General features: G+C 31.7%; 3 protein-coding genes across 11 annotated transcripts; all 3 read right to left on the bottom strand.

Annotated features, from left to right (window-relative positions):
• Positions 1-11627: 11627 nt before the first annotated feature.
• LOC143065180 (uncharacterized) lies at positions 11628-15451 on the bottom strand. Its single transcript, XM_076238596.1, has 2 exons — positions 15357-15451; positions 11628-14752 (listed from the first exon to the last, which is right to left on the bottom strand). The coding sequence occupies exon 2, from the start codon at positions 14743-14745 to the stop codon at positions 13036-13038; it is 1710 nt and encodes a 569-aa protein (XP_076094711.1). The 5' UTR covers positions 14746-14752; positions 15357-15451; the 3' UTR covers positions 11628-13035.
• Positions 15452-23757: 8306 nt separating this feature from the next.
• LOC143065181 (putative oxidoreductase YtbE) lies at positions 23758-33263 on the bottom strand. The gene is made up of 7 exons (XM_076238597.1): positions 33154-33263; positions 30820-31002; positions 29703-29831; positions 29131-29238; positions 27074-27292; positions 26531-26678; positions 23758-24105 (listed from the first exon to the last, which is right to left on the bottom strand). Exons 1-7 carry the CDS (start codon positions 33159-33161, stop codon positions 24046-24048), a joined length of 855 nt encoding a protein of 284 aa, XP_076094712.1. The 5' UTR covers positions 33162-33263; the 3' UTR covers positions 23758-24045.
• Positions 33264-38315: 5052 nt separating this feature from the next.
• On the bottom strand, positions 38316-102381 carry LOC143065183 (integrin alpha-9-like). Of its 9 annotated transcripts, none has more exons than XR_012975416.1 (25): positions 101731-102381; positions 98877-99004; positions 88298-88395; positions 87051-87278; positions 86053-86101; positions 84752-84832; positions 84333-84421; positions 82388-82453; positions 81365-81541; positions 77212-77317; positions 76075-76263; positions 70258-70446; positions 69067-69227; positions 68107-68271; positions 67411-67443; positions 63970-64463; positions 62895-63078; positions 61543-61689; positions 58351-58470; positions 57586-57687; positions 51849-51968; positions 50649-50813; positions 47727-47767; positions 42902-43792; positions 38316-38465 (listed from the first exon to the last, which is right to left on the bottom strand). XR_012975416.1 is itself a non-coding variant. In XM_076238600.1 (24 exons), the coding sequence occupies exons 1-23, from the start codon at positions 101904-101906 to the stop codon at positions 42938-42940; spliced, it is 3288 nt and encodes a 1095-aa protein (XP_076094715.1). In that variant the 5' UTR covers positions 101907-102378; the 3' UTR covers positions 38316-38465; positions 42902-42937. The 9 variants fall into 9 exon arrangements, 5 of the variants coding, with proteins under 5 accessions (XP_076094715.1, XP_076094713.1, XP_076094714.1 ...); XR_012975417.1 differs by having other exon boundaries at positions 42902-42958; positions 101731-102380; XR_012975414.1 differs by lacking the exon at positions 38316-38465 and having other exon boundaries at positions 42128-43138; positions 43211-43792.
• Positions 102382-109148: the final 6767 nt, after the last annotated feature.

Raw genomic sequence — 109148 nt, forward strand, 5'->3', positions numbered from 1 at the left:
ACCAAACCTCCTCGGAACTCAAGACTTTGTTTTGTTTTTGCAGATGTTCGATTGAACTTGCTATCAAACCATGTTTAATTCATCATTTCTACATACGAAAATGTCTGTACCAAGTATTAAGGAATATGACAGTTGTTTTTTATTCGTTCGATGTGTTGTAAAAAAAAATGTGCTATGAATTGATTTGAAAACATGTTCCGTTTAGACAGGTTTTCGGTTTATGTAAGATTTGGTTTAGACATGTTTCACCTAATTAGTTTTCTTGATTGGACTATTTCAACTGAATTTATCATTGCGGGTGATGCATCAGGAAATGGTTACCCTGTCGACGAATGCTGCTCTCGCTCCTTTTGGGGTTCCTTCGAATCCATCAGAATGTTTGTAACCATGATGTGTCCGATTTCAATTGATTTAGAGATTTAAACATCAGTAAAACTCTGTCGCCTTTATCTGTCATACTTTGTTATCAATCAGGAAATACGTCATTGGTTGTCTGTTTGTCATTTATAAATGTTTTGTCATTTGGAAACTTCTGTGTTGACTCCAGTTCAATACAAAATGCTGTTAAGATATTTCAACATTTATTTCATCTTTGACAATTTTTTATTTAGGGGGTACTTCGTTGGGCTCATTTTGAAGAAGCGAGTTTTTTTCTGATGAATTGGCTGTAACTTATTCTTGCATGATTCATTAACAGTTACAAGTTCGGTTTTGGTATTCAAAGTAATGTTCTTATAAATTGTCCTCAAAAAAACTTTTCTTAATCTGTAGATATTTTAATCGGTTTAGAGTTCGGTGTGTTTTTTACTAATTTGTTCCAGAAAAGAGAAACTTTATTGTAGGTTTGTAGCATGTAAGTTGGTGACTGGTTGCTTGATTTTTATTAACATTTATCTTCATAGTGAAAAGACATACATATAATTAAATTATATTATCAATATTAAACAACAGAATTTTTGTTTGTTCATTTATTTTTCAAATTTTAATAAGTTTCTCCAAAGATATATCCCCATTGAATAGAAACACGATATACAATATACAAAGTTCTGTATAAGAAAACTAGTATAAAACACAGTTTTAAAATGATTTATGAAGCAACACCAATTTGGTGAGCCTTATGATTAATTTACATCCAGTAAATAGATCAGTAAATCTTTTTTGCAAAAAAACTACGAATTAAGAAAAGAACTTTTATAGACAAATTATAAGATCGTTCTGAATCTATCTGTAGAATTTTGTGTTCAATAAAACAAATTAGGAAAGTTTGTAGTAAACATGGTCTGATCAAGTTGAAGAAAGTATTTTAAATGTGTGCCATAAGAAAAGTTTTTCATCAGACTTCGGTACTCTGTGAAGCATGCAAAAATTCTTATCAGGGAAGAATTAGTCTTTGAATTAATTTCAATGGCGATGTTAATATCAAAAGCGCTCAAATTAGTAACAGGATTCCGATGTTTTTGTACAAACTGATCGATATTCCTTATTGAAAAATTTTCAATACGGTTATCATTTTTGGAAAATACCAACATTATAATATGTAGCATTTTCGAACACAGAACTATTTAATTTGAGGAACAAGTAAATGCAAATTTGATAACACATTCTTCATACTTGGCATAAACATTCAAGTCGTAAAATATTCGAAAACTACATTAGAGAGACCCTAAATATGTTGCCATAGCGCTTATATGAATATCTAAAATATTTGTTGATTTATTAAGCTTGTATTCCGTACTAGAATTTTCCGTTATGTTAAGAATATTTTTTATTAAAACTTGTATCAAACCTATATGTAAAACGCAGACTTGAATGGAGTTGTTGAAAGATTTGTATCAATAGGTTTTATTTTCTAGATGGTTAACATCTTGCATGTTTTAATTAGAATGAAACGATATGAAAAACCTGGTTGGCTATTTCCTGAAACCGTATGATTTTTCAAAATTTAATTCAATATCCATACTATCAACACCTCTTCTACTTTGCAAAAAGTAAAATAACAAAGATATTGAACTGAGAGAAAAATTTCAAAACAGAAAGTCCTTCATCAAATGACAAAATCAAAACTCAAACATATCAAAAAAATGAATACAACTGTCTTATTCCTGGCTTGATAAAGACATTTTCTTTGTAGAAAATGGTAGTTAAACCTGGTTTTATAGCTATCCAAACTTCTCACTTTTATGACAGTCGGATAAAATTCCATGGTATTGTCAACGATATCAAATGCTTGTGAAGGGAATAGTTATTGTTTTTTTTTCTTATCTGATTTTCTTACAGTTTTAGGACGTTTCAAATGATAATTATTCTAATTTATGTATTGTATTGACTTTTTGTTAAATTGTTTGTTTTTCAGAATAGTATTTTTGTCTATTCGGACAAATCACTAACTCGAGTTTGAATAATTAAAACATTTACATTTCTCTTTTTCACTTGAAAAAAAAATAAATATATAATACTCATTAATACTGCGTTAGAAAGAAATTCTGTTTGAATAAGATATAAAAATATTGTTGAAAAGTTCCTCAGAAACTAATATAACAAAGTTGAAAGATTTTTTGATTAATAATGAACCTTTGTTAAATATGTTTGGTGGACGTTTTTCACGAACAGTCCTCTTTATAAAGGAAACCAAATGATTGATGTAGTGTAGCTTTATTGGCACGTGTCAAAATGATTTTAAAAAGCTGGCCTTTTCTTGTAGTGATTTATTCAAATCTTTGGGATGACTACATTTGTTTGCTGATTATAACATTGCCATCAAAACTTAAAGGGTACCACAGATGAATTTATGTTTGATTCATTCCTAGATTAAGGTTGGTTGAAATAATTTTAATTTTCAATTTTGAAACTTCTATCTTTAATCTTGAAATAATCAAACAAAAGAAAAAAGCTTCCTAAAGGTGACACAATATTTTTGGGCGTGTTTGATATCACAAGTTTCTCATTAGATCTCTGTCATTTATTGAGAATTCCTGAAGGGACAGTTATGGTATGTCTAAAATGTTCAAAAAGGCGACATCATTTGGTAAACTGTTACATAGTACAGACGTTACTGGAAAATACGGGTTTTTTAAAATTATTGTCTGTCTTGTTTTTGCTTATGTGCTTTGTCTTTATGTCTTTTTGTTTTTCTTTGATGACATAGTTGTTTGTTTTATAGCGATTAAGATTATAATACAATGTTTACTGCTTAACCCCTAACTATGACAATTTAACCTATTATATATGTTTGTATAGTTCACACATGCGACTGTCATACAAGTCAGAGGTTTAGCTATCTATACAACCCGGTTTTATCCACTTTTTTCTACATAAGAATATACCAAATGTTCTTGAAGTATATATTCTCCCTACATTATTTTATTGATGGTTTCATTTTTGTATTTCATATTCAACAGATATGGTTACACTGATTAATGTTATATTTTTTAACCTCTCCTTATCCTTTATCTTTTAATAAAAACTATAAAGTCTGAATTCCCCCAAAACATGAGGTTTTCGAAAGGTACTATTGTCCCTACGAAGTGTTCCATAGGAAAAAAATCTCAAATTTTACCAAACTGGCCATTAATATGAAATGTCCTGTACCTTATTTATGTAGAATATATGAAATCAATATAAACTTATCTATCCCAATGCATTTTAATGTTGAACTGGACACAAAATTTATGAAGTCTCTCAAAATCATAACCATGTGTGCACTTACTAATAGGACGTAACCCTCCCCTCCAGTGATCGTTCCTCATTATTGTCACAATATTAGATGATACTTTATTCGCATACCAGACACCTTAAATTATCAAAAAATGCTTAGTTGAAACATACAGTTTCAATCATATCAAGACAAAATTACGATCATCGTTGATAAAAATAAAAAGAACTTGTATCTCAATTTTCGTTCTTCTTTTTGCTTTTCAATCGTGTAGGAAAAAACCTTCAATGGCACTGCTTATACAGATTTTTATTGACATAATACGAATATAAACATAAGCTGTTTTAAAAAATGGAGAAATCGGCATTTTAGATTTTCCTTAAATTTGTGTCCGCCATGTTGGGGTTATCGTCATTTCAGTTACGATCATCACGTTGACACCAGTGACTGACGTTGTTTATTATCTTAAAAACGTGTTATGTCATTTTTACTATAGTGTGTGTTTGTCTTTTTTTTCATTTTTATTCATGACGTTGTCAGTTTGTTTTCGATTTATGAGTTTGACTGTCCCTCTGGTATCTTTCGTCCCTCTTTTATTCTTATATTTGTCTTTATGAATATTACTTTTACTGTTTAGATTTGACGTGGGTCTGTACTTATACATCCCGTCATTGTGCTATTGTTCTATGATATTTTTTTTGTATTCTGGTCTTTCATTTTTGCTAATATGCTTTGTCGATTTGCTTTTTAGTGTTTCTGTAGAACAGAAAACGGGGGTATGTACTTATACATCCAATCATTGTGTTATTGTGCCATGAAAAATGTTTGTTAACATTTTGTTTGTTTTTATTATGATTAAGCTAATAACACAATGTTGACTGATGTACCCCTATTTTTGACATTTTAACTATTATGTCTGTTACTTTTGTTCAAACTTCGTTGTCAATAGAATGAAAGTGTATGCGACTTTCATACAAGTGAGAGGTTTAACTAGTGATAACATCAGGTTTAATCCACCATTTCTACTTCTGAAAATGCCTGTACCAAGTCAGAAAATGACAGTTGTTGTCCATCAGTTTGATGTGTTTGAGATTTGGACTTTGCCACTTGATTAGGGACTTTGAATCTTTCTCGGTATTCAGTATTTTTGTAATTTTACTTTTAAGTCGAAAATACAGATAAATTGTATGCGTAATACGATCAACGGCAATTAGCTATACGCAGTGATATCGATATCAGTCACGCTTGCAAAGGCTTTATCACACCTTTTAGCTGTATGACATCACGTCTTCAATTTCAGTCACTTTTGCAAAAGCTTTATCAAATCCTTAATCTATTTGACGTTATGACAAACCCTTAATCTGAACAACGTTATGTCACATACAAACATCTATGTGAGGTATATATATATTTCTCCAATTCTTACACTATTTATCATTTTTATTTAATCAACGTATGGTTCGTTTGATCACAATCCTTCAAAGGTCAAAATTTGATTATGACGTCGAATTTTCTTGCTTTCCTCTGAATTTCCTATTGTGACAGCATGGAAAAAGGCGACCAGTGAATAAATATCGTATAACACTCGATGCAGTGGTAAATTATATATACATTAAAAAGTGTATATGATATTGCTTGTTCAATACCACACCGTATCAACGATCAACAAATATAATCTCTCGGGCAAGCTATTGGGATTATATTGGTGTATCGGGTTGATGTAGATGTAACATTGAAATAGCTATATGATTTTCTCTGTTTATGGGATGTTTAAGTTTTTTAAATATTCCACAAATAAAGTAAACACGACTGTTAAAGTCATTTGATTTCTTAAAAATATTTTTCTTTTTCGAAATACATCGGGTTCTTCCAAACCAAAATGGGTTTCGACAACTTTCCAAAAAAACGGCTGATGATTACTCTGTCAAACAATATTTGATCGAAAATAATAGTATTACATTTGCCCGACTGTATGTCTTAATGCCTTTCAAGTATCAAAAGCAGGTGATCGAAAAAAACAAAGAGAGCTCTGATTGGATGTAAGGGTATAGTATATAATTAGTTATCAAAGGTACCAGGATTATATATATCATACTTACGAATAACCGTAGTGTGTATAATAGTATTTTCACTACAAATTGTTGAAAAAAGCAGACACACTTTCTTGAGAACTTTTCGAAAAGGCTTAAAAATTTTCATAAATATGATGTAAAATGCAAATTGGCTTGGATACCATAAACAAGTTCCGTTGGAAGATGATCCTGATGCCAGTCAATTTCTATAAACCAGTTCTTAATTGGCTATTTGGTAAATAAAATTCAAAATGGAAATAGGGGATGTGTCAAAAAGACAGCAATTCCACCGGAGACTAAAAACGGCCGAATTAAACCAATGGGTCTTCCACATAGCTAGAAAATCCCGCAACGGAAAGTGACTTCAGCAGTCCCGTTCATGGATTAAATTTCAATAAGGAAAAATAGATAAGTTTAATGACCTCTAAAAATATATAATGTCACCTATGAAATGCATCGTAGTCTCTGCCATTAAATTAAAAAGGAATAATTTTGGAGAATGTGTTCTGTTTATTAATAACATATCATAAACCAGACATCATATTCCCATAAGTAAGAGGTTTATCTTATTAAAGCTTAATTACAAAATAGTCAAGGAATTATCCGTTATTTTTCCTCAGAAGCAAGTCCAAGATGAAGAAAGCTATACTTTTGGGTTGAAAGTCTCGAGTCTTTGAAAGTTATTATTTATTCATCAGACGATGAGCTTGGGATATTTGTACCCAAATACATTGAATTAATTTTGAGTGCGTTTTATGAAAACGTTTTATTTCTATAATTTTGAAAGATTTTTTTCACGAATTTACCCTAAATTTAGGACAACGCAAGATAAATGCATGATAAATGCAGACTGGAATAAACAATTCAAATACATCATGATCATGTAATTAATGTTTTTACTTTGCTTATTTTACACTCCTAATGATATACAGGTTGTTTGTCAGTTCTGATAACAGTTTCTATATTTATCTCAAATTATAAACTGTGCCAATCAATGATTCAATAAAAACTCATGAATGATTAAATACAAGTAACAATAAAAATCTTCTGGTGTGTTAGATATTTTGTTAAATTTCCAGCTTTTTTATGATACAGCTTTGGTTTGTTTATGATGTAATAATTAAATTTCACAAATAAAAGATAAATATTTTCATAATAATACTTTATCAGGATACATAAACCAAATGTTTTTGTCTTGTATATAATCGACAAATAAACAGTAGTTCAAATGTAAAAACAAATTTAAAATAGCAATCATTTGAACCTGTATATTAAAGCAGTGGACATGAATGTCGACAATTTACTTCAATAAAAGAAGTAAGAATTCCCTTACTCCTGACAAAACCATAAACTGGAAGCACAAGCGCTTGGTATCATATAAACTAGAAGAAAATACTTCATATATACAGGTGCTGCTGGAATGATGAAACAGAAAAACAGAACGTTTACAATTGGAAAAGTGTAATCGTCTCGTATCTCGCGTATCAACGTTCTCAACTAACCTATATTGATGATAATGTGACCAACATAGTCACCAAACATACCTCTTTTAGTTCTGATTTCATTTATATAGCGGAATGTGAAATTAAAAGATACTGCTCATGTATAAATACTGTATCATACGAATAATGTAATATGAATATGAAACAAAAGATAACACTAGGATGATTAATACCACTAATGGACCTCTTTTTCTTCATGATAAGGTCCCTTTTGGTCCATTAATCCTTTCATTTTCACAAAATTTGAACTTTTTAGGCCATTCAAACAAAAACTTGGTGACTCATTTATGCAACAAATGTGATAATAAATGAGTGATTGAAGTATTCAGACTGAATGAATTTTCCATATAAAAGTCTACTGACTCCATGGAGGTTTCAATAAAACCTTACGTTACAAATTTACGCAGCGTTCAAGAGAGGGACACAAACAACTTCCCATTTAATAAAAAATTTAGAGTTACTGCTTCAAAAATAGTTTCATTGACTTGTAACTATATATTTATTACAGTATTACGTTTTCTATTTTCGCAAATTATAAGAAATAAGTCAGAAAAGGCTCCCAAAACACTGATTATGGCTTGCTCTTTTACTTATATTCATGGTAGAATTCTATTTCAGGACAATTTTCTCATAAAATCTATTTTGAGACAGAATCCACTGGCAATAGTTCATTAATTCTAATATTTCACTTAAATAGCTTGTAATTTTAACAAAGGAGAGAACACACAATATCAAATGTGCATGTGCAGCTTCCCAGAATACCACTGATTTTCCCCCTTTTCCCCTACCGTATTAGTCTTTGTAATAAAATTAACACTTTTCAAAAATTCTTCTTTTTTCAAATTTGATTTGAGTAAAGTTTATCCGGTCCAGACTATAGACAAAATTACACATACATGTCCATGCAATTAACAACATAATCATCAACGGAAGTTTTCCAATACATTTTTACACTTTTCCCAGGCTTTTTTTCTTAATTGAATGTACAAAGATAAATTTGAAAATAATACTCTATTATAAACTTAGTGCTTCCAAAGAGCTTTACTTAAATGATTAGAAACTCTCATAATCCCAATATTTGAAAGTCAATGAGGTGTAAGTACTTCAATACTTGAAGAGATATATACCCAAAGGGACATAAAACAAATAGCAAAATACTTTTATTGTCAACTTTTCCCGAGGGCAGAATGCTATTTACTCTGTCCGTTGAATGATCTCGTGATATATTGAATTTAATGCCAAAGTTATAGAACAAATAACGTGGTCATCAACAAATTTGTTGGTAAATGAATAAAACATTGATTTGATATGGAAGACATTATCACAAGGTCATTTTTTTAAAGATATGTGACCTTCTGCTGTTGTCTGTTATATGGTCGGGTTGTTGTCTCTTTGACACATTCCCGATTTCCATTCTCAATTTTATGCATCCTGGTGCAAGATCTTTGGAAAGCAGTTTGTCTTTTGATCTGTTTTTCTATTTTGACATATGAAACTGAATGTTTTGTGACTATTTTTCGCCTCATATTTGAAATATATCCGTCGTCATCTCTGAAACAGATATTTTATAACTGAACTTTTTTTCGCAAAATTTAGTTTTCAGCCGATTAATTTCTAGTTATAAGTCAAGATATACGGGAGTATTTCAAGATCGATGGGATAGATGAGTTCAACATAGTCATCAAACTTTAAATTATTTAGTGAGCAGACATCATTAACAAGATGAACGTGAAGTTAAATGATAATGCAAGTTTTTTTTTTCATTCTTCCTAAGAAAAATATTAACCATAATGACTTAAATAGTATTGTCATGAAATTTGTTCATCTGTCACTCAAGTGAAGCGCGTAAGTCATGCAATCGGGGCGTTTGTATATTTAGATTTAACAAAATTAGTGTTGCCACCAGAAAGTATTTGTCATTTTCGGGTTCAACCAAAAATATCAATGGAATTTGCATTGTTCAGAAATATGTGTTTCCAGTAATGTCTTTTGTAGACGAAACGTACAAAGTACAAAATTTAATCCCGGTATCAATGATGAGTTTATTATTTACTATAATTCTTCATATATATTCAAAACCATTTTTCAGAATTTGCATTTTTTTAAAGTTTAAAGTAATTCAAAACAGTTCAGGTTTTATCCCATGGCTCTGGTGTCTGTATAACGAGATTTGGCATTTCGTTTTGAGATTTTTTTGTTTTTAACGCTCTTCAACTTTGCTACTGAATTTGTGATTCCAGCTACACTGATTACATCTATACTGATGAACAAAGTTAACCCGCGCTACTGATCTATTCAATCATAAGACTGTTATCTTTCATGCGTTTTTAGTCATGATGGAGTCTTTCGATTTATGATTTGTTTTCCACTTTTTGTGTCTTACTTTTCATCCTTTTTTTCACATCTCTTTATACGTAAGGTTGACAACCATCCCATTTCATTTGATATTACAGATCATTATATTCCGTATCTTTGTTGACAGGTGGTTACTAAACCATCAATGACGGCAAAAGACAGCGAAAGCCAGATCCTTAGATTTAAGTTCATCAGTGTCTGTATAATGTAAAAATAGGTGAGGGTTCACGAATGAAATTGCTACTGGGATCAATTAAAGACCTAGAGATAAGGTTGTTTACAACTACAGGTCACCGTCCGAACAGGTCACCGTCCGAACAGGTCACTAGATATTTCACTCTTAGTCTCTGTCAACAGATCTCCGATGCCTATCTTTAACCTGATTCATTTTCCCATATTCATTGTTGTGTCAGTTCTTAGAACTAGCACAGTTTTGAATGATTTGAATTTTCAATCAGTAACATTAAACTATATATTTTGACTAGTTTTCTTTATTTGCTTGATTCATTGTTTATGCGTTTTACTTGAACTGTATTTGTTTTGTTAAGCCGATATAATTATTGTAGCTATTGCAATTACGTGTTATTCAGATGTACATTGAACACATAGCAATATTATATAGTGAACAGTTTCAATATCAAAGTGAGCTATTTACTATATAGCTGCAAAATTTCGAAATCAGTGTATAGTTGTTCAATGTATTATGTTAGACGGTTTCCAGTGTAAAGAAAATTAAATATACAAGTAACGTTTTCTTTAAAATTTTCATTCAACTTGAAATCTTCTGCCTAATGTACCATTTCCAATCTTTAATTACAAATAAGAAGTTAATGAATCGTTCCTGGTGCAATTTATAATGTTTGCCTCATTTATAGAACCATACAGTGTATTATGAAAGCTCTTATATACCTATTTTGTAATTCTTGATTGTATTTAGATATCGTAGGTTAGAAGATAAATAAAGCGAACAGTAGTATACCGCTGTTCGAAATTCATAAATCGATTGAGAAAAACCAAATCCGGGTTACAAACAAAAACTGTGGAAACGCATCAAATATAAAAGGAGAACTGCGACACAACAGAAACACATTAAAATGTAACACACACAGACACGAACTGTAATATAACAATGGCCATTTCCCTGACTTGGTACAGGACATTTTAAGAAATAAAATGGTGGGTTGAACCTGGTTTTATGGAATGCCAAACCTCCAGCTTTTATGGCAATGTTAAATATATCATTAAAATGATATACATGACAGGACTACAATACAATTAAATGGGAGAACATATAGGACAAAGAAACACACGAATAATAACTAACAAAAGGTTCCAGATTTAAAATTCAATACGCCAGATGTGCGCTTCGTCCACACAAGACTAACCACTGACGCTCAGATGAAAAAAGTTCGAAAAAGTACAAACTCGAACAGCACAAAGGACCAAAAGTTCCAAAACGTTGCGACCAACACGGCTAGGCTTTTCTGGCTGGGTTAAAAACATCCTTATTATTTAGAATAATTCATACTTTTGCAAACAGACTATATAATAGATATACATGATAAAACCGAAGTGATGACTAACTACAGAATAAAAATGTATGCATTACATAAAACAACCTAAACTAGCACATGCAAATACACAGCCGAGTTAGCCAAAGCCATCAACGCAGTGATGTCACATTTGAATTTCTAAAAATATTTCTCAAAAATAAGATAGAATTTGGATTATTTTGAATAATTGAAAATTACAATACTAATTAATATTAAATTGTGGTGGTAATTAGAAAATTAATTGTATTATCTAGCTATGTCGGTGTCTCTACTGAATCAAACTGTAAACCAAATATATCATATAAATTTCGATGATCCAAACTAAAATCTAATAAATGAACTGGATGATTAATTATCTTTTCCATAACACACGAATTCAACAGAAAATAAATAAGATTTTCAACTACAAACGTTAAGACATTTAACAAAATCTGATGGAATAACAAATATAACATCAAAATTAAATACATGAATTTGTGATAGAACCGTTAAGTCAGATGAGAAAATTTATTAGATTGGAAATCTAAAAAGGGCGAGAGAGAAAACAATTCCAAAATACAAAGCACTCTAAAGCTAACAAAGATTACCTATCATTCACCGGTTAAATTTCAAAGTTTTTCAGGCTCTGACAGCAACTTTGTAATCGATAGAAAATTCTTTACAGAAAGACCTTGCAAAGGTTCATTTTCGTGTTCAAATAGTGTGTTCATTATGTGACCTTTTGTTAGCACAGTACTTACTTCGGTTGTTCAATTGGATATTGAAGAGGCTAAAGGGCAATTTGCGCTCCAGTTTCAAATTTAAATCTTTGTATGGCTATCTATTTTAAATTTTAGGATAGTGTGACGCCTGTGTAATATTTGTGAAAACGATGTTTATTTGGTTTCTCATCGACAAAAAAGTTAACTTATTAGAGCACGTCGGGAAATTACGACAGCATACCTGTTGGCTCAAGCGAAGTGTAGCAGAGCTATATTTTTATCATATTTTTAGTAAATCTACCGATGTACAGTATTCTGTGGTAATATTTCGGATCACTTAACTATTACTAAGATTTTCTAATTTGTATATTTGAGTGTACATTTCGGATGTTGAGTGTGTTATTACTAAACAGGGCATACCATTAAAGAATCAAACGCATCAGAGAGATGATATAAATTTGATACAATTGCAATCCAAACGTTTGTCGTTATAGACGACACTTTTCCACAACAGATTTAAACTTTTAGCTTATCAAGCCCTCGAGATAACTTTTCTTATGTTTAATACTTTCTTGTTAGTTTGTGCATGGTTGTTAACATAGTTCATTGTCTACGGATAAAGTCAACATTTCTATTAATGTTGCTAGTGTTGAAGGCGTAACTGTTTCTTAAAGATGAAAAAACAGTATATCTAGCCAGTTAATGTCTATTTGCTTTTTTAGGTGCATGGGATATTTTTATGGATTCATACATCATATCATATCGTAATTTGAAAATCGAATGAGCAGATATCCTTCGTGAAGCTTCGGCATACAAGCATACAAGTAAAATAATAAAAAAGTGGAAGTCTTGATTATGCAATTGCAAATTAACAGTACACATTATTTTTAATGTGCTTTTATCATTTAGAGGAAAAAACTAGAATGACTACAAAGGACGATCGCAAAGTGAAGGCAAAAGCTCACACTTCCCCATATGGACCAGTAGTTGAGCGGACAAGTAGGATTTATTGTAACAATAAATTGTAACGAACGAACAAGTGAAGAAATGTACAGTAACCGAACTTAGGCAGGCGTTATGTTAGAGGTATGTTTTGATCATAAAGATCACATTCAGACAGTCAAAAGTATTATTTGATGAAAACTACATTAACGTACTGTAACTGCTGATAATGTTAGTTTTCTATATTCTTGTTCAGTTCTATCGTTTATACGCAATTGAAAAGAATTTTGCCCCTCCTTTTTCATCACAAATCAATAGTTTTTGATTCATTTGGTCAAAATCTATTGCCCTTGGGTACGCCATGTTCTCGGGTTCTAGTATCTCGCATAATTGCTTTCCATCTGGAGATAAAACGACAATGCTATTAGAATCTCTACCTATAGCAAGTAAGTTGGCATTGTTGTCGAGAGTGATACCACGGATAAATTTAAGACTCGGGTTAATCCACTTCCACAGGAATGACCCCTTGATATCGTAGCACGAGATGGTATCATGACATCTTGTAAGATATATTCTATTTTCGCCTACCGCTATAAAATCATAATCACCGAGACCCGTTGACCCATGTTTTTGTATAATCACCTTTTTCACTTCGTCTTTATATAAACTCCGAATCTGAACTTCATTGTTACCATAACTGTATAATCTATGGTTGAAGTATGTAATACCGTAGCATATATTTTCAGTTGGTATAATTTTTTGGACCCTTTTGTACTCTAAGGACACGATGATTATGTTAGGATGTTTAGTTGATGTAACTGCTACTCTCGTGTCGGTTATACATGCAACATCAAAGCACCAAGAGGAGACTTTGATTGAAGAGTTAATTGAACCATTGTTGTTAAAATGAACCAGTTCACCGTCGTTTTGATCTTTGTCAGTAGATGCATAATGAGGAATATACAAACATACAAATTTACCATTTGGCATAATGGCACATCCTTCAACGTTTTGTGACTTTTCGAACGGAACTGTTTGTACTTTTGTCAATATCAACTTCTGTTTGTCAAATACTGGCGTTTGTGCTTGTTTCTTTATTAGACAAGGTACTGCACTCGAGAAAACACTATTTTTTATTTCACCAAATACCCGAAGGTCGGATGTTATCTCTTGTACCTTTGTATCAATTGTAAGTATAATTTTATTACAGTTTAAGTTCTTCTTTTTAATGAAGTCTTCTACATTGGTTACTTCTTTACTTACTTTTTCTTGAATTTCATTTTTTCCAATAAAGGCATGTGTATTATACCCGTGATTTTTAAGTGTCAAAACTCCCTGCAATAACTCTGCCGTCCTTTTCTTGTTTGTTTCAATTTCAAGACATAATTGTTTAATCGATGTTTCGTGTGTGTTAGCTATAGCTTCCAGCTTGTTAAGAAGATCCTTTTCAAGCTTTTCTAAAACCTTATTTACCTTAATCCTAACTGTTTTAATATCTTCCACATACTTTTGATAACTTTCTTTAATTTCTTTCATATTCATTTCCTTTTCCGCGTAAAGTTTTTCATAAAACGTTTCAATAGTCTTTAACCGTTCAGTTAGATCATCCAACAAATTTGCAATGGCTGGAATTTCTCTTTTGATACGTTCGTCGATGGATTCAAATCCAGTACATGTTTCATGGTTTGTTTTTAAACATGAAATGCAACACGGAGATTTGTGGGATCCACAAAAAAGTTCATACGGAGTTTGATGAACGCTACATTTCAATTTCTGGTCAAGATGCAAAACAAATTGTGGTATTTTAATGTCAGCTACTTTGTGATTTTTCGTTGCTTTGGAAACGGCATGGTGTATATTGCAATTTATGCATAATGCTTCGTCACAGTCATTGCACCATTTCGAAGCAGGAATCGCTTTTGATAAACTCTGGCAAATACCACATTGTTGATTAGTAATGGAGGCCATTTATAATCTATATAGAAAAGAAATTACAAGTACAAGAATTATTACGTATACTCGTCATATCCCATTGATTTAGTACAATAAGATTATGTATTCAATGTTTGTTAGGTGGTTTTTTAGCAAATTTTTGTCGAAATTTAAGAAAAGAATATTAAAACAGATATCAATATTGCACGAACTTCATGTTATCGGTAGTCAATGTGCCAATATAAATAATAAGACATTTTAATACGATTACTGTTTTTGATTATACAGAGTCGTGTATACACGTTTCGTAAAATGCCCCGAAGGGTTCACAAAGTTATTGATGTTTAAAAAACTTTACCCACAAATTTCAAAAAAATTACAGAATGTTAGATCGCTTTTGCCCCCGCCCCTTTTACGACAAATGTCAAAAGCGAAACACTGATAAAAAAAACTTACCGACGGAGTTATATACCTTTTCGCAATGTATTTTGATCAACTGGTTCAAAACGAAATCTTCAGTTGTTTACTATTGATGACATAAAGCCATTGCTGGATGTAAATTACAAAATTCAAAACAAGTGTTAATAGTTAATTTGCTCTCAGATAAACTATAACACTGCCAGATTAATATTAAAACACTACTTTACCTTTTCTGAACATACAATGAATATAGCACCTTTTTATGAATACGGAAGTTTAAAAGGTAGAACTTTGTTTCATGGCGACATAAAATATGACACGGTATACAACTGTGGTTTAAATAACGACGATTTGAAGAGAATAAATATCTCACTATAATATGACGTGCTTCTTTCGCTTTGTGAATAAACCCATGCTCTAAATCCAATAAAATTTGTTTTGACATGCGTATATTGACTACTGCAGAATAATGAATTTTATCAAATTGGTATGCATTTCATATATTTCATTAACTTAAAACACTTTTAAACTCTTTTAAATGATGCACATGTTGTTACTAATTCATTTATTATGACTGTAATGTGTTGCAATTAGAAATTGACATATTTGATCTAGATACAACATCCGTTCATGCTGGCTGTTCAAACTCCTCCCTCTGTGAAATCACAATCCCAGTCATTTGCTTGTTTCCAAAAAAAAAAGGAGTTGCATGGAAGAGCCTATACAAACCTTCTTCACTTATACGCATCGGAAATATAAATTACCTAAATTGTCCTAATCAGAATCGAAATAATTGATGCAAGATATTCTTTCTTGTAGTTTTCACATGGTTAGGCATTATATTCGTGTTATTTTAGCCCTCACCATAGCTCGGGCAAAAATAATCACGAATATAATGCCTACGCATGTTAAAACTACAATAAAGTATAGCTTGCATCAATTATTTCTTAAATAATTTTTCGTTAAGAGACTTTTGTATCCGTAAAGGTAAACCATAAACATATAGAATATGTAATCAAATCATTCCCATTTCCTTTGTTCATCGTCCCCCCAAGTATGGATAGTCATGTAATAATACATGAAGTAAACAATGAAATGAATGAATATTTTAGGGAATTATCAGCCAATGAGACGATATATAAAATACCTATGGTCCGCGATAGGAAAAAAGACTTCAGATTACTGACTCAGGATAATGCTCGAAAATTGAGTAAGCGTGCGAGTCTGATAAATTCCAACTATATATTTTTTCGCATTAAAAACATACATAGTGGGATGTAAATTCACGGGTTTCTATCCTTTTAAAGAACCGAACGGTTACTGATGATTTGTGTTCTCATCGCAACAAATGTGTTTTGTTCAAACAGATCAGACAAAGTCAAACGATGTACATGCAAGTAAAGGCTTGATACTCCACTAGTCGTGTTTTGTGATTTTCAAAAATACATTTATTCTACAGTGAAATATTATCTTCAAACTATCATGATGAGGTTTAATTCTATTTGATTCTAACTGATGGTAGATTGACCTTTTTCACCTTTTTGGATTGGAGCGTCCGTGATGAGTTTTTTGTAGACGAAACGCGCGTCTGGTGTAAAAACAAAATTTCATTTCGGTATCTATGGTGAGTTTATTCTTAATAGAAATAACAAGTTTTTTTAGTTTTAGGATTATCATTTTAACGAAAAGTCAATATTAAAAAAGGTTTTTATAGTGGAACATTCTACATTGTAACCTACCGAATTAGACTATTTACCGGATTTGTTAACACATAAGCAACACGACGGGTGTCACATGTGGAGCAGGATCTGCTTACCCTTCCGGAGCACCTGAGATCACCCCTAGTTTTTTGGGGGGTTTCGTGTTGTTTATTCTTTGGTTTTCTATGTTGTGTCATGTGTGCTGTTTTTTGTTTGTCTTTTTCATTTTTAGCCATGGCGTTGTCGGTTTGTTTTAGATTTATGAGTTTGACTGTCCCTTTGGTATCTTTTGTCCCTCTTTTGTAGTTGGATAGAGGTATGAGGGAGGGTTGAATTCTCATAAACATGTTGAACCTTGCCTCATTTTTGCGCCTGTCCCAAGTCAGGAGCCTTTGGCCTTTGTTAGTCTGATATTATTTTTAATTTTAGTTTCTTGTGTACAATTTGCAGTTTAGTATGGCGTTCATTATCACTGAACTAGTATATATATTTGTATAGGGGCCAGCTGAAGGACGACTCCGGGTGCGGGAATTTCACGCTGCATTGAAGACCTGTTGGTGGCGTTCTGCTGTTGTCTGTTCTTTGGTCGGGCTGTTGTCTCTTTGACACATTCCCCATTTCCATTCTCAATTTTATTCAATTTGCGGACTCGTTTTTATCTGTAGTTTCCTATTGAGATATACTGCTTCTGATTGATTAGTCCAGCTTTTGTCTTTGTATCTCCTATATTTCAGTGATCATGACATAAACGATACTACAAAGTCTGCGAAATAGATATAAGAAGATCTCTCTCCATCCAAATCATATTTGTAAAAATCAATTTTAGGTAAAAAATACCTTGGCTCATATCGAAAAGAAAGCTTTAAAAGAGGGGAGAAAGGTACCAGAGGGACTGTCAAACTCAAAGAGCCCTTAAATGACTAGTGTCAAACAATAGACCATTTTCGAGTTCATCCGTCATCGAAAAAGTTCGTATCTTAAATTATGCGCGCCTTTATGACGTCATTTGTCAGCTAGAGGGGATCGTCTGTATCCCTGCACTACAAACGTTCATCAAACGAAAGATACCAGAGGGACTGTCAAACTCAAAGAGCCCTTAAACGACTAGTGTAAAACAATAGACCATCTTCGAGTTCATCCGTCACCGGAAAAGTTCGTAAATTATGCGCGCCTTTATTACGTCATTTATCAGCTAGAGGGGATCGTCTGTATCCCTGCACTTCAAACGTTCATCAAGCGACTTAGTGATCGACATTATGCAGGATCAAATATAAATAATGTTTGTTCTGTTAGTATTTAATCACAATTCCCTAATGACAGCAGTGATGATTGTCAATTATGAGAATTTGAATTGCCGAATAATTCGTGCAATATAGCACTATAGTTTTCCAACCACTCGCGATAAACGCACGAATTATGTTCACTTAAACCAGAGATTTTGACGGAAATGCATCGAACTCGAAAGTTGTCTATTCAAACAGAAAAACCAACGGTCTGATCTATATGTTGACTAGAAATCTAACAAAGATGGTCAACTTAAAACTTAGCACAAAAAGAGAGAGGGTACCTAGGAGGCATTGAACCATCAGCCGGGATAAAATCAACAGAGAGTTTAAATCAAAATGTTCAATCAGAAACGTCTGGAGGTTAACTGGAAAACCATGCAGTATAGAACATGAACAGAACAGTCCGAACCTGTTTAGTCCAACTTTACACAAGGGGTTGAAACTTAATAATTTTGAAGATTTATCTGTGAGATGTCGTATGAATAAAGTCTTCCGTTTTTTTTTTTTCTTTTTTTCTTTACGGGTTCAAAGATCTTTCATTCCAAACAAAACTGCAAAAAGTGACAACATAATCTTACATATATTCTCATTATTATGTAAAGATAATCCAAGGTCACAACTAAATCAATATGTTGCTACGCACCACAGATCACATTTTTTAATTTAATTTTTATTCATTCTGTGATTTTATATTGTTCAATATCTAAACAACGGTTACTGAGTCCTAAACCTTAACATTATGAGTATATCAGTGTAGTTATTGAAATAAAAAAGAACAATCATATGGATAAGGAAGTGACTCAAAATAAACTATATTCAAATATAAATTTTGTAATAGTTTGATGCTAGATTTTTAAGGTATGTGGTGAACAAAAATTAAAAAATATCAATATCAATGTCACAGTCTCTAAGACAAAAAGAACCGTTATAACATGCCATACTAAGACATATGTAAATCTTTATCTATGTAGTTAAATAAATGTTATATAATATATAATATTCACACAAAAAGAGGGACAAAAACAAACCTTCAAGTTGAGATAAGAATATGAAAATAAATATAACAATCCGTTATATAAATACAATGATGAAACGATGTTTCAGTGTGCCTTGATTGAGTAATATTTTTCCTTCAAGTTATCTCTAATTAAAAGCCAGTTTTATATATGTCCGTCTTTTAAAATGTGAATGTGCTGCTAAGCAATAGTCCAATGCCATGCATACAAAAGAAGAAAATAAATTGGCAACGCCATGGCTACAAAGGAAAATGACAAACAGACAAACAAAAGTACATAAAATTCAACAAAGAAAACTAAAGAATAAGCATGAGTATAAACAAAGAAGATGTGGTATGATTGCCAATGAGACAACTGTCCCCAAGAGACAAAAATGACACAGACATTAACAACTACAGGTCACCGTACGGCCTTCAACATGAGGCCTTTAAAAAAAACTGAAGGTGATCTCATTTGCTCCGGAAGGGTATGAAGATCATTCTCAATATGTGGCACCCGTCGTGTTGCTTATGTTAGTACAAACCCCGTAACAAATCTAATTCGGTCGGTCACATTTGTAAAAATGATGCGGGATTTTAGTTATGCCATAAGGAACATATTCGCTATCATCTGTAAAACGGTCAACCAACACGTGATGACGTTCGTAAAAGTTACGATAGGATGATTTCAATTTCACTTTCTGAAACTGTTTGGCTTAATAGTTTCCTTGCTAGCAGCAATACTCTACCAGGTAAATCATGATAGGAAATACAAACCGTTATATCACATCAATTGGGGATGTATACTCCGTATGTAGGCGCTGCTGTGATGTTGCTACATAGAAATGAAGTTCATAATTTGGAAGCTGAAATTATCTGAAAGATTTGCTTTCAAACAACCCTCATTGTCAATTTCTAGATTCAAGTCAAGATATAAGGCAGACTTATTCGGTCGGTCACATTAAATTGTATTTGTTGTATCCTTTATCTCAAGTTCGATGGGCTAAATGCGTTCAACATTGTCACTACATTTTGAATTATTTAGTGAGAAAAGGTAATCTATATATCAGAAATTAAAGTTAATGAATACATGTATCTTCTATTTTTCTTTCAAAGAAGATCCTGTATGAAATCAGCCTCATAGGAATATAAGAACAAGTCGGCAAGAAGATGGGCATAGTTGATTTCCATCGGAATGCCGATTGTTTTTTGTCGTCTTTCAACGTGAAAAATAAGTTGTCACTCAAGGATTTAAGCATTTCAATAACGTCAGTTTCAGGGAATATTTAGTTTAAATCAGAGTGATTTTTCACAAAGTAGGATTTATCCCTCCATAAAACAAGATACTTGTATCTACGCTGACCTTTCTTGTTTATGAAACAAAACAATACCAACTCTTTCAATTTCTTTTAGTTTGTAATGGGGATACTTGCGTGAAAAGCCAAATGTTTTATACTGTAGCAAGATGAAAGAGGCTTAGACATAATGTACTCTAAAAGATCTTTAGATTTTTTGTATCCACATTTGATTCAAGCTACTTCTACAATAAATAGTTTCACAATACGAAAGAGGTTTCTTTGATCGCAAGAAAGACCCAGCAATATACTGTTGTTAGTAAGGACACTTGTATGTTAGGTACCCATGCAAGTATAAATAATCTTACAATCTGCATTACTAGTATTTAAATAACACTTTCTACGATTCTTGGCTACAGTAGTCACAGGTGAACATGAGCTTCCTCTCTCGTTTCAAATTAAAGTGTCAATTATATTTAGGTAATGAATAACCATCACATAAGATTGCAGATTTTTAACAATTTGGTACGAAAATACAGTACAGAATCATATAGATTGAACTGAAATTTTGTTTGTTCGGGTCTAACTCAATGTCAATTTAAAATACACATATATTGGTGGTTCAACAGATTGAGGGTATTGTTTTCAATGTAGGAATGTGTTTTAATTATTAAGGGTACCAGGCTTATAATTTTATACGCCAGACGCGCGTTTTGTCTACATACGACTCATCATTGACGCTCAGATCAAATTATTTAAAAGGCCAAACAAAGTATAAAGAGCATTTAGGACCCAAAATTCCCAAAAGTTGTGTTGAATCTAGCCAAAGTAGTATATGCCTTGGGTAAGAAAATCCTTGTTATTTAGAATGATTCATACTTTTGCAAACAGTTAATTTATAAAAATGACCATATAATTGATATGCATGTCAACATCGAAGTGCTGACTACTGGGCTTGAGATACCACTGTAGACTAAACAGACATTTTTTTACGAATTGCGCTTCTATAAAAACCACCCTCAGCAAAAATGAGAAAGTTTCTTTTAAACAATCATACCTTGCACTTTAGAAAAGATGTCAATTTGATTGCTTGAATTACTATCGAAAGATATGTTAATTCATTTTGTTTGAAACAATTAAATTCTCTTTTTAGAGTTCAGTTACATAATCTTTCGAATAAAGTTTTTTTCTACTAAAATAACGTGGATATAAATCATATCATGTAATATCTCACTTTGTAAAGAAACACACTGATCTCCACACCAAATATACCGATGATGATATCATCAAAGTTTTGATATTTCTATTAACAAATAAAGGCAACAGTAGTATACCGCTGTTCAAAAATCGTAAATATATGGACAAAAAACAAAATCGGGGAAACAAATTAAAACTGAGGGAAACGCCTTAAATATAAGAGGAGAACAACGACACAACATTCAAATGTAACACACATAGTAACGAACTAAGCATTAGACAAAATCTGATGAGAATAACCAATATAGCATCAAAACCAAATACATGAATTTGGGACTTTGATTTTGGTGAATTGATTTTTTTTCGAAACATTCAGCGAACAGTGGGTGTTGCATTTCGTACTACTTGGGCACCACTTCTAGACATGTTCACCATAAGCCGATATTGAAATGGAAACCAATACCGAAACCAAAACCAAAAATAGTAGTAAGGTAAATGGTAAATGTTAATAATGTTTAATTAATTTAACCCTGTTTATTGTTTGAAATTTAAAACACTATATGTAGTATTAATTCAATTTAACATTTTACATGAACCGATCAAAAAGCCATAGTTGAATTCAACGAGTGTTAAATACACTAAAGTAAGTTATCTACAATTAAGATGTGGATATAAATTTATTTCTGAAGATGTATAACAACCATGAATCAAGTTTCGTCTAAGGGAAAGAACTGTACATAAAATTGTATTTGGTTGGGATCCCGCGTACATGTTTAACCCCGCCACATTATGTATGTACGTGACTGTCCCAAGTCAGGAGCCTGTAATTCAGTGGTTGTCGTTTGTTTATGTGTTACATATTTGTTTTTCGTTCATTTTTTTTTTAAATATAAATAAGGCCGTTAGTTTTCTCGTTTGAATTGTTTTACATTGTCATATATAGCTAACTCTGCCTTTCATAGCTGACTATGCGGTATGGGCTTTGCTCATTGTTGAAGGATGTACGATGACCTATAATTGTTAATTTCTGTGTCATTTTGGTCTTTTGTGGAGAGTTGTCTCATTGGCAATCACACCACATCTTCTTTTTTATATATAGTTCTGCAATATGTTCAATATCGTTCCGACAATATATATATAAAGGGAACCTTTAATTTACAAATGAACCAAAACAACTACTTATAAGGGCAAACGTGTTTTTTTTTTTTTTTTTTTTTTATTTTATTATAATTGTATGAATATTGTTAATCTGTATCAGAAGAAGAGGATCCAAAAAGCTTGTTTGCGTTCCGCAAAATTACTTTCAACAGTTTGTGACACATGTTTTATGTTTTCTCTCTCCATTTCCTTTTCATTTCTTTTTCTGGAACACATTTGATTGCCCCTCTTGATGTGCTAGGTTCTTCAATATTCATCCTCAACTTTTAAGCAAATTATGTCATAGTTTATATTGTTATCAAGAAAATAAAAATAACTTAAACACATTTGTGATGGACACATTATTTACAGTGGCGACCAGCTCATAAAGCTATCCATGATTTTTTGGCCAATTTTGTTCATCAAGCTTTCAGATCATTGATAGCATATCCGTCAACTGAAACATGGGAAACTATGAAGGGTGATTGGCCAAGAATTGGAAGAGAATGAACGCACATTTGTCGATGAAAAGATTCGTGCAGAAAAGGTTGTGTAAAACATTCCATAAGACGAATAAATATTTATTTAATAGTAGGTTCTCTTTATAGACATAGTCGGACCATTATTGCACATGTTGTAGAACTATGTGCAGCCATTTCCCTACGACGAAACCTGCTTAATGTACATCATAAATAAATTTAAATTGTATATTAATTCCATTGGTTATTTAAATAATGGTTGGACTTTGCTGTTTGATATATTCATGTGGATTGATGAATTGGAGTAATACTCAGTCTTTTAAATTCAAATTTCAAACAATATAATGGAGTAAAAAGGTTGAACAAATTAACATTATAAACATTTACCATTCACTGCTATATTTGGTTTCGGTATCTGTTTCGGTATCGGTTACGTTTTCGGTATCGGCTTACGGTGAACATGTCTACTAGTGGACTTGTTTTTGTACTCATATCAGGCAGAATTCATACAGAACATGCTTAAAGACGAAAAACAAAACATCTTGCTAAAGTCTTTAATATAAATTATACTGAAGATGTGCTGTAACTTAGCCAGCATTTCAATAAGTCCTTATATCTAATATATCCTTGTAAACTTGAGATTATGGAAACTACCAAAAGTACAAGGTCTGATATTATAAATACATATAGACGTTGATTTTATGTAATCCCTTATATCTACCGTTAACAAGATTTCATATAGGTTCATACCACTGGTGATGAAAAAAAAACAACCTTAGAGGATATCATCAGACCAGTAGTTTAAAGGTTGGCGCGATTGCAGATTATTTATCCGTTCCATGGAGAAACGCAAGGGTTCCAGGTGCAATATTCATCTGGAAATGTTTTCTACAATATATGAAAACTCAAGAGGAAAAGTTATGATTTTACAATTTGTCATTTCCATTTCTTTCTAATAAATTATATTATTGTAAATAATTTTCTCATAAATATCATCATATACGTTAAACTAGAGGTTATAAAGAGCTTGTGTCGCTCACTTTGGTCTATATGCATATTAAACAAAGTACACACATTGATTCATGACAAAAATGTGTTTTTGTGATAGTGATGTGTTTGTAGATCTTACTGAACATTCTTTCTGTTTACAATTATCTCCATCTATAATGCACTTGTTAAAAAAAATTACTGTAAAGGGCAAAAATTGTTATTAACAGCTGCGCCATGAGAGCATGATACGCCCGTCTTCTCGTGTGAAATAATCATAAACAGTTTCTGAGATACAGCGTGACATATGAAAACCCAGGATTTTTAACAAAAAACTCAATAATAACTCTTAAATAACATGTTAAGCAATAATCATATATCGTTTTTGAGATATGGCGCGACATGTAAAAACCCCATCCCTCTTTTTTACAAAATACTCAATAACTTAAAAATAAAATTTTGAATCATCACCAAAAGTTATACAGATCTTAAATTAAATATAACTAAAAAGTGTGTAAAGTTTAAAGCATTTTTCATAAATTGTTTTTGAGATACAAATTAACTCAAAAAGTTTACACTTATTTTCACCAAAAAGTACACAGATCGTTTGTCAAATTATAGGGAACAACTGTATTAAGTTTTAGGAAATTTGGATGAGTCTTTCTAAAGTTACGGTGTGACATGTTAACGCCAGACAGACAGGCGGACAGACGGACAGATGGACATAGTTATCAAAGGTACCAGGATTATTAATTAGTACGCCAGACGCGCGTTTCGTCTACATAAGACTCATCAGTGACGCTCATATCAAAATATTTATAAAGCCAAACAAGTACAAAGTTGAAGAGCATTGAGGATCCAAAATTCCAAAAAGTTGTGCCAAATACGGCTAAGGTAATCTATACCTGGGATAAGAAAATCCTTAGTTTTGGGAAAAATTCAAACTTTTGTAAACGGGAAATTCACAAAAATGACCACATTATTGATATTCATGTCAACACCGAATTGTTGACTACTGGGCTAGTGATGACAGACGGACGGACGTATACCAAAATACGTCCCGTCAAAATTTTGAAGGGCGTATAAAAATTGACTATAAAGAACAATAACTCCTTAAGGGGTCAACTGACAATTTTGGTTATGTTGACTTATTTGTAGGTTTTACTGCAAAATTTCCTAAAAATTACCGATTCAGGAGCAGCAACCAAGTAACGGGTTGTCTGATTCATCTGAAAATTTCAGGTCCTTTAGATCTTAAACTGATGAACATTTTTACCCAGTCAGATTTGCTCTTTACACTTTGTTTCAGAGATATAAGCCATAAACTGGATTTTACCCTTTTTTTCTATTTTTAGTCATCTTGGTTGGCAGGCAGGGTCATCGGACACATTTTTTAAAGTAAAGACCCTAGTGATAATTGTGGCCAAGTTTGGTTAAATTTTGCCCGGTAGTTTCAGAGAAGATTTTTGTAATAGTTAACGGACAACGGACGACGACGACGACGGATGATGGATAATAAGTGACCAGAAAAGCAATTTGGGCCGGATGAGCTAAAAACGAAAACAACACATGATAATTTTCTTGCGTTATAAACGCTTTTCGGCATTATTAGGAACGATTAAATCTGATTTTTTTTAAGACAAGGATGAATAAGAACCAAAATAAAGCTTGTTCATGTCTGAGAAACTAGCAACATATTTTTTTAGATTAACACATATGCATAGGAACTATATTGTTTATAATATGTTCTTTCCTGTATGTTGATTTAACTGCACCAGATGTGCATTTCGTCAATGAATGTTTCTTTAGGTGTCAAATAATTTGAAAATCTTTAAGCCAAAATATTTGAAAATCCAAATTTCAAAATTGAAGTGCCAATTAATCTAAACAAAAAGGACAAAGTCTGTCTAGTACCAATTTGATGAGTTAAGCCTCCTCTAATATTTATTTTGTGTACTATAATATTACTGTCTCAGGTTAGAGCGATGTTAGAACACTCACAAGCCTGTTAAACCTTGTCTCATTCTTTATGTACAGGTCTGAATCAAGGAATCTGTAATCCAGTGATTGTCCTTTATTGCTCTCTGGTGTATTCGTTCTTTATTCATTCTTGTAGAATAAGTTAGGTTTTCGTTGTGTTTTTTTTATACAGAAATCTTAATAAACTACATAACAATATGGGTTTTTTTCGTTGTTGAAAACTGTACCTGTAAGTATTCACAACTTTGTTCTTTTTATCCTTTGAAAGTTGTCTCATTGGCAATATTATCACATATTCTCTTATGTTCATTCTCAGTATATCTTATTTGATTTACTCATATCTCACCATCAGTTCTATGTCATCTTCCGTTAAAGACCAATCAAACACATCGGCATTTGTTTCTATATGTTTTTGATCAGAAGATTTTGGTATTGTAACAAAACCATGCTGAACGCTCCATCGAATCAAAATTTGAGGTACAGATCTCCTATATCTATAAAGGAATAGAAATCATTGAACATGATTAGCAGACATTTAGTTCAGTATTTTTGTGATTTTACTTTTTAAAACTACTTGCATTTCTTATATAAAACATGTCCATCATTTTGAGAAGTTAGAGAAGTTTTTTATGTTCTATAAGTATACCAGTTCTTTCTCAATACATTGTTTATATTGTGACATTCCGCATTATGTTATCAAGATATGCTCTGATTTATAATTTTCAAGGTGAAAAAAAGGCTTTGAATATGCATCAATATGACAGATAGGTAAAGCATTATACGCAAGCGTATATCGAACAATCTGACAAATGAACACTGCATAGGAAGACAAATAATATCAGACTGATATAGTTCCTCCGAACAAGCTGTATAACCATTTAAAACTTACCTTTCTGCAATATCTATCAATAGCTTATTGTTGAATTTTCTGCCTTTACATAGAGGTGAATATCCCATCAATCCAATACCATTAGCACGACAATAGTTGACAATTTCAGTTTTTTGTTGCCATGGATGGAGCTCTATTTGATTGATCACTGGAGTAGGAAGTCCGGCAGATTTAAATGCTTCTAGATGATGAACACCAAAGTTACTGACACCTAAAGACCTATATATTTATATTATTGATTGGTTTTGCATGTTTGGCATGTGTATATATATTAGAGTTGAGATCTCACAAAACCTGTTTATCCCCGCCGCATTTTTGTGCATTTCTGATGTCAACAGCCTCTTGCCTTTGTTAGTTTTTTATGTTTTTTTTTTTTATTTTAGTTTAACTATATGTTTTGAAGTTTAGGGTGACGTTCAGTTTCATATGTTTGGTCTGGTTGTTGTCCCTTTGACATACACCTCATTGCCATTCTAAATTGTATAGTACTAGTAGTTACTAGTAATATTAAATATACTAATATTACGCAATACATGTTTATTCAACGTGAATTAGCTACGTGATATAAAAAAGAATAAAATATGAATTTTTTTTGTTGGTTCAATTATTGATAGAAATGAAGTAATTATTTGCTTTGAGCAGCCAGTTTTGTTCAATTTTGTCAAAATAAGCTAAGATACATCGCTGATGAATTATTCACTTGCAAGTGAATAATTTGACTTCATTTAATCCGTATTCATGTGATATTTAATCCCTAAGCTACTGATTAATAACACAATAATTAGACGTGTTAAGTTATTACAGGGAAAAGCATTTTATAATTGTGAGTGAAACAAGGATAAACCATTTGATTGGCTGATTCGATCTAGAAAAACTCATTCTTATACAGATAAAAAAGTTAACAAAGGTAGCAGGATTGTAAAGTTGATGATTAACGTATATTTTAACCGATATTATAAGAAGTTAGCAATATCCGTTAACTCTACTTTCCGCTATATTGGGGGTCGGTTGAAAACAAAACGTTACGACAAAAGATATGATTTCAGCTTTCCAATGGTGAACTTTCCATTTCTAAGTAGCAACATTCCAGCAGCACCTGCATACTGGGTATATAACTCCCAATTGATACGATATTCCCGTGCTTGCATTTCCTATCGTGATTTTCTTGATAGAGGGTTATTGCTCACAAGAAATCTATAAAACCAAGAGTTCCAAATGGTGAAGTTGAATCATCCCTTCGTAAATTTTACGGACGCCATCGCCAGTTAGTTGTCTGTTATAGAATAACCAAATGATATCGGATATGTTCCTTACGTCGTTACTACAATCGCCTTCCCTTTCATGAATGTGACCTACCGAATCAGACTATTTACCGGATTTGTTATAACATTAGCAACACGACGCTGCCACATGTGGAACAGGATCTGCTTACCCTTCCGGAGCACATGAGATCATCCCTAGTTTTTGGTGGGGTTCGTGTTGCTTATTCTTTAGTTTTCTATGTTGTGTCATGTGTACTGTTGTTTGTCAGTTTGTCTTTTTCATTTTTAGCCATGGCGTTGTCAGTTTATTTTCGATTTATGGGTTTGACTGTCTCTCTGGTATCTTTCGTTCCTCTTTTATAAAATCAAACCTACCTAGGAAAATACAATTGCATCTTATTAATGTTAATATTGGGTTACATAGCCGTGGGCGTTCTTCGGAAATCATTAAGTTAATATAACTAATTCGATGACATCTAGACTTAAATACCATTCGTTTCATGTGTTTAGTATTTTGATTTTGCCTTTTGATAAGGGACTTTCCTATTTGAAATTTACTTGACTTCGGTATTTTGTTATTTACTTTTACATATATATAATTGACGGAAAACTGTCATTCTCATATTAACAGTAATATTTTTTTTATAGAAGTTGCGGTTATCAATAATTTTTAAAAAAAATCCCGATCAAATGAACATCAGAATGTTATATTTTATCTGGTTTTTTTTTGTGTGTATTTAAGACTATTTATACTTTTATAAAGAAGCATTTTTTAGAAAGCGTGTTACTACTTACTTTATTATCCCATGTTCCTGTAGTTCTATCATCGCCTTATAGGTCTCCACATTGTTTCCATTTGCAGGATTATGAATACAATACAAATCTATGTAATTCAGTTTCATTCTATAAAAACGAAATGTTTTTTTTTTTTTTTTTTTTATTCAACAACAGTATTGCTCGCTGTTAACAATTACTCCACTGACACAGCTATCTCAGTGAAGGTCCCTGTTTCATTAGTACCAGAAGTTCAGGGATTCTTCAGGTAGATAAACTGCATATTGTTAGTCGTTTACAAAATATTATAAATATTACATCAATATAGATAAATAATGCTATTCTAATTATATTAAAGTATTTATATTATCTGGCCTTATTTTCGGAATTTCATAGTTCATCCGTTCATGTTCATGTTATTATATCATAAATTTTGTGATTTTCACCTTTTTAACTAGGTATTCATTTCATTGATTTAGCGACTTTTTATAGTTTCAACGAAGACGTTCAGTATTCAAACAAAATGAAATTGAAATAGAATAACAACCATTTTTTCTAAGATAAGATAGTCTTTTTAATAAATATGAACTTACTTCCGTAAGCTTTCTATGAACACTTGTTTACATCTATCGTAACCATTTTCACACAGCTTGTTCACAACAAATATGTCCTTTCTGTTTACGCCAGACTTCTCGATACCTCTTCCAATCTCTTCTTCGATCCTAAAATTCATGATAGAATGAACTGTAAAAGATTAATTTTATACTTTATTTTATTCATTTCTGTTTAAATTTTCCTCACGTGCGTTTTGGTACCTTCTTGTACAATAAAGGCAACAGTAGTATACCGCTGTTCAAAACTCATAAATCCATGGACAAAAAACAAAATCGGGGTAACAAACTAAAACCGAGGGAAACGCATTAAATACAAAGTTTGCATGTGCAATACATATAAATCATATAAAGCATTAAATTCTAAAATGATGTTTTATTCCTTCAAGACCAGAACATGATTTAACAATTTTGGATTTACTGTTTAGGGTGTCTTCCATTTCTTGAACCTTGTCAAAAATATTTTTATTTTGCCATTATTGGTAAATTGCGACTGTCCTCGGTAGACACTTTGAACTTTTCCCCCGTTGAAACCTTTTTGCACTTCGAGTGTTTTACTTTGGTGCTGATCAGCTTACTTATAAATGGAGATTAATTTCATAATCAATTATATCACATCTACTTATTATTTAAATACATCTTCGCATCTCAAATTCTAAAACTCTTGCTTCCTGTTTCAAAAATCTTACTATGAGAAGTAGCACACCTATGCAAATAACACATTGCATTGCATTTTAAAAAAGACTCATGGATTTATTTTTAAATTTTGTTTTTCATTTTGATTAACAACTTCTTAATTGATATACGAAATTTGATCATCGGTAATCTACTGTTCCGTCTAATTTTATTTGTGTTTCGATTTGGATTGCTGTTTCATTGAACCATTTCTAACAAAACCTTTTGTTGAAGAAAGAATACCAACAATTTCAACTTTCTTTTTTTTTTTTTTTTTTGTATTCTCAAACTGTTACAATGTTATTGTTGTTTGTCATAAATGTTTTGTTTCTCTCAAGATATGGAAGTATGTAAAACTTGCATATGGTTTGTGCATCGAATTATATTTAATTTGTATTTTTAAAATGAGGTCAAAAATACAAACCCATGGAGCTCAGCTGTATCAATCAATCTGTACCCTTGTGACAGTGCATATTCTACTGCTTTCTCGGCTTCAATACCACTAGTATTAAACATACCAAGGCCAAACATTGGCATTGTATTACCATCAGCTAATGTTATTCTCGATTCCAAACCCTTCGCTATTGTTACCATGACGGTGCGTAAACTGTAAGATAAAGCAATAATACGTTAACATGACTAATTAAAATTTTCTTGTTTGTTTTCTTTTGTATATTTGTGTACCTTTGAGTAGCTCCATCGTTATCCAAATGAATCCCTTCTGTAAACCATCTTACGGTGTTTATATATCTCAACTTGTACGATTCGCTCGTGTATGTAACAATGTTTTAGATTTTAACGAGAGAAATTTATGTATTACTGAAAAATTATTACACCAGGGTTTTCGATATCACAAACTAGTGAAAACATTTACTAAATTTATCATCGGTATAAGGACATTATTCGTAAATATAGCTCAACATGCAGACTTCTTATACGTTCAGGTATTTCACATCCTATATTTTATATGGAAATATACTTTATAAAGCTCAAAAATGTCAGTATTCACCTCAGAAGCTAACAAAACCTTTAAATAGACTAATTAAGAAGGGATATAGTTACGATACTGTTGTCAGGTCATTAAAGATTGCATATTTTGGCGTTAATATTGATTCACTTAAAGGGTCTTTGCATCGTAACTAAACACATTTATTATTAATAAACCAGTTGTTGGCATGACACGGGTTATGTTCTTCTCATATATGTTATGATGGTATGATACTAAACCCCTCACGGGGAGGATTGTGCCTGATATTCATATAATGAAGACATAATTTTTCAATCAGTTTAATTTAAGTCCGGAGCTGGCATGTCAGTTAACTGCTAGTAGTCTGATGTTATTTATGTATTATTGTCATTTTCTTTATTTTCTTTGTTTACATCTTCTGACATCAGACTCGGACTTCTCTTCAACTGAATTTTAACGTGCGTATTGTTATGCGTTTACTTTTCTGCATTGGCTAGAGGTATAGGGGAGGGTTGAGATCTCACAAACATGTATAACCCCGCCGCATTTTTGCGCCTGTCCCAAGTCAGTAGCCTCTGGCCTTTGTTGTTCTTGTATTATTTTAACTTTTAGCTTCTTGTGTACAATTTGGAGTTAAGTATGGTGTTCATTATCACTGAACCAGTATATATTTGTTTAGGGGCCAGCTGAAGGACGCCTCTGGTGCAAGAATTTTTCAATGCATTGAAGACCTGTTGGTGACCTTCTGCTGTTGTCTGCTCTATGGTCGGGTTGTTGTCTCTTTGACACATTCCCCATTTCCATTCTCAATTTTATTTGATTGTTTCTTTAGATTTGTGTATTATGTAGGCTTAAATTCTGTCGATTACAGTTGCTTCGCAATATAAGAATAAATCACATGGAATGATCAGTTGATTATCAATACTTGCATAAAACTCCTATATACTTTTCGACCAGGAACACTGAAAAATTGTAAATGAAAATGAAGCGCTTTCTGTGTTTTCTTTCGTCAGGAAAGCACAAAAACCAAAAGTTGGAAAGCCAACATGGAAAAAAGTAAAATCGCAAAAATACTGAACTCCGAGGAAAATTCAAAACCAAAAGTTCCTAAGCTCAAACACATCAAACAAATGGATAACAAATGTCATATTCCTAACTTGGTATAGGTATGTTCATTATGATGAAAATGGTGGATTGAAATGGATTGGATGTGGAAATGTGAGGAGCTACGTGACCGAAATTAAAAAAATGTAAATAACCAAAAACTTAATTTAATTTTTCCTTTTGGGTTTGGAATATTAAGATACTATATGAATATAAGGAGATGAGGATTTCAATTTTTCCAGAAAGTTTGACCCTTCGATTAACCTTGATATAGATAACTGTATACTAAAACAATATGCATATTTTTAGCAATCAAATGTTGTTATAAATTATATCACTATTATAAATTTTAATACAACGCGTCAAAGTGTCTTAATTATAATTTTTTTTACGTTGTTTTATGATAACACGTTATGGATATTTTCCCTCGGTTTTATTTTGTTACCCGGATTTGCTTTGCTTAATCGAATTATGATTGTTGAACAACGGTATACTAGTGTTGTCTTTATTTACTTATTTGTAAACAAGCCTACAATATTATGCATTGTTATGAGGAAACAGTTTCACGTATTACTCTGTGAATCAAACTTGGAAAACAACAAGCATTTACTTACGTTTTAAATCAATTATCCTTGAAAATAAGTTGTTAGACGATAATATTAGTTTTACAATGCATGTGTCACGTACCTGTACATGACCTCGGATAGATATCTGTCTACACTATCAAGGTATCAGTATATAAGATGATCACCGTTATGTTTTCTTCTTTTCTCTTTACTCATACATATATGTATCTGTAATATGTATTATTCTTCCGGTTTAAACCGAAAGTAAATATATTATTTGATATTATTCATTTCAAAGAAAAATAAGAATGGAAATAAAGGAAGATGAATACAACACTTTAAACCCTCTAAAAAGAGTATTTCTACAGAGACGCTGAATGACCGTAGTGGCAATATTCCAACAAACATCATTGTATATAGAATTGAACCACACTGTTTTGTACTTTTTATTGTGTTTTTCTGTAAAAACCAAGTTCATAGATCTGTTATTCAATGTAGGCTTATTCTATTTATTCATCTGAATATTCCGTTTTTAATTAATAATAGAAGATATGTGGATACCTCAATGAAGGAGTAGCTACATAAATATCTAATGGTCTTCTTCAATATACTGGAGTCTTTTGTCATGTGCAAGCCCATAACCGCAAAATCCTAAAAACAGAGAGGGAAAAGATCTGCATCTACCAAATTTCCTCACTGGACTACAGCATTCAAAATATGAATAACTGGTACGACTTTGATAGCGCATGTGGGTTAACAACAATCACGATTACTTATTTCTGACTTTATTCTTAACTCCTCATCTACATCCTTTATCTCAACCGGCGGGAAAGCAAATGGTACAGAGAAAAACGCGCAGTAACAATTAGTTGTCAAAAAACAATTCCGAAAATATCGCAAATAAAAATCAATACTACAGACGAGAAAAAATCCAATAATTTTGTGTCAAAGTTAAAACCAATCTCAAGTAGAAAGGAGCTAGCCTAGAACAGATTATGAAAGTTCTACACTTGAATAGAATCTGACAGTTCTATCCTATAATAGGTGAGTACATGTCTACCCTAGAACCTTACTATGGTCACTTGTGACAAAGCAGATATTCAAAATACGTTGTGTCAAATTATAAATTAGTGAATCTGTTAGAGGTGTCAGTTTACCATTTGAGACCTTCGGTGTGAAATAGCTTTCTTGAAAGAAGTAATCCTCTGACAAAAAAAATCATAATAGAAAATAACACTTGAATATTATATCATCAGATGGAACTATATACTCACTCTATAACTGTTCTCAGAAGGTCATTCATACTCCTGGACATTTTCTGTAAACTTTTATTGAGGTAAAGCTTTCATTCATCTATATCCTGTCTCCATTCTGCTTTACGTTTTTACATTACTCCGAAAATATTGTACCTTCTTCTCAAATGACCCACCCACAGCATTTGTAATCATTCTTAAATGTACGTTGACCAAAAAGTACAAATACAGTTATAACCGATGCTGAAAAGATCGAGATGTATGTTTAATGTGACGAACCAAGACGATTGCTGTTTCCTGTAGAGTGTTGATGCCAGTCTGTACCCAGCAAATAAGGATAAGTACACCCCACATTGGTTTATCATTACCAAGTGTAAATTGATAGGATTGCTGTAACAGAAGTCCGATTTTCTTCACCAGTTCCTCATATTGAGAAGATTAAGCAACAGAACACAACCATATCAAATAACGTTTTCGATATCGAAGAAGTGCTTTATAAAATTTACCCGTATAACATAGCCAGAAAATCTTCTGTCATTATATAAATTTGTTGTACGTGAGGAAAGGTGAAAATGAATCACATTATGTGAAAAATTTCAAAAAGTAGAATTTAAAACCCCAATGTAAAGATTTTTTCTGTTATCTTTGTCTCCAACTATATACAGAAAACAGAATATTACAGAAATGCTAGGAGCTGTGTAAACGGGTAGATCTCCAAAAGATTTCTCATTATATAATTTAAGGAATATTCGAAGACGCAAAGATACACTTTCTCCATTTACGCTGACTTTGAATCCTTCACCGGAAAAGGAGAAACCTGTGAAAAGAATCCTGAGATATCTAGCAAACCACTAGATACCAACAAATGAAGGCGTTTAGTTTCGGGAAAAATAAAATTTTCATTGAAGAGCGAAACAAGAAATCCGTAGTCATCTTTCGTGAACCTGACGTGATTGGAAGTTTCATTGATGCCTTTTAAGAATAGGAAAGAGATTATGAATATCATATCAAACAATGAACTAATGAAAGTCAATGAATTCGTTGAAATGTACGATGAAGCAAAAAAGTGCTACGCATGTCAAAATCCATTCAGCACCAAAAACAGAAAGGTCATAAATCACAATCACGTTACGATAGACGTCAATGGTACATCATGCAATGATTATAATTTGAAAATTAAAGTACCAAATCTCATTCCAGTCATTCACAACCAAAGGATTTTATGCTAATCTCATCTAGACGAAAATTGGTAAATACATTGCTATTCAGAATTCAGTCTTTTAGTGTTTGCTGTTTTATAGAGGTATTGTTATCAACTGATAATTTCACATTTATAGATACCTCATGCTGCTTCTTGAATTAAAAATAATAATTGTTATTTTTCTGCAAAAAAGTTTTTTTTTGTAAAAACAAAATATCTTGGAAGGAGCTAAAAACAGAAATAAAAAATGTTGTCTTGAATAACACCTTCAATCAACTATGAGTAGGGCAATAAGGTCCTAATTTGGCCCAAAAATGTCTGCAAATTTAAAAGTTATCATGCATATTCTTAAATTACTGAAACCTTAACTAAGGTACAAGGTATTCAGAAAAACAAAACAAAGGAGTAGGTCCGGTAAGGACCGATTTTGGCCTCAAATTTCAGGTTCATCTGACGACAGATTTTGACCACTTTTTAAAAACTTAAGTGTCTATTTCATATGATTCATTTAGTTTATATGAAAGATTTTAACTGATTATGTCATTAAAAACGATCCAATTCAAGCTCAGATATGAAAAATCTACGAAATATGCCAAAAATGTCACACGATGAACACGAATTCGGCCACTTTCGTTTTACACAAAAACCGTCTAAAATTTAACTAAAAGGCTAGAATTGTGAAGATTTCAGTACTTTAGCATTACTTAATGGTGATAGTACCCGATATATGTGCATTGTATTGTCAAAAAAAAAACCCATATTTATGTAGCAGAAGCATTCTACTGTCCAATAAATAACTAAAAGATTACATTTTCACAATTTTGTAAAACTGCTATATTTTGGGGCCAAATAGGGGTGTTAATGAACCTACTCCTTTGTCATTGAACAAGTTACTGTGGCAACAAATCATGACGTAATTAGCAAATTTTCTAAAATTTTGTGATTTTCCTCGTTTTTCATCAAATTTTAAGTATATTTTAGATTGAAAAAGTATGTCCGCACCCAAGAAACAACTTAATTTTTGGTGTGATTATTTCAATAGTTATAATAGATCTTTTGTTAAAATATTTTGTTGTTTCTTGGCAGCGCACGATATTTCAACAATGGAAATAAGATGGAGAACTGCAAAAATTCTGTATTTTTCATTGTTTTTGTGAAAACAGTAAATATTTTGACGTAATTGTGACGTCATCAGATAAAATCAATCTGTTTTTCATTTTTATATTTTTTGACGCAATGCATTTCTAAACATTATGTGCCAATTTGAAGTAGTTATCAAACATTTTATTTTCTTCGGCCAAATCCAGGCAGTAATGCCCTACTCCACTTTGAATAAAACCAAATGTTTTTATTGTTACTTTTAATGACATATGCAATCAAAGAAAGATACCAGAGGAACATTCAAACATAGTCATCAAACTTTATATTTTATTTTAAATTATTCTGTGAATGGAAATCCTCAAAGCTGAAGGTGTAAACGGTTGATGTCAGTGTTTTCCCTTTATGTATGCTCCTGTATCAAGTCTGTCTCATAGGAATACAGAAACAGAAAGTTTGAGCCAAATTCAGAACGTTTCACCGACTTGTCATGATTTTATTGGCCATTAATGATATCTGCTCTGTCACAAATGACCACGTATATATTCCACTTGTTGTTATCGCAATCTGAACTCTTTTCCAAATTGTGACATTACCGAATGCGACTTGCAAAGAGTAATACTAAAGATCCTACTTTTGGAGTAGGGACTTCTTATCCTCCTAGAGCACAATAGTTTACTCGACAGTCTTTAACTAGAACATCGAGCTTTCATTTCAAAGATTTACATTCGCTCAAGTCTATGGTTACAGTATTTTATTTTGGCGATATCATAACTATCATCTTAAAATTAAGAACTAGAGACATATAATAACTACTCTATAAAAGAGATGAATTTAATGTTCCTTTGGCAAACTTTACATTTCTATGTACCAATATTACGGTGATGCCTGCGTGAGATATATATATTTAGATGTTTAGCTAGTGATAAAACAAGGTTTAATCTATTATCATATACGTAACAAATGCCAGTACCAGGTCAGGAATATGACAGTTTACTATTTGTTGGATGTGTATAAGCTTTTTATTTTGCCATTTGTTAAGGAACTTTTCGTTCTGAGTTTTCCTAAGAGTTCATTTTTTTTTCTATTTCATCTTTTGATATGATATTCCACAGGTTGTGGTTCTTGTCAAGAATTCATTGATAGATGATTGCTGTTTAAAATAACAGATTATTTCAAATGGTAAAGTTGAAGTTATCCATTAGAAATTTTGACAAACACCATAAAGATTTGGATAACTGTTTTGGAATATCTGTATCTGTGCATCATGAATATGTTCCACTTGTTGTAGCCTACTTTTTACACTTATGAAGCACCTTATTAAGCACTGTCAATTGTGGTCGGTTTTTGTGTTCAATCATAGTTTGCTGAGTATTATTTTGTCGACTGTATCTTCTCCCCTTTTGATTAAATTATAAGATCATTTACTCAATCAAGTAAATATATGCTGCAATAAAATGTTGATATGGTAATTTTTGGCATAATTTTACTTTTGATCTTGCTTTTTGTAAGGGTTTCGTTATATCATAAACATTTTTAAATTATACGATATTATTTCTCTAACTTGTGTTGACAAAGGTAACTGCTGCCACATGCGAGATTTGTTTTGTAGAAAAATGCAATTGCACAATCACTGTTGTGAAATGTGATTTAATGAGCCAACAATACAATTGTGGAGTCTTTCTGGAGTATATCGTATGTCGTTTTAGCTGACATAAAACTAAACAACAATTTTATATCATATAACATTTTTAATAATATATAAAACATGAAAATACCATAAAATGGCCTATAAATGACTGACAATCAGTATGAACGGGTGATCAATGAAACAAACAAATGAAACAAACTATGAAATTAAAGCTTCAAACATCTCTAGAACTGAAAAAAAGAAAATAAAAATCCATTATTAAGTACGTTTAAGAATTTTAAACGTTTCTTCTTGATATAAAAAGGCATATTAGTTTGTCATAATTAAATTTGTAAGTAAAAATTACCACTCGGTACATACAGGTCGAATTAAGACGTATTCAATAACATATTTGTTGAATTTTTAGATTTATAGATTTAGATTTAAAAAGAATACTTAAGTTGAGAAACATGTACAATGAACAATATTTAATTCTAGCACTGATGAGTTTAGCTATATCTTAGACATGCATCACGCATTATTTATTAAACAAAAAAAAACTCTATATATTTTGTGCGTCCAAATGTACTTTCATAGAGAGCGCTCAAAAAATGGAAAGCCAGAGATGTAAAACACATGGAAACGCTAGGAGATATATGACCAAAAGGAGCCTAAAAAATAGTCAAATTTATCTAAGGCCAACTATGTAGCTTTTAAAACAATTTGGAATTTTCATCGGGGTAATTTTGGAATCAAATGAAAGCTTAAGAACTCGGGATCACTGTAGAACCATATTTAAAATTTTCTTTTGTTTAATTTAAAATAAATATGAATTATAATAATAGGATATATTGTCGCGCATGTCGTATGTTCACCACATGCACGAATCATTTTCTTTTTTTAATAACAGTACGATAAAATATATATATATATATATTACAAGAATGGTTCCATAGTACACGGATAACCCACTCGCACTATCATTTTCTATGTTCAGTAGAGTCAAAACTTCAATTTGGCATTAAAATAAGAAGGATCAAATCATAAGGAACATGTACGAATTTTCAAGTTGATTTGACTTCAAATTCATAAAAAAATACCTTGACCTAAAACTTTAATCTGAAGCGGGACATACACTCAATTTTGTCAATAAAACGGAACTATAAACAAATGTCATACTAGTGACAGGTGTAGTTATCTACAAAAAAAATTGAACCCACTATTGTCTTCGAAAAATACCCGAACCAAGTCAAGTAGATATGTTGTATTTTACTTGTTCTGTTGGTTGATACTATTAGGTCTTGTCAGCTTTTAGGGACTTTCTCCTTTATTAGTTCGTTATATTTGTTATTTTCTCATTTTCGTATTTTTCGTAATTTTCTTGTTTATATTTGAAGTTAAACCAATATGCCTTTATTTATCAACTAAATTCATGCAAAACAAAACTAAAAATGTAATTTGAATAAATAACAGAAAATATGTCTATAATAAAAAAAATATCATTAAAAAACTAATTGAAAAAAAAAACAAAAAACATAAAAAAAAAACATGCAACGAAAAGACTAGAAAACCAAATCTTTCTAACATTTACAAATAATAGAAATAAATTGTAGATGACATTTTATATGATTATGTGGTATGGTTACAGATGAGTTACGATGAAAAACTGTCGTAGTTGTATATTTAGGCTTAATTTTTAATTTCAAAGAGGCATAACTCTTAGAAAAAATAAATTGAACCATAATTGCAAGTCGATATGCACATACACATAGTATTTCCTTATCATCTACAAAGTTTCGCGAAATTCTGTTGTGTGGTTTCAGAGGAGATGCGATGATTGACGTACGGGGTAAAACTTTGTTCCTTGTATAATATATAGATGGTGTCAAATATGACATCACTTGGCGTTGAGGTTTTGACTAATTCGGATGTGTCTATTTTTTGTGTTGGATTTTGTCGGGTTATGTAATGTATTTCGGTTGTTTCCTGTAATTAGTTTATACTTCAGTTTTATCATGTATATCTTTTATATAGTCAATTTATAAAATTTACTGTTTGCAAAAGTATAAATTATTCTAAATAATAGGGATGTTCTGGTACCTAACAGAAAAGCCTGGCCGTTTTTGGCACAACTTTGTTGAACTTTTGGTCCTCAATGCTGTTCAACTTTGTACTTGTTTCGGCTTTCAAACTTTTGTATCTGGGTGTCACCAGTAAGTCTTGTGTAGACAAAATGCACTTCTGGCGTATTAAATTTTAAACCTGTTGCCTTTTGTTAGCTATTATTCGTGTGTTTCTTTAACAATTGTGTTCTTCTATTTATTTGTATTGTAGTCCTGTAATGTTGTGTTGTCATTTTAATGTTATATTTCACATGGCCATAAAAGAGGGAGGTTTGGCATGCCACAAAACCAGGTTCAACACACCATTTTTTTCTTTTAAAAAATGTCCTGTACCAAGTCAGGAATATGGTCATTGTTATATAATAGTTCCTTTCTGTGTGTGTTACATTTTAACATTGTTTCTTTTGTGTCCTTTGTTTCCTCTTATATTTAGTGTGAATTCACATTATTATAAGACGTGTCACGGTACTTTTCTATCCCAAATTCATGTATTTAGTTTTGATGTTATATTTGTTATTCGCATCAGATTTTGTCTAATCTTCGTTCGTTTCTGTGTGTGTTACTTTTCAATGTTGTGTCGTCATTTTCTTGTATTTAATGCATTTCCCTCGGTTTTGGATTATAACCTGGATTTGTTTTTGTCTATTGATATATGAGTTTTGAACTAGGGTATACTACTGTTGCCTTTATTCAGAACACACGAAATAAAAATAACACTATTTAGCTGGTGATCCCGAAACTATTTTTGATTCATCTTCGTCAGGAATGCTCAAACCCAAAAAATTGAAACCTAGGATGAAAAAGTACTAAAAGAAATGATACTACGTCGAAAAGTATGAATATGCCGTCAAACCCAAAGGAATAAGAAGTGGCACTCAAACTAGGGAAATGACGTAATACACCTTTAAAACACACTGAAGATTCACACCGTTCTATTTCACTGAAATAAGATATAAATGGCTAAGAAACAAACAGAAGGGATGGAATGCGCCGCTGAAACTCTGCAGGTAATGAATATTGAATACAAACATACTGTTAGTACTTATGGACAAGCTTCGGAATACATAAAAAGTTACAATTAAAATGATGTTGATACACATTGATATAATAATTGTAACATCTTTGCTATCACCATGAAGTTGAATTTTAAATATTTCCTCTCCTATAATCGTTATTTTCTAACATCTTTTAACAAATTATAGCATATATTTCTAAAGATTTATGAAAATCATGAAATCATGCAGCTGAGTGAAGGTAAACCAAGGATTTGTATAGTAATTAAACATATGAAAATAGTCTATGAAAAAATCCACCAGCTTTCAATCATTCCTACTGTACAAAACATTCAGTAAACAATGTTTAGGTCGTCATTATGATGAACTGAGACGATGAACTGAGACGATGATCTAATTCCAAATTTAGTTACATTTGTCTATTTGATTTCATCTCACAAAGTTGTTGTAACATTTTGTTTCAAACTTTACCATGTGCCTCATTTGAAATCCACAAGTTTAAGCTGGCGGATTTACCAATCGAAAGTTTTGATGGATGTTAAAATCATTTTTTTCGTTTTTGTATCAGGAATGTGACAGTTGTTTTTCATTCACATGATGTGTTTGAGCGTTTGATTTGATAAGGGATTTACTGTTTTGAATTTCCCGAGGGTTGGAAATCGGTATTTTTGTTATTCTACTTTCCCCATTCTTTTTTCTTTGGTAAATGTATGTAAATTTATAAAGTAATCTTTTCAAAATACCTTTATAATGACAAATGCAACTGAGTACTAGAACCATGCTTTGGATAGTTTTTATTAAATAATCTACATGCATACCTTCTTTAAACATTCTCATTCACAGCATCAATATACGTTTAAGTGTATTACATTCATGTACACAAAAACATATATTTCACATGCACATAACAACATGCAATTGTTCATTGTATATGTATAACATATCAGTATAAATCATGTGATTAGGTTAGTTGACAATCAATATTACATAGTGATAGAACAGCTCTGAATAATGACAAGGTGACTGAAAGGAATTATACCAAGACTTCATAATTTATTTGTAACCATATGTATAAATTTCTTTATATTTTGTTAAAAATATGATGTCAGAAATAAAATAACCAAAATGTTGATAAAGAGGACATTTAATTGTAATAATACCCCAAAAGATTTATTGCATTCTTTTGGATCTTAACAATGTTTTGCTTCAGCCAATAGTTATTTGTTTCAGGTTTCATAACAAATTTTAAACTAGAAACTATTCCCCTAATACTAGCATACTAACACTAGCGTCTACTTTTTAATTATATTGTTTCTATAAAAAAATATATCAAAACACACTGGGCAACATTGTCAATATTTATAACTGTTACTAATAAATATGATGCTGTGCACAACTCCCATCATTTTCAGACAAGACTTTATATAATAGATCTGTGTTATTACAGGCAACATGGCAAGTTTCCATATCTAGATGGAATGTGTTATTCCAGGCAACATTTCCTATATAGATTTTGAGCACTTTCCAAGATAAAAAAGAATACTGAAATACCTGTTTTGTAGATAAATAACAATTAATATTTTCACTTCAAGTGGTATCATGAGGTATCTATAAATATAAAATCATCTATTAATTACAACTCTCTAAAAACAGCAAAGAATCAATAACTAAATCATGTATAATAGCAATGCAAATTGTAAATAATGTCAAATAATTAATTTTACAGATTATACAGGAAAGAAAGAAAAATGTAAATTTTCCCCATGGTTTTATAATATTTGTATACACCTTTGTTGTTGTTTATACCTTTGTTGTTGTATACACCTTTGTTGTTGTATACACCTTTGTTGTTGTTTATACCTTTGTTGTTGTATACACCTTTGTTGTTGTATACACCTTTGTTGTGCACACAAAAAGGATATCACTTTACTACAAATCTGACTTCTTAAACATCAAAGTATACAGTAGGACTAATCACTGTTCCTGTTCATTCAGTTTGGATACTTAGCTACATAAGATATTGTACTCTACTGCAACACAGACAGTATGGTAAAAATTAAGACAAATCAATAACAATGATGGAATGGTTTAAATGATTGGAATTAGAGGATACAAAATGAATACATCACTGATTATCACACTATATTCATACAATAACATTGGAAAAAATAAATGCATTAAACAAACTTAAAAATTTAATTCTAGCATACTAGATTGTTCCATGTATGTCAATCTATTTTGCTTACCAGTTATATATATACAAAATCTGCTTTCGTTTATAATAATGATAAACAGATTGTAAGCTTAGAAACAAAATACTCAACAAAAAAACTTATAATACAAAGTCTGATTCCTGTCAGTATTTTTCCATTTCAAGTTTTAAGACTGCTATTCAAGCTTTATTAAATTCCCTCAGTGGTTAGGTAACTTTAAAGATCAGTACTGTAACAATAAATCACAATAATTTTAAAATTCAATATAACAGAACTTGAAGCACCAGAAAATAACTTTAGCAAAACTTGTGTGCCCTATATAAGCAAGTTCATATTCCACACTTTATATGATATGAAACTCATTTTACTATTATGTACATAAATTATTTAACATAAATATTGTTTGAATAGAATGCCCAATTTGTTATGAAAAACATATATTTTTTTTAATTACTTTTAAGATATTTCAGTAATTTAAATATGTGAATTGTACAATAGAACCAATGAATTACTATATGTATTACTAATGATCCAGGGATTTCTGATTAATGTGCAGCACTAGTTAAAATTGGTCAGAACAACAAATTTACAAAAGAAAATCATACATGGTTGGAGAAGTATATAAATAAGCTGCTATTAGAATTATTCAAACTATCAGGAGTATTAGCTGTATAAAGACCAAAAAATAAATATGATTTTGTTTTTTAACTATTATTATTCAAAGCATTTATTTAAATTCAAATTCAATATAAGTAGCCTGGTTTTTACAATTATAAACACCACTGATATCAGTGCCTTGCAAGACCTGTGTGTCCGTATGCATACAACCTTTAATTTAGTAAAAGAAATGTGTTTGTTTTGTTTTTTTTTGCTTTGTTATGATTAAATGAGTTAGGCCATTTGAAACTGATTTTATAGATTGTTCTTATGTTGTGCTGTAACACCACTCTTTAACCTGACTACATTCTTTAGTATGTATCTTTTCTTTCAGACAAGAGACTTTGAGTCAACTGGGTGGTAATGAAATTGGCTGATCATGCCCCTTCATATGTCTTTTAAGATATAAACAACAGTTCTGATACAATTGTCTTCTTGCTATAAGAATGTATGATAGGTATAAATTTGTTCTGAAATAACAGTATATCAGTAAAATGATATAGACATTTTTTTTTTTTTCATGAATGATGTCAAACCTATTTCTATTTAACTTTTTACCCATACATACAAAATATTCCATTAATTAAAAAGTTTAAAAAAAACACATACTTGTAGGGAATTATGCTGTTTAATTTATTTTCATATTTTATAATTTTATAGGCAAAAAAAACATGAACAATGAAAGGACCCAATATTTCAAAACATTTTCTTTTGCTTTTGGTCTCTGATGGTTTTAGCATAATAAAAAAACTCCTTTTGTAAAGTGGAATCATACTTCATGGAATTGAATTTAGTGGAATGACTCGAAACTACTTGTTGTTTACAAATTTTAACAATGGTTAAAAATGTTAAAGATTATCTTTGTGTTAATACAATCGAACAGCACAAGAGCATGAAACAATTTTTTAATATCTTTGTGTTAATACAATCGAACAGCACAAGAGGTCCGAGACCACAATTGTCGTCCCTTGATTTTCGTTGTTCACGAATATAGTCCCTAGTGTTAACAGTGGGTTACTTGCCAATAATTTTTATACCCCTTCCAAATTTATTTCTCCATGTTTAATGCCTCAAATTGTAAGTAGGGGGGTAAAATTACACTGTAAAAAAATTTGGGTCCAGAATTTTACAGGAAAGTAGTGATTTGGTCCAGCTGAAAAAGGTTAAAAATTAGCACTTCGGAAGCTGTCAAAAGATTTCAAGACACCCTAAACACAAAATTGTCCATATTTTGAGTTAGAGGCGATGAAGTTTTCTATAATTTTGATATAATTTGTCCCAAAAGTAGTACAACACACTGTAAAAATTTCATTGAGAAAGCGCAGGTGGGATTTTTTTAATTTTCATTTATGTTCTAAAAGAAATGCACTACGAATTAATTGTGTTCTCGGACCTAAGAGGTGAAGTCTGTAAATATAGAATCTGTACTTTGGCAACTTCCCTAAATGATTTGGTGGTGTCAATTAGTCAAATATCTTGAAACTAAAGGATTAAAACTTTTATTTTATAGAATTTCTGCAAAAATGACCAATTTTGGCATTTTATGGTCAAAATAGGCATTTTACAGCTTTTTCAATATTTATGCATACATGGCATCCTGACTTTCTATCTGACAGGTTTTCATGTGTCAATACTTGTGTTTCTATGCCTTTATCTAGTTCTTTTACTTGTATATGAACTCAGAATCTACAGAAAAGAAGATTATCTCAGACAATATGTACAAAATGTGTTGTATAAATGACCCTTGTCTAACGCCCCGTTTGGATGAAGTCAAAAGTGGGGTTCTTGGTACATAACATTTGAAGTCCACAATAAAGACCTCACTAAATTTGTATCAAAAGCACTTTACAATGTCTATTGTACCTGTTCCATCTCACATGATATCTTTCTTTTCTTCTGTAGGATAGCAAGTGGTTTAAATATAAGCCTGTTGAGACTAAAATTGCATTCAAGTTTTTCATTAAAAAGGCAAAAATCTTTGTATCAGACCATACTGTCTGTAAGAAAAGTTAATTGCAAGAGCCTGTTTGTGCTCAGATTTGTTGTATCATGTCACATGAGTATAGAAATGATAAAAAAAGACACATTTTTTTATTTCTTATAGCCTCAATATGCATTTTTAATGTAAATATGTGGCACGGCCTAAATTTACCCTTATTTTTTTCCAGTCTTACTTGGCTTAAGACCCTTTTAAACTAATATGATATGTTATTTGTGACTTTTCTATCCATTTTAAGTACATTCAATACATATGTAAGGATTATTTATAACCAAAAAGCTTCACAAATTTAAAATTGCTGGAAAATATTACATCTTCATGTAAGGCACCCTTTCATTGAAAAACCTCAATTTTTAGGCCCAGGCTGATATAAATTTGACTTTTGAATAATTATGCTAAGTCTGATAAATCAAATGAGTACTCTATTGCTTTTAGTACATAATAAATGATATATTAGAGCATTTGAAAAGTATTTTTTTGCAATATTTTAATTTTCAAAGCCCAAAATGTTGATAGTTGAAATTATTCAATTTTAACTTCAAAATTTAACACGCAAAGATGAGTATAGAATTTAACATATTGTCTATAATATATATCCTATTGTTATGAAACTTTGCAAGCAGTGTTATAATTTATTAAGCTTTGGTCATACCAAGTTTTTTTAAGATTTGTCAACTCTTTCTATCCTATTAGGTCCGAGACCACAATTGTCGTCCCTTGATTTTCGTTGTTCACGAATATAGTCCCTAGTGTTAACAGTGGGTTACTTGCCAATAATTTTTATACCCCTTCCAAATTTATTTCTCCATGTTTAATGCCTCAAATTGTAAGTAGGGGGGTAAAATTACACTGTAAAAAAATTTGGGTCCAGAATTTTACAGGAAAGTAGTGATTTGGTCCAGCTGAAAAAGGTTAAAAATTAGCACTTCGGAAGCTGTCAAAAGATTTCAAGACACCCTAAACACAAAATTGTCCATATTTTGAGTTAGAGGCGATGAAGTTTTCTATAATTTTGATATAATTTGTCCCAAAAGTAGTACAACACACTGTAAAAATTTCATTGAGAAAGCGCAGGTGGGATTTTTTTAATTTTCATTTATGTTCTAAAAGAAATGCACTACGAATTAATTGTGTTCTCGGACCAAGAGCATGAAACAATTTTTTAACTGTATATAATATATCTGTTATAACTCATTTGAGAATGTTGGAACTCATAGCAATTGAGACTAAGTAATGCTTGTAATATTTTGTAGACTAAAACCTAAATGATATCTCAAGGTCAACTATATACAGGTACCTATATTAGATTAAATCAATTCATTTGACAGTTCACCTTTCAAATAAGTGCCCAACATTTAAAAAAGTGCTGAATAGTTCTATGAGAGAGTAGCAAAGATCTGCCAATCAACACCAAATTCTAGCACAAATCTATGCAAAAAGCTTATTTGATAAGCAAATTTGTTAAAGCAAATTCTAATATCTCTCAAAAAACAACTAAACAACTTACCACCAAACCTGTACATCACTGGCACACACTGAATCATTTTTCTATATTCATAAATAAACTAGTGCAATAAAATTAATATAGCATGCTAGATTAAAACACACACAAAACGCAAGCTGTATTCTATCAAACACATCAAACATAGACTGGACAACAACCTTAATATGGGCATCATAAAGACAATCTTAACAACCATGTATAAAACAAACTGAAAGGTATCACACATGCACAACCAAAAGTGAAATCTAGCTATCTAATCATATCATCCATTTTCTAAAAATTGAAGTTCTTAAAATCTGATAGTTATGAATTTACTTTAAAAAATTTATATGTTAACTCTTTATACATTTTTCCTGGATCCTTTAAGGTTTTTTTTATAAAATTTTAAAATTGGAAATTCCTACACTGACATTTGAGGATAAGAAAATAACTTGATGGACATTTAAAAAACTGAACTTGAGTGTCATGTACAGATACTTGAGTGTCATGTACTGATACTTGAATGTCATGTACAGATACTTGATTGTAGCTATTAAATCACATTGTTATTCCAAAACAAAAAATAGTAACTTGAGGAACTGACACGTGATTGTAGCTTCTAGATGACACTGTTATTCCAAGACATAGAAAGAACTTTACTTGAGGAAATATACATACTTGATTTAAACTTTAACTTGACACTCTCATTCAAAGATTTTTGTTGATCACCAATTAGCATTATTTGATATTACTTTGCATATTTGTTTCAAACTTTCATTCAGGAAAACTTTACAAAAACATTATCTTGAGTACCATCTAAAATATTTTATAGATAGCTATTAAAATAGGATAAAGATGTTAATGTGGATAAAATATTTTTTTGATAAGGTCTGTGGCTCAATCATAGTTTTTCTAAAAACTATGCAAAATAAAAGCTCAAATTAAAATGGCCATTTGAAATCAAATATATCCATTTTATAATGGTAATGATACAGTCACAGCAGAACCTATGTTGTTGCACTAAATTGTCTCAAAAATAATATCGTCTAATTCATTAAGAAATCAATTTTAAAATGATTAAACAGTTTTAGGAAACTTTCCATCCAGAAAAGATCACCTTAAATCCTTTGTAATATTCTGCATCTCCAGTTTAATTTTATTCTATCTATACATATACTGAAAGAAACAGATAAATCCACCAAATATGCCGATTTTGGAAGCTCTCAATCATATACCAAGATATATATGGGACAATTAGAGCTACACTGGTATAGTCTATGCTTAAATATTGACTGTGTGCAAATCTAACCTTAATTATTCCAATAACCAAAATCAGAATCAAAATAAAATATAAAGTGTTTCTAGTAAGCAAAAGATTTCATTGCATGAAAGTTCAATACAAAAGTCCTCAATTCTGAATATTTAAAAAATAAACTTTTTTAACATTCTTTCACAATTTAAAATGACAAATTCTTTGATGAAAATTGAATTTTGGGAACATTTCTAAATTATTCAGTCAGTCTAGTGCAAAACCTTACAGAACTTTTTTAAAATAAAAATAGCTGAGTTTCAAAATAATACATAGCACATATTGAGCAATATTGATTAAAAATGAAGGATAATTTATGAGTTACACACAACTGATACAACACAATATATACATAATCAATTAAACTGATAATATCACACTCAAAAATGGCAGTAAAAGAAAATAAGAGTTAAAAAGACTAGATACTTCTTTAAAAATAATCAACTGTTATATTTTTCCTATCGCCACCTAATTGTGTCCAACCTAATATTGTAAAGATTGTCAAAAAATATTATGAACCCTTAACTAATTAAAGCTCGTGTGAAATGGACAATAATAGAATAATATTTTTTTTAAGTATTATGTTTTTTAAGTTACTAAGTTGCATTTAAAGTGAAACAAGGAGGTTGAAATGACCCCAATATCATTATTTTTCAAGATAAAATTTCCCAATTAGAATTTAATGGCCATTATAAAAGTGCTAATAAAACACTTACCAGATAATAAATATTTCAGTTTTGAACTAAATTCACTTAAAAAGCAACAATTTTCTAAGTTATTGAGTCAAAAACACATGGGTCATGCATCAAACTGAAGATCTTTCTGAATTCTATTTTTTACAACAATTATTGATCTACAGAATAATTAGTCTGCCAAACCCTGAGCTCTTATATTTTCTAGTCCAAAATCTGGTTGAAATTCAGGAGATTTTAACAACTTTCACTAAAATCTTTATTTTTGGCCTCTTGTGTACATAACTATTTTAAAATACTTTGAAACTCAACAAAAGTCTATTTACTTTGAAACATTAAGAGACCAAAGGCAATATGACTAATTTAGAGTTATAAAATTCATCTCCATATGAAAAATATCATTGTTTCTGGGTGATAATACTAAACAAAGGAGGATGTTCATAAGGGAAATACTAAAAATTCTAAGAATGTGTTGATTTCAATGGGTTAACACTAGCTTCTTTTAAGATTTTTAGAATTAACGCATTGTCACTAGTATGGTCATGGAGGATTGTAAAAATACTAAAAATATTTCACAACCAAAAAATCATTACAATCAGACAAACGTCTATCGACTTTATATGGCACTTTTTATGGATATTCATCTGCTATTTCCAATTCCTTTCTGTAAATGTTGAAATTACCCATTCAACAAAATATCAATGAGGTCCTTTATGATTCAGTTTAAAAAGGAAATAACACAGAGATTTCTTTTGACATACTATTTAGATAAAATATGTCTTTAACCAGTCTCTGTAAGCATGCTTGTAATCTAGGCTCTTTAAATATGGCTTCCAATTCAAATTAACATATCTAAAACATCTCATGCTAATCTTTTATGTATTAGGCATAATTTGCAACCTCTTCTATCATTTTATCCAACTCAGTTAAATTTTCCTCACTCACATCAACTGGAGGTCCTTCTTCCTTTGTTTCATTAAGCGCCTCTTTTTCTTTATCTTTGCCATTCTCCTCTATTAATTTCTCTTCATCACTTTTTGGTTCTACGTATTTTTGAGATTTCTTTCTGTTTGCAATTTCATCTAAATGTTTTCGTTTAAAGAATCCAAACTGTAAAAAACAAATTGATTAAAGAGAATACAAATGTTCTTGTTGATTTAGAATAAAAAAACTTTACTAATCTTTTCTTTAACTGCAATGTTGTGCAATTTGAATTTCTTACCACAACAAAAAGATCAGATTGGAGCAATCTCGATTTTTTTTTTATAGGAAACATGAAAATAAATTTCCTGAAACAGAAATTTTAGGTTCCATAAAAAAATAACTAGATATCATTTTGAGTGCTCACATAAGTAGGCCTTTTAATGAGATATCATTTTGAGTCCTCACATAAGTAGGCCTTTTAATGGCTGACTGTTTATTTTGAGTCCTCACATAAGTAGGCCTTTTAATGGCTGACTGCTTATTTTGAGTCCTCACATAAGTAGGCCTTTTAATGGCTGACTGCTTATTTTGAGTCCTCACATAAGTATGCCTTTTAATGGCTGACTGTTTATTTTGAGTCCTCACATAAGTATGCCTTTTAATGGCTGACTGTTTATTTTGAGTCCTCACATAAGTATGCCTTTTAATGGCTGACTGTTTATTTTGAGTCCTCACATAAGTATGCCTTTTAATGGCTGACTGTTTATTTTGAGTCCTCACATAAGTATGCCTTTTAATGGCTGACTGTTTATTTTGAGTCCTCACATAAGTAGGCCTTTTAATGGCTGACTGTTTATTTTGAGTCCTCACATAAGTAGGCCTTTTAATGGCTGACTGTTTATTTTGAGTCCTCACATAAGTATGCCTTTTAATGGCTGACTGTTTATTTTGAGTCCTCACATAAGTAGGCCTTTTAATGGCTGACTGCTTATTCTTTATCTAAGTTTTTGTATTGTTCTGTAAATAATTGCAGCTTTGGTATCTTTGATGAATTGTGTTACAAATGTTAAAATCCATAAGGTAGCTCAAACTTGTCAGTATGAACATTCCCTACAGAAGAGATATAACATTATTAAAAAGACACCATTAATATAAAGTCCACCAATAATAATGGCTTAGAAAATCAGAGCTGGTCAGATTCCTATCTTGTATGTAACTTACCTTCCAAAATACAAAAATAACTATGGCCAATACAATCAGTGCTAATACGATTGGTAATAACACCACCCACCACTCAACACTCTCCTTCTTCTGTTCTGCTGGTACAACATCTGTCTTGGCCTAAAAATAAAATAAAATCAGTTGAAGGTTGTTAAATGAATATATAAAAAAGAAGATGTGGTATGATTGCCAATGAGACAACTGTCCACAAGAGACCAAAATGACACAGACATTAACAACTATAGGTCACTGTACAGCCTTCAACAATGAGCAAAGCCCATACTGCATAGTCAGCTATAAAAGGCCCCGATAAGACAATGTAAAACAATGCAAACGAGAAAACTAACGGCCTTATTTATATAAAAACAAGAGTGCACACACTGAAATGTCTCGCCTTCTTTACTCATCATTGATATTATGTTGATAGTCCTAAGTATAAAGCTTTATTAAAAACTGTCACATAAATTTAACATTAACCAAGATAACTAAACAAAGACCAATGAACCATGAAAATGAGGTCAAGGTCAAATGAACCATGCCAAGCAGACATGTACAGCTAACAATGCTTCCATACAACAAATATAGTTGACCTATTACTTATAGTTTAAGAAAAATAGACCAAAACACAAAAACTTAACACTGAGCAATGAACCGTCAAAATGAGGTCGAGGTCAAATAAAACCTGCACATATAGACATATAGATCATAAAATATATCCATACACCAAATATAGTTGACCTATAGCATATAGTATTAGATAAAAAGACCAAAACTCAAAAACTTAACTTTGACCATTCAACCATGAAAATGAGGTCAAGGTCAGATGACATCTGCCCGCTAGACATGTACACCTTACAATCATTCCATACAACAAATATAGTAGATCTATTGCATAAAGTATGAGAAAAACAGACCAAAACACAAAAACTTAACTATAACCACTGAACCATGAAAATGAGGTCAAGGTCAGATGACATCTGGCAGTTGGACATGTATACCTTACAGTCCTTCCATACACTGAATATACTAGCCCTATTGCTTATAGTATCTGAGATATGGACTTGACCACCAAAACTTAACCTTGTTCACTGATCCATGAAATGAGGTCGAGGTCAAGTGAAAACTGTCTGACAGGCATGAGGACCTTGCAAGGTACGCACATACCAAATATAATTATCCTATTACTTATAATAAGAGAGAATTCAACATTACAAAAAATCTGAACTTTTTTTTCAAGTGGTCACTGAACCATGAAAATGAGGTCAAGGACATTTGACATGTGACTGACGGAAACTTCGTAACATGAGGCATCTATATACAAAGTATGAAGCATCCAGGTCTTCCACCTTCTAAAATATAAAGCTTTTAAAAAGTTAGCTAACACCGCCGCTGCCGGATCACTATCCCTATGTTGAGCTTTCTGCAACAAAAGTTGCAGGCTCGCCAAAAATGAAACATGCATTAGTACTGAAATGAGAACCATTTAAGAAAGAAGAAATAATAGCATAGAGACTTATTTCTCCTATATTATTATTAACTTAAATTCATAAATTTTCTAACTTCCAGCAGATGTGGGATATTTGAATTATGATCTATCATGCCTAATGGAAAAAAGTAAATGAAGGGCAATATTGTAGGGCTCTTACTCACAAACTTAACATAAAAGTTCTTCTTCAGACTTTTATTCAGTTTGTGAGTTAATTGCCCTGGTTTACAAATCAATAACCTCTAGCAAAAAATATGTTTAATCCTTATAATTCTTCAGCCAAACATTGGCAATTTTTTATTAACATTTTTTGTTTGATGTCATCTATATTCACCATCAAAAGCAGAATGGCATGTCGTAACTAAGGAATATGTCGTCAGCTTGACTTTCTAAAATAAACAGCTGCGCCATGAGCGCATGATACGCCCGACGTCTTGTGTGGAAGTTTTATGCAATAATCATAAATAGTTTCTGAGAAAGTTTTAAGCAATTACCATTTATTGCTTTTGAGACACGGCGGGACATTTGAAACCCCCCACCCTGTTTTTTTTTTATACAAATATCACTAAAATAAAATTTTGAATCAAACCAAAAAGTATACAGATCTTTAAATTAATATAATAGATCATATCATAGGGAACATTTGTACTAAGTTTCAAGTTGATTGGACTTCAACTTCATCAAAAACTACCTTGACCAAAAACTTTAACCTGAAACTCGCACTTTCATTTTCTATGTTCAGTGGACCGTGAAATAGGGGTCAAAAGTTTAATTTGTCTTTAAAATTAGAAAGATCATATCATAAGGAACATATGTACTAAGTTTCAAGTTGATTGGACTTCAGCTTTATCAAAAACTACCTTGACCAAAAACTTTAACCTGAAGCGGGACAGACGGACAAACGAACGGACGGACGAATGGACGCACAGACCAGAAAACATAATGCCCCTCTACTATCGTAGGTGGGGCATAAAAACAACTATATTAAGTTTCATGAATTTTAGATAAGTCGTTCTCAAGTTACGGTGCGACATGTTTACGCCTGACAGACAGACGGACAGACGGACGGACACCGGACATTTGTATACCACATTACGTCCCATCAAAATTTTGACGGGCGTATAAAAAATGTTTCCTCAATACACGGATGCCCAACTCGCACTATCATTTTCTAGGTTCAGTTGACTTTGAAATTGGAGTAAAAAACGAACAAAATGAACCAATGGACAGATGAACAGACCAGAAAACATAATGCCCCTCTACTATCGTAGGTGGGGAATAATCAAATAGCAGAATGCTCTGAGGGATATGATTGCCATACACCTTATAGCTAATCCCGGCTGACCCAACTCTTTGAACTTCTGACGCATACAACAATCACTTTTCCAAAGCTGTCAGATATTTTGTTCTATGATGTCAAAATTTTACGGGAACCTGTGTGATATCCAGTAATGGTGGACAAATAGCGATAAGGTGTATTGTTTTCATTGACACATGTATAGTAGTTCTGCCAACTTTTCATAAAGCAAATGCGTGAGATTTGGCTAAAATTGAAAAGATCAGAGAAAAAAACAAGAATGTGTCCATAGTACACGAATGTCCCACTCGCACTATCATTTTCTATATTCAGTGGACCATGAAATTGGGTCAAAACTTTAATTTGGAATTAAAATTAGAAAGATAATATCATAGGGAACATGTGTACTAAGTTTCAAGTTGATGTAACTTTAACTTCATAAAAAACTACCTTGACCAAAAACTTTAACCTGAACTTCGCACTATCATTTTCTATATTCAGTGGACCATGAAATTGGGGTCAAAACTATAATTTGGCAGTAAAATTAGAAAGATAATATCATGGGGAACATGTGTTCTAAGTTTCAAGTTGATTGGACTTAACCTGAAGCAGACGGACAAACGGACGCACAGACGGACGGACGGAGGCACAGACCAGAAAACATAATGCCCCTCTACTATCGTAGGTGGGGCATAACAATAGATGGAAGGATAATGCCACAAAAAAGCATGAACATGCGTGAGTCTCATGCATTTTTGGCAGCCATGGTATAGCTGGATAGTATTATTTCCAAAACAAAAGGTATTTCACTTCGTATCTTATCACCGTTAATTCTAGGAGGAACCCCATTTCTAACTCTTTAAATATTTAATTTCCTTTGGGTCAGTGGGCATGTCTCCTTTCCCTATACACTTCTCTGTTTAAATTGCGAACCTTTTTAATATAATACGATGTTTATCGCAATCTTACGAGTTAATTTTTCTCATATTTTGATTTTGACGGAAGTAACTTATGGAAGGGAGACAACTCGAAATAAAAATATGGAAGACTCCATTTCTGCTGAAGGGGTGTTAAAGTTACACCTTTACGATATGGACTACATTTATTTTAATTAAAAAGATGCATATGATTTAAAATTATGCAACAACAATAACCCTCAATAGCAGACAGACATAGAAAGGATCCAATGAGTTTCAAATTAATCAATGGAGTGGGGAATCCAGAGCAACCATTCAATCTGATACCCCTTGAAGTCAAGAAAACTATATGCATGCACATAATTACATAAACAAACCCTTGACTTGTGATTTGGAACAAGAACGTTTATTAAATGATAATTGAACGACCTAGATGGTTCTCTATTTCCTTATGAGAGTACAATATCAAATATCAGTTTCATAACAGTGACATATAAGAAATACTCCACTTCAATTCTTATATGACAGAAATAGATTTATCGGAATTCAGAGAACTCTCGCATTTTATCAAAACTGGGGAATTCCTTCTGACGTGTTTCTAAATTTATAAAAACACTAAATATAAATACTGCTTAATTCTGATTTTCTGTGTTGTTAAAAACACGCATATAAATCAAGGAAAATATCAAACATGAAGATTATGAGAAGAACATTACAGGAAAGTTGTTTAACGTGGGTACAAAAATTTCAGCAAAAAATTGAACCTTTATTTTTTCATTACAAATTTTTTTTATTACACTATTAGTTATTACTTTATGATATGGTAAAAAATCAACCCAAAAAATCGATTTGGTTTGGCCTCAGATGACTTTTAAAATGTTTATATCATGGAAAAAGCTCCAAATTATCTCCCTTTGGTGCAAAAATGCCATTTTTTGGCATTCAATTTGAAATATCTTTTTCAACTCATCGGTGACCTATATTTTTTATTATTATTTTCATATAAGCTGTACATAAACAAAATAATTGTAAAATTTAAGCGATTTCTGTAATTAGGTTATTTTTTTATTTCAATATTACCTCTATTTCTCCTATTAGTTCAACAGAAAAAAAGGACATTAACAAAAATGTATGCTACTTTCGGAGGCAGTATGTGAGCTTAAATGAACAGTGACCCAATTTTTTTATTTCATTTTTCTTTTAAGTATATGATAAAGTTCATTTATGAAAAAATATAGTGAAATCCTATATTAGAAAAAAAAATTGATTTATTCCCAGGAGCCCCCTTAAGCTAAATCCTTTTGTATGTTTTTACCTTTCAAAGCAAGACAATCATTAGAATCTGAGATGTTCCTTAATGTTTAGAATAAAACGGTTGACGTGAGGGCATGGCCCTGAGTCAATGGTATGAGTCTACAGATTGCTTGAAAGCAATCGTATCCCAAAAACCACAAATGTCCAATTAATGCAACAGAATCTACAACCTAATAGAACCTACCTCAAAAATTCATTTTTATGAGATATTGTAAGCCTACAAGTAACAAAATAATCTTGTCCTTGAAATTTTTCATTCGTATGACGTCGTGTTTTACCATGATGAAAATTCGCAAATCAACTGTGAAATTTCCCAGAATTATATACGAATTTAAATTTTATACATTTTTAAAGCACTAATGCATTATTTCTTTTCTGTTATATATTCATTAAAATAGAAACAACTGTTATGTTTTTTTGTTTCTCAATCTCAATTTGCTCAAATTCCCAGGATCCCTGCATGCATGTGTATTGCGCATGAATAGATCACAGTGAAGGTTATGAAAGTAGTTTTGGAAACATGGTTTATTGAAGTGTTAACCAAGGAAAAAAGATGTAATTGACCAATCCGTTTCAAGTATTTATAGAAATGCAAATCATATAAGAATTATATATATATATATAAACTACTGTCATTGTAATATCAACTTAAAAATCAAAACATAAATATAAAAAGAACGAAACAATGCAGTCCAAGTAAAAAAGCCTGCAGTTTCTACTCACCAAAGCTGAATGGCTAAGAGGCGATGTTAATCCAATATTTGGTTGCATAGATGCTGTTGCTATAGATGCTACAGATAAACTCTCTACTTTCGAACTCCGACTCTGAAATAAACAATTGTCCAAATCATTGAGCATTCAGTCAGACAAAAAAGATTCTGGTATTAATTTACCTGTTTATTAGACTGTGTTGTCAAACAGAGGGTTTTGTTCCTTTTGGAGTTAATACTTTTCTCACATTTTTTTATTTGCTACCTTGATTTGTGTCTTCTTAATCAATAATTATGAAATTTGTGCATCAGTAAAGTTCTGTTGCCATCATTTATATAGGGTTCTAGTGTAAATTTTCACAAGGACATATAAACAAAATGCAAGTGTTTCAATAGACCTTAAAAAATAGTTTGAAATCATATTAACTTCCAATTTTCAATTTCTTGTATTTTTCATACCATATACTTATTTTATAGTCCATAAATACAAGACAATGAAAATAAACAAAAGCAGTTTTCTTTCTCTCTTACTTAATAAATATCCTACAAAAAATGTAGACATGAGATTGTTACCATGCTATATTCCATATAATTTCTATAACAAAAGTGTATTATAACTCTTAAAAATAGTTCATCGGCACATATTGAACTCTTCCATCTCCTTTTGCTAGCTGATAAAATAAAATGATGAAAGCACATTATTTTGAATAAATAAATAAGTTAGCACCCAGATTTTACTAACTACCCTGACTCGTTATCCAGATTGATAAATACATACCTTGACTTTAGCTAATATATCTACGTCCATATCATAAGTTAACTTTATTGTGACAAAAGCTTTCACGTCCAGTGGGGAAATTTCACATTCAACCATCTTACAGCCACCTAATTCACAATTCTACAACACAATACTTATTGATCAAAATACAAATAATAATCAAGTATCACTTCTACTACCAAAAATTAATACACATTTTGCCCCTTTTCCAAAAATGTCAATTTTTGACAAATGCAAAAAAAAGAATAATGTTACTTTGAGAAGTAAGTGATTTATTTGTACAGGTTTATACTTTAACATTAGTATAAACTAAATATAAAATATGCAACTTTAAACTTTTAATAGTGCACATGCTGAAATGTCTCCCCTTCTTTACTAATTATTGATATTATGTTGATAGTCCTAAATAGAAAGTTTATTACAACTGTCATAAAAACTTAACATTAACCAAGAAAACTCAACATTGACCAATGAACCATGAAAATGAGGTCAAGGTCAGATGAACCATGCCAGGCAGACATGTACAGCTAGCAATTCTTCCAAACAACAAATATAGACCTATTGCTAATAGTTTAAAAGAAACAGACCAAAACACAAAAACTTAACACTGAGCAATGAACCGTGAAAATGTTGTCAAGGTCAAATAATACTTACACGACTAACATATCGATCATAAAATATTTCCAGACACCAAATATAGTTGACAAATTGCATATAGTATTAGAAAAGAAACAAAAAACTCAAAAACTTAACTTTGACCATTGAACCATGAAAATGAAGATGACATCTGCCAGCTAGACATGTACACTTTACAATAATTCAATACACCAAATATAGTAAACCTATTGCACACAGTATAAGAAAAACAGACCAAAACACAAAAATTTAACAATAACCACTGAACCATGAAAATGAGGTCAAGGTCATATGACACCTGCCAGTTGGACATGTACACCTTAAGGTGCTTCCATACACCGAATATATTTAAGACCTAATGCTTATAGAATCTGAGATATGGATTTGATCACCAAAACTTAACCTTGTTCACTGATCCATGAAATGAGGTCAAGGTCAAGTGAAAACTGTCTGACGGGCATGCAGACCTTGCAAGGAACACACATACCAAATATAGTTATCCTTTTACTTATAATAAGAGAGAATTTAACATTACAACAAATCTTTTCTTTTCTTTCAAGTAGTCACTGAACCATGAAAATGAGGTACAGGACATTGGACATGTGACTGAAGGAAACTTCGTAACATGAGGCATCTATAAACAAAGTATGAAGCATCCAGGTCTTCCACCTTCTAAAATATGAAGCTTTTAAGAAGTTAGATAACGCTGCTGCCGCCAGATCACTATCCCTATGTCGAGCTTTCTGCAACAAAAGTCGCAGGCTCGACAAAAGTTATAATTTGAAGGTATATTCTTTTTTAAAATGCTGACAAAATAAATAATTTTATATGGTTTAACTATTTGATTAAAAATTTGAACAACTAGAAAATATTCAGAAATGTCCACTGCATAATAATATATGTCCCATATGAAACGATATGTGTCCACTGCGCAATGAAATGTTGTTCTTTTCACCAACATCAGTTGAACTTTTACTCACTGTAAACTGAAATCAAAGAGCTGAATAGCTCTGAGGGGAAAAAGGCCCTTGTCTCTCTTTTTTTTTTTTTGGGGGGGGGGGGGGGGTTATCTTTTGATAGTCTCCATATAAAGAATGAAAAAAAAGAACAGCTAGAACATGTAGAAAGGTTAACAATATTAAAGTCAATTGTTGTTTAATCTAATTTAGTTTCCTTAGTTTAGGATTCAATTTGGACCAAGAGATCTGCATCTTCTAAATCTAAACATTCGATTAAAGTTGATAGTTAATTATGTAAATTTTTCTGATTTCTGTCATTTAACAACAATTCAATGTTTTCTGAAATCTTAATTGTGTACCACTGAACTGCAGGCTGACCATTTTCCATTTTTTGTGACAGTACTCTTAAGATTTTAAATTTTTTTCTTAAGAAAGTTAGGACTGAAAAATCCATTTAGTTTTAAATTTCCATTGATAAAGTTCCCAGTTACAACTCTCATCACAGGGATACAGGTACTAATAAAAAATAATATGATTGATGTAAACTGTGTGAAGCTTGTTTCCAGATCTTACATTTTGAAATATTTGTAAATTTCATGAATAAATAGGTTTAAACTATAAACTGCAACTTTTTTTTTATTTATTTTTTTACCATTACAATGATTTATTTGTTGGTACACACAATTTAGTTTTAATGGAAGACTACTAATCATATACTAAATGTCACATTTTCAAGTTTTATTTTAGTGGATAATTACTCATCAATTGAGGTGCTCCTGATTTGGAGGAAGATTCACAAAACAGAATTTTACAGAAAAAATGAAAAAAATCGTTTCTCTCCCCAATCTCATGTATCTCCACGAACTTTGTTTACAATATGAGAAAGTTGTTGACCTACAAATTAAAGTATTGCATGTTGATGTTGGAATCATCTACAGCAAACATAATTGTGTTTAAATTTAACAAATAACGATTTATAATTAGTGCACGAATTCTGAGAATGATTTAAATAACCAGTGAAAACTGAAGGATATCCCTGCTTCAGTATAGTGTGGCATTCCAACAATGACGTCATTATAAAATATAATGTAGGTTGGATATATTTAGAATATCTCGTCATACTGATTTTTCCGGATTGTTAAAGAAACGTAAATAGTGTAAAAGAGAGCTCAAAATATGATAATTACGCTAGAAACAGAAGGGAAATGTGTAGAAAAGTGTTTAAAGTCAATCTATTCATTTGTGTGTTTCCTTCTCATCAATCTCAGTAAGATTTGTTGGGGGGTTTTCCACACTATAAAAACAAAATGAATGATGTGAGGGAATGTTACTCTGGTCAACCCCATAGGGGATTGACGGCTTGAAGCCGTCTTTCCCCAAAAACTAGCACATGAACTGCATAAAATTCAACTTGATCATCTTACTGTGAAGAGAGGTTTGAATCTGTAATCTTATGGTTCTTCTTTATATTGGTATGCCTTAATTGTCCTCCTTACGCCCATAGAAAACAAGTTGTTGCCCTCTTACTCAAAATAATTTAGAAACTGACATCGGCACACAAACTTAACATTGATTATGTACAATTATCTTTACTCACATAGTTTAAACTATTCTCCATTGCTTCATTTCTTTGTGTTAACTTATAAGTTAGAGTAGAGTTCAATCTGGAAGTAACTGGAACTAATGTCTTTATTATAGATGGTCCACAATCAAAATACAATGTTTTGCTAGGAACAACAAAATTCTAAAAGAGAAAGTAAAAAATTAATTCTTTATACCAAGGATTTGTATAGTATACTATACAAATCCTTGTTTATACATGTTCAGTACATATTTCATGTATTTCAAGTATTCTGATTAAGAGTATAATAAAAATACTGTATTCATTGAATAGTTACAATGTACATGACATAATTTATTATCATTGACCTATGATTTTAATTACCTACATACTGTGAAAGTACTTTTATTTGAGGGGAACCAATTTTCGTGGTTTTCGTGGATGACTTCGTCCACAAATTTAAGTGTCCAACGAAATAAAACAACCATTGTCCAAATCAAGACATGGAAAGATCCCTGTATAGGTTTGAGTAGTGATATGATCTAGAGAATATATAGAATATCGTCAAATCTGAGAATTCTATAATAGTAGTCATAGGGCAAACGCACTATGAACTACATCTGCAGACAGGATTATACCCATTTAATCTTTGATCTTTTAATTCTCATAAAAAATGTTTTTGATAGATGAAAGTCAACTTCCGGTATTGATATGATATGATGAGGTGTTCATTTTATATCCTCATAATTCTCGTACCTATGGGAAATAATAATTTCATGGTGGGTTTGCTTTTGATTAGAATTATTTTACAATTCAAGATACGTTTATAGCATTTGTTAATGTAACTGTTTTCTTTAGGTGACATGTTTATGGCCTAATTAACACCTTTAATCTATTGATCACTCTAACGTGGGTTAATTAGTGTGATCACTACGATTTATATTTGTCATTGTTTACTTTGCAATTTCCTTCAATCCAGACAATTAGTAACCTTTGTTTCTAATGGTTTCAATTTTTCAATTTTTGTTTTTTTTTCAACTAAAATCCACAAACAATGTAAATGTTGCTAAAACCATGAAAACTGATATCCACAAATTAAAGTACTTCACAGTATAACAAACATACAAATCTATCTTTCCAAACAGACTACATTTTTTACATGTAAACAGACAAATTGATTGTTTCAAATTGCCTTGCTCTTCAATGAAATTTTCCTCTACAAAGACTTTTTTGTTAATAAGTAGCCAGTAATGTAACAAGGTTAACAGCAATTAGCAACAAATAAGCAATGGATAAATTACTTCAGAAAATTGAAATGCATATGACCATGATGACATATTGTCCAAAGAAGACAAAAACACATAACTAATTTATATTTAAAAACCCACCAGTTCAGTTACTTTCAGGATAGATTTCTGGTCAATAACTACACTAGGGTATTTGACAGTAAATACTGAATGAGACCCCTTGTGAGACTCCAGGATACTAGGTCCATTGTTGGTAAAATCAAATCTATGTGTAACTTTATCCACTTTAGTTTTGCTAGTTACAAACAATTCTGGATTGCCAACCCTGAAGAAAAATCATTTAAACATTTATTCAAATGTATTCCTTAACTTTGAATATTAAATTGAAAGTTAGAGTGGGGTTCTCTTTTTCGCCATAATTTTCCATGATTTCTGCAATTTATGTTCAGGTCTTTATGTTTTTGAAGTATACAGATATTTCTGTATGAAGATAACATCAAAAGCAAAATATTCTTAGCTTGAAAACATGTTTCTTTGAAAAAAAATCATCTGAAAAGTTAGATTAAAGGCTATTTGAAATTTCCTGATGTTTTGTCAAAGGGGGACACATATTCGCTTTTCTTACACATCTATTTTAAACCAAATAACTGCAGCTTTAAACAATATTTATCAAATCAATTTCATTATAGATGAATAGCAGACATTACAAAGGTGTAAGGGCAATCTGCCAAAGAATAACTAAGAAATGCTTCTTTGAAATTGTGTTTTTCATTCAGGAAATTGGCCAAAAATCGTTGTACGTTTTTTGGTCCATTGTGGTAAGTGCCAAAATTTGGTCCAAGTGTAAAAAATAATCATATTTGTTATAAAAGTATAATTTAATGGCATATTTCTTCAATTTCAGCCACCCTTTGAAGTTTTTAGACCTAAAAAAAATAAAAACGTGAAATTGGGTTCCCAGGTGAATATGTGCGCCCCACATCACACATGTTTTTTTTCACTTGAAAGACTCCTCTTCTACAAAGACTATTTTCATAATGGGTAGCATTGTATTATAATCAATATGTTAAAATAAGTTTTTTTATATCTAATCTTCATTTTGTAACAACTACAAATAATTTAAAATTATGTATATTGTCATATATCAAGTGATTTTCAGTCTATTTGAATATTTTTTTAACAGAATATCATTCTTTTAAAAGATGTTTCAACTCACCCATCAAATGCTATGTCAGCAAATGACTCAACTTTCATTTGTAGTACTTTCTTATTATTTGACTTGTTTATATCTTCACTTTTGGTTTCTAGATTTATGTTTACGTCAAAATTATTGACAGCAACAGGAGCATAACGAGCTTCAAAATAAATAGTAAATCTGTCAACTCTACCCGTCACAAACGGCTGTTCTAAATCAGATAATTCACATTCTAGTATAGATTTGGTCTCGTCAATGTTACGTGGTGAACATCTCACAGGGGGTACTGAATGTGTTTTGACCTTCAAATAGCTGATGTAATTAGGTGCATCAATCTTCAATAATGTTCCATACGAGGATTCTCTCAAGTTAGTTACATTAACATCTAAATGAAAGCCTGCTTCTGGTCCTCTGACCAAGGAATCTCTCTTTCCATAATTATATTTTGGATTAACGTCTAATTTCATATCTGTCTCACAAATGTTATCTGTACCACAATCTTTTTTGAATTTAACCTACAAATACAAAATAATACTCAAATTTGACACTTTAAATGGTCTGCAATTTAATTTGCTATGGTCTACATGTTTCGCCTGCAAGACAGGCATCATCAGGACAATTTTCATACAGAAATCTTCAAAATATATCATTGGCAAACAAATGAATGTATGAATTAGCTTTATAATGATCCAATTAGGGTTGTGACCTAAACAGAAAAAAATTACAAAACCATAGTGAAATGTCCCCCTGCCACTTTGTAACTGTGGAATTATCACACAAAAAAGCCAAAGTGCCCTAGTAATTGTCAAATCCAAATGACATTATAGTAGGGCCAAATGACATTACAGTAGGGCCAAATGACATTACAGTAGGGCCAAATGACATTATAGTAGGGCCAAATGACATTACAGTAGGGCCAAATGACATTACAGTAGGGCCAAATGACATTATAGTAGGGCCAAATGACATTATAGTAGGGCCAAATTACATTACAGTAGGGCCAAATGACATTATAGTAGGACCAAATGACATTATAGTAGGGCCAAATGACATTATAGTAGGGCCAAATGACATTACAGTAGGGCCAAATGACATTATAGTAGGACCAAATGACATTATAGTAGGGCCAAATTACATTATAGTAGGGCCAACCAGACATGATGACAAACAATCCTTCTAAATATAAAGCTTTTTGTGAAATGGTTACATACGAGTCATGTTCATTCATAAGGTGTCACTGTTTTACAATACTGTGGCTTCATTTTAATTTCTGGACTACTAATTTTCATGGTTATACGTGAACCACAAGTTTCAGTGTTTAACCAAGCACAATTTTTCTATATTTGCTTGTATGCAGACAATGGCAAATTATGAAATCAAGTATCCTTAAAAATTAATTTTTCCCTAATACACCAAAATTGATAACCAAGAAAATAAATGTAGTCAAAAAATGGTAAAAGTCCCAAAGCTGCTAGAATGATTGTAAATTTAAAATCAAAGTATAAGACGGTCATGAAGAAATAACAATTAATCCTACCATGTATGAAAATATGTGATAACAGTCTATTGGTATAAGTGTGTGAGGTTGGACAAACAGGGGAAGACTCTGGGGACAAACACAAAATATGGCAGTCTCTCTGATTATGTGTAATAAAGCATATGGTATATAACGCAAATTGGTTGGCGTATGTTCTGTTACAATTGATCTTTCATACAGCAGCAGCAGTTCATGCAATCATTCGGTTATTTTGTTGATCCATAAAACTTTGCACCATCATTTCATTAACCATGCAATGAATGTTTACCATCATGCAGAGTGTTAGTTAACTGTTATTTTCCATTTGATGTGAATGGTTGTTATTTCTCTTGTGGTGACAGTATAATAATACAGTTATGGCCTTTATGAAAAGTTAATATCCAGGTATGTAGGACTTAGAAAAACTTACCTTTTTAAGATTTAATAATTTTTAATAGTATATTTTTCATGAAGGTCATAACTGTATTATTATACTGAATTAAATACAAAGATATAATTTTCCTTGAATGAGCATTAAAATTTCTGATAAAAGTTTTCTTGACTGTAACTAGAAAAGTATCGAAGAATTTCTCCTCCATCTCACAGATCTGTCCTTTTTGCATACTCATTCCAGCAGATTTTAACACAATTTTTGTAGCTTGTTTTGTGCTTTTTGAGTCTTTGTGTCTCGAAATGTTTTCAATGTCCAAATCCACTAATTAGCAAACTGTTGAGGCGGCTGCCATATTTGCTAGATGTAAACAAGTGATATGATATCTGTTTCTAGCTTGTTATTATTTTTATGTGCAAATGTGCGCCAAACAATTCATTGTTGCTACGCGGCTAATCACAAAGAGTTATTTTGCCAACGCGCATATTCCCAAACAGTTATTTTGCCTACGCTATATTTGCCACAAGAAAAGAGGGATGTTTTCCTTGTGAAGGAATGAAAAACATACAGTTATATCTAAAATATTTTATCAGTAGTTGTCATAGTAAAGTATAATAAAAGTTATTGCATCCTTGTGTATCCTTAAATAGCTTCCATATATAAGAACTTTAATTCAAATGATACATTTCCTTCATGTTAGTCCTTTGGGTGAATTTTAAATTCATAGTTTACTTTTCAGAGAAATTAATAAAAGTTAATAAGTATAACAATAGGTTATAAAGATTTGTATATAATTAATTTATGAATTATCGTACATGAAATCAATTAGTTATTTATGTTATTTAATTTTTACACAGTATACAAGAGTATCAAATACTTAAGTTTAGATGGTCTGTTTATTATAGCATATAAAATCAATCTCATTAAAATCCGATGTTCTGATACGCTACCCGAATTTTAATGAGATTGCATATAAAATTTGTATGTGTTAGAATCAGAAAATCATTGACCACATTTTTAACAGCATTTTTAGATTATTCAGCTTATCCAAGCCTTTCACATGCAAATATTTCTGAAGGTAATGACTGGTATTACTTGAAGTGTCTGAATTTCTAATCAGGACCATAACAAACTTATTTCATTCTGGAGCATGTGAAATAACAGACCAAGATAGATATACAGATAGACATCCTCACAGATCAGCATACCTCTACTGCAACTTATCAACAAATAAATAAAGAGGGGGAATTTAATAAATTGAAAAGTTCCATGTCTTTTCAAGAACATTGAAATGTATTTCCACATAAAAGGTCAGTCTGACTAAATGGTACCTTTAATAACATTCAAATGTTAGTAACTCAACTGACAATCGTAAAAACTCTTCTGCTTTTTAGAAATGTCATATGACGATTGTTCTGCTGTTCCTTAATCTTTTTTTCTGTATCAAAGAGTTAAGTTTCATATATGTTTTATCATGTTATACATTGTTACTTTTGTAAGTTTTTTTCATGTCCCCAATGCTCCATATATTTCCCTATCATGCATTCAAACTTACTATGCTTTTTAAAAGAAATGTAGTTTCAATCCTCTGAAACATTAAAATTATCAAAAACATATTCAGCAATATTATCAAACGAAATGTATCTACATGTGAAGACATGTTTCCTTTCTTCCATAATATCGCCTTTGTTTGATCCTAAATACTAAGACTTCAAATACATATAGATATTATCAACACAGCCTTTTAAGAAATCTAAATATTAGCAAAAATGCAGATATATCTATAAAATAACCATGCAAATAACTTTGTGAGTTTTCAAGGTCACTTATAAGTAATAAGTTGTAGGACAACAAGAAATGATTTATCATGCTTGAATAATTATTTTACAAAGATATAAGGGCACATATCACATTCTTCTACCAGAAAACTCTTAGAAAACCTTAATATTAGAAAAAACAACTAAAGATATGCTAAAGTCTCAATATTGAAATGATGTGTCACAAGACTGTTATTATTCATGTTCTTTTCAGAATCTTTTCATTTGATTACACAATTTAACATTCAAACCAAGTATGACACCTACGGGTGCGGGAATTCTCGCTACATTGAAGACCCATTGGTTGCCTTCGGCTGTTGTTTGCTCTATGGTCGGGTGGTTGTCGCTTTGACATATTCACCATTTCCTTTCTCAATTTTATTTTATGACATAGATAAGTACACTTTGTTAACTTTACACGTAACATCTCCTACCTCTTCTATGAAGAAATCTGCATCAGGAACCTGTCTCTTAGCATCAAACACACTAATAACTGGACATGGACTTGTAGAACAATTCAAACCTGTTCCTGATTGGTGCTTAATGGCATATTTGACAACAAAGGTCACCGGGGTCACAATATCTTTTACTCTATATTTCTAAAGTATAAAACATTAAATCTCAGTTTTAACTAAAAAAATCCTGTACAATAACAAGTTCTATTTGATAAAAATAATAAAAGAATTTTCCATGGGACACAGATGCCCCGCTTTTAAACATGGAAAACTCAATGTTGAAATTCAAACATACTGACGTTTTGATTTGTTCACTTTGAAACTTAATGACATTTGTTTCTGTGTACTGTTATTAGATATTGCTCGATGGCTTGAAGTGCTCTCATTCTTCAATAACAAACAATAATTGGGTAACCGGAGAAAGGTGAATTTACTTAAAAACCAAAAATACTCTAAGGAAAACTCAAAACAGGAACTTTTGGAATACAAAACTAAATTATTTCACCAATCACAGCAACAGATATATGAATAAATACCTAGTCTTGGATGTTTTAGTCTCATAACTCTGGAATTACCAATCTAGAAATCTTCCAAATTGAAGGTAACTATGCCTTCTTTAAATCTTACATTTTGATCAAGTTTGAAATGCATTCTAGAGTTACATCAAGATATGCAAAGACAGATATATGAACAAATGGATAGACAGACAAAACGACAACAGTTTACCATATTACAGAGGTAAGACTAAGTAAATTTAATAAGGGAATGGAAACTGATGGAAACCAAGGTAAAACTTAATGTTTTGGTGGAATTATAAAAATGAATTAGACTTTTTTGTGGTTCATATTATTTGATCCACTTTTTTTTTTTAAATGTTGGCTAAATCTAAAACAATATAAAATCAGAGTGTATAGTGTGTTTTTAATACATTGATATTACCTGTATTACAACTGTATAATTATTAGAACATTGTGGTATTTCATAACCTTTGATGACCTTCTTGTCACCTGCCACAGTATAACTCCCATCTTCTGCTAGAATCCTTTCTTGTATTCCTTGTTGAGTCATACTGTTGTCAATAAAAACAGTGTAGTTCACAACTGTAAAAAAAGAGTGGAGAATCAAGAAATGAATATTCATAAATATTACTGAGCTTAAATGCAATTAAACATAAAAATAAAAAACCTGCTGAAAAACTTATGAAAAGATATAAGTACAAGGTTATATGTGTCAATGCTGTTAATAAAAGAGTATGCCCATATATAAGTATAAAAAAGAAGATGTGGTATGATTGCAAATGAGATAAATCTCAACAAGAGACTAAATGACACAGAAATTAACAAATATAAGTTCCTGTACAGCCTTCACCAATGAACAAAACCCATACCGCATATTCCTCTATAAAAGACCCGAAATGACAAATGTAAAACATTTCAAACAAGAAAACTATTGGCCTAATAAATGTTACAAAAATGACTGAAAAACAAATATATAATACATCAACGAACAACAACCAATTACAGACTCTGTTTTGTATGTGTCAATGCTATTGACAAGTGTGTATGTCTATTTAAGGAATGACTGTAATATTTGTCTGTCTATGAAGAAATAACATCAAAAATGTGGTGCACACTGAATAACCCGTGTTCTGCATTCTTAATTCTAAATTCCATTTCAAACTGGACTGGAGTAAACCATAAATCACAAAATTATGTCTATAAGCTGATAAACAAAATAACGTCAGCAAATCAGAAGACGCGTTACAACCAAAATCAAATTATATATTAGTACCAGATTGTATGTATCAATACACCTTATCGCTAATCCCCGCTAACCCGGCAACTTTTGACGCATACAACAATTACTCTTCCATTGTGGCGTCAGATATTTTGTTTTATGACTTCAAATTTTAACGGGAACCTGTGTGATATCCAGTAATGGCGGACAAATAGCAATAAGGTGTATGCTATTGACAAATGAGTATGTCTTCATATCTGTACCAATGTTTATGTGTCAATGTTTGTGAAAGATTAGTGTGTCCTTATATAACTTCAAGACTGTTTGTGTCAACAACAAAAAGATGAACAAATTAAATGTCATATCAATGAAGATAGACAGTTACAAACTTACTGACATCTGGTGGTGAACTTTTATCTCCGGTATATTTGAAACAGACTTGGATGGCAAACCTCTCATCATCATCTTGTATGACATTAACTGGATTAATAAGACTAGTTTTAAGACTGACTTCCATCGATATAGTGGGATTAGATTTTAACATAACAACACTATCAGATCCTGGAGCTCCTATTACCAGATCTGAAATTAAAACGTAACAAAACACATTTGATAAGGTATAAAACATAACATACTTCAAAATAAAAAAAACATAACATAATCAGAAACAGCAGAAAAAGTGTGGTTTTATTTCATCATCTTTCCATGAAAATATAACTAATGTACAGAAAAATTGTACACCACCATTGATTTTCACTAAATCTAAACAATGTTGAAAACATTTCAGAATTTCCAAGACTTGTATATAAAAAAGAAGATGTGGTATGATTGCTAATGAGACAACTCTCCACAAGAGACAAAAATGACACAGAAATTAACAACTATAGGTCACTGTATGGCCTTCAACAATGAGCAAAGCCCATACCACATAGTCAGCTATTTTAAAAAGGCCCCGAAATGACAATGTAAAACAATTCAAATGAGAAAACTAACGGCCTTATTTATATACAAAATATGAACAAAAAACAAATATGTAACACATAAACAAACGACAACCACTGAATTACAGGCTCCTGACTTGGGACAGGCACATACATACATTATGTGGCAGGTTTTAACATGGTAGGGGGTCCCAACCCTCCCCTAAACTGGGACAGTGGTATAACAGTACAACATAAGAACAAACTATAAAAATCAGTTGAAAAAGGCTTATCTCATCAAATGGACGAAAATACAAGTGGATGTGGACAGGTACTTGTAAATCGCAACAACAAAAAGGCACTAGGTACAGATTTGAGAGTACTCGCAGTTAACCGACAGGTAGTTCAAAGCCACTCACAACTAATAACAACTGATAAAAATAATCATGCATCCAACATCCAATGGATTTAGTGTAAAGACGTCATAAACAGTCAAGAGAAAAACATGACCTTGTGCAATGCTAAGATACAGTTATTGACAGATTGTAGATCCATGAATGTGTATATGTATATAACATACTAGTAATTTTTAGTTTGATTTAAATTTACTGATAACAAATCAATATCTATACTAATAAAAACAATATTCAATGATCTTATTAGGCCACGGTTTTTTTATTTGTTGGTTTACGGATCCGCCGACCCGATTTTGCCGTTTTTCAGAATAAAAATAAAATTGACTTTTCATGCTTTTTATTCCCGCCGACCCTTATAATAGCATTATCCCAGAAAAATAATTAAAATTTACTTTTTTTATGAAATGAAATGCATTAATAATTAACAAAGTTGATAACACTTTCTGTTGTGAAAAATAAATCTTCCAATTTACGTTTCTAAAAATAGACAAATCAATTATAACTGACCCTGAAATGTCTTTTGCGCAAATAATTTTGCGGAACGACACCTGTGTTTAAAACCAATTACAAAATAAGTTCGTTTCCCTTATTTGTCATCAGTCCGTAAGATGCATCATCTCAGAGAAATAGACTTGTCCAAATGTGGACAGGTGGAATACATCAATTAAAGTACTGAATATTAACAAATCATTTGAAATTTTCTTGTTTCATAGAAAACAAAAAATATTGATCATTGGGATAAAAACCGGATTGCATGACAACTGATTAACCCGATTATGTCGTTTTTCCAGTGGACGAGTCTATTACGTTTTTCGACACGTGTGTTGAAACTTAATTTTGTACGACGTTTTTACATTTTTTTTCTATATCAGTTTTTGTGCTTGAAGATCATTATTCACCAATTTTTCTGGAATTGATTGAGAGCTACGTGAATCTGTTTTTCTTGTTTGTGAAATGACGATTTAATTTCGTCTTTGTCCGTGCACCCCCCTTTTTTTACAGGAAATTATTAAACGATGTCATGCGATGTTCATGATCACTGATCAATCATCGAACTTAATGTTAAGAAATGATGACAAAACAGCATATAAGCCAAACATTTAGTTACTAAGGTGAAATATATATTTATTTTGTATATTTTTTCTGTTTTCAAAGATATTTAGGTCTTTCCACTTTTCTGTGGAAAGACCTATTGTTTTTCTTCTGATTATTTTTTTTTTTTTTTTCTTCCGCCTAATTTTGTTCTTGCGATAAACATTTGTTTCGCAATATGTCGCTTAGATATTTTGTATATGATATCGAACAGTTTATGCGCTTTTGAAATTTACCCTGCGTAAACAAATACTTTTCTTTGTAGGAGTTATCTCCCCAAACACTGTTTTCCTTGTTAGCGCATCTCCTTCGCAACCGTAAAAGATTATGACAAATTTATTTTACAAAATTGCTCGTTATATCCTTCGCATGATTTGTCCTATTTTGACCGAAGCGATATGACCGCTCCATATGAGAGTTATTTCCCCTTATGCATCTGATATAAGTGATATGAATTTCTATCTTATAAACCATAAGTGATAGAGACCTAGGATCTTTTGATTTGAGGTCCTTGGTCCCAAAAAATGAAAATTAGGTCAAGGTCAAAGGTCAAGGTCATATTTTAATATTTGAATTTGGCTTATTTTCACTTATATCCAAAGACTGTATAAGATATCAACAAATTATTTTTACTAAATTGTTAGTTGCGACATGTCGTAAGATGTAAATTTTGATTGCAAGCGTACGTTGAATGTGAAAGGGAGTTTTCTCCCCTCTTGTATTAAAAAATACGCGTTTAGTGATATAACTCATCAACTAAATATAATTAAGACCTATGGTCTTTTGATTTGAGGTCCTTGGTTTATGACATTGAAATTGATCTCAAGGTCATAGCTTAATTTGACGTTCTATATTTTGACCTTTGCTTTTATTCTATATGTATACATGATAAAGATATACAACTTTTAGAAAAAGGTATCAAGCCATTTAACCTTGAAAAGAAACAACCGGAAGTGACCTTTTGTAAACCGGAAGTAGCTATTTTTTGTACTTTATTAAGATAAAAGTATATAGAACCAGATATTTTTGGAATCGGTTTCAAGTAAATATTTAAATATAATCGGAAGTAACATTTTTCAAACCGGAAGTAACAAATTATCTCCCTTATTTAAAAAAAAATGTATGGAAACAATATATTTTTGGAATCAGCTTACTAGGAGCTATCATTTGACAATTGAAATGACATTTTAAACTTAGTTTCACAACTTTTCATATCAAAAAGGATGGAAAGACCTTCAATTGTTCTCTGATTTTTTTTTTTTTTCTTCCGCCTAATTTTGTTCTTGCGATAAACATTTGTTTTGCAATATGTCGCTTAGATATTTGGTATATGATATCCAACAATTGATGCGCTTTTGAAATTTACCCTGCGTAACTGAAAACTTTTCTTTGTAGGAGTAATCTCCCCAAACACTGTTTTCCTTGTGAGCGCAACTCCTTCGCAAACGTAAAATATTATGACAAATTTATTTTACAAAATTGCTCGTTATATCCTTTGCATGATTTGTCCTATTTTGACCGAAGTGATATGAATGCTCCATACGAGAGTTATTTCCCCTTATTCATTTGATATAAGTGAATTGCATTTCTAACTGGTAAACCATAATTGATAGAGACCTAGGATATTTTGATTTGAGGTCCTTGGTCCAAAAAAATGAAAATTAGGTCAAGGTCAAAGGTCAAGGTCATATTCTAATTTTTGAATATGGCTCATTTCCACTCATTTCCAAAAAACGTTTAAGATATCGACAAATTATTTTTTCTAAATCGTTTGTTGTGACATGTCGTAACACGTAAATTTTGATTGCAAGGGTACGTTGAATGTGAAAGGGAGTTTTCTCCCCTTTGGTATTTAAAAATACGCGTATGGTGATATCACTCATTAACTAAACATAATTAAGACCTATGGTCTTTTGATTTGAGGTTCTTGGTTAATGACCTTGAAATTGATCACAAGGTCATAGCTTAATTTGACGTTCTAGATTTTGACCTTTGCTTTTACCCCATCTGTATACATAATAAAGTCATGAGACTTTTTGACAAACGGTATCAAACCATTTAAACTTAAAAAAACAACCGGAAGTGACCTTGTGTAAACCGGAAGTAGCTATTTATTGTACTTTATTACATAAAAGTATAAAAAACAAGATATTTTTGGAATCAGTGTCAAGTAAATAGTCAAATATTATCGGAAATAGAGTTTTTCAAACCGGAAGTAAGAAATTATCTCCCTTATTTAAAAAAATATTGTTTAGAAACCATATATTTTTGGAATCAGCGTACAATAAGCTATCATTTGACGATTGAAATGACATTTTAAACCTATTTTTACACCTTTCATATTAAAATACATTGTTTTGGTGGAAAGACCTTCAATTGTTCTCTGAACAATTGGTTTTTAATTTTTTTTCTTTTTTTTCCCGACCGACCGACCCGACTTTTTTATTGGAAAAATCCGTAAACCAACAAATTAAAAAACCGTGGCCTTACAGGGTTGAATTGGTAACCTTTAAGAATGAGTTTATTTAAAGGAGCGATAAGTTTACCAGGATTATTTCTAAATTTCTGGGCACGGTAAACAATATTTCTGTAAAAATGAGGTGTGCTATCCCGTTTGAAATAAGATTTCTACAGGTACAACCAAACTAAAAAACCAAATCTTTATATCTATGGAAAAATTTAGTAAAGGTTTTAAGTAATTTATGGTAACGAAATCCCTGGTTTAATAATTTACCAGTAATACATAGATTACGTTCGTTAAAATCAAAAACGTCACAACAGACACTGGCAAAGCGAACCAGCTGTGAAATATAAACGCCATAAGATGGTGCCAAAGGTACATCACCACCTAAAAATTGAAAATTAACAATAGGGAACGAAAAATCCACCCTTTTTGTGTTAAATTTTTGTGTGGAGTTTCCTGTTTAAAACCGAAATATCTAAATCTAGGAAAGGACAGTTATTACCGTTTAAATTTGTTTTCTTCAAATTATTATTTGTAAGTTCCTTGAGGTAAATTTCAGCAGTATATTGAGAAAATTCTTGATTATTTAATGAAAAAATATCATCAAGATAATGGTAAGTGTTGTTGAATTTATTAATTAAATTTCAACAGTTCTATTGGTTCATAAAATTAAAGATGTGTACAACTCTTTACACAATTAGTTAACCGAGTTTGTATCTGGTTTGGTTTAAAAAGTTAAAGAAACTTTAAGATACAAATGTATTAATCAGATAATATGAAAAAATTTTATTGCAACAAAGTGTATCCTTTGAAATTGTTTTGGCACAAGACATAGTTTCAAAATCAATAATTCCACATTTTAATCTATGGATATATATTTCTCTAATTCTTCGTCAATTTATCCCTTTCTGCACCCATTGTATAAACAAAATTTAATCAACGTGTGGTTCGTTTGATCTCAGTACTTCATTGGTTAAAATCCGATTATGACGTCGAATTTTCTTGCTTTCCTCTGAAATTTCTATTGTGACGGCATGAAAAAAGGCAACCATGACTGATGACGTCACATAGAAAGAACACATCTTTTTGCAGATCATTGGAAAAGAAGGTAATCATTAGAGAAACAGATTCTACCACCAAATCTCGTGTAATACGATATTTATCCACTCTCGACAGTTAAATTTTAAATATTTAAAACGCTCGGGCAAGCCTCGCGTTTTAAATTTCGAAAATTTAACTGTCTCGAGTGGATAAATATCGTATTACACTCGATGCAGATGGAAGAATCTATCTATATTGTACAAGTTTGTTGACTAACCATTGTATAAATTATCATCCACATCCATATTAAACTGTGACAAATACATTCCAAACTCTTTCAGGTTGCTGTTTATTGAACTAGCCTTTATTATCTGTGATGGTCGATGCCAGAATTTCCCTTGATAACCGTTAAAGATATATATAGCACCTTTTCCATCCTCCTCAAATGGAGCTCCTATGGCAATGTCTAAAAAAAAGAAAACATTTCTAATCTTATAAATAGCTAGTTTAACTTTGTAGTAAATTTAAGCTTACAAAACAAGAAGGTGTCCAAAGTACATGGATGCCCCACTTGCACTATCATTTTCCATGTTCAGTGGACTGTGAAATTAGGGTCAAAACTTTAATTTGGCATTAAAATTAAAAAGATCATATCTTAGGAACATTTGTACTAAGTTTCAAGTTGATTATTTCATCTTCATCAAAAACTACCTTGACCAAAAACTTTAACCTAAACTTTGCATTATCATTTTCTATGTTCAGTGGACCATGAAATTGGGGTCAAAACTTTAATTTGACATCAAAATTAGAAAGACCATATCATGGGCAACATGAGTACTAAGTTTCAAGTTGATGTGACTTCACCTTCATCAAAAACTACCTTGACCAAAACATTAACCTGAATCTGGACAGACGAAGGGATGAACAGACAGACGGACCGACGGACCGACGGACGGACAGACGGACAGACGGACGGACAAACGGATGCACAGACCAGAAAACATAATGCCCCTCTACTACCATAGGTGGGGCATAAATTGAATTTCTGTCATTATGGAGATAACTGTATTGTATTTTAAGCTCCAACTGCATCAATTAAAGATTTGATGGTCACAAATTAAATTAACTGGCATCATAGCTTAAAATACAATATTGTCATATCCATTCTAATGAAACTCACAGAAAACAATATCAAATTTTACATTTTAAATCTGTCATAAGTCATCTGCACTTGCATATATGAAGGGATAGAACTATTGTAATGCTATATATGGATAAAAGATTTTTTAAAATAATTTGAATTCTTAGACAATGTTATATTCCTACCTATTTTAGATAACGTAATACATGTATTTATGAATTTATACACATTAATATAGATTTGCAATACCTACTCATTATATAAGTTATTTACCTAAAGCCCCATCATTGTTAATATCTCCTGGACTACAAATAGCTGAGCCAAATCTGGAGTTCTTAGTGTTAGATCCACTCAGCTGTTGCAATTCTTTGAACATACCCTGCAAATAGAGCCAATGTCATAAAAATTTAACTACTTGCTTCACAAAAAATTACATCAAGGACAAGAAATCTTAAGAGAACATACTTACACTGCTTTCTGAACTATTTGCTGTCCTTTTTTTCCTTGTTCAAGTTAGTGATTATTCTGTTGGTAATGAGGGTGGTGAGGGTGGGGGGGGGGTGGGTGTGCTTGCACAAAAAAAATGTGAAATAAGACATAATTTCACGTTGAACGTGAAATAATTTCTGTAATGAACGTTGCACGAAAAATAAATACTTTTATTTGAACCTTTTGTGACTGAGTCACTGTCTTCTTGTATATATTAACTCTTTGTTTTACTTGATATTCCCGATTTTGTATACACATTTATGATATAATTGGTTTACGGCTTTTAAAAAAGTATTTCTTGACGATCCCTGCCAAGTGTTTGAATTTTATTTGAAAAATACCGAGCACGCAAAATAAGACTTTGAAAATCACGATGCACGTAAAATTAATTAAGCAGAACACGTTGAACGAGGCACCCGTCTTGCACGACTGAACGTCAAATAGAAAAGTAAAAACACGTTGAACGTGAAATAAAAAACGGCGATCACGTTGCACGAAAATAACCCTTTACCACCCACGGTAATGTAAGCATGTGTATCAGTTTGGATTAACTTTATGACATACATGACATATGGTCATTCCAACACATGATGAAAATGTAACAAGTAAAGAGGCTTTGAGGACCATGTGTTCTTCCTTGTTGTTTGACTTTGATTTGTATGTAATTTTCTATATTTATTTTTTTGGCAAGAGTCAATTGTTGATGCATATGGTCACTGCTATTTGTTGTACTGTCCTCTACTTATGAAAGTTCCTGATATCCTTTTGATTGATTGAATGATTGATTGATTGATTGATTGATTAATTGATTAATTGATTAATTGGTTAATTAATTAGTGTTTAACTCCACTTTCAACAATATTGTACTATTTCAAGTCACATTTGTTTATAGATGGAGGATGTCAGAGGGACTAAAGGGACCAATTGACTTTCAGTAGGAAAACTGACAATCCTAGTCAATAAAGACCTGCCATGTACAGGAATCAACCTCACAACATTAATTTTGACAGGCTAAAGATACAGTACTTCTACTAATTAGGCCAACCATCCAGTAAAGAAGCAAATTAGACAATATAAAAAGTTTGACATGTCAAAGTATATGGGACAACATCCCTAATGCGCCTTGAAATGAGGAACTCAAAAGTCACGTGTAAAGAAAAAATCTCTGTGTAGTGATATTGGACATGTTTCTATTTTTAACAAATGACTGAACTTTATTATTTGTGGTGATTAGGTAAGTAGAGGAACATAGAATAAATGTATAAAAACTATGGAGCTATTGAATGTGTTCAAAGTATTAAATTTTCAAAGAACTTATTGTGTTAAAAAGGGGATATTTTACCACAAGGAGCCGCATCACAAAAGGATGTTCAGGGTTTGCTAATTTACGGAAAAAGTAATCTCACTTCGTACCCCGAAAATTTGACTACATATGTGAAAATGTCACAGCTTGAAACGAGCTATCATACCTATCCAAGTTTACGATATGGACTGAGCTACAGGAAAAAACGTTACCATTACCGCCTATAGATGTAAAAACATTTAAAGATATTGAGCCATATGAATGTACCAAATATATAAAGGGGTACCCAGGCCCACTAACCCTCCACGCTAAAATATTTCTCCTCTATAAAACTGGTTATATAATAATAAATTCTTTATTTAAAGAGGGTAAACTCAGTTAGTTACAATAAACTAATCTTCCCTGAGGCCCTCACATACAAATTACAATACAATCAAAACAGATATTTACACATAGTTAATTTACAGTCATGTAGTTCAATGTCATTAACATAAGATATAATGCTGTTTAAGATGTATACATGAAACCAAAAAATCAAATGAAAATAAAAAATATACAAATACATTGTAGCAAACATTTCTTATCAGGGTTGTGTTAGGTACTTCTTGATACTTTGCTTAAAAGTAAAAGTGTTTTGAGCTTTACGCATTTTGTGTGGTAGTCCATTCCATAATACTGATCCAGAATAAGCAAAGGATTTCTTAAATAGTTCAGCTTTTGGCTTAGGAACTATCAGATTACCTTGAGTGACACTTCTTAAGGAGTAAGGATTATTATCTGATTTCAGTTTAAATTTTTGAACTAGGTACATTGGTGATTCCATATGCATACATTTATATAGAAGTAAATATTTGTGGTATTTTATTCTATTGTCAACTGTCATCAACCCAAGTTTTTTAAATAAGGGGGCTGAGTGGGGTAAAGGATCTGCATCTAGAATTAATCTTGCTGCCCTTTTTTGGAGTTTTAAAATTTTTGTTATCCCTTCATTTTTACATTCACCCCAAATAATACAGCAGTAGTCAATTAAGGGAAGAATAAACCCATTGTATTATGTTTTCCTTGCAATTATATCTAAAAATTTCTTTATTTTAGAAAGAAGGTATATTCTGGATGATATATTAGCACAAACTTGGTCAATTTGATTTTTCCAGTCAATTTTAACACCTAATAATTTTTCACATGAAGAATTTTGTAATACTTTAGAATATGGTTAATTCAAATCTATTTATTCACAGATTAATAAGGTTCACCCAGACTTAGGTAGTCATTAGTTGTTAATAAGGTTCACCCAGACTTAGGTAGTCATTAGTTGTTGTAAAGGTCCACCCAGACTTAGGTAGTCATTAGTTGTTGTAAAGGTTCACCCAGACTTAGGTAGTCATTAGTTGTTGTAAAGGTTCACCCAGACTTAGGTAGTCATTAGTTGTTGTAAAGGTTCACCCAGACTTAGGTAGTCATTAGTTGTTGTAAAGGTTCACCCAGACTTAGGTAGTCATTAGTTGTTAATAAGGTTCACCCAGACGTAGGTAGTCATTAGTTGTTGATAAGGTTCACCCAGACTTAGGTAGTCATTAGTTGTTGATAAGGTTAACCCAGACTTAGGTAGTCATTAGTTGTTGATAAGGTTAACCCAGACTTAGGTAGTCATTAGTTGTTGTAAAGGTTCACCCAGACTTAGGTAGTCATTAGTTGTTGTAAAGGTTCACCCAGACTTAGGTAGTCATTAGTTGTTAATAAGGTTAACCCAGACTTAGGTAGTCATTAGTTGTTAATAAGGTTCACCCAGACTTAGGTAGTCATTAGTTGTTGATAAGGTTAACCCAGACTTAGGTAGTCATTAGTTGTTGTAAAGGTTCACCCAGACTTAGGTAGTCATTAGTTGTTGATAAGGTTCACCCAGACTTAGGTAGTCATTAGTTGTTGTAAAGGTTCACCCAGACTTAGGTAGTCATTAGTTGTTAATAAGGTTAACCCAGACTTAGGTAGTCATTAGTTGTTAATAAGGTTCACCCAGACTTAGGTAGTCATTAGTTGTTGATAAGGTTAACCCAGACTTAGGTAGTCATTAGTTGTTGTAAAGGTTCACCCAGACTTAGGTAGTCATTAGTTGTTGATAAGGTTCACCCAGACTTAGGTAGTCATTAGTTGTTGTAAAGGTTCACCCAGACTTAGATAGTCATTAGTTGTTAATAAGGTTAACCCAGACTTAGGTAGTCATTAGTTGTTGATAAGGTTCACCCAGACTTAGGTAGTCATTAGTTGTTGATAAGGTTAACCCAGACTTAGGTAGTCATTAGTTGTTGTAAAGGTTCACCCAGACTTAGGTAGTCATTAGTTGTTGATAAGGTTAACCCAGACTTAGGTAGTCATTAGTTGTTGTAAGTCATATCTATTTATTCACAGATTAATAAGGTTCACCCAGACTTAGGTAGTCATTAGTTGTTGTAATTCATATTTGGTTTTGTTCTTTGTTTTGCACATAAATCAGGCGATCGTTTTCTCATTTGAATCATTTTACATTTGTCATTTCTGGACCTTTTATAGCTGACTATGCAGTTTTGGTTTTCCTCATTTTTTAAGGCTGTACAGTGAACTATATGTGTACACATTCAATGTATCATAACAACTTACATTTGTCCTATCAAAACCATACACATAAACTTTTCCTTCATCCTCGTTGATATTATTTACGTCAATATTGATTTGTGTGAGGTTACCATAAAATGGTGCTCCAACAACCAGAACATCACTATTCTTTGTGTTATCCACATCAACAGCACACAGCACACTCCCAAAATAACTTCCTGGCTGTAAAGTCAATTTAAGAATTATACAACTGTACTGAATATGTAAGACAAACTATAAACAGAATGTATCTGTTTTTGTAGCATCAACAAAAACAAAAACATGAATAATTGTGCTACAGTCTTTTATATACTTTAAAATAGATAAATATCCATGTGATTAAAAAACTGTAAAAATCCATTGGTTTTTATAATTGACATGTTATATTAGAACAATACTTCTTATGCCCCTGTTTATCTGTGATCTTTTAGCTGTTTAGGGCATAAAATACAGTTATAGGGGAGGTAATGGCATAAAAATCTAATTTTTTTGAAGTAACTGTGACATATTGCAAAAAGATGCATTTTTCCAATGATTTAAATCTTTAAAATGAAAACAAGTACATGTTTTTAAAAAGATACTTGGCTTGATAATGTATGAAGATCTATGAAGATCATTTGTAATAATTTTCAAGAACAAAAGACATATATTTTTTTTATTAGATAACTATACAGTAAAACATTCATGTTTTTCTCTAATCAGAACAATATCGTAAATCCAATGTACTTTTTATACAAATTTAGAGCATTCTTATTTGGTCTCTGGTAGAGAGTCTCAGCAGCAATCATACAACACCTTCTTATTCTAGATCATGTAAAAATGATATTCCAAAGGTTTTTACACAAATCCAAGTGTTTATTGTGTGAATAAAAAATTACTGCCGGATTAAAACTGTGTCTATGCCATTTACCATGTTAATCAAAGTTAGATAGCTTAAAGGCATCATAATGATGCCTTTAAGCCATTTTTCTACATTTAATATAATAAATGTTTAAGTTCATATTATTTTGTTTTGTCTGAATCTCATACCTCTACTCCATTGACTATAGCTTTCACTTCATAATACGAAGTATTTACCAACTTCACAATTTTTACCTGAAATGTTAAAAAGAAAAATTCTTGTAAATGCATTTAGACACCACACCGTACATCAAATTAAAACAACTTCACAATTTTTACCTGAAATATTCAAAAATAAAATTCATGATACGCCCGTTGCTCTTTTAACTTGTCTTTTATGCTTTAAATGAATTTATATGATCAACTAGAAATATATATACAAATCAAAAGGGATGTTACATTAATATATTCACCAAAGTTTCATAAAATCCCCCTTTTTTAAGTATAAAAATTCATTACTTAAGAAAACGTAAAATCTAAATTTTATAAAAATGGAAAGGGAGCTTATGTCAATAGATATAAACAATTTATCAAAGTTGCATAAAATTTTGTGAAAGTGTTAGTTATTGTCCCAAAATTGGAAAATCCCCCCTTTTTTTAGCATAAAAATTCATAACACGGAAATGTAAAATCTGAAATTTATAAAAATTGAAAGGGAGCTTACATCAATAGATATAAACAATTCATCAAAGTTTCATGGACATTGGTGAAAGCCTTTTTGAGTTATTGTCCGAAGTGTTGAAAATCCCCCTTTTTTTTATGAATAAAGCCCCATAAATCCAAAACTTAAAATCTGAAATTTATAAAAATTGAAAGGGAGCTTACATCCATAGATATAAACAATTCACCAAAGTTTCATGGACATTGGTGAAAGCCTTTTTGAGTTATTGTCCGAAGTGTTGAAAATCCCCCTTTTTTTTATGAATAACGCCCCATAAATCCAAAACTTAAAATCTGAAATTTATAAAAATTGAAAGGGAGCTTACATCAATAGATATAAACAATTCACCAAAGTTTCATGGACATTGGTGAAAGGCTTTTTGAGTTATTGTCCGAAGTGTTAAAAATCCCCCTTTTTTTATGAATAAAGCCCCATAAATCCAAAACTTAAAATCTGAAATTTATAAAAATTGAAAGGGAGCTTACATCCATAGATATAAACAATTCACCAAAGTTTCATGGACATTGGTGAAAGCCTTTTTGAGTTATTGTCCGAAGTGTTGAAAATCCCCCCTTTTTTATGAATAAAGCCCCATAAATCCAAAACTTAAAATCTGAAATTAAAAAAAAACGAAAGGGAGCTTACGTCAATAGATATAAACAATTCACTTAAGTTTCATGGAAATTGGTGAAAGTGTTTTTGAGTTATTGTCCGAAGTGTGGACGACGGACAGACAGACGGACGGACGGACAACGGTATACCATAATACGTCCCGTCTAAAAGACGACGGGCGTATAAAAATATATAAGTGCCTTCTTGGTATAAGGTCAGGGGGCAACTATTATTTAAGCTATGAATTAGATTGTGATCCCATTTCTACCTCTTGGACAAACACCAGCCTCAGTGAATTCAAGTGAAAGTGGACTGTATAAAGTTATTCTTAACTGTCCTGTCCCACTATTACCACTTGGACACATTATACACCAGCCTTAGTGAATTCAAGTGAAAGTAGACTGCATAAAGTTATTCTTACCTGTCCTGTCCCACTATTACCTCTTGGACACATTACACACCAGCCTTAGTGAATTCAAGTGAAAGTGGACTGCATTAAATTATTCTTACCTGTCCTATCCCACTATCACCACTTGGACACATTACATACCAGCCTCAGTGAATTCAAGTGAAAGTTGACTGTATAAAGTTATTCTTACCTCTCCTGTCCCACGATTACCTCTTGGACACATTATACACCAGCCTAGGTGAATTCAAGTGAAAGAGGACTGCACAAATTTCTTACCTGTACTGTTCCATTGTTACCTCAGGGACACAATGTGACATTATACACAGACCTCAGTAAATTAAATTGAAAGTGGTGAATTCAAGTGAAAGAAGACTGCATAAAGTTACTCTTACCTGTCCTGTCCCACTATTACCTCGTGGACCACCTAAAGCAATATAATTAGCACCATCTCCTAAAAACTTCCCTGATGTTAGAGCATAACCTGCAAATAGATGAAACTTAATTTATGACTTCCTTAGGCAAAATATGTGGTTTTTGCTATAGCTTTTATTTCCCTTTTGGTTATATATAGCTTCTTTATCTTTTACATCTTTTACTTACAGTTTTTGGGGTTAAGTATATCTGATGAAGACAAATCAAGAAAGGATTTCCCTATACAATACATGTATAAAGTGTTATAATCAGATTCAAAGTTCAATCATTTTAACCTATCATATATTTATGTACCTTATAAAACTCATCAATCTAAAACCTTCTGAAAGCAAGCTGCAAGGGTTTAACGTTTTATTATAACTGAGTAAACAGTACTTACCAAAATAATCATTGTTTCTCTCCTGATCATATGATTCTGATGCTATTTTTACCACATTGTTCCCAAATTCAACAAGACCACCTGAAAGAAAAAGAAAATATGTTTTAAGGTTGAAGTCTTCATAATCAATCTAAGATATAAATATATTATTCATGCAGATCAATTTTTCTAGGGGGTATTGATGTTTAAATTCCACAAATGAGCTCACAAACTGAATTAAGTCTAAAGTTTGTGAGTCAATCAGTCCATTTTACACATCAATATAAAATTACAAGCATTCTGAGAGTATTACATGGCAAAATATAGTCCTTTACTAGTTAAAAATTCATTGTACTGAAATAAATCCCTAAATTGGGATACATTTTATATAATTCACTTTATAACAAACACATTTTATGTTATCACTAACTAACCAAACTTTAACCAATAATTCACATCCCTTATTAACTGGGCATTTAAAAAGTCTGAATGCGAGTACATATGTTCAAACTCTTTAGGTCATTTTTTAGTAGCAATAAACAAAAGAACTATGTCAATTGGATATGCTTTGATACTATATATGCACTTGAATTTTTACTTGATAACATCTTTGTTCGCTTTGGAGATTATGTATATGGTCAAGTTATTGCAATTCCAATGGGGACTAACTGTGCACCACTTATTGCATCCATGCTAGTAGTCTGTTGTTATTTATGTATTGTTGTCATTTTCTTTATTTTCTTTTGTTACATCTTCTGACATCGGACTAAGACTTCTCTTGAAATGAATTTTAATGTGCGTATTGTAATGCGTTTACTTTTCTACATTGGCTACAGGTATAGGGGGAGGGTTGAGATCTCATAAACATGTTTAACCCCGCCACAATTTTGCGCCTGTCCCAAGTCAGGAGTTTCTGGCATTTATTAGTCTTGTATGATTTTTAATTTTAGTTTCTTGTGTATAATTCGGAGTTTAGTATGACGTCCATTATCACTGTACTAGTTTACATATTTTTAAGGGGCCAGCTGAAGGACCCTACGGATGCGGTAATTTCTCGCTACATTGAAGACCCATTGGTGGCCTTCAGCTGTTGTCTGCTCTACGGTCGGGTTGTTGTCGCTTTGACACATTCCCCATTTCCTTTCTCAATTTTATAGACCAACTGTTTATACTGATATTGGATTGACAGACAGACCATAGTATATATTGCCCCTCTACTATGGTAGACAGGGCAATATATATATATAAATTAAAAAAAAACGAGTTGTTACATTCCCTATTAATTGTACTGCTAATGTGATCATCAGTCTTGATATACATACCCGATGCATCACGTAAGCCTGGTGCACCAATCAACATTATTTCATCAGTCTGAAAAAATAAATAAAAAACAAATATAGAAAATATAGAAAACATGTAAATTGCAAGCTCAGACAATGGGTGGCAAGTACCTGAATCGTAATCTCATGATTCATTTTAAAGTATAGACATAATTGAATAACCTTTGGGGCATTTTATATGTGGATATGTACACAGACTTAAAAAAAAATATATTTCAGTGCCCATGAATTTAGTAGCTAATGTGTCTAGGATGCTGGCGCTGTATGAAAGAATTGGAACAAATTCAATATTTCAATTTTTTTCCATGAATGAATGTTTGAAGGGAACAATGTTTCTGTTTCTTCTACTTGGTTGCCATGATTGAATTTCATACCAAACACCAAACAAAGTTGACCTATTGCTTCTAGTGTCTGAGAAACAAACATACCCATAAAACCTTAACATTGACTAGTGCACCATGAAAATATGTTAACAGTCAGATGAACTCTAACCCTACTAACAAACAGATATGTTCATCAAGCAATCATTCCATACACAAAATAAAGTTGTTCTGTTGTTATAGATATATCTGATAAACTGACAAAAACCATGAAATTTCACTTTTACCAATGAACCATTGAAATGAGGTCACGGTGAAAAAAAATCTGCCAGAAATCCTGACAGACAGACAAGTACAATCATTCTATTCATCATATATAGTGGGCCTATTGCTTATTGTACCTGAAAAAATAGACCATACCGTAAAAAAATCAACATTGTCTAATGAAAAAATGTTATGGTAAGATGAAACCTGCCAGAAATGTACACCATGCAATCATTCCTTGAACCAAATACAGCTGATATGATACTTATAGTATCTGTGAAACAGACTAAAACAAAAACTTGACCAATGAACCCTGAAAATAAGGTCAAAGTCAGATAGCAACTTACATTTCCCGTATATTGTGCGGACATTGATGAAAACATCATAGCTACTTACATCTCCCGTATATTGTGCAGACATTCCCATCATACCATGCATATAATGGTAATAATAATGTGACTCATTTAAGGTTCTTTGATCTTTATCTTTTGACAAGAATGGATATTTGCCTATGGTAAAAGTGTCCAAAACTCTTGGGATTTCATAGCAAATACCATTCATGTGGGACAAAGGACTTTGGTTTTCAAGCGTTTCAATGTTATTTTGCCATCTTGGAGCACAAATCTGAAATAGAAGAAAACATGTAAAAGTAGCTTTCACTTTTATTAAATAAAATAACAATAATCACTGTGTTGGTATATTTTGAATAAACATATATTCACTAATTCATAGATTGAAGCAAGACAACAATGTTTCTTTGTTTTCTACAGTGAAATTCGAAATAGTTGGTTTTTTTTTAGCTTTGCCCAAGATTGTGTCTTCCTGATCTGTCCATGGCATTACTGTATAAAATCCACAGTGAAGTTCATCCACCAATATTACTATATTCTACTTTTTTTAATTATCTAATTAATCAGTGTTTTATTTTAGAGTTCACAGTGCATTTCCTTCTAAGATTTTTATATGTTTTAGTTACCTTGCTGCTAAGTTGTTTATTTTCTCATCAATGTTAATACAACAAATAGAAGTTTTTAATGACCTTGACTGGCTATACAGCCCTTGCACGGTCGGTCAATGTTAATGAAAAGGGGTGGGATCTTAAATACAGAGATATATTCATACTCAGACACTTAAATCTAAAATTTACAAATATCTAGAATATGTAGAATTAAGTTTTGGTAAGTGACCTTTTATGGGCTATTGAAGTTTTATATGAAAAGAAAAATTATAAAGCAAAATATTTAAATTACCATGTATCTTAGGAAAAAACCAAGCAGTCAGAAAATCTGACACAATTCAGAGCTGGAATATTACAGATACTTTTCCATTGCTAAAGATTATATTGACCACTCAATGTCCTTTGGTAATTTATGTCATTGGCTAGTTGTCTCGTTGACTTATACCACAAATATCAATGCATTCATACTCCATATTATTCAATTTTATAACTATTGTTTGAAGAATCATAGAACCCATCAGATGTATTTTATATGTCTATTTTACAGAAGTAACCAACAAGACATGTCTCAATCTAGCTCTCATCTGGTTTCACCATTACAAAAGGGCCATTCTTTGACTGTCATGTGATCAGAGCTCAATTATCAACTTTCATGGCATTGTCTCCAAGATGTACAGTAACCTACCAAAACAGCATCACCAACAGCGAGAGAACCACCTAGCCATCCGTTATCTTTTCCATGGTAAATCTGATTTCCAGCATAATCTGTGTCTTCAACATTTCCTTTAAAAGAAGATACACACATATTTAGCATACCTTACTTATATCATTAAACTTCAAATTACTTAAATAAACTTAGGTACAAATGTATCTGTAATTAATGTTGCAGACTTAATCTCCTTATTTTACATAATCAAGACTTGAACTGCCTTGAAACTCAAGTTTTTAAATGAAGAAGTCCTAGTACCATGGTATAAAATAAGATTAGTACAGTAACTTCTCACCTATTATTGTACTGTTGGTTTATAGCATCATGACAGTCATCCCATGTTGACTGTTCATCATACTTATAATGAAATGTCTGTTGTTGACCTCTAAATTTTTAATTAAACGCTTTTATCTTTTTTTTTTATTACAATTCATGTATTATTATTTGGTTTCTGTCTCTTCTGAGGACAAAAACAGGTGCATCACCAATCGACTTGTTATAACAGTAAATTTGTACAACTGAAATTAAATAATTTTGTCAACAATTTCAATAGTTTTATAGTCTACTGACAATGGTTCATCACTTGTCCATTCTTTCAAATGCTGACCTTTATATGTCTACTTTAATAAATTTGTGCAGCTGATGTAGTAATGTTTATTCCACATATAAATATCCTTTTATTCTTTATAAGGTATTGAACCTCTTTATAATATAATAAAAATTATTGATATCTAAGTAATTTATGTACTAAATCATTAGGTAAGTTTAGTTGTCTGGGTGGTCAGTCTCTGAAGGTTGATAATTTTGACTTTTGTAAATCTTACTGTCAACAACTGTCAATATGTATGTCTCTATACTTAGCACAGCAGGTGTGAAAATGGGAAATTATGGATTATAAGAAAACTTTCTTTTCAATCAATTCTACCTAAATCTCTCAGCATGAATAGATTCACATTTAACCACTTTAACAGTCTGATACCCCCTACTTAAGTGTTTAAATGTCAAGGATCTTTAGTGTGTATCACGTAAACCTTTCTCAACATGCTCAATCCTAAATACCTAAAACATTACAAAATATTTCTCAATTTTCATCAAAATCAGCCAGTAAACCTAATACAGTAAATCATTTTTTTAAGAATGCAATAGTTTTACATAAAAGTATTGATATATAACAAAATCAATAATTATTTCTTCAATCACGACACAATAATGTTATACCAAATTTTTTGCATGACTTAATAAAATTTGTTGATAACTTTCATAGTACAGGAAGGAAATAGTCTAGTTTAATAATCTTTCTAAAAGTACATTTTTCAAACTAAGAAGAACTTGGGGTCAATCTTTTATGATGTATAGGTTTAAAATAAATAGTATTATACTTTTATATGAAGTCGTGGATCTAGTTTTTAAAAAGTCTTCCTTAAGGCCTCTATAAGTTGTTTCGTTTAATTAGGCTACATATATCATCTGCTTTTGTCGTTAATAACTTTAATACGTTGAAATAGGCAATAATGTTACTTGAAAAATACACAGAAAAGCACAAGGAAAAGAATAGATGAGAATTTGTATGACATTATAAACCTACGTCATTGACCTTGCCTTAATTGGTATTTCTATGTTTAGGTACATGGAGGCTGTTAAAAATCTTATATCAACCTCTCATGATTTTTATCAGTTGTGAATATTATGTTTCATCAAAAAGGATTCCCTATAATGTTCATTCTTTTAGTCAATGAGAAAACCGTAAATTTATAGACAAATATTACTCTCAGAAGGAAATACCCTGAATACAGTACCAAGTATCAAACAATTAAACAAGAGGCTCTCAAGAGCCTGAATCGCTCACCTTAATTCTTTTGATTAAATCTCTCATCAATGATTATTTTGGCTTTTCAATTTATTTAAATGTTTTTTGGATCGTCCTATTTTCTTCAAAAGCCAAAAAAAATAATCATTTTCTCCTATGTTCTATTTTAGCCATAGGAGCTATGTTTCTTGACATACAAGGAAATAAAATATAAAATTTATACTAGATACTCTGAAACTCATTTAGCCTAAGTTTGGCTGAAATTCATACAGCAGTTTCAAAGGAGAAGATTTTTTAAAGTAAGTCAACATGATGAACAAATTGTGAAAAAAGTCTTTAAAGGGCAATAACTCCTTAAGGGGTCAATTGACAATTTTGGTCAAATTGACTTAATTGAAGATCTTACTTTGCTGAACATTATTGCTGTTTACAGTTTATTTCTATCTATAATTATACTCAAGATAATAAACAAAAACAGCAAAATTTCCTTAAAATTATCAATTCAGGGACAGCAACCCAACAACAGGTTGTCTGATTCATCTGAAAATTTCAGGGCAGATAGAAATTGACCTGATAAACAATATTACCCAACGTCAGATTTGCTCTAAATGCTTTGGTTTTTGAGTTATAAGCCAAAAACTGCATTTGACCCCTATGTTCTATTTTTAGCAATGGCGACCATGTTTGTTGATAGATCATAACTTTGGATACACTTTACAAACTAGATACCCTAAGGAACATTCAGTTAAAGTTTGGAAGTATTTGGCCCAGTAGTTTCAGAGGAGAAGATTTTTGTAAAAGATTACTAAGATTTACGAAAAATGGTTAAAAATTGACTATAAAGGGCAATAACTCCTAAAGGGGTCAACTGACCATTTCCTTCATGTTGACTTATTTGTAAATCTTACTTTGCTGAACATTATTCCTGTTTACAGTTTATCTCTATCTATAATAATATTCAAGATAATAACCAAAAACAGCAAAATTTCCTTAAAATTACCAATTCAGGGGCAGCAACCCAACAACAGGTTGTCTGATTCATCTGAAAATTTCAGGGCAGATAGATCTTGACCTGATAAACAATATTATCCGATGTCAGATATGCTCTAAATGCTTTGGTTTTTGAGTTATAAGCCAAAAACTGCATTTGACCCCTATGTTCTATTTTTAGCAATGGCGACCATGTTTGTTGATAGATCATAACTTCGGATACAATTTACAAACTAGATACCCTAAGGAACATTCAATTAAAGTTTGGAAGTATTTGACCCAGTAGTTTCAGAGGAGAAGATTTTTGTAAAAGATTACTAAGATTTACGAAAAATGGTTAAAAATTGACTATAAAGGGCAATAACTCCTAAAGGGGTCAACTGACCATTTCCGTCATGTTGACTTATTTGTAAATCTTACTTTGCTGAACATTATTTCTGTTTACAGTTTATCTCTATCTATAATAATATTCAAGATAATAACCAAAAACAGCAAAATTTCCTTAAAATTACCAATTCAGGGGCAGCAACCCAACAACAGGTTGTCTGATTCATCTGAAAATTTCAGGGCAGATAGATCTTGACCTGATAAACAATATTATCCGATGTCAGATATGCTCTAAATGCTTTGGTTTTTGAGTTATAAGCCAAAAACTGCATTTGACCCCTATGTTCTATTTTTAGCAATGGCGACCATGTTTGTTGATAGATCATAACTTCGGATACAATTTACAAACTAGAGACCCTAAGGAACATTCAATTAAAGTTTGGAAGTATTTGGCCCAGTAGTTTCAGAGGAGAAGATTTTTGTAAAAGATTACTAAGATTTACGAAAAATGGTTAAAAATTGACTATAAAGGGCAATAACTCCTAAAGGGGTCAACTGACCATTTCCGTCATGTTGACTTATTTGTAAATCTTACTTTGCTGAACATTATTCCTGTTTACAGTTTATCTCTATCTATAATAATATTCAAGATAATAACCAAAAACAGCAAAATTTCCTTAAAATTACCAATTCTGGGGCAGCAACCCAACAACGGGTTGTCTGATTCATCTGAAAATTTCAGGGCAGATAGATCTTGACCTGATAAACAATATTACCCCATGTCAGATTTGCTCTAAATGCTTTGGTTTTTGAGTTATAAGCCAAAAACTGCATTTGACCCCTATGTTCTATTTTTTGCAATGGCGACCATGTTTGTTGATAGATCAAAACTTCGGATACAATTTATAAATTAGATACCCTAAGGAACATTCAGTTAAAGTTTGAAAGTATTTGGCCCAGTAGTTTCAGAGGAGAAGATTCTTGAAATAGTTTACGACGACAGACGACGACAGACGACAGACGACAGACGACGGACGACGGACGACAGATGACGGACGACGACGGACGCCAAGTGATGGCATAAGCTCACTTGTCCCTTCGGGACAGGTGAGCTAAAAAAGTCAAGATTACTTATCATAATATTATAATTTGAACATCAACTGTTCCAACTGGTTACTACTTAGGATTTCATTTAAATCAAAGCTTACTTATAATAAAGTGTGTTTACTTTCTTTGTGACTGATATTCTTGTAAATGCAAGATTCAAGAGGTTATAGTATTCAAAAAAGGTTTAATGAAAAGGAAATATCATGTGTATGTTATGTAATTGTTGAAGGACTTTGTATACTGCATGTATAATAGTGGCTGTTTTTATTATATCTGTATAAAATATATAACAGATTACAATCTATCCCTACTGTTTGACAGGTAAACCACAAAACAGATTAAATCAAATTCATGTCAGGTCACCAATAAGGATAATCCTTTAAAAATTAAATTTACAACATGAAAAAGCTACTTTCTGTTTCTTAAAAAAATGTCCTCACGTTTGCTATGTGAAAAGGGGTACACAGTTTCTGTATAAGATCATGCATTTTATATTTTTACTAAATTGTTTCAATCACCTTTTTACCTGAGGATGATATAGAAAAAAATATTGATCAACATGATCAACAGAATTAATCAGAAGAACTGAATGCTAAATGTTTCAAATTAAAATTTAAACCCACAAAAAAACTCCTTGTTCCTAAAACAATTAAAAATATGACCACAATGACATAAAACATTTTCTCCCTAGGGAATGTGTCTAAAATTTATCATTCTTTTTATATATTATGTCATATCTACACACCTGGAATCTTTTTTCCTGACTCAACTTATATTTACAAGTATTATTTCAGTGGCTATTCTCACTGTGACACACACCAAATATTTAATTGGATACTGGATAGGTCAAACTTTTCACTTTGTATATCTTCCAATTGTTCAGAAATATTTTTTTTTATAAAAATTAAAAAGATATTCATGGATTTTTCTACAAAACATGTAAGGTATGACAATTACTCAGATCAAAACAAAAGTACTTTACTTTATGGCAGAGACTAAATCTTTGTTTATTCTTTCTTTATTTCCCTTATAAAGTGTTTAGTCAATACAATTTGTGTATGATTTGATTTGTTAAATAGTTTCAATTTAATAGCATTTTAACCTAATTTTCTGTGTGATCTATTCCAATAGAGGTGGGGTCATTTAACAATACTATTTAATGAAAACCAACAAATATAATAAGGTATACCATGACATTTAGGGCCCAGTTGTTCAAAAGGCCGGATAAAGTTATCCACTGGTGTCCATGGTTCTCTAAGAAAATACTGTAGAGAACACTGTCTAATGTTAAGTAGTGCCCCAAGAGTAGGAAATTATAAAAAAGGGGCCAGTCAAACTCATAGATTTGAAATAAACTGACCAAGCCATGGCTAAAAAATAAACAGATAAACAGACAAATAAAAGTACAGAAGACACAACATAGAAAACTAAAGAAAACAACACAAACTCCTTCAAAACAAAAGAAAACAACACGAACCCCAACAAAAACTACGGGTAATCCCCGGGATCTCCCGAAGTAATGTAAATGTAATATAACTTCATTATCTAAAATAGCAGCTCAACCCAGCAGGCTTGTTTGATATTCTTGATGAAAAGTGAGTATAACAATACAAAAATTTCATTGTATTACAGGGTATACCAGTTTATATATATGCCTCATAACTTCATTGCATTAATGTGATTGGGAGGTGACCAGGCTTAGAAAAGCGGATCCACTACTTTCTAAGGACAAATATTCAACATTTCCTTAAAACCTTTTAACCAAAATGATGTATAAGGCCAATTAAAATTAATTGATAGATTTTCATCCCCGCCCGCCCCTCTGAAATCATCCCACCCTGATTTTTTTTATTTTATATAATTTACGATTTCCGGATTTTGTTCATCATGTTCATTTCCATTACTGGTAACCGTTAAAATTTCGTTTCATTCAAAGCTTCCTGTTTCAAATTTCAGTTTTGTACCTCGAGTAAATCTAACCAAAATGATTAAGTCGACATATTCTGTTGCTCTATGATGACAACATCATCTCCCGATAGTAAAGATTGATTTTGAGAATGATGTGAAATATTCGTGTTACGAGAAACACGCTGTTTCCAAGACCGCATGTCACAAATGATTTCTGTGATTAGAAAACTGTGTTTTGTTTTTTTTTAAGCAATGACTTTGTGTCAGGAAATTTAAACTGTGAATGATATCCAAAGCGCAAGATTCGTGGAAACCATGGATACAAAAAACATGACTGGATTAAAGATATTGAAACACAAGCACGAACTTGTCAGATTTTTAACCGTATATTGAATTTAAAGTCAACTAACATACGCATTTTAATGGCCTTCTTTTAATTTAGGGGTCCCAACTCTTATAAAGCTAAACTAAACTATCCTAAACCCCAATCTTACCCTAACCCATACCTAAAACATCTCCTAACCTAACCATTAACATGAACTTGAACTCTAACTCTAAAGTATAGGGATCATTAAAGTAAAAGAAAGCCATTTTATTTATGCAAGCCCTCAGATTTTACCCATGTCTGTCTTTTTATGTTGACAAACAGAAAATGTCCCAATACACCCAAAAGAGTCATTAAACAATAACTTTTTTTATTAAGTTCATGTTTCACATGGTAATTATATTTTCATCTTGCATAAGTACCAACCCTATTATTTTCAACACTGTTTGAGTTTTTATTTTAATCTGTACTCATAATGATTGTTTTGCATACCAATGCATTTGCTTCATTTTATGGGAATCCAAACCATTGTTTAGAAACTCAAATACAATTGGTGTAGGTAGTCCAACTGAAGAGAGCATTTCTCACACTTTTTTGTTGTTTAGTTTTTAAAGCAACAATAAGATATACTTATTTAAGGATTTAAACCAGGTGCTCCGCAGGGCGCAGCTTTATACGACCGCAGAGGTCGAACCCTGAACAGTTGGGGCAAGTATGGACAAAACATTCAAGCATGATACAGCTCTGAATTTGGATTGTGATCAAATTTTTGACATTATATGGGTTTTTTACACAAAACAAATGTCAAGATTTTACAAATCAATAAAAGATTTCTTCTTCAAACTTATTTAAATCTAAAATTAAATAGTTGACACAGCATAGGTTTCTGACACAGAATGAATGTGGTCTAATGAACTTAAAAAATTTTTTTTTGCCTTTGAGCAATTCACCATGCTGTTGAATATTAATCCTCTCAAAAAAATGTTTGAAGAAATTCTCTTTTTATTTAGAGAAAAATTTAACCCCCCCCCCCCTTTTTTTTCATATCCCCCTTTTCCTTTTTCCAAAACTGATATCAATTTAAATTTCTAATAAAATATTAAAATGTAAAATAAAGTGCTTGTTATCACTGAACGGTAAAGATTGGTTGGTAGTAAAAGTGAATATACATTGTATATATTGTATAAAACAATGATTTAAGTTGATTCAACTACTATTCTGAACAAAGAAAGATATCTCCAATTGAAAATTTCTTGCTATTGCACAATATTGTGCAATTAGATATTTCTTGCTATTGCGCAATACTGTGCAATTGAAAATATTTGCTATTGCACAATACTGTGCAATTGAAGATTTCTTGCTATTGCGCAATACTGTGCAATTGAAAATTTCTTGCTATTGCACAATACTGTGCAATTGAAGATTTCTTGCTATTGCTGAATACTGTGCAATTGAAAATTTCATGCTATTGCACAATACTTAATATAATAATTTTGGATCCTGATTTGAACCAACTTGAAAACTGGGTCCATAATCAAAAATCTAAGTACATGTTTAGATTCAGCATAACAAAAAAGCCCAAGAATTCATTATTTGTTAAAATCAATCTTAGTTTAATTTTGGACCCTTTGGACTTTAATGTAGACCAATTTGAAAACGGGACCAAAAATTAAGAATCTACACACAAGGTTAGATTTGGCATATCAAAGAACCCCAATTATTCAATTTTTGATGAAATCAAACAAAGTTTAATTGTGGACCCCGATTTGGACCAACTTGAAAACTGGACCAATAATCAAAAATCTAAGTACATTTTTATATTCAGCATATCAAAGAACCCCAAGGATTCAATTTTTGTTAAAATCAAACTAAGTTTAATTTTGGACCCTTTGGACCTTAATGTAGACCAATTTGAAAACGGGACCAAAACTTAAGAATCTACATACACAGTTAGATTCGGTATATCAAAGAACCCCAATTATTCAATTTTTGATGAAATCAAACAAAGTTCAATTTTGGACCCTTTGGGCCCCTTATTCCTAAACTGTTGGGACCAAAACTCCCAAAATCAAACCCAACCTTCCTTTTATGGTCATAAACCTTGTGTTTACATTTCATTGATTTCTATTTACTTATACTAAAGTTATGGTGCGAAAACCAAGAATAATGCTTATTTGGGCCCTTTTTTGGCCCCTAATTCCTAAACTGTTGGAACCAAACATCCCAAAATCAATCCAAACCTTCCTTTTGTGGTCATAAAGCTTGTGTTAAAATTTCATAGATTTCTATTTACTTAAACTAAAGTTATAGTGCGAAAACCAAGAAAATGCTTATTTGGGCCCTTCTTGGCCCCTAATTCCTAAAATCTCCCAAAATCAATCCCAACCTTCCTTTTGTGGTCATAAAACTTGTGTTAAATTTTCATAGATTTCTATTCACTTTTACTAAAGTTAGAGTGCGAAAACTGAAAGTATTCGGACGACGACGACAACGACGACGACGCAGACGACGACGCCAACATCATACCAATATACGACCAAAAAATTTTCAATTTTTGCAGTCGTATAAAAATCATGTAAGATTCTTCCTACTTGTGTATACATGATATAAGCTTATTATTACACTTGCATATATGAAGAACTCGTCACAAAAGGATTTCATATTTTAAAAATAAAATCCTCCCACCCACCCCATTTTTTTCAAAAATTTGGATGAAAATCTACTAATTAATTTTAGTTGGCCTAATCAGTAAATAAGTATCTTATAAAATTCCTAGGAGAGTCAGATTGAAGTTTATACTTTTAAAAAAAAGTGTTATTTTAAAAGAGTATGATGTGCCTCAAAGTTTACACATCCATCTTGACGTACATAACATACCAAACATTCCTCAGTACAGGAAGATAATGATGATACCGGTAACCACAAATTATAATTGCATTAAAAAACATTTCCATTATGCATGACAAGTAGGTTTTAACTAAATGTACTTATCAGGCATATTTTTGGAGTACATTGATATTTACAAGTACAACAAGTGTAACTGTGAGCTACTGCTCACTGATGATACCCAGCCGCAAGTGGAAAATGTCAATAGTGTAAAAATATGCAAGTGTTCGATAAACAGGAAGTTGTCAAGTCATTGAATCTGAAAACACATCACACGGTATAGCTGACTTATATAAACCCTGAAAACAAATTTCAGAAATCCTGGCATTGCAGTTCCTGAGAAAAATGTGACAAAATTTTCAACTTGGACATCATGTGTAAAATGATACAAGTGTTCGGTAAACAGGAAGTTGTCAAGTCATGAATCTGAAAACGCATCACACCATATAGCTGACTTATATAAACCCTGAAACCAAATTTCAGAAATCCTGGTATTGTAGTTCCTGAAAAAATGCGACGAAAAATATTCATGGGATGGACTGACTGACAGACTGACGGACGGAAGGTTGGACGGACGGACAGATAGAGGTAAAACAGTATACCCCCTTTTTCAAAGCAGGGGTATAAAAATGAATAAACACTAGGGCTATTTTTTCTAGGAAATATCTATTTTCTATGGTAATTGTTTCGGTTCCTTTTATGTATTATTCTGCACTAGCCATCTGTAAAAGATAGTTGTAACAATAAGAAAGATAAAGTACAATAAAATTGCTTTAATCATGTCAGTTACATGTTTAACTGTGCAAGATCCAAACATGGGTAGTCAAGGTCATTTTACACCCCTTAGAAGTAGTAGTTTACATAATACAAGTGTGCTGCATTCGCATAATGACGTCAAAAATGCACAGAATAGGGCTATCCTCTATACATATGTACACTGAAAAATAAACTAAACTATCTTAATGAAAATAAGTTTTTTATTTCAAAAATTCAACATAAGTTATAAATGATTGAAATAAGGATTTTTTTAACAACTAAGGTTTTGATCCTTTGAAAAAAAAACAAGAATTTTATCACCTTACTTGTACAATTTACTCCAAACTAATAGATGTCATGGATGTTGCAAAAGAATGGGGATGACTTGTAATGTGTGTACCCAGATCTTGGAAGCTAGAAGAATTAATTCACCACTTTGATTGACTTACCTCCTCTTCCTATCTCTATTTGTTCACAGGATGATGAAATACCGTTAGGATCACATTTAAACAGGGCACCAGGCTTATTTACATTTGTCTGGAACTTGTCCTGAGAAGTTGGTGCACCAACTAAAATCCTGTAATGATAGATTAATAGAAATGTACATCATTATCACAAATCATACTGTATAGTTATCATATCAACCTTCATGGTATCTTTCTCTATTAAAGGAAGGTCAAATTGGCATTTAATGATACACAAATTTACCCAAAATAGATTGTTTATAATTAATTCTACAGAAAATGGCAAGTCACATCTTTTCCAGAATCCAGACAATGAGAGCTTGACATATACAAGATATACATATATATATATAAGAACCTGCATGTTGACTGTGATTGTCTTTTGGTTGTTTTGTTTGTGTCATTGGGTAGCTGTCTCATTGACATGCATGCACATATATAGTCATATGCACCATTTAACATGTTATTCATATAGCAATAATAAATAACATAAAAAGAAGCAGTTAAATTGGTACCAAATATATTCTATTAAAAGGATAACTGAGGTCACTATCAATGTACATGTAATCTTTATCCCTTTCAGGGACTAAATCAAAACAAACTGACATGGTCAAAAGATTTATATGTTTCTGACAGTTTTCAATTTTATATGACAATTTGCTTTCAATTAATATAAGTTATATGTCAGGTTTTGACATAACTAACATGTTTGAAATGTCCATTGTGAGTTGTCTCCCTTGAGGGTATGTCTAATGTGTTTTGATGCATGTTCTTGGGTGTTTATATTATTTATAGTATGAGGTTTGCATATGATGTTACATACCTGATAAAATGTGTGTACATTTATACATTGTAACCACTATATTGGACTGATTATCAGGATTTACATTGATTTGTCAAAGAAGTAAAACAAAAATATTCTTTTTCAAAATACATTCACATCAAAAATACCAAATTGTAATCCTAATCATGCTAATATAAAGATGCAACATTGATTATTAGGTAACTCAAATATTACATTTCACAACTTTACATTTTGTTTATTAAAACCTTAATTCTTAATAACAAATTTAATGTTTAAGCAGCATCATGATCAAATACTACTAGTACATGTACATGTACATGTAATTAGACACCAATTGACAAATATGGTAAATAAATGTAAAGGAATTTTACTTTTCTAAATTCTTATTTAATAAATAAAATGTTAATTGATAAGTGATAATAAAAACAAACCAATCATAACAATATATAAGTCTCATTGACAATATTCATGATATAACAGTTAAAGATTCTAGGTTGATCCCTATCATTATTTTCACAAATACTTATTACTTTTCACTGTCTACTTCATTTACCCTAAAGTCAAACATTTAATTTTAGTACATTGTATTTCTAACCAAATATGGTGCCTTTTTAAATTAAGAACAGTAATAGTATAATTCAGATCAGCCCCATTAATTATAAACACAAGAAGATCAGAATACAAAGTGTACTTAGTCATGACATTGATAACTGTAACATTTAATTCTCTCCATCAGTAATGTTATTTTGTGTTCATTTTACTAAGTCATGACATTGATAACTGTAACATTTAGTTCTCTCCATCAGTAATGTTATTCTGTGTTCATTTTGCTAATCATGTTTATTGTAACAGTCTCGTGATGTCCCTTGTTGGCCCATTTGTTTTATGAATAAAGTCAATTCTGTTCTATTCTGTACTACCATATAATTTCCATAAAATAAAGATATTATGTATCCTTGTTCATTACAATTATTATCAAGATTATTTATGACACATAGTTTACAATACACATACCCCAGAGGCAGCATATAAGTTACATTATTCTACATTGTTTTAGCTATATATAGTCAGAGAGAAAAAAAACTTTATTCAGATACTGATTCTTCTTTTTCTCTGAACTTTATCATTTGTTAATCCATAACAAAGATAAAAAATGTTCTGCTGTCACTTTTCACATTCCTTAACATATTATCAAGCATTCCTTAACCTACCATATAACCTTTCAAGAGGCTATACATAAGAAAACTTTATTTTTGTTCAACTCCATTCCTATAAAGATCTATATATAATCTCATGGATATCAACATAAGGTATGAAATGGTAAAACATCTATCAACATGATCAACAATTTACATCAATAATTGATGCCCAAATAAAATGGGTTCTTGTTACCTGACTGTAGAATAACAAGAGAAGGTACATTTGTAGGTAGGCAGTCATTTAGATACTCTGGACTTACACTTACAGTGACCTATAGTTGTAATCTTTTGAATCATTTGGTCTCTTTTGAGGAGTTGTCACATAAGCAATCACACCACATCTTCTTTATAATTAAGATAAACAATAATGTCAATAAAATGTGTTAAGTAGGCATAAAAAGTTAGTGCAGGTACATGTACATGTAGCTACATGTATATACAAAAATGTAGATATACATCCGATCCAAGAAACAGAACTACATTGTACAATTTTTTTTGGCCTGAACATATTAGGGTATATGTCACTTAGCATCATATGTTATCCAAAACTTTCTTCAGTATTATGAAATATGCATGTTTGAACTGGATATATGATAAATTAAAAAAACAAACAATAAATTATTTGTGTGGGAACCTGGGCACCATGTAAGAGATGATATGGAAAGTCCCCAAAGATTTTGATTTAACTTTTAAATAAGTAAACACAGATAAGATAATAAGATGTTCAGATGACCCAAATACAGTGAAATTGATATATTTTAAAGGTGAGACTAATATATATTTATCTACAATGATCTATATGTCCCTGAATATCTATATGACTGAATAAACTTACCATTTTTTGGGTGGACTTTCTCTCGTTAATAAAAAGTCTGTAGTATATCCAAAATAACCAGATGGATTTCCTTGAAAGGTTTTAGCTAGGTCTATATTAAGATTAAATGAAAGCACATCGGATATAAAATGAAAAATAATAACGAATGAACAGCAAGAAATATATGTCTTCCACATGTTTACAAGAATGTCAACACTTGGGGTTGTAAAATCTTCAGATTGAAACTATTAAACACTAAAAATCCATGTGAATATTTCTTTCTGGTGTAAGTTTAAGTCACAGGTTTTGTACAATGTAATCCAGGAAATTCCTACTTTCTGTTTGCACAACTTATTATTCAATACACAATTATTTGTTATATCAAAGTGAATAATATTAAAATATTATAGTTCCGGGTGACCTCATTTTAGGTACGGCGTTCTTTTCTACTCTGGTGAAGACACTGATTCATAATATTAAACAAATAAGCCCATTCACTATTCCTTTCGTTAAAAAAAAAATGCGTTTCCGGTGTCCTTTTCGATGTGCATGGCAGATTTTACCTGAGTTAAAAATGTTTTAACTGTTTAACCCCTTCTACTGTTTACATATGATACAAAACTGTTCATGTAATATGATAACAGGTGTGGTCATAAATAACAAAGGTGATGTCAACCTGTAACACCCTGTAACTGTCAGCTTTCGATTTGCTACTTGCACTTTCCCTTTACCGAGGAGTTCGGAATATTCACGTGCATATATTTTGTGAGTTAGTGAGGCACATTATGGGGTCATATGGAGCTGGGGATCGGGGAGACATAATAATGATCAATAATGCATGAGTATTTTATAGCTTTGATACGAAATATCTTTTGTTTAAATGACTGTGAATTTACTGATTGGTATAAATAAATAATCGAGATATAAAAAAAAAATGAGGGAATAAATTTAAGAGACCGGTAAAGCTGTATTTTGCGGTAAAAAGTGTTTTATTAGTTGATTAAATTCTAATGTTGGTAAGCTAAGAAGTATCATAAGAATCATGGTAACTAGTTCTAATCCGGCATTATACTTTTGCTTTACTTTAGTTTAGATGAATTAGTCAAAACCTATGTTCTATTTCTAGCTATGTTCTACCATGTTGGTAAAGGTCATTGCACTCATTTTAAAACTAGTTACCCTAATGCTGATCGTGGCCAAATTTATTTTTTGTGTCAGTTGTTTCAGGAGAAGACTTTTGAAAAAGTAAAAATTTACGAAAAATTGTTAAAATTGACTTTTAAGGGCAATATAAACGCCTTATGAGGTCAATTGGCCATGTTACTTTTTTGTAGATCTTACTTTGCTGAACATTTTGCTGTTTACAGTTTATACTCTATCTATAATAATATTCCAGATAATAACCAAAAACTGCAAAATTCTCTTAAAATTACCAATTCCGACAATGGGTTGTCCGGCCGATTTGTCTTAAAATTTCAGTGCAGATGGATCTTGATCTGATAACAATATTACCTCTGGTTTCAGAGAATTAAGTCACAGTTCTCATTTTACCCCTTTGTTCTATTTTTAGCCATGGCGGCCATCTTGGCTGGCAGGCGGGATCATCGGACACCTTTTTTAAAACTAAATACTGCTAATGATGATTGTGGACAAGTTTGATTAGATTTGGTTCAGTAATTTCAGAGGAGAAGATATTTGTAAAAGTTAACAGACGACGGACGACGGACGCCAAGTGATGAGAAAAGCTCATTTGGCCCTTTGGAGGAGGTGTGCTAAAAAGTATGTGAATTTATTTATAAACATATGTTCACATCAAGCAGCTACGGCGTTTGATAGTCTTATTTGACATACTTTCTGAACGACGATGAATATTTTCTACATAACAAATTAATCATGAAGAATATAGTAACCATAGAACTAACTAGAGGCTCTAAAGAGCCTGTGTCGCTCACCTTGGTCTATGTGCATATTAAACAAAGGACACAATTGGATTCATGACAAAATTGTATTTTGGTGATGGTGATGTGTTTGAAGTTCTTACTTTACTGAACGATTTTGCTTCTTACAATTATATCTATAATGAACTTTGCCCATTAGTAACAGAGAACTATATTTGGTAAAAATTTACATATATTTACCAAATTAATGAAAATTGTTAAAAATTGACTATAAAGGGCAATAACTCCTTAAGGGGTCAATTGACCATTTAGGTCATGTTGACTTATTTGTAGATCTTACTTTGCTGAACATTATTGCTGTTTACAGTTTATCGCTATCTATAATAGTATTCAAGATAACCAAAAACGGCAAAATTTCTTTAAAAATTACTAATTGGAGGGCAGCAACCCAACAACCAGTTGTCCAATTCATCTGAAAAATTCAGGGCAGATAGATATTGACTTGATTAACAATTTAACTTCTTGTCAGATTTGCTCTAGATGCTTTGAATTCATAGTTATAAGCCAAAAACTGCATTTTACCCCTATGTTCTATTTTTAGCCGTGGCGGCCATCTTGGTTGAATGGCCAGGTCATCGGACACATTTTTCAAACAAGATACCCCAAAGATGATTGTGGCCTAGTAGTTTCAGTGGAGATTTTGTAAAAGATTACTTAGATTTATGAAAAATGGTTAAAGATTGACTATAAAGGGCAATAACTCCTTAAGGGGTCAACTGACCATTTTGGTCATGTTGACTTATTTGTAGATCTTACTTTGCTGAACATTATTGCTGTTTACAATTTATCTCTATCTATAATAATATTCAAGATAATAACCAAAAACAGCAAAATTTCCTCAAAATTACCAATTCAGGGGCAGCAACCCAACAACCGATTGACCGATTCATCTGAAAATTTCAGGGCAGATAGATCTTGACCTGATAAACATTTTTATCCCATGTCAGATTTGCTCTAAATGCTTTGGTTTTTGAGTTATAAGCCAAAAACTGCATTTTACCCCTATGTTCTATTTTTAGCCGTGGCGGCCATCTTGGTTGGTTGACCAGGTCACGCCACACATTTTTTAAACTAGATACCCCAAAGATGATTGTGGCCAAGTTTGGATCAATTTGGCCCAGTAGTTTCAGAGGAGAAGATTTTTGTAAAAGATTAATTTAATTTATGAAAAATGGTTAAAATTGACTATAAAGGGCAATAACTCCTAAACGGGTGAACTGACCATTTTGGTCATGTTGACTTATTTGTAGATCTTACTTTGCTGAACATTATTGCTGTTTACAGTTTATCTCTATCTATAATAATATTCAAGATAATAACCAAAAACAGCAAAATTTCCTCAAAATTACCAATTCAGGGGCAGCAACCCAACAACCGATTGACCGATTCATCTGAAAATTTCAGGGCAGATAGATCTTGACCTGATAAACATTTTTACCCCATGTCAGATTTGCTCTAAATGCTTTGGTTTTTGAGTTATAAGCCAAAAACTGCATTTTACCCCTATGTTCTATTTTTAGCCGTGGCGGCCATCTTGGTTGGTTGACCGGGTCACGCCACACATTTTTTAAACTAAATACCCCAATGATGATTGTGGCCAAGTTTGGTTTGATTTGGCCCAGTAGTTTCAGAGGAGAAGATTTTTGTAAAAGTTAACGACGACGGACGACGACGACGACGGACGACGGACGACGGACGACGACGGACGACGGACGACGGACGACGACGGACGACGACGGACGACGGACGCCAAGTGATGAGAAAAGCTCACTTGGCCCTTCGGGCCAGGTGAGCTAAAAAGGAACAGTCTTCTCATTTAGTCTTACAATTGCTGTTGCTTGAACGGTATATATATATATATATATATATATATATATATATATATATATAGGCACAGTCTAATAATATTTTTTTTAATGACAATTTTGATGATTACAAATTGAACAAAATGTGTTCACAAACCTGACTTTTTATAATTGAAAAGTAGACACAAAGATAATATACAAAGTACATGTAAATCAGTGAAAGTATTTTTGCTTAATCCGACCTGATTTATAGCCAGATTCACGACTTTTAACACTTTTGATTCTCAACTATTGTGCATATTATGGACAAGAGTAAAAAGGATGAAATGTCTCGCCTGCTTTACTGACCATTGATTCTATGTTGAAATTCTTAAAGATAACGGTTTAAATACAAACACCACAGATAAATGCTGTCAGACAGACATGTATATACTTAACATTTTTTTTCACAAATTTTACAAATGAACCATGAACATGAGGTCAATGTCGGATGATACCTGCCAGACAAACATATCCAGCTTACAACCATTCCACTCACCAAAAATATTTGACATATTGCCTATAGTTCTTGAAGAACAGACCAAAACACAAAAACTTAACATTAACAAATGAACCATGAAAATGAGGTCAAGGTCAGATGAGACCTGCCAGACATACATTTACCCATTACAGTCATTACATACACACAAAAAAAGGTTGACCAACTGCTTGTATTTGAGAAACGAACTTAATCACGTAAGTTTAATCTTGATCATTGATCCATAAAATGAGGACGAGGTCAGATTAATCATGTCTGACGTACATGTAAACATTGCAAAGAACCCATATACCAAATATGGTTGTGCTATTACTCATAACAAGTGAGAAATTCAGATAACAAAAAAAAAATCACTGAACCATGAAAATTGGTCAAGGACATTTGACATGACAGACGGTAACTTCGTAACATAAGGTATTGCATACTAGATATGACGCATCAAGGTCTTCTACATTCTGAAATATAAAGCTTTTAAAACACAGTTAACGCCGCCATCGCCTCCACCATCAGATGGTTAATCTATATATATACTAAATGAATTCCGTAAGTCCTTTACCTAACAACACAATTTTGGTTTCAATGGATGTGTGTTCTTTATACACAAATATTCCAAAAGATGAAGGAATAGCCGCGTGTGAAAAGGTATGGAATACTCGAAAGGATAAACATCCCCAAACTGATTGTTTAGATCAATTGCTGAAGCTAGTGCTTGAAAATAACAACTTTATTTTCAACGACAAGCACTTTTTACAGATTGACGGAACTAGTATGGGAACAAAAATGGCACCTTCTTTTGACAACATTTTTATGGGGGATCTCGAAGAACGCATCCTTATGAGTGTGCCATACAAACCCTTGTCATGGCTCCGTTTTATTGATGATACTGACATGAAATGGAACGATACTGCAGAACATTTGCAAGATTTCTTAGATCATTGTAATCAGTTCCATCACTCAATTAAATTTACATCTGAATTTTCAAGCGAGAAAATTGCTTTTTAGACACCACCACATTTGTAAAAAACGGGGTCATGACAACTGATCTCCACACAAAGAAAACTGATAAACACCAGTTCTTTCTCCAAACCAAAAAGTTGTCACCCGAAACACTGCTCCAGGAGTATACCTTACAGTCAAGACTAAAGCGAATTTGCTCCTCGAAATCCAAACTTAACTATCGTTTGGGACAACTAAAAAACGGATGAAATCAAGAGGATACAAAACCAAAAACATCACAGACGCTTTTGATAAAACCCAAGAAAAAGATCGAGCTAGCCTCATGGAATAGAAAGATAAGACAACCCGTGCAGATAGAATTCCGTTTGTTGTAACCTTCCATCCCGATTTGACAAATATTTCATCTACTATCCGAAAGCACTGGCGTCTTATCAAAAATGACTCTTCCTTAAAAGAAATTTTTCCATCACCTCCTTTTATCGCCTATCGCAGACCCAAAAATCTCAAAGACATACTTGTGACATCAAAAGTAAAGAAACAAGAAACCTCTAAATTTTGGTATTACAAACAATGCGGTAGAAGCAGTTGTTAGTGCTGTAAAGTTGCTAACACTGACCACTCTTTCAGCAGCACAGTAACAAAGCAACGATACAACATCTATGTTAACGTCTATTTGCAAAACGGAAAATAGTATTTATATTCTTACTTGTGGAACTTGCAAGCTGCAGTATGTTGGTGAAACAGAAACTAAATTCAACATCAGACTTAACAATCACCGGTCGTTCTATACAAAAGGAAGAAACTGTCCAATTACGAGACACCTTTTAAGAACAGGACATACTTTTGATAATATCACCTTTCAAATAATTGAGGTAAACCAAAATTGGGACTCCGAAAGGAGAAAACAGAGAGAAAGGTTCTGGATGCATCAGCTACGTACTCTTGAACCTGATGGACTTGATGAGAGGGACGAAAAAAGTTCTACCTAAAACCAATTATAAATCATGAATTTCATTCTATTTAACTAAAACAAGTATTTGTTTAGATTTTAAAATTGTTATGTACAATAAACGGCAAAAATATGTTTTATATAGACCATCAATCAATATGTTAAACTTTTAAACAAATTTTGTGTAGCTCAAGCTACAAAGATATTTTTTGTAATGCATCCGATTTCACCTAGATAGATGCACACGCCCGATGAAGCTAATTTGTTTAGCGAAATATTGCATGAATAATATATAAAATATAACAACTAATTTTATAACACTGTTAAAATTACATTCTTATACACTTATATATATATATATGTTCCGGACCATATGAGTATTTGGACCATACGCGTATGGTCATGACCATATGGGTATATACTCATATGGTCCGACCATACGCGTATGGTCCGACCGTACGCGTATGGTCGGGGTAATTAACAAGTTTACAGGTAACACCCATCTCTTCATAAGGTATAACAATTGTAGTTGTCACGTCATTAAAAAGACGATATCAAAGGTCATTTCATTATATTATAATAACAAAATAAGCAGTTTTGTGCATTTAATTATAATCACTAGTCGCTATAATAAACACATTTTATTCATATAGTCATTACCGACTTCTTGTTACGAGTGCATGGCAATATGTCGACTTAGGTAGATATTTCCATAATTTCTTAATGACTGTCATGGAGTTTCCCCGAGACCTCGGGATCACTGCACGCAGCTGATAAGAAGGCTAGCTTTTCGCTCGAATGCAAATGGTGTAACTGCAAAGGATCGTGCACAATCAAGACGTGCAAATGCAGAAAAAGTTATGGTACCGTGTGGAAGTATATAGCCTTATAGCCTTTGAATTATAAAATTAATACATTTTCATGTAAATATCATTGGTTTTTTTTAGATAAAGTTTATTTTATATTTGAAAAAATACCTAAATGGTCCTAATACTCATATGGTCCGGTCCGTTAATAACCAAACCAGTATATATACCCATATGGTCCGACCATACGCGTACGGTCGGACCATACGCGTATGGTCGGACCATATGAGTATACGCGTATGGTCCAAATACTCATATGGTCCGGAACATATATACACTTATATATATATATATATAAGTGCCTAGAAAATCAACCTAACGATGTAAGAAAAGACCAAAAAAAAGGTGAAAAAGTATATTTAAACA

This window comes from Mytilus galloprovincialis, chromosome 2 (assembly GCF_965363235.1).
Source record: "Mytilus galloprovincialis chromosome 2, xbMytGall1.hap1.1, whole genome shotgun sequence".
In the NCBI taxonomy this organism is placed as follows: Eukaryota; Metazoa; Mollusca; class Bivalvia; order Mytilida; family Mytilidae; genus Mytilus; species Mytilus galloprovincialis.

Bases quoted from the DNA above. Each gene is read 5' to 3' on its own strand.
- LOC143065180 (XM_076238596.1), bottom strand. From the start codon at position 14,745: ATGGCCTCCATTACTAATCAACAATGTGGTATTTGCCAGAGTTTATCA.
- LOC143065181 (XM_076238597.1), bottom strand. The intron at 29,239-29,702 runs GTAAGTTCATAT...TCGTTTTTATAG, and splicing joins TTCATAGAAAGCTTACGGAA to AATGAAACTGAATTACATAG. The intron at 27,293-29,130 runs GTAAGTAGTAAC...ATAAATATATAG, and splicing joins CAGGAACATGGGATAATAAA to GTCTTTAGGTGTCAGTAACT.
- LOC143065183 (XM_076238598.1), bottom strand. From the start codon at position 101,906: ATGTGGAAGACATATATTTCTTGCTGTTCATTCGTTATTATTTTTCAT. The intron at 81,542-82,387 runs GTATGAGATTCA...TTGACTTTACAG, and splicing joins CTATAGTCAATGGAGTAGAG to CCAGGAAGTTATTTTGGGAG. The intron at 70,447-76,074 runs GTTAGTCAACAA...TTTTAATTTCAG, and splicing joins GGATGATAATTTATACAATG to ATCTGGTAATAGGAGCTCCA.